This window comes from Myotis nattereri (genome assembly GCF_964212035.1).
Source record: "Myotis nattereri genome assembly, chromosome: 4".
Taxonomy (NCBI): Eukaryota; Metazoa; Chordata; class Mammalia; order Chiroptera; family Vespertilionidae; genus Myotis; species Myotis nattereri.
In genome coordinates this window covers 76441611-76585789 of record NC_138079.1, presented here as the reverse complement: position 1 = coordinate 76585789, position 144179 = coordinate 76441611, and the positions used below count along the sequence as shown (strand labels likewise).

The 144179-nt window shown below is 44.1% G+C and overlaps 2 protein-coding genes and 1 long non-coding RNA gene across 6 annotated transcripts in view; 1 reads left to right on the top strand and 2 right to left on the bottom strand.

The window, feature by feature from the left end:
- Positions 1-4722, bottom strand: part of LOC308517611 — a 775374-nt gene extending 770652 nt beyond the window's left edge. The window contains exon 1 of the long non-coding RNA XR_013995857.1: positions 4667-4722. This is a non-coding gene — a long non-coding RNA (uncharacterized lncRNA). The remainder of the gene's footprint in view (positions 1-4666) is intronic.
- ALDH7A1 (aldehyde dehydrogenase 7 family member A1) overlaps positions 1-13970 on the top strand; it is a 39649-nt gene extending 25679 nt beyond the window's left edge. For both annotated transcript variants that reach the window (XM_081088814.1, XM_081088815.1), the window contains exons 11-18: positions 593-687; positions 3464-3548; positions 5224-5330; positions 7967-8083; positions 9162-9259; positions 9450-9523; positions 12362-12437; positions 13801-13970. In XM_081088814.1, coding sequence (XP_080944940.1) covers positions 593-687; positions 3464-3548; positions 5224-5330; positions 7967-8083; positions 9162-9259; positions 9450-9523; positions 12362-12437; positions 13801-13855 — 707 coding nt within the window. In that variant the 3' untranslated portion in view covers positions 13856-13970. The remainder of the gene's footprint in view (positions 1-592; positions 688-3463; positions 3549-5223; positions 5331-7966; positions 8084-9161; positions 9260-9449; positions 9524-12361; positions 12438-13800) is intronic.
- A 30740-nt stretch (positions 13971-44710) lies between these two features.
- On the bottom strand, positions 44711-106024 carry GRAMD2B (GRAM domain containing 2B). Of its 3 annotated transcripts, none has more exons than XM_081088906.1 (14): positions 105853-106024; positions 72215-72334; positions 69068-69179; positions 67034-67100; positions 66000-66103; positions 62698-62793; positions 59868-59939; positions 59675-59770; positions 56332-56443; positions 55688-55810; positions 53198-53285; positions 51711-51815; positions 50356-50449; positions 44711-45924 (listed from the first exon to the last, which is right to left on the bottom strand). In XM_081088906.1, exons 1-14 carry the CDS (start codon positions 105933-105935, stop codon positions 45883-45885), a joined length of 1314 nt encoding a protein of 437 aa, XP_080945032.1. In that variant the 5' UTR covers positions 105936-106024; the 3' UTR covers positions 44711-45882. The 3 variants fall into 3 exon arrangements, with proteins under 3 accessions (XP_080945032.1, XP_080945033.1, XP_080945034.1); XM_081088907.1 differs by having other exon boundaries at positions 44727-45918; XM_081088908.1 differs by lacking the exon at positions 50356-50449 and having other exon boundaries at positions 44727-45924; positions 105853-105996.
- Positions 106025-144179: the final 38155 nt, after the last annotated feature.

Below are 144179 nucleotides of genomic sequence, written 5' to 3'. Positions count from 1 at the left end.
AGACTGGGCTAGTTTTTCTCCTGAGGGTGAGGAAGGAACGCACAGAAGCAGAGGAACTGGAATGACTGTGGCGGTCCTGCAGAGGAGCAGAGGAAGCTGGGAAGCCCTCTGCGTGTGGTCACTAAGTGGGGTGAGGTAACCCAGAGAAGGAGTGAAGAGTGCGAGGGGGTTCAGAAATTTGGACGCACTTCTGTAGGAGCAACACGAGTATTTCGGGGCCTGGACTGGTGCAGGGTGGGGTAGATGCTAGCGAGCCAGTCTGCAGGGTGATGGTCCAAAGCTTCCCCCGCTCTCCACGGGCCCGGGGAAGATGGCATCAAGGTGGGCCTCGGGGTTGAGACTGGAGAGAAGGAAAGCTGACAAAAAGGATGGTGGTCTTAGAGAGGAGACCTCAAGGAGGCTGCAGAGCAGGCTTAGTATCAGGAACTGGGAGGCACGAAAGGTGAAGAGGTCAGAGGAGCGAGAGCCTCCATGCACATGTGTCCTGGGATAAAGGCCATGGGGCCATCTCAATTCTCATGTAATCTTTTTAGCAGGTACCTTGTCTGCCTACTTCACAACACTAATGGGTGTGTGTTTGTGCTTCTCTAAGCTTTTGAGGATGCGGACCTCAGTTTAGTGGTTCCATCAGCTCTCTTTGCTGCTGTGGGGACAGCTGGCCAGAGGTGCACCACTGCGAGGCGCCTGGTGAGTGTGTGTGTATAGGCATGTGAGGTTGTCCTGCTCTTCAAATTGTCGTAGAAGTACTTCCTACCCATCATGCTGGGTGGCGAATAATGTGGCCCTGTTCTCTTCTCAGCCAGGGACTGTCTTACCCTCCAGCCTAGGATAAACGCGGTTTCTCTCTAACTGGTTGAACTTGGACTGGGAGATGAGACTGTTTTCAGCCCCACATCCAGCACAATATGTACAAAGTCCAATGCCACTTAGAGACTAAAGCAAGCTTAATATTTGACAAGTTCTAAAATTGTTAGCAAAAAGATAGACAGCCTTGGCTTTTACTTATAAAAGCATTTTAGAGATTTTAATTTTTGTCTTATAAGTCAAGTCTTAGATTTGACTTGATATGACATGGTTTATTGAAAAGCAAATGACTATGTATGTGCTTTTTCTCTTTATAAATAAATAAATACATACATAAATAAGACATTAATATTCTATATAATAAAAGGCTAATATGCAAATTGCCCCCTCAACTGGGAGTTTGACCAGGAGTTCGACCAGGGGGCAGGGCCAGCCGGCCAACCGCCTGCGGCCCCTCTGCCTGGCTGGCCCTGCCCCCAACCATCCCCCTACCCCCCCCCCCCCCCATCAGGGGCCAGGCAGGTTGGCCAACAATTGGGGCAGGCTGGCCGGACCCCAGCCATGCACAAATTCATGCACTGGGCCTCTAGTGTGCATATAAGGAGATGATGTTTAGCTTCAGCATGAATAGGGTTAATGTTAATTAACTCAGATTTGGGCTGGGTTTCAAGTTTTGTGTCAGATATATCCTTGATTTTCATGACTCTCTTGGTAATGAAAAAACTGTGTACAACTAGACAAGTTTGGTTAGGCTCAAAATTTGGCTGCATTTGTCATTTTTAAATCATTAGTGTTAAGTTTTCCTCCTGTAATTAAAAAAACAGTTTACAGTTGAATTACAGAGGAATTGATTTTGGGTTTTTACTCTCACCCACAGTGAGTCTGAACAAATTCTTCATAAGGTTGATATAGTCTAAATTAACAAAAATAAAAGATATATGAAAATTAAGTCTTTACTTTTCCCAAAACATATTCATTTTTCCTGTATTTTACAACAAAAGAACACCTTTTCTTGTTTTTATATTACTCAGTTGAAATTCTCAAAAAAGATCTAAGACACAATATTCATAAAGCATTTACAGTTTATTAAACTTAAACATTTATTCCATTAATGCTGAGAAGAAAATGAGTTCTTTAAAAATGGTTAGCCTATATAATAAAACCCTGATATGCAAATGGACTGAACAGTGGAATGGTCGCTATGATGCACACTGACCACCAGGGGGCAGATGCTCAATGCAGGCACTGCTCCCTGGTGGTCAGTGTGCCCCCACAGGGCTCATGGCTGGTGAGTGCAGTGGTGGCGGGAGCCTCTTTCACCTTTGCTGCAGATGGGCAGTAAGAGGGTCCCGGACTGCAAGGCAAGGGGGATGCCCACCTGCAAGAAGGATGTTGGCAGGCAGACATCCCCCGAGGGGTCCTGGACTGTGAGGGTGCAGGCCAGGCTGAGGGACCCTCCCTCTGTCCCCCGTGTACCCCCCCCCCCCCAGTGCATGAATTTTATGCACTGGGCCTCTAGTAATCTTAATAATATGACAAACTATGAAATGCCATAAATGGAGCATTTCTCTATGCAGCCAATTTTTTCTTTTCCTTTGTGTCTTAGAGCAAATATATATAGCCACGCCATATGTGTGTGTGTATGTATATATATACATATATATATACATAATATATATATATATATAAATATATACACATATATATACACACACACACACACACACACAAACACATTTTTATTGATTTCAGAGAGGAAGGGAGAGGGAGAGAGAATCACTGATTGGCTGCCTCCTGCACGCCCTCTACTGGGGATCGAGGCCACAACGCAGGCATGTGCCCTGACCAGAATTGACATGTGAACTCCTGGTTCATAGGTCAACGCTCAACCACTGAATCGCACCAGCCAGGACATGCTTTATATTTAGTGTTAAAAAGTTAGAAGCTATTATTAGTCATTGCCCAAATCGATTTCCATAGAACATTTAAGTGATATGTAGAAAAATCTATTGCAGTACTACAGACTAAAGTACTACTCATAATGTCAATATGTTTGACATATGGAGACCAACTCAGAGAATGGATGGCTAGACAAGTTCACCTCCACCACTGGGAACATAGCATGGAGCTCATGGTCCTACCCAGAGTGAGTCCAAGGCATGTCCTCACCTGAGTAAGGTCTCACTCTGGAGATCTTGGCCTGAGGCTGAGAGCACCTGGTTACACGGCAGCAGAGGTCAGGTGACAGATCACTGTGGCGTGTGTTTTCCATGACTCATGCAGGCATGGTTGGGGGATAGGTATACTTAGGTTTTCTGCTGCTTAAGTTATCCAGCCCTCTAGAATAGAAACAGGCATAATTGATTGTAAAGCTTAGTCAAATGGATCCCTAGAGACCTGATCAAGACTTGTTAAGACTCATGGTTTTGTTCTAACAGCCACCTAGAGGAAATTATTATCTTCATGTAGTAAACAATTAAAATTAGAAATTATACAATTACAAAAATAAACATACTTGTACTTGCATATGTTTTAGAGATCACAATTTTTCAAAATTTATTATGAACTATAAATTAGCACTATTGAGAAAAACTGTACATTGTTAACAAATTTGTACATTTATTTGACGATTCCCTTGCGTATTTCTTTTTTCACTTAGTTTTTGCATGAGAGCATCCATGATGAAGTTGTAAATAGACTTAAAAAGGCCTATGCACAGATCCGGGTCGGGAACCCATGGGACTGTGAGTATCTGGTTGACAAGTGTTTCTGAACTCCCTTTCCTGAGAGGACTGGGGGCATACAGAGCAGGTTATAGGGCATTGAGGGTGACACGTCTGCTCCTAGGTCCGGATCTAGAGTCTTGGTGTGGGCTCGGGGGTTCCCCTGGGCGGAGTGTGCAGCTGGGATGGGTGTGATGAGCTCTTCTCTCTTCACTCCTGTTCCCCTCTTCTAAGCCACCACCGTCCTCTCTCATGGAAGGCTGCAGGAGTCACCGGACACACTCCTGCTTTTATCTCTGCCTTCCACAGCGACCAGAGTGATTTTCTTAAATGTACTTAGATTAGATGATTCACTCTTATTTTAAATATTCCAGTGACTTTCCTTTGCTCTTTGACTAAAATCTAGATTTTTTCCTGCTCTTTCTTTAGCAGGCTCACCATCTGTGTGATCTGACCTATGCTGCCTCCCCCTTTACCTCATGACCTCTGTCCCGGGCTCCTACCTCTGACCTCTGTCCCCGGGCTCCTACCTCCTGACCTCTGTCCCCGGGCTCCTACCTCCTGACCTCTGTCCCCGGGCTCCTACCTCCTGACCTCTGCCCCCGGGCTCCTACCTCCTGACCTCTGTCCCCGGGCTCCTACCTCCTGACCTCTGCCCCCGGGCTCCTACCTCCTGACCTCTGTCCCCGGGCTCCTACCTCCTGACCTCTGTCCCCGGGCTCCTACCTACTGACCTCTGCCCCCGGGCTCCTACCTCCTGACCTCTGCCCTGGGCTCCTACCTCCTGACCTCTGCCCTGGGCTCCTACCTCCTGACCTCTGCCCCCAGGCTCCTACCTCCTGACCTCTGTCCCTGGGCTTCCTGAGCTCCAGTGTTCCAGACTCCTCTCAGTGCTGGGGTCCCAGGCTGTCCTGCTGTTCTCTCTGCTGGGAAAGCTCTTCAACCAGATCGTCCCGCAACTAGCTTACTGCTACAAGGCCACCTCCTCCTGAGCCTCCCTGCCTTCCTTCTTCCTCTTTCCTGGGCTCACTTGTAACGCTCTGCTTTCTGGCAGCCGTCCATGGGTGGCATGAGGCTCTCCCCTGTAAATTGCACACCAATTGCTGAGCCTGTGAAGTTCCTAGGCAGCGGTTCTCAACCTGTGGGTCGCGACCATCGGAAAACACATATAGCATATCAGATATTTACATTACGACTCATAACAGTAGCAAAATTACAGTTATGAAGTAGCAACGAAAATAATTTTATGGTTGGGGATCACCACAACATGAGGAACTGTATTAAAGGATCGTGGCATCAGGAAGGTTGAGAACCACTCTTTAGGACCTAGAGAGTGGTCACCCTGCAATGAATGAACAGGCGCACACTGGTTGATCTAAACCAGGGGTTGATACACACATTTTGGCCTGCCACTTGTTTCTGTAAAGAAAGTGTGTCAGGACATGGCCACCCTACTCGTTTACCTATCTTCTGTGGCTGCTTTCAACTGCAGTGGCCAATTGAGTGGTTGTGACGGAGACCACATATGTCATCTGAAGCATTACGTATTTACTGTCTAGCCCTTGACAGAAAGAGGTTGCAGATACTGTTCTAAACCGAGAGGACATAGGAAGGGATTGGTTCCTTGGGAAAGCTGTTATAAGAATAAAATACTGCCATTTAAAGGACAATGAAGGACATTCCTTTTTCTCTCCAGCTAACGTTCTCTATGGGCCGCTCCACACCAAACAGGCAGTGAACATGTTTCTTGGAGCAGTGGAGGCAGCCAAGAAAGAAGGAGGCACCGTGGTCTACGGTGGCAAGGTGAGGGCAGCCCCGAGCTCGGCAGTGAGATTTCCACCTCTCCCTGGGTGACAGGTCCCCGACTGCCCTCTTCCTTCTCTCCTCCTTTTTGTAAGGGGGGATGCATGCTTTAAACCATGACATTGTGAACTGCATGGGAATTTCTGGAAGGACACACAAGAATCTCAGGGCTGTGGTTGCCTTTGAATTGAGTCTCTAGGAACTTGTATGGAGGGAGACCTTCATGATACTGTAGAAGACTTTGTACTAGAGTAATTAGAACCGTATTTAATGGTTATTTTATTTTATTTATTTTATTTATTTTTAATATATTTTATTGATTTTTTTACAGAGAGGAAGGGAGAGAGATAGTTAGAAACATCGATGAGAGAGAAACATCGATCAGCTGCTTCCTGCACATCTACTGGGGATGTGCCTGCAACCCAGGTACATGCCCTTGACCGGAATCGAACCTGGGACCTTTCAGTCCGCAGGCCGACGCTCTATCCACTGAGCCAAACCGATTTCAGCTTAATGGTTATTTTAAAAGGTCAAGTGAGACTGGGAATCAAAAAAATACACACCAAAAACATTTTAATTTAACCCAGACAGCTACATTTGAGTCTTTAGATGTAGTCAAAGTAGTTTTCTCATGTGTGGTAGGCATTTGTCTTCATCCTTGCATAAGCTATACCAGTAATTTATTATCTACAGTTTAGTTTCATTTTCTTTTTAAACATTTAATCACCTTTATTTATTTATTTTTTGTTTGTATGTTTTTGTTAATCCTCACCCAAGGACATTTTTCTATTGATTTTTAGAGAGAATGGAAGAGAGAGAGGGAGAGACAGAGAAATATCGATGTGAGAGTAACACATCAATTGGTTGCCTCCTGTAGGAGCCCTGACCAGGGCCCCGGGCCGGGGAGGAGCCTGCAACCGAGGTACGTGCCCATGACTGGAATAGAACCTGGGACCCTTTGGTCCGCAGGCTGATGCTCTATCCACTGAGCCAAACCGATAGGGCTCATCTTCTTTTTAAAAAATATATTTTTATTGATTTCGTAAAGGAAGGGAGAAGGGGAGAGAGAGAGAGACATCAATGATGTGAGAGAATCATTGATTAGCTCCCTTCTGCACACTCCACACTGGGGTTTGAACCCACAACCCAGGCATATGCCCTGACCGGGAATCGAACTTCTACCTCCTAGTTCATAGGTCAACGCTCAACTACTGAACCATGCTGGCTGGACTTTAGTTTCACGTTCTTTAATATCCACTGAGATGAGTCTCCTGCAAAGCTATCTGAGAGAAGACTCCTCGCTAGTTGTCTTACCATTGACACACCCACAGCTCATTGGACAGCTTGTATATGAATATTATGCATTTTTTGTTACTTTTGTTGAGTTTTTTTCTGAAACATTTAACTTAAGTTTTATAGAAATAGCTCTCTTTTCCTTTGTGTAATATTTATTTAAGTTATGCAACACAATGTAGTATTAAAGTAACAGATAACAGCTGCCATGCCCAGGATTGGGAGTACATCTAGCTGACTCTTGGTAAACGTAAGCTCAGAGGCTGATGCAGGATTACACAGGCACACCGGAGAGCCGACCCCCTAACAGGGCAGCTTGCTGTGGGCATCAGTAGGGTGTGGAAGGAGAAGTGATCACTAAGTGGACAGCAATTAGTAATCTGATTACATGGAGGTTAGTTAGGAATGTCTACACTATATCCTTCTGGAGCTTTTGATTTTTGTACAATGTGTATTAGTTTGCTGTGGTTGCCATAACAAAATATAGATTGGATGGGTGAAACAACAGGCATTTATTTTTCTCGCAGTTCTGGGGGCTGGAAGTCTAAAGGTGCTGGCAGGATTGGTTTCTGGTGAGGCCTCTGTTCCGGCACGAGGTGTCCTCACACAGCCTTCCCTCTGCATGAAGGGAGGAGGGCTCTGGCTTCTTCCTCTTATAAGGACCTCAGGTCCATGAGGTTAGGTCCCCACCCACGTGACCTCATTTAACTTTACCTCCATGAAGGCCCTGTCTCCAAATTCAGTCACTCTGGGGGTTAAGGTTTCAACATATGAATTTGGGGGTGGGGATACAATGTAGCTATAACACAGTGGGTATAGATTACCTATTTTAAAGTTACATGATCTTTAAAAAAATATATTTTATTGATTTTTTTTTTACAGAGAGGAAGGGAGAGGGATAGAGAGTTAGAAACATCGATCAGCTGCCTCCTGCACACCCCCCACTGGGGATGTGCCCGCAACCAAGGTACATGCCCTTGACCGGAATCAAACCCGGGACCCTTCAGTCTGCAGGCCGATGCTCTATCCACTGAGCCAAACTGGTTAGGGCAAGTTACGTGATTTTTAAAATCATCAGTTGTAACTTTTTTCAATGCTGCTTGGCTGTGACACATGGCACAGCTCTCTATCCTTGATTTCTCTTTTTTCCTTTTTATCTTTGACCAAGTTAGAGCCAATAGGAGGCAGAGAAAATTTTCATTCATGATGGGAAGTTACTGTGCAGAAACAATTCACCTAAAATGGTGTTGGCTTTTTTCTCATAAGTATCAGCAAAGATACCTGACCACAAGTACTAGAAAACAAAATGCTTTCATTGTTTTTATTTCCTTTCTCTGCTGAAGGTTATGGATCGCCCTGGAAATTATGTGGAACCGACAATTGTGACGGGTCTTGCCCACAATGCATCCATTGCACACACAGAGACTTTTGCGCCGATTCTTTATGTCTTTAAATTCAAGGTAAAAAAATGGGTTCTGGCTCTCTTCTCTCTAGTCTAATGTTGAAACAAACATTAGAAGGCCAGGAGAAAATGAAGGTGTATTAAATTTCACTCGATTTGCCTTTAGAGAGGTTTTGGAAAGGCCTTCTGATTAGTATAAATTTGAAAGTTATGGGTAAAATATGATGGGTGAACACTTTAAACTATAGAGCATGTCAAGCAATCTACCAGGGAAACCAAGACTGTTGCAATTTATGGAGATTGTGGCCCTCATCTCCTGCATCACCTGATTCTGAGCCGAGTGGGCCAAAAATCTGGCTTCTGTGCAGAAGGACTAGATAGTGGGATAGACTGAGAGCCACATACCAGCTGACGAAATGAGAAGAGTGAGGGCAATGTAAAGATCTTCAGTTGCAGTCTGTATCCGAGGACAGGCTATGGCGGTTATAGCAGATGAAGAGAACTACAGGGTCTCCTTCCCCAGCGTGAGACAGGCTCCAGCCCTGCCAGATCCTATTTAGAGATTGAATCAAGGTCCGAATGTGCCATGATTGACTGTGGAGGAGTAAGGAGAATCGCACCTTATTGCAATCACATGATTGTATTTCCTAACATCTTGCTTAAAATTGTGTTATCATGTTTCACATATGGTGATTAGAGGGTAAAATTTCATGTTTTGTAGTGTGTGCTTGTGTGACTATGAGCTCTCGAGCAAATAATTTAACCTCTTGGGGCTCCTTTGCCTCATCTGTAAATTGGGGATAATAGAAAACCTGTGTCAGAGGGTGAGGAATAACTAAGTGCATGCTAAGTGGTGGTCAGTGTGTTGCACTTAGTAAGAGTTCAATAACTATTAGATATCATGTATAATAGCTGGAATGGAAGAATGTACTGGGAGCCTGGAGGAAAGATTTTGTTCCCTAAAGTACAGCTGGGGAGAAAACCCTACAAAGGCACTGTAAGAGAAATAGACGTGTGACTCTGTGGTTTCCTCTTTTGCACTAAAATTATACTGGTGCACCTCATGAAATGAGTCTCACAGTAACTTTGACCCGAACCCTGTGTCATCTAACAGCTTTGAACGTCTGTCCTTTCAGAACGAAGATGAAGTCTTTGCCTGGAATAATGAAGTAAAACAGGGACTTTCAAGTAGCATCTTTACCAAGGATTTGGGCAGAATCTTCCGCTGGCTTGGGTATAACCTTGTTTATTTTTAAAACCTCTGTAAGTCTGTGTGGTGATGGACTTTAAAAAAAACACATGAAACCATCATAGTTGAAAATCCATTCTTTGGCACTGAAAGTCTTGGAATTTGTTTGGATTGTTTGTTTTATTTTTTACTTTCCTATATGTTGCTCTCACCATGCCTCCCTTTATACACACAGACCGAAAGGATCAGACTGTGGCATCGTGAACGTCAATATTCCGACGAGCGGGGCTGAGATTGGAGGCGCCTTTGGTATGTGCAGCACGTGTCTCCTTTTCCGTGTTGGGCGGTGTCTTGGCCTGCTAGGGCTGCCATAGCAAAATACCACAGACCAGGTGGCTTCAACAGCAGAAATGAATTTGCTCACCGTCCTGGAGGCTGGAGTCCAAGATCCAGGTGTTGGCAGGTTTGGTTTTTCCTGAGGCCTCTCTTCCTGGCTTGAGGCCACCTTCCTCCTGTGTCCTCACATGGCCTTTTTTCTGTACACACACCTCTGGTGACTCTTCCTCTTATACGGACACCAGTCCTATTGACTTCGGGCCCTAACTTTATGACTTCATTTAACCTTAATTACCTACTTAAGTCTTTTATTCATTTGTTTACTGAGCTCAGCTACAGTCTGAGTGATTGAAGGCTGGGGCTTCAACATGTTCATGGGGGAGGGGATACAATTCAGTTCATAGCAGGCAATAAAAGAAAAGAGTAGTAGCTTTTAGAAAAGTTTGACCAAGAAACTGAAATACTCATCTTACCTGGTCTAACATGCCTGAGAAAGCTCACGTTCCATATTCCGAGTGACTGTCTAGGGCCCTGCCTTCTATTCTCAGCCGCGGTGTCACGCTAGGGCAGGGCCCTCAGCCTGAGATGTGTGGACCCCTGACATGGCATCTGTTTTCTGGGGAGATAGTTAAGACTCCCCCAAAATTAAGACCCCTGCTTTAAAGACAGAAAATTGCACACAAAAAATTCTGGTTTGTATTGGCAAAGTGGGCATAGTAAATGTTAAATGTTATTTTTCATCTTAGATGAAATACTAAGTTGTTTCTTTTCACGGAGTCCTGTTTCCGATTTCTTATTTATTTATTTCCACCTCCAGCCCACCACCACCACCACCCCCCACCTATTTTCTCTTTATATGCTTTGAGTTCTCAGTGCTTAAACTTAGTAATAGTAATAATTTAAAAAATCTTTCCAACAGTCATCTATTGTTTTACTTATTAAAAATGACCCAAAGAATAGTAAAAACAGATTGCCTTTAATTATATAGAAAAGCAAAACAAGCATTCATTAATCCTTGTAAAAGTTTAATTCGGGGCATTCTTTCCTATATTTTAGACAAAACTGTAATTACTTTTCAGTGTGAAGACTTTGACAAAAGTTTCCTGCTTTCATTTCGTCCCGTCACCCTTGCCCTCCACTATTTAGTGGCCTGAATGCATCTGTCTGTCCTTCTGTAATCCTTTAATCCCTCTGTCCAGCCCATGCCTCCTCTCTCCTATGGACTCTTCTTCATTTCAGCCCTCACATTAATGTTAAAAAAATTTAAAGTTTTAGAATGGAAAAAGAAGTTCTGCTCACACTTCCTCTCCCTCCTTCTTTCCCAGAGGCAACCATTTTGAGATCCTCACTAAAAGAAAACAATAAATTGACCTCTGAATGTACAATTTTTCTAAGTAGTGTGCTTCACGGCACTCTGTCGCAGCTTTAGACCCTCTGTTGTGCTCGATTAACCTTCTTAATTCCTCTCTTCCCCATAAGCGATGTGACACTGTTGTGTGGGGTGCGGTCCAGAGGAAAGGCGGTACTAGAGTCTTCTCCAGTGGAGTCACAAGAGATGAGCTTACTTCTCCCGGCAGGGGATTGTGACAACACAGGTAGTCTGCCAGGAAAGCTCATGACAGACTCCACACCCAAGCCTTCTGCTGGGGCCTGGTCACGGAGGCGCCTTCTGCCTGGCACATCCCCCAAATTCCAGGCTCTCAGAGGAAGGCAGGTGTTGCACATAAACCACATTGATTGTACAGAAACAGTGCGGGCCCAATGAGGCACCTCCGTCATTCAGGGAACTTTTATTGTCAGTGTAGGGGACTGTGTGCAGCAGCTATGGGCCCAGATGCAAGCAGACCTGCTATGCTTTTTCTGCGTAGTTCAGTTTTGAATTAATTTTTCCTCAGAGTTTTGGAGCTGTTTGTCTTCTGGTTGCTAGTATTGTAGTTGGAAAGCCCAATCCACTTTGATTTCTGATCTTTCTCCCCTGTTTTAAAAAATACGTTCTGAAATTTCATAGTAACATGCCTCAACAGAGATCGTTGTAAAAGTATCTGTGGGCCAGTTAGTGGGCCAGTGTGTCCTTGGATGGTGGGACTTACAGTTTTCCATTCTGATTTTGCGTTGGCAGTGTTTCTTTGAAAATTTCCCTTTGATTTTTCTCTATTTTAATTTCTGGAACTCCTATTATTTAAATGTTATCTCTTGATAAAATTGATGTCTGATTTTATCGTTTCCCTCCTTTAGTCTTTTTGTTTTTTATATGGGAAATTTCCTCAAAGTTTTCTCCTAACCCTTCTATTAAGTTTTTCCTCCTCTGCTGTTATTAAAGACAACACCAAGACATTTCTTGTGCTTTGATGACACACTTTTAAATAGTATTCTTATTTCCATGGATTCATTATCTTCTTATAACCTGAGGATATTAATTTAACATTTAAAATATTTTATTATAAAAGCAGTTTATGTATATTATAAAAAAATTACACATAGATCATCATAAATGAGAAAATAAAAACATTTCCACTGTCAGAGGTTCTATTCTTAACACCTTGGTCTAATGGTAAAGTTTTTTAAAAAGGTTTCCTTCTTCCTGACACATTTCTGTTTCCTCTTAATGCCTTTTATTTTTTTTCCTCCGATTTTCATGTTTATTTTGGTCTCTGTCTTTTATCCATTTGTGTGCAAAGGAAATTGGGCTAATGTCCAGGAACTGGTCAGGTGGCTCTGGTCTCCTTTTGGTGTCTTCTCCCCAGTGGGTAGGAGCCCACACAGAAAGAAACAGCCCGGAGGTGAGATTGAGCTGCCTTTGTGTTCCTCCAGGGGGAGAGAAGCACACCGGTGGTGGCAGGGAGTCCGGCAGCGACGCCTGGAAACAGTACATGAGAAGATCTACTTGGTAAGAAAGGCTGCGGGGGGACGGGTTTGGGCTTAAAGCTATTGCAACGTGCATTTACCCTCTTCTCCTTTCTGCTCTGGCTTTATGCATTTCCATTTAATTTCATTTTCCTAATGCTCCACGCTCTCCCCTCCATTTTGTACTATTATTTTTCTACTTTCTTGTCCAGCTTTAGCTAGTGCCCAACAGCCAACTATGACACCATCTCGTTGGTAGTTTCTATCCAGAGACAGCATAGGAACAGGACACTGGGGGAGGTGTCCACCAGCAGGAGGAAGTGGAAGAAGCTGTCCTTTTCTAGTTTTCTCTTTGGGCGCAGTTACCACCCTTGCTACCTATAGAATCAGAAGGAGAGGAGGTGTGCAGGGGCTTGGGGGCCTGGCTAGCAAGCAGGGGGATCCCAGTTCTTTGAGTAGCGAGCGTGACCCTTGAAAGTTGGACTAGCTCATCCCCCAGCACATGGGTAGCTGGTGAGGGAGCTGGCTTCTGGGAGATTTTGACGGGAGTTGTTTCTTTTAAATGTGCACTGTTCTTGCCTCCCCCAGCCCCCGCCCCCATGGTTAGAAATAGCTTTACCCAAGTGCAGTACAGCAGTATGTAGGGCCAGGCCCCTGTGGTGTTCTGTTGTAGAAAGAACATGGGGTGGGGAACCAAGGACACCCACCCTCATCCCATTGACTGCTTCCCACTCGTTCGGTAACCTCAGGTGGGTTTCTCAGCCTCGGCTCCTCATGGCCTTACTGCTTTGTGCCTGTCGGGAATTCCTGAAGTGCTTTTGGCTACGGCTTGCTAAGTCTTTGCCTGATTCCCGTTCTTTGAAGTCACTTACGTTCTTTTTCCTTTTCTTGTGCATTTGAGATCTAAAGCAGAAAACACTGAACTGTGGCCTTTTGGGAGCCCATTTAATGGGACTCTTTTCCTCTTAGGAGAAATGAGATGATTACCAGATAACTGACGAACAGGGACGCTTTTATTTTCTAAATTATTATAGTTCTCACTTTTTATCACAATGGGAATGAATATCTGTGTTTTTCCTGCTAATTCAATACATTATTGAATTCAGTACACGTTACTGAGAGAGAGGAAAAAGATTGTTACAGTCCCCATATTCTTGTGCTCTGAAAACTATGAATAACATGTATGCTGTGTGTTTTTCCAGACTTTTGTGTTCCTCCTTTTTTTTTCTTTTATAAAACTGGATTCATACTAGGATTGTTGTGATATTTTCTTCACCATCCTGCAATTTGGACATTTCACGTTGTTAACATATAGATCTGCTACATTTTTTAAAGGCATAAAAATATTCGATATTATGTACATGCTCTCCTTCATTTAATTTTGTTCATTTTTTCCCCCTCCTTAGTACCATCAACTACAGCAAGGACCTTCCGCTGGCCCAAGGAATCAAGTTTCAGTAAAGGTCCTTCAAGTTGACATTACTTCAAGTCTTCTAAGTTTTCTTGCAGCTCTGTCTTCTGAAGAAGACAAAGAAATTAAGATTTTCCCTGAATAAATGCATCCTTTTGAATATGACAGTGGCTAATCCTTTATGCCTCCGAGGTCCTGACTAAATCAAGAGACTCATTTAAAAAAAAAAAAAAAATGTCATGGCATAGCCATATTTAGTATAAGACAGGAAAATGGATTTTTATGTTACTAGTAGTTACTAATTTTTTAAAGTTTATGATTATAATTTAGAAAAAATAGTACATGCCAGTGTAGGAATTTGGAAAAACAGAACATATAAAATATAAATCTTCTCGGTAGCTGCAGGAACATCTGAGCAGGTAAAGAATATTCTGGTGAGTCTTGATTCGCATCGCCCTCTTCTGGCCTGCAATGGAAAGAGGGCGTGTCTTTATGTATGGGGACCATAGCACAGCGTCTGTGGAATGACTAAGGTGTTCATCATCATTGCGACTTCTCTTTTCGCGGTGGCTTGTGCCACCACAGGAGAGGTTTGTGGGGAGGACGTAGCTATCACTCCTGCCCTGGAGCTGGCACCTGCCGTGCAGAATGCTATAGAGAGCGTATATGGATTTCTTCTGCAGCCTCAGGCCATCCTCATTAGCTGGTAGGCTTCTGCGGGTGCCCTTCTGTGATTGCTCTCGGGGAATGACCGCGTGTGGCAGCATATGTTGAGTGAACTCAGCAGGGTGCACTTACTCTTTGCCGAGAGTCGCTTCCTTCTCGGGGGAAGCCGCCCAGGAGTTCTTGGAGTTCAGTCCAGGCCCCCGTGGAGCTCAAATGGCTCCTGCAGTTGTCTTCCTGGGGTCTGTGCTCCATTGCACTCCTGCCAGATTGGACTGGGCAGATGCCTTTGAGGACGACATTTGTAGATGACCTGATGCATTTTCACAGCTGGCACAGAGTTGGGGTTATGACAGAGAAGCAAGCAAATGGAAAAAAATAAGCAGTCGTAAATTTTTCCAGAAAGGAAAGTTACTGTGTGACCAGTGCTCACCTAGGTATGTTGCTGTCAGCTTTGAATATGAATCAAGCCAAATGCTGATGATAGGCCATTTGAGAACATGTTGGTGGGAAGAAGTTAGGGGTGAGGAGGTTAGAGAGGCAAACAGTTCTTCATGTTCAGTAGTGGAAAATCAGTAATACCTAAAATTAGAAAAGAAAGAGATAGCAACTTGGGCTTATAAAAATAGGTAAATTCCCAAAGAATCATTGCTTCAGGGAAGGCATGTGGGGCGTGGGGGCTGGCGACAGGATAGAGTGCTATTTTTCATAGCTAGTCCTGTAGAGATATTTCACTTCAAATCAGGACAACATATAACTGAATAAAAATTAAAATCACACAAAAAAGCAAATGAATCAGGTACTTGGAATCCTGTGTTTCCAGACCCACCCCCCCCCCCCGACCCCGCTCACAGCACACACCTGCACACTTGTCTACCCCCGTTATTGAACAAGGGTGTCTTTTTTAATATCTCATAAGGTGATCCTCCCAAAAGCCGAATTTCCTTCCATTTTTAAAGTTTAAAATAGATTATTCCGTATTGATACATTTATACTTTTTAATACACGTGGTTGCTTAAGAAAATTGTGCAATGTGGGCATTTACTTTAAAGATCTTTGCTGTGGTTTCTTGTGTCAGTGTTAAGTACTCTAGCTCTGTCGTATTTACTGACTGAGGCTGTCTGAAGAAAGTAAAGCACTATTAAAACATTTTTAGGAACCATATAATAGTAGATGATTTTTGTTTTGTGAAATTGAGATTTAATGAAAATATTTTCTATATTCTTTTCCTCCCCCCAGCATAATATTTCTAAACAAGCGTCCTAAACCCAAAGTAGTATCAGTGTTTGTTTTAATTAAAAATGTTTACATTATAATTTCTCTTTAATTAGGTATTTAAGGAGGCTTTTCATCCTCCTGTGTATCTACGAAGCCATGAAGTTGTGTCCACTGTGGAATAATGAATATCCAATGCATGGTTGGGAGGGTGGGGGGGGGGGGCAGGGGGGGGGCTGGCAGCTCTAATCTGAGATGTAGAAGTCAAGTTAAACTGATTCTGAACACTTTCTTTGAAACTAATCTATAATTTTCCTACATATTTCTACCAACAAGGACATTTGTCATAATGTTTATTAAAAAAAACTTTACTTTTAAATTGGTTCTCTTTGTTCTTTGACCTAACGAATGAAAATTGCTCATTAGTATCTTCAACCACAAAAGTTAAACTGTGTTTTTGTATGTGTTATTCCTGGCCATATATCTTGAGCGCTTGCTTTGCTAAGAATCCTGCCCTGCTGATTACTAGTTACTTGGAGCCCTGGCTGGCTCTCCTGCCCCTCCCGGCCCGCATCTGCTGCTTCTAACAAACACTGGCAGCTCCCGTTCCCTCCTGTGTCCGCCCACAGTTCCCATTTAAAGCCACCCTCACCTTCTCTGCTGTTGTTGACCTCCTTCTAAATAATAAGCTCATACCACTATTTTTCAGTTTGTCAATGTAGATATTGTCTGTTGGCTTGTGGCTTATTACCACATCCCCAAACATAAACCTTCTCTTACCTCAAATCTGTAAATATCACAGCTTTTGGTTAAATCTATAGTCATTTAATTATTGTGAATATGCAAAGACAAACCAAGCCCAGTCATGCCTTAAAATCACACCTACTTTCTTGTCTAATCTTTTATTTTCCCCGGAGTTAATAATTGCCCTTATTGCTTACTTTGTATCTTTTTAACGTTGTAAAATACAGCATAAGATTCACCGTTTTAAAGTGCGTAGTCTAGTGGGATTTAGTACATTCTCAAGTTTACAACCATCACCACTTCCTAGTTGTAGGATATTTTTATCACCCCAAAAGGAAACCCCACACCCAGTAAGCAGCCATTCTCCATTCTCCTTTACCCTTCGGTACGTAGCCACCACTAGTCTGCTTTCTGTTCTGGATTTACCTATTCTGGATATCTATGATAATGAAAGTGCAATATGCTAATTAGACTGGATGTCCTTCCGGACAACCTTCAGACAAAGCCTGGGCTGCAAGGGAAGCCTGGGTCCCAGGTGCTGGCGGCTGGAGGGAAGCTGGTGCCAGCGTCCGGGGGATGGAAGGCCTACTCTTGCACGGATTTTGTGCATCGGGCCTTTAGTTTCATATAAATAGAATCTCTGTTACTAATTATTTCCAAATGCCTGAAGTATCTCTGTAGCATGCCTACTAGTATTTTCCAATTGCTCATAATCAGTTTCAATTTTCATTTTACTTTTCCTGGACTCAAGTGCCCTTTGCCCTGTTTACTTCCATTGGACTGGCTGCTCACCAGGGCTACTACATAAAGTACCGTCGTGGACTTCTTTTGCTGCCCTTCCATGTTAGAGTCCTGTAATTCCTGGATCCTGTGTTTTCCTCCTTATTTCATTCTTTTGCTGTAGCATATGCTGCAGAAACTTCCTGAGAATGGTTGTTTTGGAGCTCGTTTTTGAAAAAACTTACAGGACTTTTCCTCCACATTGAAGGGAAGATTGGATATAGGATCTGGATTTAAAATATACCGTGTTTTGTTTTGATTGCATTGGAAGGGCGCACAGATGTTTTGTGGTAGGGATATTTTGGTCTTTAATCCATTGGAATTTGGATATATGCTATACTTTGATCTAAATTAATTTCCCCTTCAAATCTTTAATAGTTACCCCCACTCCAAATTTGACAAATGAGTTTTCCTTTCCCCACTAAAGCCTCTAATCACTGCATGTTTATGGATACCAGGATTGTTTTGGGGGTTGTGTATTCTGTGTGTGTGTGTGTGTGTGTGTGTGTACATACAGACACATATATTGGATTGGTTTAATTCTTGTGGGCTTTACAATATACATATACTTGTATTGATTTTAGAGAGGAAGGGAAAGAGAGAAACCAGTGATGAAAGATCATTGATTGGCTGCCTCCTGCACACCCCCTACTGGGGATTGGTTGATGCTCAACCACTGAGCCACACTGGCCGGGCTTGTTGTGGACTTTTGAATTTCCTTTATTATATTTGTTTTCAAGTACTACGTGTATTATCTATGTGACCTTCAGAAAGTAACCTGACCTCTTTGAACTACATTTTGTTAGCTGTAACAGTTTGCCTTGTTATAAGCTGCAAACACCAATCTGCCTTTAGCAAGAATTGGAAAGCATGCTGCTCAGACTGCTTTTGCTCCTCCACATCCATTCTCTAACATTCTCTCTCCTGCTGTATCCTCTGGGGCTGACCTCTGTACCGGTTCACCTTGTGTTCTGGCTTTTGATTGTGTGGCCAGTGGTCAGAAATCAGAGCAGACAGAGGTCGGGATAGTCATTTTCCCATCCTCTCCCTGCCAGCCCCCGGGGGTTATTGTCAGTGGTTTTATTCCTTTTTCTACCATCACAGACCTGTCAGGTGTCCCCTCTCCCACAGCGAGTCAGCAAGTGCAAATGGCATTCTGTTGGTACTTCCTGGTTCACCACCTTCCCTCCCTGATTCCTTACTTCCAGGAGTCCAGCGAGGTGGGGGAAGCACTCAGCTGTCTTGTCAGGACACAGACAAGCCCTGGAATGAGTGAACATCAACCATTTTTAGGCTTTTTGTTTCTTGACTCAAAATTAAAATTTTGCAACAGCAGGCAGTTGGCCTTACATGGGTCATTTTGTTGTCCTTCGGCTTGGGGAGAGCAGGACAGCTGGATGCACAGTCCTAATGCTGAAATCGAGGGAGGAGAGTTCCCTCGACTGGGAAATCTGAGCGATACGGGAAAGAAATACAGATGCTAGTCAGTAAAGCGGTGCATTGCCACGCAATGGAATGGTAAGATTTGTCCCATACAATTGTAAAGAGTACAGAGAAGAATTATGAAAGTAACAGTGTTTAGCATATGGTAGGGGCTCAGTCTGTATTGACCATTGTTATTAGGGTGTTTTTTCATATTTTCCTAAGTGAAATTTAAGAGCATTTTCCAGGTTTTTGAAAAGGAAAGTTCTTTGGGATTTTTATCATAATCACCTTAAATTTATAAATACATTAGGAAATAACTAATTTATAGTACTTAGATATTTTTATCTAGTTATATGATTTGTTCACACATGTATACTTCTTTGCAAAATTCTGTAGTTTATTTCCTGCAGTGTCTTAATAACCTTTAAGTTTATTTCTATATGTTTTATGATTTTAGTAAATAAATGGGATTTCCCTCTCTTTATGTGTAAGTTATTGAAGAGGCCATTTATTTTCCCAAGGTATATTAGGTTTGAAAATAGAAACACGGATCCTACAACGACTCAGCCATTTGCTGGTTGAAGGAAGGTCTGTAGAAATCTGGCCAGGAATCGGGATATAGTCTTTACGGTGTTGGCCTGTGGGTGGCACTGTTGGTCAGAACAAATGACTGGCAGGGATGTGTGGGTTGTGTTGACGCTGGTATCCAGGAGGTCACCATGGAAAAGGTTTTCTAGTCAGAGGTGCTAAACTCTACCCACACTTTTACGAGCTGCTTTCCATTCCAGCACTGTTGGTAACCTGCCTTCCCTCTTCTCCCTGTGACATCTGCACAGATCACCTGAGCTCCAGTTGACTACTCTTCTTGGGTAAACTATAAGCCCCAAAATGTTAAAGAGAAGAAACAGTGTTTGGCTGTAAGTGCAAATTAGTGTCTTTTAAATTAAGAAACATAGTTAGCTTTGTTTTCCATTTACTCCCCCACGGGACATACTACTTGTTTTGCTTATACTTACATGATACTACATTCCAGGGATTTTTCAAAGCATTTGACAAATATAAACCCACATAATACATGTAACAACTCTCCAAGGTAAGAAGTATTGTGATCCTCATTTTATCAATGAGGAAACAGGTACAGAGAAGTAACTTTCCCGAAGTCACACAGCAGGTAAGCAATGGAGCTGAAATTGGCTCCAGAGTAGTGCTCTGGTGATATGAATCGCCTGAAATTGTGGGGTTCTCATAATGTCCTTTTCTGTCTGCCCCTCTCTCTTAATTGCTGACCCTTTGTTTTTACTTTTGTAATGTTCTTTATTTTTCATTTTGACATAATCACAGCCTTAAAGAAAAAATGCAACTACAGTACAGATAATTTTCCCCTCTAACTATGTGAGAGAATATGCTGCTGATCTGATGCCCACCACCCTAAATACTTGAGTGTATAATTCCCATAAACAAGAGCATTTTCCTAGATGACTACAATACAGACATCAAAATCAGGAAATTATTGATGTTACCAACATATAATTCTCAGACCCTATTCAACTTTTGCCTCTTGTCCCAGGAATGTTCTTTCTAGCAAAAGGAGCTGTGTTGTCACACCTCCTTAGCTTCCTTTCGTCATCTTGCCTTTTATGACCTTCCCACTTTTTAAAAAATATATAGTTTTGTTGATTTCAGAGAGGAAGGAAGAGGGAGAAAGAGATAGAAACATCCATGATGAGAGAGAATCATGGATCAGCTGCCTCCTGCAAGTCCCCCACTGGGGATCGAGCCCACAACCTGGGCATGTGCCTTTGACCAGAATTGAACCTGGGATCTTCTAGTTCCCTGGCCGACGCTCTATCCACTGAGCCAGTGTCTGGTCTGACCTTGACACTTTTGAAATTATAGGCCACTATTTGGTAGAATGGCCTTCAACATGGTGCTTCCTCGTGATTAGATTCAGGCTGTGCATCTTCGGTAGTACAATCACAGAAGCGATGCTGTGGTCCCCTCAGTGCATCCCATCAGGGGGCACATGATTGTGATTTGCTCATTACTGAGGATGTTTGTTGGGGAGCACACGAGACTTTGTTGAAAGGTTTTTAAGGAGGACATTCCAAGTAAAGGGAAGTGTGTGGAAGGCCACCTGCCCTGTTTGTCGGAATTCCAACGTAGGGGAAACTTAGGGGAGTGTTGAAGGCGGCGCCCCTAATTATTCCTTGACCTTTCCAAATAGGACTGTGCATATGCAGACTCCCAGGTGTTAACTGGAATCCTTATGCTTAATCCCTGGATGCCCTGGCCTAGAGGACAATGTAAACACATGTGTCCTCCCAAGATTACTCACCTACTGATTGTATCTAAAGATAAAAACTCCAATAAAAGCCTAATGAGGCAGGCAATCGAGGCGGCCTGGCTCCTTCAGCGGCTGTTCCTTAGCTCTCTCCCCCACAGTAAAACTGTCGGAGTAACCTGTTCATCCGTCGTTCAGGGGCTGCCGGTCAGCCCCGGCAGATGTTAACATTGATCTCGATGAGGGTGGTGTCTGCCAGCATTCATCCTAAAATACTCCCCCTTGTAAATTCATGTCTTTTGTGAGGAGGTCCTTCAAAATTACCTCCATGTCTGTTCTCCATCAAACTTCCTATTCACCTATTTGTATGTCCTTACAGTTCCCTACTTGATCCAATCGGTATAATTCATTTATTACATTACTTATTTTGATGCTCAAAGTCTTGGTGTCTGATAGGCCAGTAGGATTCCCTTCAAGTTGGCCTCTGTGTCCTTTGGTTGTGTCCCCAGTCTCTGAGCACTTCCTCACTTTCTGGAACAAGCTGTTCTAGGTTCTTCATGTCCTTTCCCTGTCCCAGCCCTGGGTCAGCCATTTCTCCCAGGAGCCCTCCTTCCTTTTAGTCAGGAGACACATTTAGAAGCTCAGGTCTGGTGTAGACATGCCTGTGGACATAAGGACATCACTGCTCCCAGGTCCGTACCGTGGACGGGACTGGTAATACATGTGCACACACAAGTGCACCATCTGCTTATATTGACAACCACCAGTTCACATCAACATTTCATGTTCAGTCCAATGTCACAATGTTCATTTCAGTCCCCCCCCCTTTCAGTATTTTCTTTTTTTTTTTTTTAAATATATTTTATTGATTTTTTACAGAGAGGAAGAGAGAGAGATAGAGAGTTAGAAACATCGATGAGAGAGAAACATCGATCAGCTGCCTCCTGCACATCTCCCACTGGGGATGTGCCCGCAACCCAGGTACATGCCCTTGACCGGAATCGAACCTGGGACCTTTCAGTCCACAGGCTGACGCTCTATCCACTGAGCCAAACCGGTTTTGGCTAGTATTTTCAACTCGCCTCTGAGAGTAAGAAACCTACCTCCTATTATCCTTGATGCGTTTTCTCGTTGGTGTAACCAATCTCCCACCTCTGAGGGTGCTGGTCTGTCCCTCACATGGATGTCTTCCTCACCCGACTCCGGCTCTGACACCCATGCACAGCTGCCCCTGTGTGGGACATCCTCCCCCCCATAGAGTGGCTTTAAGACGGAGCTGTTAGAAAGAAAACAGGAACTGCTGGCCTTGCCCTAAATGCCGAATTTTGAGTCAGCATCAAAATGGCACTTGACTGCCCCCTACCTGCCAGTGAGCAGAGATGCCTGGGCTTCAGGGGGTGTGCGAGGTGGCCCAGTCGGGGAGCAAATGCCCATGTCCTAGGACAGCACTGCTCCAATGGGCTGGGGCTGGGGGAGAAGTCCTGCCTCTTGGTGCCTTAGCTCCCTCATGTAGAGAATGAATGGACTGGACCAAATCTGAAGTCCAAAGCTAGTGGAGCATGGGCCAAAATGGTCTAAGTACTTATTTGGGAGTATTTTAAAAAATCAGAATTTCTTTAGGTGGAAGCTATGCACTCCAGTTGACCACAGGTCAGCCAAAGCTCAGATGGTCACATTTCTTTCCCACACTTCCTTCCAGCCCAAGGATTCTATGGCTATATTCTTTAGGTTCTGAGGAATTGGTCTTGCCTCAAAGTATCCCTTTTTTGACTAAGGACAGTGTTTCTTTTTCTTTCTTTTTTTAAAATATATTTTATTGATTTTTTACAGAGAGGAAGAGAGAGAGATAGAGAGTTAGAAACATCGATGAGAGAGAAACATCGATCAGCCGCCTCCTACACATCTCCTACTGGGGATGTGCCCACAACCCAGGTACATGCCCTTGACCAGAATCGAATCTGGGCCCTTTCAGTCCACAGGCTGACACTCTATCCACTGAGCCAAACTGGTGCTGGCTTTTTTTTGTTTGTTTGTTTAAATATGTTTTTATTGATTTTTTAGGGAGAGAGGAAGGGAAGGGGTGGAGAGAGAGAGAAACATTGATGTGAGAGAGAAACATCAATTGGCAGGGCACTGAACCCATAACCTGGGCATGTGCCCTGACTGGGAATTGAACAGGTGACCTTTTGGTGCACCGGATGACGTTCAACCAACTGAGCCACACCAACCAGCCAGGGCAAGGACAGTGTTTCTAACAGGAAGAGTGAAACAGTTTACAGACTTCCAGTTAGGGCCCTGGTATTATTATTTTTAAAAATATATATATTTATTGATTTCAGAGAGGAAGGGAGAAGGAGAGATAGAAACATCAGTGATGAGAGATAATCATTGATCAGCTGCCTCCTGCTTGTCCCCCACTGGGGATCAAGCCCGCAACTGGGGCATGTGCCCTGACCACTGAGTCACACCAGCCAAACAGGGCCCTGGTATTATTTAGAATATTATTCCAGCTGCTCTAACAAAGACTGCAAAGAATAACAGTTAAACCAGATAGTTTCTCCCTCTGATTTAACAGTCCAGGTATAAAGAGTCCAGGGTGAACTAGTGACGCATGGTGTCAAGGCCTCAGGCCTCCATGCTCTGCATAGGGTAATGATGGCGATGGCCACCACACAGTTCAGCTTGCGGAGGGCATCTTCTATTCAAGGGTGTCACTCAGGAGGTATACACTCACATCACACTGGCAGGACTTAGTCACACAGCATAGACAGCCAAAGGAGAGGCTATTCTTGGGAGCCATGCATCTAGTCAAAACTTGGGTGTTCTGCCCTGGCCGGTTTGGCTCAGTGGATGCAGCATCGGCCTGTGGCCTGAAGAGTCCTGGGTTCGATTCCGGTCAAGGGCACATGCCTGGGTTGTGGGCTCGATCCCCAGTGGAGGGCATGCAGGAGGCAGCAGATCAATGATTCTCTCTCATCATTGATGTTCCTATCTCTCTCTCCCTCTCCCTTCCTCTCTGAAATCAATAAAGAATATATTTTTAAAAAAACACACTTGGGTGTTCTATTAGATTGAGAGAGGACAGAATGGATATTTGAAGGAAATTAGCAGCTTCCACCACAGCTTTTGTTAAAAATACTTGCCCTGCTCACTGTCTGGAATATCCTCTGTTGCATGTCACTTTCTTTTCAAGAGGAAATTGTATTAGTACATGTCAATCACCATAAACACCTTTGATGAAAGATAGTTATATTGCAGTAATTCTGAAAAATGGTTCCCCGGGGATGCTCTGCTGGCCAGACACACACAAAGATTTCTGCCCTTTGCTCTTGTACCCACAGTCTCTGATGGAGCTGATTGCAGACGTGCTCAGTTTGTTATGCCTGTTGGCCAATGTGTACGTTTGAGACACTGCCAGGGACTTGGCATGCCCTCTTTGCCAAGTATCAAAGGTTTTCCAAGCCTCTGATTTTGAGGGTATGCCCGTGCCTCTGCAGGAGCACCAGGGACTGTCCTGGTGGCAGAGGCCTCTCCACGTGGTCCCTCATCCTCCAGGAAGGCAGCCTCGGCTTGCTCGCATGATGGTGCAAAGGTTACCAGCAGCAAGAAAAGTGCTGCACGTCATTTTACTTCCTCGTGCTACCTGATAATCTGCCGATGAGGAATTCTCTGCTATCATTCCCCAGGGCTATCCTCATTCATCCCTTAGTAAAAAAAAAAAAAAAAATAGAAGTAATCTGCTTCCAAAAGCAGCCAATCAGGGAAATGTCAAGGTTGCTTAGGACAGAGTGGGAGGTGGAAGAGATGAGTTTGGACAAGTGGGACAGTGGGAGGAGGTAGAGTTGGCCAAGGTAGGCAGGAAACCCTGTGGGCAGGGAGTGGCTACCTGGAGAAGGTAGAGCTGGTGGCAGAGAGTGGGAAACAGGGCAGTGAGGCTAGCAACCAGGACAGGAGCTTCCTTCAGCATCGCCTCTTGGCTGTTTGCCACTCTGGCTCAGCGGGTTCTTCATCTATTGCATCGGGGCTGTCAGAAGAGCTAGACTCAATTCCTGACTCTGGGCCAGGTAGCACTGGCGAAGTCACATGTCTTCCAAGACCCAGTAACTGCTTCTGTACAAAGGGAGTAATCTTCCTACCATGCTTCCCTTCCCAACACTACTGTAAAATACAAATGCAACAGCGAGTGTGAAAACGTTCTGTGTGGAGTGTAACAGACGGGGGGTGGAGGGAGGGCGGGGGGCGGGGTATTATTGACAGACTGGGGGAGCTGGCTGCCGTCTGTGTGCAGCTGGCCTCGGCCTGGGCTGTCCTGGAGGCACTGATTGAGTTGAGAGAGGCTCACAGGTCTGGACCAATGGGAGTCACCCCTGATTCAAAGGTCATTCCTTCAGCAAATAGAGTCTAGTGGAGGCCACAGAGTCCAGGTGGGAGGAGTTAGGCTCCTGTTCAGCAGGTGCAGGGCCTGGGCTTGCAGAGTAGACACCTGCCTGGAGAGGCAGAGAAGGAGATGGACATGTGTCAGGTATATAATCAGAGAGTCGCCCTAGGCTGGGCCACTGGAGGTGTGGTGGGATCTCCAGGCTGCCTTTGAAGGAAGGAGCTCAGGAAGTCCCAGCTCAGGGCTTTTGACAGAGACTCAAGAACCGTTTTGTCTTGGATTGAGGAAGCCAAATAGCCATACCACTGAATCTCTGCTATAGACCTGGTTTGAGCTGGTGAACTCACATTCAAATTGCTTGGCTTTCTGCCCTGGCCAGTGTGGCTTTGTTGGGTGAGTGTCATCCCATGCACCAAGAGGCTGCCGGTTTGATTCCCAGTCAGGGCACATACCTGGGTTGCAGGCTCGATCCCCGATAGGGGGCATGCAGGAGGCAGCCGGTCAATGGTTTTCTCTCATCAATTTCTCTCTCTCTCTCTCTCTTTCTCTCTCTCTCTCTCTCTCTCTCTCTCTCTCTCTCTCTCTCTCTCTCTCTCTCTCTCTCTCTCTCTCTCTCTCTCTCTCTCTCTCTCTCTCTCTCTCTCTCTCTCTCTCTCTCTCTCTCTCTCTCTCTCTCTCTCTCTCTCTCTCTCCTTTCCTTCCTTTCTCTAAATTCAATAAAGGCATATTAAAAACCAAAACAAATGGCTTGGCCTTCAGCTGTGAATAATCCCCTGGGTGGAATGAGGAGACATTTTCTCCTATTTAGTGGGTCGTTCGAGTGTGCTATTGACATGAGGACTTTTGACTGTGGGGTAGGAAGGTCAGCTTCGCTCACAGTCTCAGAGCCTATGAGAGAAGCTTTGCCTGTGTCCTTTTTGGGGTCTAGACAATACATTGCCTTATCTTTTCTGAGGATAGTATGAGGGGACAGTGTCTCAGGGAGGCACCCTGCTCTAGTTTATACTGCAATTGAGAATCAGTTGTTAATTTTATACTACATCTCTCAATATTAACAGCTTTCATTTTAAAAAATATAGCAAACAGTTATAAGAACAATCAAGATGATTCATTGAAGGTTTTTCTTACTTGCTGCAAGGTAATGATCTGTTCTGGCTTAAAGCATTAGGCATGATCGTTGCCTTGTTTCCCTGGTGTTTTAAATCCAGACTCCGGATACCCAAAGCAGTGATCGGATGATTTTAAACCTCTTAAAATGGGGCGGGTTTGGGGGGCGGGGGGCTCTAAAGAACAAATGCCAAGGATTTTTCTGTAGCTTCTGGACCAGAAGCCCTGCTGTAATGACTCGAATTTTTATTCCCCTCGACAAAGATGCTTTCTCACCGCTGCCTCCTCAGCCTCAGCCTCCAAGTGAACAGCAAATCCTTCTAGCGTTTCCTGTGAACAAAGGTAAGCTCAGGGCCTCCAGCCGCATTCCCCATTTGTATTTTTTGACCTCTGCGGGATCACACTGCCTCCTTTCCTCCTTGAGGGGTTTTGTTTTATTCTTGCTCACAGAGAGCACAGGGCCGGGCTGGCTGCTGCTGCTGGTTCAGCCTCCCCAGGAACTCCAGGTGCCTCCCCGACCTTCCACACCATAGAGATTTCACAGCCTGCGTGTCTCCAGGGCCACTCCTCCACAGCCCTTTGGCTTCATAAATAACCTAGTCAGCCACCACCCCCCGCCCCCCCAACAGGATGCTGCTCCGTGAAACGCTTTCTCTGAAGTAGGCGAAGGCCTAATTGTGCCCTCGGAGTTACCTAAACCACTTGAAGGGCTTGCATTTTTAGTAGCTTTGAGAAACAAAAGGGGCTTTGTAGCTGGACAAACATGCCTCCAGCAGAGTTCCTCTGGCTGACCTTTGTCATTAGCAGCACAGTGCCAGTGGCCTGGGCTCCTCCTCAAACAATCACTACGGATATGCTGTGCACTTCGGGCTATAATTGGACTTCAGAGGCCTATTTCTGCTTTATTTCTTTTTCTTGTGTGTCTCCCTTAATAACAAAGAAGCTTTTTATGACCGTCCTCACCACAAAGCCAAATTCACTTTTCCCTCTTTTTGCCCCCCATGGTTAAATGTCTGTTTCCCTCCCTAAATGAAAGCCTATGAGGTCAGAACCTTGACTAGATTATTCAAGTTCTCTGTCTCTTCTGCATCTAGTGAGGTGCCTGGTATGGGATCAGTAAGTGTTTGTTGAATAAGCAAATAAATGGATGCTTTGTGGAGGTTTTGGCTTCTTTTTGTTTGTGTCGGGGAGGAAAAATATTTCTTCTACCTTCTTAGGTTCTTTGACTGGGACCTGTGGATTAAGCTGGAAAAAAAAAAGACATTAATAGAAAAAAGAATACAAATTGATTTGTTGTTACTAATTTCTATGCACACAGAGTCCTTCATAAAAATGAAGATCCAGCTGAACAGGTTTGGCTCAGTGGATAGAGCGTCAGCCTGCGGACTCAAGGGTCCCAGGTTCGATTCCGGTCAAGGGCATGTACCTTGGTTGCGGGCACATCCCCAGTAGGGGGTGTGCAGGAGGCAGCTGATCGACGTTTCTCTCTCATCGATGTTTCTAACTCTCTATCCCTCTCCCTTCCTGTCTGTAAAAAATCAATAAAATATATATATATATTTTTAAAAAAATGAAGACCCAAAGAAGTGGTTAAGCTTGGGGGCTTACACACCATTTAAACAAAGGGTTAAAAATTGTGGAGAAATCCTAGACAAAGGAAAGGGGTTTGGGCTAGGAGTGGTAAACTCTGGGAAGTAAATATATGGGGGGACTAATGGAAGCTAAGGGTCATCTGTGGGGAAGCACAGGACTTCGTTGGAAAGTCTGTAAGGAGGATTCTCCAAAAGGTCAGGGGCCTCTGAGAGGACCTGGCTGAAGGCAGCAGCCCCTACCTTGACTTTCCCAAACAAGTCCGGTCCCCTGGGTGTTTTGCTGGAATCTCTATGTTTAGTCTTTAAAGACCTGACCTTGTAGAAGCATATACTTTCTCAAGGATACTGACCCTGCTGATTGTATCTAGAAGTTAATTTGAGTTCAAGCTGTTGTTACAATAAAAAGCCAACGAGGCAGGGGAACAGGACTGCTTTTACTGCTGAAGTAAAAGAGCCCCTTAGCCCTCTCTTTCACAGAAACCTGTGTCGGAGTGATCTGTTCATCTGTCGCTCAGGGCCTGCTGGTCACCCCGGCAGTGATCTACTGAGGTTCAGCTTCTGGAGACTCATGGCCGCGCCCTCTCCACCTCTGGGGACGAAGGTTACTTACTCTCTTTCAGACACGACAGAGGGGCTCCTGTGCAGGGGAGGTTTAGGCCCTGCTTTGAGCACGTGGCGGGGGGAGAGGAAGTGGGGAGGGCAGAGAGCTTTTTCTGTGTCTGCTTTTTCTCTATTGTGTTTGACTCAAAATAATCCTTATGCCGAAGAGGCACGTTTTGGGGCAGCATACTGGGATCCCCTTCATGTGTTTGGTAGAATTTGGTTGTGGTAGAGACAGCTCACTTACTGCTCCAACATGCACCCTCTCCCTCTGACAGTGGGCATGTGGCTGCCTAGAGTAAAGACAGCCTGTGAGTGTCCGTGCAGTGAGGTGTGGCCAGGTGATAAAGTAGGCTGGCTTCCTGAGGACTTCCAGATAGATCTACCTGCCCTGGATGGCCTACCCCTAGGGTCTTCTGAGATAGAGACATAGCCTTCTATCTTGTTTATGCTGTTGTGATTTTGGTGTTTTGCTTATTACTTGCACCTAAACCTAATCATAATAGGTATGTTGGTTTACCATTTGCATATATGAGGACCAAGGAGAGATTGGGAGTAGAAATCTATATCTGGCTGGGATGACCATAAAAACATGTTAATTAGAGGTGTTCAGAATCCATGACAGCCTCGGCTGAGGTTATTTTCTTTGCTAATTTATTTCATATCCATCCACTCACAAATGTGGAATATGCCCTCTTATTCCACCTTACCCCTTGGCCTAGAAATATTAACAAGCAATTAGTGCATTAAAATGTTGATATATTTAATGTATCTATTAGGTCCAAAATATCTGTGCACCTGAAACTGGCAGCAATGCATAAATATTACCAGGAACAAAATATTGCATATATAAAATAATGGCAGAAAAATGGACATTTTTAAAATGAGTAAATTGTAGATAAAGAAAATAAGACTCAGAGAGTTGAGATTACTGCCCATGTGTACAGAGCTGGGAACTGTAGAGTCATCATGGGAACCTGGGGCTGGCAGAAGCTGAAACCCACGATCTTTCCATCAAGGCTCCCTGTCTCTCCCTCCTTGGTCATGTTTGGGAGAGAGAGAGAGTACACACTGCAGGTATGAGACTCTCGCTCGGGAGCCCTTGGGAAGCCTGGAGCTTCTGTATTGTTACGAGGCTCTTTGGAATTAACGAAGCACTTCAGCATGTTGTTAACACAAACACTCATCTGTTTTTTTGTGTTGTTGTTTTTTTAAATGTAAAAATAACCAACTTTCTTATTATGAACACAGGGCATTGAATAAAACACATCAAGAACTTGAAAATACAGGTAGACAAAAAAGAAGAAATTTGGCAGCCACAACTCACCAACCAGAGACAAGCACTGTTAGCACTTGGATGTATAGACTTACCTCTGTGTGCTCATTTACTTAAATGTTTACCAAGCAGGCACTGTACTGAGTGTTGGGAGACTGGAGGACAAGTGGACATGGTCCTTGTCCTGGGTCTAGAGAAGGACAAAGTCAATAAACAAGTAGATCAACAAATACATTGACTACAAATTGTGATATTTAAAGCCAAGTATCTTATTGAATGATTTTATTATTTAAAAAAATATTTTTATTGATTTCAGAGAGGAAGGGAGAGGGCGAGAGATAGAAACATCAGTGATGAGAGAGAATCATTGATCGGCTGCCTCCTGCATGCCCCACACTGGAGATGGAGCCTGCAACCTGGGCATATGCCCTGACTGGGAATCAAACCTTGACCTCCTGATTCATAGGTTGACGCTCAACCACTGAGCCACACTGGCCGGGCATGTAACTTGTCTTTCTTAACCATCAAGACATATATATTGAGTCCATAGTCCTTTTGATGCACAAGTGTCATTACCCAGGTAACCTTGCCTGTTTCTTGCTCTCTCACTGCCTTTATAAGCGAGAGAACTAGACTCTCTATTTCTACCAATACAATATAGCTAAGGGGAAAAACTCTACCACTTCTCTCTATATACATCTATGAAAGCAGTTGCCCTGAGAGTAGGTAAAAAATTTATAAATGGGCATTTTTCTAACAGGAAAGATTCTTTGGGTGAAAAAGGAAAGAGGTTTATTTAGGTGCTGTTCACCTGAGAAAGTGGGGGACTCTTGTCCAAAGCACATACACACATCTCAGTGCAGACAGACATTTTTATAAGGAGCAGAAGGGGAAGCAGAACAAAGAGATCAGGGGGAGGCGGTTTAAATTGTTCTCTACGTCCATCTCAATAAGGACCTCAAAACAGGCCACGTGATGTTCTGGTGTGCATCATCGTGGCCTTTGTCGTCCTGGTGCTGCACTCGGTCACACTGTTACTGCATCGCCTGCTGACTTGTGAGTCCTTGTCCCCATTGCAGGTAATGGGACTGAACTCGGCCAAAACCTCACTGTTGGTAAGTCACAGAACAACAAACTGAATCTAGAGAGCATGGTTCCCGAATCCATGCCCTCAGCACTTGCAAACTTTGCCTTTGAGCTCACAAATTTACCGTCTTCAATGGAGTGTCTCTTCTCCCAGAACTCCTGAGAATATATCACTGTCCCTTGCCTGGGCTGAGTCTGATCTGAAAATGCAGAGTTCTTGTTGTTGTTCTAATGGATGAGTGTAACGCATTTCCACAGACTTGTTATTGTAGGGGAGGAGTGCCGGAAGCCAATCCCAGCATGACAGCAAGGGCTGAATCATCTGGAGTGGCTGAAGGGCATTTCCCCAAACCTGAAAAGGGATGATTGCTTGCTGCCAGACAGCTCAGGGCATATTACTCTACATATTATTGCCTCCTACTGGCCAAACACCTGAACAGCCATAGGCAAATTCTTCCATTCTGACAATGGACTGTGTATACAAAACCCTACCCTTTTAAGAATATATCTCCACCTTGCCTTAGGTCAATTTGTGTTAATAAATAGCAAGGGGTCCTGAGAAGAGAGATCTTAGTTTCTTTAGCTAGGCTCCTCTGACCCCCAAATGCCTTTCAAAATTATGCTTCGTCTTTGGACTCTTTATTAAGTTACACACAGCCCTTCTCCTGATTCCTGAACCCTTCTAGTTGCTGGAGCAAGAGTCCCAGCAGAGGAGGAACTTCTCCTCTGCCTTCGTAGGTTCTTAGGGCTGTGAATTATATGGACAAAGGGCAGGTTAACAGGAGGAAGTGTATAGAGATTGTGTTGATGTTAATAATTTTACATATATGAGAGACTTCACAGTAAAGAGGTGAAACCCCTAAAGAAGCAGTTATATTTGGAGGATTATCTAGCTAACTTCATAGGAGAAAGGGAAGGGAGAAAGCACTTCTGGGAAAACAAATGACCTTCAGGGAAGATAAATGGCCCCTAGGGGACAGGTGGAGGTATGCTAGTCCTGACAATGTCTGTGTGGGTATGATTAGATTGGAGTTCTTCTCAGAGAGATTTATGACAATTGAGCTTTTCTGGGAGGCTCTGCTTCTATGTAGATAAGGAATTTCAGGGACTCAAATGCCTGCAACTCAAAGTAATTCTTGGACTAAAATGGCATATTTTGGGATGTCATAGTGTGGTCCTTTTAGTATGTCTGGCTGAGTACTAAGTTTTCCAGGGACCTAATAAATGTATATGAAGACAATCTTACTCCCTTTGAAGCTGGTAAGCAAGCTGGTAAGCAAATCCCTTGTAGGGAGGTTTCATCTTTGTGGAGGTAAAGTGTGGAGACATTCTCGTGGGGACAGAAGGTAGGTGTCCAGTCTGCGAAGGCTGGTTGGCGGGAGTGACTGCTGCTGATGGTGCAAGGTCAGGGGAGGTGCAAAGGGCAAGCTCTGAGAGGTCCGGGCAGGAGGAGGGAGGGCAGAGAGACAGCTCAAGGCTGGACAGTGCATGGCACATGCTCCCCTGGGGACACCTCACATTGCCAGGAAACTGACACATTCGGGTACTTGTACTGGGTCTTCTGAGGAAACTGACGGAGATAGTGGTGTCCAGGGACCAGCACCGACAGACACAGAAGTGGCAGCACAGGCGCCACTGGAAAAAAATGGGGACAGTAAACCTGTTAAACAGAAAAATACATTCTTTTTGAGCAAAAACTAAATACTAAAAATGCATGTGTTGGTTAATTTTGCATCCACTTGGCTGGGCTAAGGGATGCCAAGCTACCTGGTATGTATTTCTGGGTGTGTCTCTGAAGGTGTCTTGGGAAGAGATTCACATTTGGATCAGTAGACTGAGTGAAGATCACCCTCCCGGGTGTGGTGGGCATCCAGTCTACGGGGGCCAAACAGAACAAAAAGGGCAGAGGCAGAGTGAAACTGCTCCCTGAGCTGTGACAGCCTCTTCTCCTGCCCCTGGACCCTGGTTCTCAGGCCTTTGGGCCTGACTGTATGGCACCGCTGGCTTTCTGGTTCTCCAGCCGTGCAGATGGCACATCACGGGGTTTAACCTCCATAACCTGTAAGCCAGTTCCCATGAGAAGTCTCCTCATCTGATGGTCTGTTATTTTGGAAAACTCTAATACAATGCACTGGGCCATATAGGATGTCATAATAAATTCCAAAGGGAACAATATCAGCCAGAGTATGGTATCGGATCATAATTGTCAATAACATTAGAAATTCATAACAGAAGAAAAGCTTAAACAGTTTCTATGTGGAAGCCAAATAACATTACAGTACTAGAGAAACTTTAGATTTAGAAAGAACTCATCAACTTAAAAAGAGCCTCAAGGTAAGAAGGATTTGGAACCCAGTGACAGGAGAGGTGAGGCATCGCTGATGTGTGCCCTCAGGGACTGAGGCGAGGTTAACCTAAGCCTCAGAGATGCAAGGAGGCCAAAGCGGTCAGGAGGGTGTAGACACTAGAATCGGCCTGTTGCTAGAGAATTCTGAGGCCTGGGGTTCAGTATTTGACCACCAGTAATGCTGCAAAGTCTTTAATGAGCATGTCCACTGAGCCAAATCAGCTAGGGCTGTTTGTAAAATTATTATTACGGTTTTGCTTTGGTAGTTGTTTTGTTCTTAAGTAATTGCTCCATGATTACCATTTTGATGGATTTGTTCCTCTCCTTTGATTCTTTGTTATCCAGCTTCCCCTCCCCATGGGAGAGCTGGAATGGCGGGCAAGCGGTGAGGGACTTTGTCTCCCCAAATGGAGTAAGTTCAAACAAAGTTTGAGCCTATTTCTGTGAGGCCACCTCCCTGCTGTGAGGCCGACTTCCTGCTTCAGTGCATTGTCATTTCTGAGCCAGACGAGAACACAGCTCAAGATTCTCAACACGTAAGTTCCACCAAGAAACGACTTTTCTTTGATGTGGATGCAGTCTGTTCACATTTCACCCAGGTGCAGCACTGCGAGGATTACAGAGTGGAACGAACTGACCTGATCCACCATGTAGCGCGAGGGCCTCCCTGTTCTTGGAGCTGACGGTGCAGTGGTTTTGAGGGCCTCTGCCTCTGGTTTGGGACCACAGACACTCCGTATCTCCGGAGAGTCCTTGGTCCGTGGTCTGCCTCAGACAGGCACCACAGAGGTCACATCAGTGGAAATGTCAGCTGGAAATGTGCGCTGGCACCTCTCAACGATCATTCCCACTCCTGCCCTGCATTCATGAGGGTGCAGGCCATTACTCACTCTGCAATAGGCATGACCAGTGTATTGTGCGGACAGTGAGGCCCAGTCCTGGTCATGTCCTCGGGCGAAGGAGCAACCTGGGGCGGCCTGAAGGGCGCAGGCCTGACCCGGCTGCGTGCCCGCTCCTTCCTCTCTGTCTTACAGCGCACGGCCTCGGAATTTGCTTGCAGTGAGCGTTCCTTTAGCTTCCTAAAGCACCTCATGATTTACAGCCAGTTTGGATTTAACTATTTTACTCTGTTGTGAGTGACGCTTGGTTCCCACACCTACCACCAGGAACTGTAATTGGAGAGGTCTGAGGGGAGTTCAGAATCTGTTTCCACAAACATCTACCTTCCTAGGACTTAGCGGTAGGCATTCCTTGGCCACACTGTTTTGGAAGGAGGGCCAATGCCTTTAATCCCATTGCCAGTTAATCCCTGGGGAGCCGGCATTGTGGACTGGAGGGGCCAGTCAGGGAGTTCCTCCTCAGGCTGGGCCTGTGGTCTCAGGATGGTCAGGTTCAGGAAGAGGGGCAGACAGAGCCGTTCTGTAGGGCAGGCCCGCGTTTCTCCACGGCCAGGGTCACCAGGGGAGCAGTGTGCCTGACAACCTGGAAGTTCGGTGAAACTTACATACTTGGGAAGTGTTGTGCCCAGATTTCATGATTCCCAAGAACCCACAGGGAGCCAGTGAGTCCGATGCAAAAGCAGAGTCATTCATTTCAAACCTAGGTTTGGCTCCCCTGCCACACTCACCGATGCAACGGTAAGCTCCAGTGGCCAAGAGAGAGAGAACTCTGTGCGGAGAGAGGTTTTATAGGGGGTTGGGGTAAGGGGAGGAGAAAGGACTGTGGGCCCTGCCGATTGGCCAGGCACTAGTCGGTGTCTCATTACACAGGATGTGGTCATAGTGATGGCGTGCACTTCCCTTGACTATCTTCCGGGAAGAAGCTTGCTGAGCACATGGCCAAGTTAAGATGAAGGGCATAGCCCTTACCCTGGGGCAAGGTGGAGGGCGTAGCTCTTACCCTGGGGCAAGGTGGAGGGCGTAGTCCTCGCCCTTTCAGGAAGAAGAGCAGCTAACGCTTCAGGCGCTCCACCCTGGAGCAGCATCCTGTCCCAGCGATACACCCAGGTCTCATCCAGGGACTGCGTGTCTAGTTACACGGCTTGGTGCTGGATTCATTATTGGTGCCAAATACCAAGAACTAATATTATGAAACACGAAATAAAAGTGTTTATGGGATCCTGAATCCTTCATGGAAACCAAGGTCATGGGAGGAAAAACTATGTTCAATGCTTGTTCATTTGTCCACCCCAGCAGCGAGGTTTAGACATGTGTGTGGATGAAGAACAGCTCCCTGGGAGCGCCCACATTTGAAAGGAAGCAGAAGCGTCTAAAGCAAGTTCCTTTCCGTCAGTCCTGGCTGCTTGGCCTCCAGAAAATGACTTTACTTCACTGTTTCAGACACGGTTTGTGAAGCTGGAGGCAGAGGGTGGGAGTGACATATTTGGTCCTTTATAAATGTCATGGGTTGACTTATTAATATTTACCCAAATGTCAGGAAGTCTTTTATAGTCTTCCTGGCAGTACCTGAACAAAAGACTATAAAAATATTGATTTAGAAATACACACACCTCCCATTTTTCCAGGAAGATCATGTTCCCGGTTCTGTGCATCTACCTCCGTCGCAGGTGAGGTCATGTGGGAGCATTTACTTGGCGGCCTTTCACACAAATCTAGTCAAGCCATTACACCTATTCATTTCCGAGAAAACGCAGCTCTTGGTGCCACTATCACTTTATAGTTTTATGCCATTTTATAGCTTTTATGCCATTTTATACTCATCACCACTTCCCCAGACAGCATTTAGCAAACTTTTAACCTGCATTTAGGCTTCATGTGAAAATGGAAGAATCTAGTTCTGATCGGACCCTGTCATGTTCTTTTCTTCCCTGGCGAAATCAGGGGAGGGTGTGATTCCAGATCCTTCTTCTGGAGACTGTCACTTGATGTAAAGTGTGGATTCCCACCCAATTTAACACTCTGCCCTCAAAAGGAGAATGAATCGGTGACTCAGGAAGGTTTCCAGCAGCTCCGATGATCACCAAATTCATCTCACCTTCGAGACCTGTTTTTGTTTCATTTGGTCTTTGAAATTAATCATTATTCCTGACATTGAAAGTACAAGAAAAAAGATCAGGAGGCCTGGGTGGGCTGCAGCCCCTCAAAGAGCCCATCTACAGTGTTATTTTCTTATAAAACGTCATCCAAATATCCATTTGGGCAATAGGATCAATACCATCACGAGCCTGCAAGACGGACCTGCCTTAAGCTGGTGTTCATGGTGCAGCATTAGAGAAAATAGTGTCAGAGGAGACCCGTCAACATCGTATTGCATTCACCGATCATTCAGAAGGATGGGGATACAATGGAAAATCTTTCTTAAGGTTCCCAGGAGTTAAAAAGCAATGATAGCTAAAGGATGCGTATGCTGGCCCAAGGCTTATCCATTTCTTTACCAAGATGGCCAGTAGGATTCTGTGCAGGGGGAGGCATTCGAGCCCTGATGGAGACCAAGTGACAGGGCTCCAGCCTGAGAGGTGACTGTTGTATAGGGAGGCGCCGATAGAAATCACCTTGTGTTTAATTGCAAGTTAGTTCCTCTCTCTCCTTGTTATTTAATTTTCTTTCCTCCAGGATGACTTCAGGATTTAGGTAGCATTTTATTCAGTTCAGCAGCCACTTGGCTTTGCTTGTGCAATCAGTACTCGCCTTCGATTTCCCTCAGTCAGTAAACTCCCTTTCTGGAACAACTGCCTGGCAAACAAACGGAGTCACAATATGCTGGTCTGTGAAGCCCACAGCACAGCACATCCCCCACACGACCTCACCCAGATCACCCGTGTCAGGGCCCCAGCCTCATCGTGTGGCTGCTGCTCTGATTTCTTAGTTTAGCAAGAAATGGCTTCATTTCCCACGGGTGACTTTACCTCTTGAATGAAAATCTGCCAGGGCCTCAAAAAAGCGAGGGACAGTGCGTGGAGGAAATGCAGGTGGCTCCCGCACCCACCACCGTTCTCTCCTGAAACAGCAGCGCGATCTAACGCCAAGCCGTCTAGAGATTCACCCTCTCCCCCAGCTGACCGGCTCTGACTGATTCATCCCTGACCGTCCCCTAAATAAACAGCATTTGAACAGGTCCAATGCTGATGGGGAGGCAGACTGGAACTTGTGAATAGCTCTCTCTCTCTCTCTCATTCTCTCTCTCTCTCTCTCTCTCTCTCTCTCTCTCTCTCTCTCTCTCTCTCTCTGCAGTCGGAAGGGCTAGAGTCCTTGCTCTGCATTCAATCTGAAACAACCCATTGACATTTTAATCTTTAAATAGAGAATAAATGATGATCATGACGTTTTGTTCTGGGTGCACCGCACGGACTTCCCTTCACCGATCTGCCCGGCGGCGGGGTGGAGGTGGGCAAGCTGGGCCTCAGGCGGGTCCGCAGGCCTGCTGGGCAGGGCTGGAGGCGGGGCCCCTCCAACTCCTGGGGCCGCCAGGGCTCGTTGGGCAGGTGGTGGCAGAGTGTGCAAGTCCCCAGACACCTGGGAGGGCGGTCACCCCCCACCCTGAATGAGCCCCGGAGCTGGGGCCGCCGCTGAGCGCCGGGCTGCGCACAGAGAGGCAAAGCAAGTCCCCGGCCCCTTCGCCGCCCGGTGATCACTAAGACCAAGCACCTGCCAAACGCCTGGGCGCGAGGGATGCTGGGAACGCCTGGAGGGGCGGGAGGGCTTCGGGGGTTGCAGACGGGTCTCCACGCAGCTTGCGGAGGTCGCTGGACGCGGAGGGGGACACCACGAACGTGGGGCGTTGCATCTCATGGTTGTCAGGTCAGGATGAGACACGTTCCTCTGTATGAAGTCTGCTGCGGGTCTTGTCTGAGCGTTCACGTGTGTCCGGAGGGGTGTATGCAGCCGCGCAGCCGGTTGCTAAGCTTTGTCTCAGCCTCACGCCTCACCTGGCGCTCATGCTGAGATCCTTCAGCCGTGTTTCTGCCAGCGTCTCCCGGTCAGATTCGGCGAATACAGGGCATCAGCCAGAGCCGTGAGGCTGCAGGGAGGACGGGATGGCTGCTTCCTGTTTGCTCCCCGAGGACTTGAATTTCTCCTGTTCCACTGAGTGTCACCTTTTTCTCACCTCGGTAATGGCGGGTGATTTCTGTAGCAGCAGCTGAGCCCAATTTGCAGCTTTCCCATTTGCAGGCCCGGCCTCCTTGTGCCCCAGGGCCTCCTTGTGCCCATCAGCCCCCCTGGCACCCCTCCTGGCGTGTTGGCCCCTGGAGCCCCTCCTGAGCTCCCAAGCTTTAACCCTTTCAACCACTTCCCTCGCGCTCCCCAACCCGAGGTTCGAGGTTCGCGGCCTCCACACTGTCTTGGGGCTGTGCTTTCCTCTCCTGTCACCAAGGCAACGACCTTTCTACCTCGTGCACCGCCCTTTGCCTCGTTTTCTCTGGCCTGGGACTTCCAATTTCATCCCAGATGGACTAGCAGGGACTGGGTTTGATTTCTCACCTGTGTCAAAAGTTCAGCAATAGCTGAAGAAAAATAACCACCGAGTCACCGAAGTGGTAATTAGTAAGTGTACTGTGCACGCACCAGAAGGTCCCCGGACCGGGAACACTCAGATCAGATGTGGAGTGTGAGCCTCAGAGGGTTACTGTTGTAGAGCAGCCTGTACGGTGAGGAGGCAGCAACTGTTTACTCTTCACGGTGACTGGCTCTCATATTAGAATTTTTTTTTTTTTTTTATCATAGGGAGTTGGTCAGTTATTACCTCATATCAACCTTGGGAAACAGTGTAGGTTTGCTTGTAATTTCCAGAGTCATAAATAAGAAATGACCCAGGTCGAGTTGGACTTGCAAAATAAGCGAAATTAAGCTTTGTTTGTATGACTCATCTGGTTTTGTCTGCTTGGGGAATTTTCATGGCTGGTCTCCATTTGTGTTTTTTTTTAAAATTTCAATGCCTGAAACAACCAGAAAATCCAGACAATATATGTAAACAATGGTTTTCAAGACACTGGAAATCCCGTAATGAAAACCAGTTAACACCTGATGCCGCCTGCGTGTCTCGGAGGTTGAGCGTCGACCAGGACATGCACCTGGCTTGCGGGCTTGATTCCCAGTGTGGGGTGTGCAGGGTGATGCTCTCTCATCATTGATGTTTCTCTCTCTCTCTTCTTCTATGAAATCAATGAAAATATATTTTAAAAAACCAGTTAACACCCGAGAGAAGGGAAACAATGGAGGTGCTCCCTGTGATTGCCTCCCCCCCCCCCCCCCCCCCCCCCCACTGTCTGGAGTTTTCAGGGCGGGGAGCCAGGCGGACATCCTCGCAGAGATGGAGCTGGGAGTAAGCCTAGCTGAAGTTTGCAGAGAGAGCACAGGAGAGGAGAGAACCTCTCTTTGAAAGACATAAAGAGAATGAAGAGACAAGCCAGCCTGGGAGAAAATATTTATAAAATTGTGTATCTGATAAAGGACTTTTATCCAGAATACAGTATAATGAACTCTAAATCTCAATAATAAGAAAATAGTCCAATAGAAAATGGGCAAGAGATTTAAACAGACCCTTTGCCAAAGAAGATATACAGGTGATGTCAAATAGCATACGGAAAGATGTTCAACATTACTAGTCATTAGAGCACTGCAAATTAACTACAGCTAGATACCCCAGAATTTGAAAAGCTCCTTGAAAATTTGAAAGGCTGATATAGCAAGTGTTGGTGAGGATCTAGAAAAACTGTCACTCTCACACCCTGTTGGGAATGTTAAGTACTACCTTTTGGAAAACAGTTCGGCAGTCGGTAACTTAATCATATACATGCCGTCTATAGACCTAGCCATTGCACTCCTAGGTGTTCACCCAAGAGAAAGGACAGCGTGTGTCCGCACAGAGGGACGGACAGGGATGTTTACAAAGCAGCTTTGTTTGTGATAAATAAAAACTAGAAACACCCCACAGGTTGATGAATAAACAATTTGTGGCATGTATGTACAATGGAATACCACTTGGCAGTGAAAATGGAATAGAATATGGAAACATGCTAAAAGTACAAAAATCTTAAAACAATTATTCTGAATGAAGAATTCAGACCAAAAAAGAGTATATACAGCATGTTCCATTTATATAAAATTCTAGAAAACTAAAACCAATATATAGAAACAAAAAGCAGACCTGTGGTTGCTTGGGGCTGGGGGCGGAGGCACAGTGAGAGGCACAGGAGAGGGATTGCCTAGGGATTACCTTTGGGAGTGACGGATATTTTTATTATCTTGATTGTAGTGATGTTTTCACGAGTACTAGTATATGCTTATGCCAAACTTAAATTGCACACTTGCCACACGTAGTTTACTGTATATAAATTACACATTAAGAAGGGCGTTAAATATTAGGAATAAAACAAATTAGGATGCTGTTAGGATGATGCAGGTTAGGCAGCACACACATTCCTTCTGGCAGCTAACAACCCTATTTCTCTCTGAATCTCCTGCCTTGAGCTGTACTATCACTAGAGTAGCTTTCACCCTGGGGCAAGCAACCCACAATTGGATCCTGGGGAAGGTTTTTTTTGTTTTGTTTTTTAAATCCTCACCTGAGAACATTTTTCCATTGATTTTTAGGGAGAGTGAAAGAGAGAGGGAAAGACAGAGAGAAACATAGATGTGAAAGGTTGTCTCCTGCCTGAGCCCTGACCAGGGCCTCGGCCATAGAGAAGCTTGCAACCAGGTATGTGCCCTTGACTGGAATCGAACCTGGGACCCTTCGGTCCACAGGCCAACGCTCTATCCACTGAGCCAAACTGGCTAGGGCCTGGGGAAGGTTTTTTGATACTTCCGACTATGGTCCACATATGTGCAGAGAAGAGGGAATAGAATTTATAGTCATAATTTATTTCTTCTTCCTCTTATTATTATGCTCTCTCTGAGGCTTGAACACAGCTATAATCTTTAAATGGATAAAGAATGAATGGGGAATGGGATCACTGTCTGGTCAGGGCGCAAGAATGGCGGGGGGAGGGGGTGAGAGCCTACACTGCTTGGGTCCTGTGATTATTTGCTATGCTGTCACCCCATTATCATAGGGGGAGGGAAGAATGAATATGTGGCTGAAGTTATTTAGGCACATATAGCTTAGGGACCATCAAAAAGGGAAAAAGCTACACTGTGAAATGCATAATTGTAGCTTTCCAGAGACAGAAGGAGGCATGCTAACATGCCCCCAAATTGGTAAAGTTTTGGCAGGACAGACAGATGCCTGCTTCCCTGTGTGACTCCCTTACTCCTATGTTTCAGAGAAGGAGAGAGAAACATCAATAATGGGAGAGAATCATTTATCAGCTGCCTCCTGCACGCCCCCTACGGGGATCCAGCCTGTATCCTGATGGGGAATCAAACTGGTGACCTCTTTGTTCATGGGTCGACGCTCAACCATTGAGCTATCCTGGCTGGGCAAGTCTTTAATCTATTTTTGAGTTGATTTTTTTGTGTTTAGTATAAGGTAGTGGTACACTTTCATTCTTTTGCATGTGGCTTTTCATTTTCCCAATACCATTCATTGAAGAGATCGTCCTTTCTCCATTGTATATGCTTGGCTCTTTTGTCATAAATTAATTTACCATGTATACAATAGTTTATTTCTTGGCTCTCTCTTCCCATTGATCTGTGTTTGTTCTTATGCCAGTACCATACTGTTTTGATTATTATGGCTTTATAATATAGTTTGAAATCAGAGAGATGGTGCCTGCATCTTTGTCCCTTCTCAAGATTGCTTTGTTTGGCTGTTTGGGGTCTTTTGTCTTTCCACTGAGATTTCAGGATTGTTTGTTCTGTTTCTGTGGAAAATGGCATTGGAATTTTGATTGTGGTTGCATTGAATCTAAAAATTGCTTTGGGTAAGGCTTCACATTTGGAAATAACATAGAAGTGCTGGAAATTCAATGATCAAAGACACTTAATATCTGAATTTTTTATTTTAGTCAAGAACTGGTAATATTAGCAGCAGGGATAGGCTTAAAAGAAGCACATGAAAAGAATATTATATTACTGGGCTTCTTTGTGAGCAGATCTGGTTATGAATGATGGCATAACTCTTACTGATATGTAGGACTCTGACTTTTTAAAAAATGCTTGAGAGCAAAGTCACCTGGGCTATCTGTAGCATGTTAGTGTCCATGACCTTTTGATCACTAGAAATAAACAGATGAACAAGGAAAGCAACTCTTGAATTTCACTATTAGGAAACATAAATCAAAACAGCACGAGATACTTCATATTTAAGATGAAAATCTTTTGGTTTGAGTCCATGAATTTAGAATTAGAATAAGTTGTGGACAACAATGAAAAGTCATCTTTAAAAAAATGTGTCTGGAATGGTTTCAAAGAATTACATAAATCCATACCTGGGAAACGCCTTGGAGTGTTGTTGAGTAACATCTCAAGTAACAAAACTTGATCCTATATAATAAAATCCTATATAATAAAAGGGCAATATGCAAATGACCCCAACAGCAGAACGACCAGGAACGACTGGTCGCTATGACACACACTGACCACCAGGGGGCAGACGCTCAATGCAGGAGGTGCCACCTGGTGGTCAGTGTGCTCCCACAGGGGGACCTCCACTCAGCCACAAGCTGGGCTGACAGCAGCGAATGCAGCGGCAGTGGCGGGAGCCTCTCCCGCCTCCTTGGCAGCACTAAGGATGTCCGACTGCAGCTAAGCCATCAGTTGGACATCCCCTGAGGGCTCCCGGGCTGCCAGAGGGATATCTGACTGCCAGCTTAGGCCCGATCCCCCGGGGAGTGGGCCTAAGCTGCAGGTGGACATTTGAGGGGTCCTGGACTGTGAGAGGGTGCAGGTCAAGCTGAGGGACTCCTCCCCTACCCCAGTGCACAAATTTTCATGCACCGGGCCTCTAGTAGTATATAATCATAGATTAAAATGTCAGAATGTATTGGAATAGCATTACAACCAATAATCTCTTTTAAGGCTTATTCTTTTCTGATTCTGTAAGGATAAATATTCAAGCTTTAAGGGGCAAGGTATATGGTAGACATTTGCTATTATTTTAGCCCCTCAGTATCTGAAAACCCTTCCTATGCTAAGATTCTCTACCTTGGTAGCTAGGTGGTAGAGGCTGAAAATCCCAGATGCTTGCTTTCCCATACTTGTAGTTAATATGCAAACATATGACCTGGGTGTCACATTTAGATCCACTTCCACCAGATTTTTTTTTTTAACTGTAATCCTTACCCAAGGATATGTTTTTATTGCTTTTAGAGAGAGAGAGGAATGGGCAAGGAAAGAGAGAGAGATAGCAAGAGAGAGACATCAATGTGAGAGAGAAACATTGATTGGTTGTATCCCATTCACGCCCTAACCAGGTATCAAACCCACAACCTTAGTATGTGCCCTGACTGGGAATGGAACCTACAACCTTTTGGTGTATGGCATGCTGCTCCAACCAACTGAGCCACCTGGCCAGGGCCACTTGCACCAGATTTTGACTTAGGAGCTAGTTATAAAAAATAAAACATGCAGTAAGCACACAATGCAATATACAGATGATGTATTATATTATTGTATAACCTGAAACCTATATAATTTCATTAACCAATGTCACCCCAACACATCCAATAAAAGAGAAAATAAAACAAACAGCAACATACCCAAAGGGGAAAAAAAAAGTACATAAACTAAGTCCAGAAATGAAGCGCTTTCTTTCTCTTTGGAAGAGTCAACTATATGATTGTTGGGGGAGAGGGGAGAACACAAAAAAGTGGCTCCCTTCCAGAGAGTGTGGCTCAGTGGTTGAGCATCAACCTACGAACCAAGAGATCATGATTCAATTCCTGGTCCGGGCACATGCCGGGTTGCGGGCTCAATCCCCAGTGGGGAGTATGCAGGAGGCAGCTAATCAATGTTTCTCTCTCACATTGATGTTTCTCTCTTTCCCCTTCCCTCCTCCCCTTCACTCTCTAAAAAAATCAATAGGAAAATATCCTCTGGTGAGGATAAAAGAAATTAAAAAAGCATTGACATAGAACTTTTATAAAACTGGAATGCTGGACATGAAAACATTATACAAATAATGAATATGGTAACCTGTTATGAGATTATACTACTTGCATGACACAGCAATATACTTTAGAGACATTATTACATTTACTCCTCACAGTGACTTTTTGTTGGTCCTTTCAATAAAATAGCGGGAGGGTGGGGGTGGGGGGAGGAATGGCCAAATATCTTGCTGAAGGTCACACAACTCATAAAATGTGGACCCAGGAATCCAGCATTGGTTTTCTGATTTCAGAGTTTTTTTCTTTCCCTCATATTATTACAACCCAAATTTAAATAATTTTGAGTTCAGAAATGAATACTCAGGAGAAAAGAAGTATGGGTGAGTTGGAAGTAGTAGGGAGGAAGTAAGAAGCAGTTAAAAATATGCCTGTTAAAAGAATTAAGAAATTGACAAAGCACAGTGCTAGCAAGGTGTTTTCACCAATGAGTATTTATTAAAAGCCAGGGTGCACCAGGCACAATTCTTGTCCAGTAGGCTAACAGACACAAATGATGTAACCAATTCACTTATTAGCTTATCTGATTAAATAAAATACATTTCATAGAAATGATTATAAAATGCATTGCAGACAGAAACGGAATACCTTTCATATTACAGATCTTACAGTACCTAAATAATTATTAATAAAAACCAGGCAACCCTATGGTAAATAGAAGTTATCAAACCACCGGTTATTTCTTTAGTCAGCAAAAGCACAAAAGCATTCTGTCGTTATGCTGAAATGGGTTTCAACATTCAATACAGACATCCTTTTTCAAAAGTAACATAGTCCACCTATAATCTTAAAAATTCCATGTTTTTCATCGTGTATCAAATCACATTATACTTTTTGGTTTAAAGATTAGTTTTGGTTTTGAGTAAGCTTATTTAGTATTTCAGTCCCAGGTCTCACAGATTCTTGACTTGGGGCGGGTGAGAATCAGTTCAATTACGTATTAGTTAGAGGGACAAAACAAAATGTGAATGGATGGTTTATTTGCTTTGCCCAATATTTTTGCCAATATTCAATTGAGAAATTAGGATACACAGATGATTTAAACCAGAACATAACAGTAGAAGGAAAAAAAAAAAAAAAGACAAAATGCTGGGGTCATTTCTTTGAAGCAAGCCTGTCCATTAGAGCTCCTTATTGCCCTCGGAGAGTTATGGCTAAATCTTCAGAGGGCCAGCTCCGGGCTGTTGGCACATGATCTATCCCTTAGCTTGAAGGCTGCGGTGTAGGGGAGGGGGGGAGGGACTGACAAGGCACATTGTGGAGTGTTTGCTGACAGTCACGATGGCCACCGAACCACAGTAGTTCACGAGTGTCCACCAGGTCCTCCCGAGATGGGGCTGGTTCCTTCAGGCAGCGACGCGGAACACTTCCTCAGAGAGTCAAGGTCAACTTTTATTGCACAGGAACCAGAATCATTCCCCTCCCCCCTTTCCTGAGCTGGAGACCTCCAAGTGCCTCTCTGCTCCGCTCGCTCCGCTCGCTCCTCCGGCCAGCAGGGAGCACTCGCCGGGTGCCTCCGGGAGCACCTTCTTCAAAGGGAAGCGCGAGGTATCACGTTGGCCCAAGCAGTCTGGTCAGTCAGTCGCCATTCTCAAGCAATTTCTGTAAGTTGTTCTGTATCTTGAAACAATAACAGAGAAGCTCCTGTTATTAAATAGAATGGGGTCTATTAAGGGCATATTTGCTATGGCCTATGTAGTGCTTGAGATTATTAAAAAAACACACACACAACTACCCAGCGGCTAACTTTGGATCGGCCAAGCAAATGCTTTTTAAAGGAATAGAACTGTTAGACAATCCACTTTAAAATGAAAAAAGAGAGGGCTGGGAAAGAAAGCGGCACAAAGATAAAATGTCGGAAGAGACCAAGAGAAAACAGGAGGAAGAACTACACAGCTCAGGAGACACCAGGTGTGATGCAAAGCATTCGGACACAGCAGGGAGCTGGTCCTCACAGAGCCCATTGGATAGTCTGAGACAAACACCACATAATAACGTTTAAAGTTCCGACCCAGCAGCATGGCTCAGCGGTTGAGCGTCAACCTGTGAACCAGAAGGTCAGGGTTTGATTCCCAGTCAGAGCATATGCCTGGGTTGTGGGCTCAATCCCTGGTGTGGGGCGTGCAGGAGGCAGCCGATCAATGATTTTCTCTCATCGTTGATATTTCTATCTCCCTCTCCCTTCCTCTGAAATAAAAAAAATGTATTAAAACAATAGCATTTAACTTTCTTATTAGATATCATACAACATTTCCCAGAAGACTGTGAATTTCACAGGGACAGGGACCATGCCCTATCATTGGGTCTCAAGACTACAGTACAGGGTTGGGCATTAAAAATGTCCTTAGAAAATGTTTGTTGGGTAAACATTTTCTTAAAATAATTCAGAGCAAGACATTCTCACCAGAGAATGGTAGTAAGGAGCACTGAGAAACAGAAGAGAATGTATTCTTTGGGAAAAGAGTCTGTGACGTCCTACAGGCACACGCAGGCTATGTGAAGAGGGAGGGGTTTAACACATCTGTGCCAGGAGCTCCACGCGTGCTCCCCTTCTCCACACACCACCACCCCACAGGCGGGTTTACACAGGAAACCGAGGGCCAGATGCTCTGGAGAGAGACCAGCTGCACAGACAGTAAAGCGAAGAGTAGGGATAAGGACAGAGGTTTGATTCCAGGATATCTGCTCTTCCTCCTGTACTGTTCCACCATGAAGGCCATTTCCAATACTAAGAAAATACGTATTTCCTTTTTTACCCACAAAAGGCATTGCCTTCGTCCTCCACATTCCTACTTCGTGTCTTCCCTACCCATCCCACAGGACAAAGATAAAAGCAGGAGTGGGAAGACAGAACAAGAAATGATTAGATTCCACATACGAGTGCGATCATGTGATACTTGTCTTTCTCTGACTGGCTTATTTCACTTAGCATGATACTCTGGAATCCTAAGAACAAAATAAACTGGTGAACAAAACAGATCCAGAGACACCAAAACAAGCAAGAGACCGCCATGTTTCGGAGGGGAGGTGGGGGGAGGGGAGGAAGAGACTGACCAGGGAATGTATATGCATACGAGCAGAGCCCATGGACAAACACAGGGAGGGGTGGGAGTGGGGAAAAAAGGGGGACATCTGCAATATGTTCAAAAATAAAGATTAAAAAGAAAAAAGAAAAGAAACCAAGAACTGATGTCCAAAATATATAGAACATTCCTACAAAGACAAAAAAAACCCAAAAGTAAAACAAAGGGGATAATTTACAGAACAAAATTCAAAGGGCCAATAAATAAATAAAAAGATGTTCACCTGTGGTGGTAATCAGGAAAATGCAAATAAAAACCATGACGAGACCGGAGTGCCCACTGTTGGGCTGGGTGCAAGGGGCCAGAATGGACAGAGATGCTGCCCCTGGGAAGCATCTGAAGATAGACGGCAGAGGACTGCTCCACCCATTAGGCAGGTGGAAAAGAGGAGGGGTTAAAAATTATTCTTAGATTTCCAACAAGGATGACGGAAGGGCCTTGAGGCCATGAATAGAAATCGGGAAGTTATGCCGGGAGCCGGTCCATCCTTGCTGTTTCAAGGGACCTGGCATATATGGCATACTGTTCTTAATATGTTTGCTCACCTTCTTGGCACTATGTGTTTTAACCAAGGTTGCCTCTCTGAGAAAGGTTGTTTCCCCAAGTAGGGATTTTCCCCTGAAGTTAGGGAGGGAATAAAATCCCTTAACTAAGTGCCAGGCGGGTAATTAATCACGTAAACTACGAACAATCATGCTTAAGCTACATAATCTTTACTCCCTGGAATGGAGATAAGAAACGCCCTAACCTTTGGAATAGAGATTTTTAGGATTGGAATCAACTGGTATAAATACAGTTGTAACAAGACAACAGGACACAGAACTTAGAAGACAGAACCTACACAGAACCTAGAGACAGAAGAACTTCGCTGGAGAGAACATGGCAAAAGATCCTGGACAGAAACTGGCCTCAGAACCTAGAGACAGAACCTAGAGACAGAACCTAGTGAGAGAACATGGCAAAAGATCCTGGACTGAACCTGACTACAGAAATTGGCAAGAGAACCTGACTAGAACCTGATGACTGAACCTGGCTGGAGAACCTGGCTGGAGAGCCTAGCAAGAGAACATGGACACAGAACCTGGCTAGAGATCCTGGCTAGGCTGCTGATCAACTGAACGCTGTCTCTGTGTCATTCCTTCTTCGCCAACTCCGTCCACATCTTTGGGGACCCCTGGACCTGCTGGGGTTGGACCCCAGCAAAGTTACAAGCAGAGCAGGTCAGGAGGCTTGGACAAGAACAGTCCCTGACGGAGGATAGAAGGGAATTGCGGGTCCCGAGTGAAGAAGCTGAGACGGGGCTCCGGTTCCTGCCGCACACGGCTGCCTGTGGTTTCACCAGCAGGCGGCGCTGCACCATCGCCCGACTGCCTCTGGCCGGAGGGGCAGACCGACCCCAAGGAACATGGGTGTGGCCTCGTAACTTCTGCTTCCATTCCTTAGAGTCAGGTGTGCACTTTATAACTTTTTAGAACGTCAACATATGCATTTGACTCTAAACCCACTTTTGTCTGTTTCTGCTTCAGGACAAAGGTTTCTCCAGGAACCCAGCGTGGCCTCGTAGCTGAGTGGCGGGCCTCTGACCGGGCTCCTGTTTTCCTGACTCTTTATAGAATGTGGTGTCCCAGCCAGGCCGGCAGGAGAATGGGAAGTAACACAGGCGAAGGCGGCAGGATTCTGTGTGCTTCTGGTCCAAAGAATTCCGGCATATGCCAGAGGGAGCAAGATACACAATCAAAACCAGCCCACTCACTTGGTCCGCATAGAAGCCCAAACACTGGTCAACATTTCATGACAAAGAAAACTAAAAGTTATCTCAAGTCTCAACAACTACCGTTGTAGAAAGGAAAATAATTCTGCTTGCTACCCCATACCTTCTCTAGGTTGATTTCGATTTAAAAGAGAAAAAGGTTTCAAGTCAGCCGGGAGATACAATGAGGTGATAGGAAGGATCTGGCATGCCCTGGTTTAAGGACAGGAGTTTGGGAACACCTTTGCTCTCCATACTTGAGTGGGTCAATGTTAGGTAACATCTGGTAAAGCAAAACAAACAGTTTGACTCCTTTGTAGTTCATGTTTCTCCCCAAATAAGTGTAACTGCACTGTCATGGGAAGCTACTGGGCACTTGTGGGTTTGAACTGAACACTTAACTCCCCGAACCCTTTCCTTAAGGGTTAGGGTGAGGACAAATTTTTAGAGGGAAAGGGATAAACACATTGACAGGATAAGAAATGTTAATCAGGCTTAACTAGGATATTTCTGGCATGCCTGGCTTTTTCTCCTGTTCGCTCTCCTACTGAGCTCTGAGAATACCAAGAGCATGAGGACAGGCCTGCCCCACAGCTGCCCTCATAGGAAGGTACCTTCAGTGGTACAGGCACATCAGTGCGCGGTCAGCAAGGACTAAGGCTGGATTGTGAGGGGCAGGAGAGCAGGGGGGTTCCAAGCACAACGGACGTCACACAGACCTGCGTCCGATTCCAGGTCTGCCGACTTCCCAGCCTTGTCTCCTTGTGCAAGTTAATAGGAACTTGGATTCTTCTCGGTCACATAGGAACAGGGTCATCCATCTCTCGGGGTTACGACAGGGAATGAATGCAGTAATTTGTGTGTGGCCACCGTGGGCCTGGGTGGAGGTGGGGCTGGGCTCTCGGTTGGGACACTCCCTCCTGGGTCCCTCCCCCAGCCCTGTGTCAGAGGTCACCTGCCCCTGGGCGCTGTGGCACAGAGAACTATTTCTAACCAAGGAGGAAAGCCAGGAGACAGACCAACAAGGAAAATGAGATCGGAACCTATTTCTTGGTGGAAATAAAAAATGGTCTTTCACATTTACCATGTAATCCCCGGGCTGGGTTTGGCCATGTAGGCTGCTTGCTGCACACACCAGCAGGGTTTTAATGTGTAACCACTGATCTATGGCAAGCGGCAGGCCCCGCCACGGCTGCCCCAGCACGGGAAAGAAATCACCTTTTCTAGTTTCATGATGTTCGCGGTGAGCTCCCGGCAGAGGGCCTCTGCGTTTAACTGCACCTGCGACCCCAGGCTGGACGGCGCTGCCTGTCTGCGAGGACAGAGAGAAACATTACCGCGGGCCGGAGCGGCCAAGACGGAAGTGGAAGAAACATCTCTGGCATGTACATGAACAGAAAACCAGGTTATAGCAGAAGAGAGTGAGCATTTAACTTGTTCACATCAGAAAGGCCCTGCAGTAATCCACTCCAGACTGGATGTTTGGGGGCTAATTCTTAACAGTTCAGCTGGAAATCTCTGAAGCTATTTTTGTTTAAGTGGCTGCAATGTGCCTCGGCTTCCAAACAAAAATCAGACAATTATTCTCAAGCCCGTGGTTTCTTCAACCCTTTTTATTAGCTTCCAGTAACCTCTCTATCCCCACCTACAGCATCAATTTGCAAGAACTGTTGCTCTTCTCAGTTGTAGATGTAGCCACTGGTTGGCTGGCAGTGTATGGTCTTTGGAGTCATACAGACTGCATTTGAATCCTGATTCTATTTCAAACTGTAAGACATGAAGCTAATTATTTCTCTGGGTCTCAGTGACCTCATCTGTAAAATGGGAATAGCCGTGATAGGGTACAGTGAGAGAAAATTGTGTTTGTGCATGTGTGCATCCATTCTAATAGAGTCAACAGCACATCGTGTGTACTCTGTGTAGAGGAATCTCCCTACTTTTAGGACATTTGCTAAAAGTATGTTTCCTAATGTGGAATAACACTTTATTTTACTTTTTAGGCAGTACGTCAAAATCCTCATGGGAATGGGTTTAAAGGAAAGCGCTCTCTGTCTGAATAGGTTTAATTAGGTCAGGCATGTAAAATGACTGTGAAGGAAAAATTTCACAGGCACCATCAAGCAATTACTAGTCACGTGGATCTTTATAGTGAGGAAGAGTTTTGTAAATAAATGGGCCAATACAGAGTTATCGGTGATCAGATGTGCTGAGTTACTTGAACTGCTTCTCTCCTATGAATGTCTTGACTCCCTGCCCTTTCAGCTAAACTTTCATGTTTTAATAAATGGGCCAAGGGCACAACTGAGTCTCAGGATAAAAGAACAAGATAATGTACAATTAGGCTTGTTTCTTGCCTCATCACTGGCAACACTATGGCAACTCAAGAACATGCACAGTCAGGTCATTCATTTCTGGGACCTTCCCACCTCTGTATTCCCCATGTATACACTTAAAATATCTCATACAAAATGTATGCTTAATTAATATTTGCTAAGAAGGTTGCTAAACTCAGGTCAGACATCCTACTAATCTGAATAGCAAGCAGATGCTAGCGCAGGAGGGACATGTCTTACTCAGCGTGATGGGTGTCCAGAATGGAGGTCAGTGACCCCAGCTGCTCCTCCAGGGTGTTAATTCTGTATCGCATGTAGAAGGTCGAGAGGATTAGCGCACAGACACTGGAAAGGAAAACAAGAGAAATCTCAGTGGTCAACGGCCAGGCCCTGATGTTCACAAAATAAACTCAGAGACAGCCCTGGTCGGTGTGGCTAAGTGGTCAGATCGTAGGCCTACACACACACAAGGGTCTTGGGTTTGATTCCCAGTCGAGGGCACATATCTGGGTTGCAGGTTTGATCCCGCTCATTCGGGAGGCAACCAATCGATATCTCTCTCTTAACATGAATGTTTCTCTCTCTCTACCTCCCTCCCTCCCTCCCTCCCTTCCACTCTCCTTCTCTTCCTCTAGAAATTAATGGGAAAAATATTTCAGGTGAGGATTAACAAGAAAAAACAAAATAAAACAATAACTCAGAGCCAACTGTCCATTCTTTGAGGCAAAGTATTTTCTAAAACAACTTGGCCAAAGAGATTTTAAAAAAGATCTTTCTTCAAAGGTAGATGCTTGCCACAAAACTTTAGAGCTATCAGGGATTTAAAATTCTTTAGCCCAAGTTCCTCAACTTACAAGAGATTCTAATAGGCTTTCCCAGGCCACCCCCGAGGCTCCTCCTTCCCCTGGCGCTGCCTCCCTCACTAGAAGGGCCCGGCCCAGCCTGTGAGTGCCCAGTCTTGTTCTCTGGTGACTCACAGATTCCCTGCTTTATCTGGCAACCAAACTGGGCCTGTCCTCCTTGGTGTGAGGAAGAGCCCAGAACTGGGTCCGGCTATTTTCAGAACCACTGATTACAGACTGGAAGTGAGGGGGAAGTTAAGTCAATGCCTATGTTTTCAATCAAGGGGATGACATTTTCAAGTCGTTTTGGCCTCTAGCCAGAGAACATGGGTTGGATGGAAAATAAACAATCAGGACAAAGATGCTTCATTGTAATTTCCCAGCCAATAGCATTCACTCAGCCCTTAGTCCTCCGCTGGATTTGGCACAATCAGTTTGCTTTTCCTTCCTCCCTCTTTTCACTTTTTAAATGAGAAAGGGATGAACATGAAAATGTGACCGAAGCTGCAATAGGCGACAGAAACCATGGAAGAAAAGATTTGGGTCCCATTAGAGACACCTGAGATTTACAGGGGCTCTTGGCAACGTGAGAAGATGATTCCTTTCAGAACTGAATCATTTAAAAAATATTTATTTTTATTGATTTCAGAGAGGAAGGGAGAGGAGAGAGAGATAGGAACATCAATGATGACAGAGAATCATTGATCAGCTGCCTCCTGCATGCCCCACACGGGGGATGGAGCCCACAACCTGGGCATGTGCCTTGACCATGAATCAAAACCTGACCTTCTGGTTCACAGGTCGACGCTCAACCACTAAGCCATGCCATCCGGGCGAGAACTGAATCATTTCCTGAAGTCACTTCTAATAAATTCATTTACTTACACAACTGCATAGAATATAAGAATATGGCGGAGAGTCGGACGATTCTGAGACTTCACTTTGTGTAAGATTCCAATGGATTCTGACTGACCTGTTGAGTAGAAAACAAAAAGTGACAGTTTTAAAACACGTTCTTCCAGCAATATTGCTATGGGGAAGAGGTACTTGAAACAGATAATTATTCCCAAGTATAGAAATCAAGGCAAATACTAACAGAAGCTTCCCGGTGTCATTTTAACCAGTAGCTACAATTCCTTCCAAACGTTCCCTTCAGTCCATATTTACTGAGGGCCCCCTCTGCATTAAGCATTGTTGGAGGGAATGGTGAATCATCTAGATACCATCCTTGTCCTCATACCAGTACAACTGGTAACTGGTTATTAGAATAACTTGTGGCCCAGTGCACCGATTCGTGCACATTGAAAGGAAATTAATTAGAAGAAATATTTTAATATTGCTATTCTCCCTTTCTCTATAATAGAAGTGTCAGAGATGAAAGAATATTAGTAAAATGTTTATGAAAATAACAACTGATAAATTGATTAAACTTATTCTAATATCTCCCTGTATACCACATTAAGAGTAAAAACACTTTCAGAGTGCTTGCCTAATTTCCCTTGTGATGAAGTATTTAGAACTTTAACTTTAACGTCATATGCTCTTCAAACTCGAGAGAAAGCAACATATAACTGACCATGTGCGAAAACGGGTTTAGGTAGGAATATTCCTACTCTGTCTAGAGTTTGTCCTTGTGATTTAATAATAGTTATCGCAATTGCTGGCATCATGGGAAACTGTCTTTGAATTAATTTAAATGGGAGGCCAGTGTCAGATGGGGACAAATCATTTCTTGGAATCAGAACAACCTCTCCTTAACTCGCAGATCCAGTTAATATTTCAGCTTCGATTATGTTAGGTCGCAATCTTTTGATAATAAACCATTACAAAGACCCCATTTACTATTAAGATTTCTCAGTAGCATGATGATTGCACGTACTTTCAATTTTAATTTATGACACGGCATTCCCGAAGGAGTAATACTAGTAAGCAATTCGATGAGAAAATTTTCTTTTTGGCATCATCTGTTGAATCGATGGAATCATCACTCAAATATGTGTGAACATCTCCATTGAGTACATCCAAAATTTCTTCATTTAATTTATGAATGTGCTCATTTTGAGGACAAAGAATCTGACATGTAACAGTCATTCTACCACAACTATGTTAAAAAACAACCAAATTCACGATCAACAATGACAGATCAAAACACACATGTGCGATTGGTGCCAGTGAGAGCTTTATATGTATTGCGCATGTGCGAGTCAATGTTTATTTTTAAATTGCCAGTGTGTGTCATATGTACCAGTCGTTCGGTTGGTCGGACGGCCATAAAGGCCGATCACTTAGCCTTTTATATATATAGACTAGAGGCCTGGTGCACAAAATTTTGTGCACTCAGAGGGGTCCCTCAGCCTGGCCTGTGCCCTCTCGCAGTTTGGGACCCCTCGGGGGATGTCCACCTGCTGGCTTAGTTAGCTGCAGTTAGCTGGCTGCAGTTAGACTCTTTAGTGCTGCTGAGGAGGCGGGAGAGGCTCCCATCACCACCGCTGTGCTGGCAGCCGTCAGCCTGGCTTGTGGCTGAGCAGAGCTCCCCCTGTGGGAACGCACTGACCACCAGGGGGCAGCTCCTGCATTGAGTGTCTGCCCCCTGGTGGTCAGTGTGTGTCATAGTGACCAGTCATTCCCAGTCATTCTGCTGTTAGGGTCAATTTGCATATCACCCTTTTATTATATAGGATAGAGGCCTGGTGCATGGGTGGGGGCCAGCTGGTTTGCCCTGAAGGGTATCCTGGTTCAGGGTGGGGGTCCTGCTGGGGTGCCTGGCCAGCCTGGGTGAGGGGCTGAGGGCTGTTTTCAGGCTGGCCATGGCTGCGGGCTGGAAGCAGGTATCTAGGATTTATTTATCTTCTATAATTGAAACTTTGTAGCCTTGAGCGGAGCTCAGGGCCGGCAGGGCAGGTGGGAAGCTTGGCTTCCTCCATTGCTGGGGGTAACCCAAGCCTCCTGCTTGCTCAATCTCCGTGGTTGCTGCCATCTTAGTTGGATTAATTTGCATATTTGCTCCTGATTGGCTTGTGGGCATGGCGGAGGTATGGTCAATTTTCATGTTTCTCTTTTATTAGATTAGATTAGTACATAAGAAATAATTCATTAATTTGAGTTTTAACAGCATTTTTTTGAATCACAATCTCAAAGTATTCTGAGTAACAGAGGGGCTTCCATGAAGGCTGTTCACCTTTATATCCCCCACAGTAAAGCAGAGGACTTAGCAATGTTAGTTGAATGAATAAATAAATTAATATGCAAAAACCTACAACAGGAAAGGAGGGGGGGGGGGATATGAAAGGCAGCCATGAAGTGAAATGTGAGGGCCCTTTAAAAGTTACAAGCAGATCTTCCACCCCCTGCCCCTGCCCCCAATCTGCTCCTCACCGTGTGCAGGGAGACTCTTGGCTTTGCCTTCAGGTGCTCTGTTCATCTGGACATCTGTCCTCGTTGGCTTTGCTTCTCCTTTGGAGACACTGAGGACTGTCTGGGATTCTGTCACATGGAAATCTGTCAGGCCAAACAGGGCTGGATAAGTACTCTCCTCAAAACATTGAAAATGTAGTATCAACCACAAAAGCAAACCAAGCTCTCAACGTGCACAATGACCAAGTACATAAATGGATCTTCTCCTAAGCTGGTTGAATGGCTGGAGATTCAATGATGGAGCAATTAAGTAATAAAATAATATAAGGACGGTCTGTCTTTACCCCACGGACTCATGGAGATGATTCAGCTGTAACAATTCATAATATTCTCAAAAGAGGGAAGGAAACAGTATGCTTCTCTCTTTCAATCAACCTAGTATTATGTTGATTTATGAGAAATTTATTAAATATGCATAAATGGAAATGGAATTTTACCACATAGGCACATCCGTGTGCTGGAACTTTCCCCAGATTCCCTTCCCAGTTGTTAACTAGGAAGACAACGGGTGCTTTGTGGTTGGTTTTGTTTTGTGTTTTTAAGGGGTGGGATGAAGATGTTTTGTGGAGAATGAAAAGTTAGTCAAGATACAGAACTTTCCAGACCTCTGGAGTTCTCGGACTCGGGCGTCTGCGAGCCGGAGCTGCTGTAGCCTCCCAGGTCTTGCCTCCTTTGTTGAACCACTCCATCCAGATCTGAGAACTCGTCGTTGAAATCCTGCAGGGAAGTAATGACATGGAGAGAGGCCATTTCCTCTATGAAGAAGGCAGGCCTTTGCAGGCCCCAGCCTTTTTCCTTAGGCCTGACCTATAAAATAAGGAAAGGAAGGAAGGATTTCCCCAAACTACTGGGATTTTCCCTACAGATCACTGGGTATCTGCTTCCTGAAACCGAGATTCTTCCGGGCAGTGAGAATTCTATCAACAACAGTGGCCAACTTGCTTGAAACAACAAATGTCTAGAAAAACACTGGAATGCTGATGACTGAAAAGCTGCAGAAGCCTCACTTAGCACTTTATGATGAGAAAGTGACTGAAATAGACATATATAAAAGAAAAATGTAGACAGGAAGATCTAAATGCATGTTTGAATATGCAGATACAGAGAAAGGTATTCTTCAATTATAGTTTTTAAAAAAAGGTGTTGGATAATGATCAACATAATTTGATGAACAAGAATAGATTGATCTAGAGACAAATGGTAGGGGAGGGGGGGTTAGAGAGCAACCAAAGGACTGTATGCATGCATATTATCATACCCAATGGACACAGACACCGAGGGCTTGCCCGGGGTGGGAATGCCTGGGGGGTGAGGGGTGAGGGCGGGGTCAATTGGGGAAAAAGGAGACATATATAAAACTTTAGACAATAAAAGGAAAAAAAAAAGGTATTGGAAACAGACAAGGGCAAATGGCTTTAACAAATTAGACCCTGAAAGGAAAACTTTAGTTTTTTTTTTCCCTTCACTAAATCAAAACAGGGTCAGCAATATTACATGTAAATTACAGAAGCGTGATAAGGGAGTGGGAAGTAGGGGAAACGTGGAGTCCCAGCCATTCCCCCCATGTGCTTCGGAACCAAAGACCAGGCTGTCACTGAAACACGCTGGGAAGGCACCGTGTGCTGAGCACTCTACAGTCTAGTCAGCTGTCAAATGAAGAAGAGACTCGTCTTGTAAGCAAGTTGCCAACCTTCCACCTTCAACTAGCTGTCTTTGGGTCATTTCAGTGTCATGCAAGATTTTTATAGGGAACGAAAATGGAAAAAATTCAAGTCTCTTCAACGTAATGACTATGTATTGAATGCCTGTCATGTATGAGGCAGCAGGCAAAGCCCCTTACACAGAAGATTGCACTTAACCTTCACAGCCACTTTGTGGGGTTGGCATTGTGCTAGATGAGGAAACGGAGGAGAGCAGTTACAGAGCCCGTCCGATGGCATAGCTCAGCGGGGTGGAGCCAGATTTCAAACCAGACTTGTTGGATTCTAAGTCATAGGCGCTTAATTCTATTTTGTACTACTTTTTAAAAGTTTTAGAAAAGGTTTATAGAAGTTTTTTTTAAAAAAATTGAGATAAAAATTCACAACATAAAATTCACCATTTTAAGTGTACTATTTAGTCATTTTTAGAAAATTCACAATGTTGTGCAACCATCACCACTATCGTGTTTCAGAACATTATTATCAGCCTGCCAAAAAGAAACCTTTACCCATTCCCAGTCACTCCCAATTTTCCCTCTCCCTCATTCTTTGGCAGACGCTGATCTAGTTTCCATCCATATGGATTTGCCTATTTGGAACATTTTGTAAAAATGGAATTATACAATATTGTGGCCTTTTGTGTCTGACTTTTTTCACCTGGCATGTTTTCAAGGATCACCCACGTTGTAGTGTGTAACAGTAATTCATCATTACTTTTTAGGAAAAGAATATTCCATTGTGTGAATAGATGACTTTTTGTTTATTCATTCATCAATCAGTGGGCATTAAGTTTGTTTCCACTTTTTTGCTATTATGAATAACTAGAGGTCTGGTGATAGATTTGTGCACTGGTGGGGTCCCTCGATCTGGCCTGGGGGGATTGGGCCGAAAACAGCTCTCTGACATCCCCTGAAGGGTCCCGGATTGCAAGACGGTGGTTCTCAGGTGACACACCCGGAATCGGGCTCCCTGCTCTCTGGGTCTGTGATGCGGGTGAAGCCGATTTGGGGCCAACAGTGCCCCAGCAGTGACCTAACCCATGGCAGATTCCATGAGGAATCAGGCTCCCTCCTCTACTGGTTGAAGTGTCTGCCCTCTGGTGGTCATTGAGCATCATAGCTACCAGGCAAACAGGCGAATGGCTGGATGGGCGCTTAGGCTTTTATATATATAGATAGCTATGATCATTCTTGCTCAAGTTTTTGTGTGAATATATTTTCAATCTTACTACTTTCTGAATAGCTCTCAAAAAACAAGATTTGTAGATCTTGAAACCATGGGCTCATAGCACTTCACCAAAGGTATTTCAACATTTAACAATAATCAATTTAGGAATAATCAATTGAATCATATGGCTAGGACTCTCCTGGGCCAGCTTACACCATCACAGGTCTACATCGTGTACAAATGGGGGGACTTACTCCCCACAGGAGGTTTAGTTGGTAGTCACCAAAGTCTAAAGGAACCAAATAATCTCTACCTTTCACTTGGGCATTATAGCTTTCTATATATATATATAAAATTTATATTTATATATTGATTGATTGATTTCAGAGAGGAAGGAGAGAAAGAGAGAGATAGAAACATCAATGATGAGAGGGTATCATTGATTGGCTGCCTCCTGCATACCCCCAACTGGGGATCAAGCCCGCAACCCCAGCATGTGCCCTTGACCAGAATCGCACCCGGGACCCTTCAGTCCACAGGCCTATGCTCTATCCACTGAGCCAAACTGGCTAGGGCTATAGCTTTATTTTTTAAGTTATTTCTAGGTATTGCTCATCTTCTCCATTAAGCTGGCTGTCAAGTCTTTGAAGGCAAGAACTAGGCTAGATTTTTCCTGATGTCCTTAAAGCATGTCCTAGCACGGAACCTTCAACACAGAAGACATCCAACTGTTTGTGGGATGAATCATGCCCCACCCCAAGTAGATTGGTGAATCCTTCTAAAATAACACTGACAAGCAAACGAGCAAGACTTTATGAATATCTCTGGTGACCAGTCATCCCAAGGCAGCCCACTACCGGGTTTCTTTTCCTTTACAGGACAACCCTTCAATTCCTTGAAAAAAGTTTATGACCCCCTATGGCCATCCTCTTCTTCAGGACACAGATGCCCTGTTTCTTCGTCTTGTCTTAACTATTACGGCCCTAAGTTCCTCCTGCACCCTGGTCATGGCGGAAGGAGACACGTAGTTGCATCACATATTCCCTTTCTTTTGCATTTAGACATTATGTAGGCAACTCACCAGAGGCAGAGATGAAGGGCGGTCTGTCCGGAAGCGGTCTGCCCGGAAACTGTTTTCAAGAGATGACGGGTTGGGACTGTTACCAACACTTGTATTCTGCAATGATTGAAACAAAATGAAACACCAGGTTAACTACGGGACTGTAAGAAGCACGGAAGACAGATGAGTCACTGGGGCTCGGCAATGTACTCACATCTAAGTGTCCACACACGGATTTGAGTAGTTTATAAGTGGAATCTCTGGAGAGGAGGGAGACAAATATGTACTGAAAACGAAACAGAGTAATTAATAACAGACACTGCCTGATGAGAAGGGAGTATTCAGACTTCAAACATTTCTTTGTATATCTTTTTTTTTCACTTTAAATGATACAGACCATTCTCTGGTCCATATCCTCATCCTGCTCACCCACACATTCAGTTCTTATTCTACTCCCGCACTAAAGGAAATATACTCCCCAACAATAGCAACAAAACCCTCAAACTCAATTGAAGTAATGGACAAACATAGAGAAAAATGAAGGCTCCAATACCCTGAGAAAGGCGCCCCACATCAGCACCAGCAGGAAAAGACCTGGGCATTAAGAAAGGGCTGGTGATATGTACTAGACCCTCTCCACCTCCTCTTTTGTTTGCTGGTTTAGGCATCTAGCAGTTCCTGAGGGTCTGCTTTTTCTGTGCTGACCTCGCTTTCCACTGAAAATTTCCCAGGGGCTCTAATAGGCTTGTTCTTTTTCAAGCCACTTCCAGATCCTTCTTGTACAAATATGGAGATTTCTGCAGAGGGTACTTGTAAGTGAGTTATGGGAAAGAAGTAAAATCAGAGCCAGACAAGTAATTTGGAGACCAATGACATAAGGAAAAATGATTTTACCCTAAACAGTATGCTGAGAAAAATATTAAAACTCACTCCTTCTCCATGTATTTGAGCCATATAATCTTTCCAGGCTCACTTTCCAAATTTTGTGATTACCCCTCTTATTCAACTCACCCATTAAAGAAACTGATACAATTTCCAATACGATCTATATATATAAAAGCCTAAGCAACTGGCCGACTGGCCAGTAGGTATGACGCGCACTGACCATCAGGGGGCAGATGCTCAATGCAGGAGCTGCTGAGCGACAGCAACTTTGCAGAGTGCCCTCTCGCACTCTGGGACCCCTGGGGGATGTCGGACTGCTGGTTTCGGCCCGATCCCCACAGGCCAGGCTGAGGGACCCCACCTGCTGGAGGGACCCCACTCACTCCGCAGATGCCCTTTGAGCCCCAGTGCTGCTCCAGGTGCGGCCAGCCGGGGAGGTTAATGGGAGGTTGGCTCCAGGGCATGTCTGGCCCGTCTCGCCCAGTCCCGCCCCACCAGCCACCTTCTAATTAATTTCCTTTCATGTGCACGAATCCATGCACCGGGTCTCTAGTATAATATAATTCAGTATGATATCCCAAAGTAGTTAACATTATAGGGTCTGGCATTAGCCAGACCCAGTTGTAAATTTTGGCTCTGACACGGAGTAGGCGACATTGGGCAAATTGCTTACTTAGGCCCTCTTAGGTTCAGTTTTCTTAACAATATCTACCCCCAAAAGGGTGGTAGGGTAGAATAAATGGGAAAACATAAGGAAAGTATTTAGCATATGCTTGGCAAGAAGTACTTGATGCTTAATAGCCATTAGTTTATCTAAATATTTTTTCAAAAATAGGTATTAACATATTTTCTAGCTCATCTTTCCCTCTTCAACTATCCAGTATGGTTACAAATGGAATGTGGCTTTTGTGCTTTCATAGAAATAGTAGGCAAAGTATTAAAAAATAATTTCAAGTGAAATATGGGTAACCAAAATATTCCACTCCCTCTCTCTACCCAAGCTGAAATAAACACCTCTCAGTGAAAATATTTCTGGTTGCACATGACTGTAGCATCACAACAGTCAACAACAGCTTGAGAATTCCTGTACAGAAGTGGGATAGAGCCCAGCCTGTGTGGTTCAGTGGTTGAGCATTGACCTATGAAACGAGAGGCACCTGGAGGACTCGAGACCCAGTAGGGGATGTGCAGGGGGCAGCTGATCAATGATTCTGTCTCATTGGTGTTTCTATCTCTCTCTCCCTCTCACTTCATCTCTGAAATCAATAAAAGTATCCTATATAATAAAAGGCTAATATGCAAATAGAGTGAATGGCAGAATGACAGGTCGCTATGACGTGCACTGACCACCAGGGGGCAGACGCTCAATACAGGAGCTGCCTCCTGGTGGTCAGTGTGCTCCCACAAGGGGAGGGCCGCTCAGCTAGAAGCCGGGCTCACAGCTGGGGAGTGCAGCAGTGCTGGCGGGAGCCTCTCGGGGGCCGCTTGGGGGATGTCCACCTGCCAGCTTAGGCCTGCTCCCTAAGGGGTCGGGAGGGTGCAGGCCGGGATGAGGGACACCCGAACTCTCAAGTGCACAAATGTCGTGCACCGGGCCTCTAGTATTTAATAAAAAAAGTGGTACAGGTAAGGCAACCTGGAAGCCAAGAGGGGCCAGGAACTGGTCTGAATTTGGGCGCGCATAACAAGCACACGTTTTAGGTATTTGGGATGCCTTTGGAGAGGTCCCATCTGAGGTTATGGGGCGGCTGGCCACCCCCACTGCAGGGATTCCTCAGTGTCCCCCGCCCCACCCTGTCAACAAGGTGGGGATGGTTGTTGTTTTAAATCATGTTAAAGACACTGAACATCAACTTAGCCTGACCTAACAGATGTTAGGGAAAGGGAAGTTCGGAACAAATTTTATTTTTTTGACCTCGGTCAAGCAAATATAAATAAGTCAGCGGGAAATTAAAAATTGGCAACAATGATATTAGAAGAAATCATCTTGTGAGGGGAAACAACACTACAGGCTAGGATTTTACAAATCAGTCTTACATATACTTGGCGATTCCCTGTGGGAGATAATGATATTTATGGTCCAGCGTCTTGGTCTCAGCAGGAGGGAAGGGAGAGCAGAGCAGGATGGAGCAAGGTGCCCTGCCCTGGGGCATACTCACCTTGTCTGTGACCGTCGCTATAATTAGGGCATTTGGCACCAGAAGCGCAGTTTTGGTTTTCTTTATCAGGGTTACGGAGAAAGCCGGAATAGAGATCTGAAACAGAAGCCCTGCATTAACACACTGGTTAAGACTTCACAGAACAACACTTCAAGTTTTCCTGTTAAAGGAAAAAACAGACGGATAACAAATCAGCAGCAGGCTCTCTGGGACCCACGGAAAGTCCATCTTAAAGAGTGGCCTGGGTGTGTCCCTGAGCTCCTTAAGCTGTTGTTAATGCAAAGCCAGGGAATAAATCGGGATCATCAGTCCCACTGAACAGCTTCCTGGGAAACCTTTATCTTTAGACTTGGGACTAGAACGCAAAATTTACATGCATGCTAAAGATAAGCCCCAGGCTCTAAAGAAGGTTGCTTTTGCAGGCTAATCTCCCATACCCCCCTGTCCTCTGTCTCAGGCACATGTGGGTAGGTAAAATGTTGAAAAGCACTGGTGTAATACCATTACTGGACAGAAAGTCTGGAACTTGAATTCTCAGCTCGGTTCTGCTACTGCCTATATGACCTCCTCTACCTGATGAGTTATCCTTTCCAGGCCTCAGTTTCCTGATCTGTAAAATGGGGTTAGTTTTATCTACTTCCCAGGATGTTCTGTGGATTAAATGAGATAATGCATGGAAAATGCCTAGCACTCAATGACACTGTCCTTCATTTCCTCATGTGCCTCATGTAAAGAGGATGGGTGAAGTAGAAGAACTCTAATTTCCTTTCTGGTTCAAACAATAAAGAATAACAATGACGACTGTAGCAGCTGCTATTAATACCTATTTACAGGTGATAATGCCACTTAATTATGACCTTCCTGTAAAGTAGATATTCTGAGAGATAAGGACATCTGTGTAGCGAGGCGTATGACTTGCTTAAGGTCATAAATATAGTAAGTTACAAAGACAGAATCCGAACAAATCTTATCCCAAGTGTAGTTCTTTTTCCGTACAATATGCTACAAGAACGTGTCAGATGCCACAAAGAATAGTCGATGCTCCTGACACTTTTATGTTATAGCTGCATCCCTTCAACCCGGTTTGGTTTTCAGGGATCACATCACTTTGATCTCTGAAAACAGTTACACACACACCCATGGCAGAAAGAATGTGACCCGAACCTCTCTCTGTGCACCCACTCACTTGAACATGGATTTTGCAAAAATGCTTTATATATTCTGAAAGAGATCGAGGTCAATGGGGAAAAGGAGGTGCTTCAGTTAATACTGGCAATTTAAAGGAAGGAAAACCCACGCTTTTTATGGTGACTATTTGCATTCACACTTAGGTGGAATTGTTCTACTGTCCCTCCAGCTGTAGGTTGAGATGACTTTGGAAAAAAGATGTCAAGATCTACTCAGACAGATGGCGGTGTAAAAATGCGTCTAATTTTGTTTCTGAGCAGTGTTGAGGGGCTATAACTTAGGATTTCTTTTCATAATCTAAGGCACGGAACCCCCTTAAGAAAGAGTTTTCAGTCAGTGGCTTCATGAGTATAAAATGACAACTAGATCACATGTGAGAGATAAAGTGGAAATAATAACCTTTAGTGTGAGCCTAGGTGGACTGTGATGCACACATTTAATTTTACAAGCATCTGAAAATACCAGTGGGCTCAAAGGCCCTGATTAAATTAACACTACACTTTATTAATCTTTTTTTTCCAGGGTAGGGTGTTTAGAAAAGTCCTCTTCCTAGAGAAAATCGTGGTTGCCTTGAGCTCACATTGGATGGTGCTGGACCCAGGCCTGCTGGCAGGGAGGAAATCCCGCCACGGAGCTGAGGCCCCATCCCCTTGAGCCATCCTTCCAGGGGAAGAAATGTACACGTCACTGTCCCGGTCCTATGTCCCCACTCTGCTCGTTTCCAATCTCCTGTCTCTTAGATATAGCACATGCAAAAGCAACCCCAGTGTGGCAAGCCTTTAAACACAGGGCCACTCCTGGTACCTTTGTTTGGTCAGTTTTCTCGTAGATGGCCGTAGGATTTTGAAACCATTGGCAGAATCGTGTGCGTGTGAAACGGCACATGCTGGCTTTGTGAATTCCCCTATCCTTAACAAAGGAAGACTAGGACTTCCTCCCTAATGTCTTCACACCCTGCTGCTTCCGTGAGTTGCTGGCTCTCCCTGAACTCCTGACAGCATCTTTACCACCTCCAACTGGATGGCGCTCAACCCCCAACCCCCGTCCCCACTCCATGAACAAGGTCTTAGAATCCAGAAATCTTGGAAATGGGGTGGAATACTGCTTAATATCACTTTGCATTATAGTGATTCAGATAATTACTGTGCATCTAAAACAACTCTATATAGTAAAGGAACAATATAAAAATAACATTCGACCTAAAAATAGCATGCTAGTTTGCTGACTCAACACCAACAAAATAAAGAATTTCCATTTCATTTGTTATGTGGTCTTTAGCTAGAAGACTGCCCGTGGCTGTAGGGAGAATACTTAAATTAAACATACCTACCACTTAAAGAGAATTTTTAATCAGCTACTTCATGAATAGAAAAGCTGCTTACTCAATCACAAATCAGAACGCTTGAAACCTCGCTGCGGTCACGCACACCCAACACGGCGTGCCTCTGACTCCTTATTGGGGTGGCCTGGATGTGACAGCACAGCTCAAAGGGCAAGAATGTCAGAGGCATGGAATTCTCTTCCCTTCTGATGCCACAGTCCCAAGGGCCTTGTTTTAGAAGGCGGTGGCTTGGGAAGCCGCCAACTCCTTCAGGCTGTTCTCCTTAGCGGCTCAGTGTGTCACAGGCGTCTGTTTCCCCAGCTCTGTACTTAATGGGGATGCCAAGGTGTCAGTCAGCACCCACTGGGGATTGTGGGTACAGACTCTCAGACTCCGTCATAATGCTGCAGCTCCTGCTCCTTCTGGGCTGGCAACAGTACACAGTGAACTCTGTAAGCAGCTTTTTCTAGATGGTTGACTGGTATGAATACAGAACAAAATCAGGATTTCTTTTAACAAATTGTTTTAGTTTAATGTACATCCTTAAAACTGATGGTGGAACACTTTTCATAGGAATAACGCGTTCTCTGGTGACACCGGCCGGGTAAGAAGGATTGAGGGCAGGATTGTGGGAGAGAGGGAGGTGTTGGCATTGAGAACCTGTCACTCAGAACCTGTCCCCTTTGGAACCACCATTAAGGGTATAATAATGACACAGTACTTACAAATATTGCTACACTGAAAGCAATTACTATCCACAGGGTTAGCTTCCTTTCTGAAAAATGATACAAACCTTAGTGTCTTTTCCAAAGACCTTGGAATAAAAGCAAATCCAGTTTTCTGACACAAAGAGCTTCCCTTGGTATAAAATTTCTTTTTGCAGAGCACAGGTAAAGCCTGAGAAAAGACACACGTATTACATCACTTGGAATTTACATTCAGAACAAGAATCCTGTACAGATGCTGGTGACTCCGGGATGGGCAGAGACAACCCACTCCCATGCTCACAACATCTGTCATCCCCTTCAGTCGTCTTCGCTGGAGTAAAAGTATAGAGATGAGGGTCTGTTTTTTTCATTCAAAGTTGTACACATTTTAGCATGAAAGTCAAACCAGAAAGGCAGGTCTATCGCTGCCAGTGAGTTCAGGAATGGTGTGTCAGGAATCTCCTCTATGTACGAAGGTGTGTCCCTTTGTGCTAACCTTAGCGCTCCTGCCCTCCTTCCCTGGGACTGTCACTAGTGACGCCCTTTGAAATAGATGGTCCAACTGCCGGTACAGCATGCGACCCACGCCTTCCTGCTTGGGGATCATGGCTGGAACCAGCATCTCGCCCTAGCACTGTACACGGAGGGGCTGGAATGGAGCCCTGGGCCCTGGTGAACCCCTACGGCGAGCAGGTGCTTAGCTGGCACGCTGGGCAGGGTGTTTAGGTGTGACCATTGCGCCCTGCACGATGCAGGTGTCAGCACATGTCTGTCCACCCAGATCTGTGTGTCTTTTTAGCCTTCTTTTAGTGGCCTGTCTTGCTCCAGGCTTGTGATCCTAAATCTCAGAACAATCCAAACCCAATGCATTTCAGCAGTAGGTATGGAAGGCGAGGACCTCATTCTGGAATCATCTTGGATCGGCTCCATATCAAGTAGGGAGACTCAGGTTCCCATTCTACTCGTCTTTTAAGGGCCTCAGTGAGAGCGGAATGAAGCTGGCGCTGCGGCTGCCTCGTGACTTTCAGAAACCACCCCTCGGTGATTCAGTCCCCAGTCCTCCTCCTCCCCTAAACCAATGAGCATCTTTTCAACTATGGAGCTTTAAAAGCCAACTTACTTTGCCTCAGTGGTTCTTCCGTCGGGACATCAAGAAACAGCTTGTGGAAGTGCAAATTTGCCTTGTACTACAGTGGGAACAAAACAGACATGGCCGCTCTCAGTTTTTTGTGGAACATCACACATTTTAACTCCAGTTTAAATGACACAATACACGTTCCCTCCCTATTTCAGCATCCTCATGAATTCCATCTCTCTGATCTTACAGTCTCCAACACAACCCTTCAGTGGAAGGCAGGGCACGAAGGGTTCCTCTGCCAACAAGATCAGTGCCCAGCTGGTTGCGTGTACAGTATAACCATGATGCAGCGGGTGCTGGGTAAGGATGTCCCATGTAAGAAATGAGAGGGATGCTAAGGAATCTCACCAGGGCACTAGGGCTACAGGTGAGTAGTCTATTAAAACCTCTGTAGTCACATCAACCTGAGTTCAAGTTTTGGCTACACTTCTTCTTTGGTCTGTGACTGTGGGCTAGTCACTTAGCCTCTCTGGGCCTCAGCTTCCCCTTCCGTGCCAGACATCAGAAACGACTTGCCTCCATGGGATGCCCGAAGGCTCAAATGGGACAGAACAGCTAAGGACCTACAACCTGGGATTGTCACAACACTGTTGTGAAGGTGGTTCCTTAGTCAGTGTCCCAGGGAGATGACCGTCAAGGCCGGTAGGGTTTCTGTCCAGGAAGGTAGAAGGCCCAAGAGTCTGAAATGTTGAAAATCTCTTTATTTTCAAGGAATCTATTTCTACCACTCTGACAACAATGTACAGACCAAATTTCACACTTGGCAAAATGCTTTCACAAACCACCCCAGCATCGCCACTGCCTGGGTCAGGACACTGCCTCAGAGATACCGGTTACCTGGAACCACAGCTCTCAGACGTAGAGCTGGGTCCTCCTTCCAAGCACCCCTCTGCCTGACAGATGCTTTCGATGGAAAACTCTCAGGAGCAAAACAGATCCTTGATGCCCTATTATCCAAACCAGGTGTGATCCCAATGGCAAAAGTGGCCCTAGTACTGCTGTCAAGAAGAGCTTCAGACAGGCCATGCAGATGACGGCCGGCCCCCACAAGTTACTATTTTATAGATAAACACCTCATATAGTAGGTTACCTCACGCCGCCTCCTAGGAGTACACCTGCATCCAGGAAGTTATCTGATTAAAGCCAGGTGTGCAAGGGGGCTTTACTGAGATTTTGTTTTTAGTGGCTACAGTGAGCACCACTTGATTTAAAAATATCCCGGGCCATGGACTCTTCAAACATATCATTGTTATAAGAGGTTTTAAAAAAAGGGTAGTGGGACTGATAGAAATGAAAAGCAATACCTGGCTCTTGAGCGGATGTTTGAGAGTGGAAACAGAAAAGCCTTTATAAAAGGTGTTCACTACTGGGATGATTGTGGACATTTGAAAAAAATGGATTTCACATTAATAATATATTTTCTGCACTTACTATTTAGTTAAATTTCTTGGGTGTGCCAACAGTGTTTTGTAATAGTTCTTAGGAGACACATATTCAAGTATTTAGGGATGAATTATCAAAAAATCCCACTGTTGGCCGAGTAAGTCCGTCACACGCTACGGTGCAGAACTGGGCCTCGATACACTAGCATTTTAGAGCAGAAGCAAGTAACGCCGCTGTCCGCAGGTCTTCCTCTGTGTGCAGCTGGGCGGCCTCTGTCCCCATACCCCTTCATTTCAGTGCGAGGATGTCACACCTCTCCCGGTCTTGGCCAGTTATGAGACAAGCACGCGACTCGGTGCCAATCCCTGCTGGGGGTGTCTGTGGGCACCTGTCAGAGTTAGGGGCACAGTCTGGGGCTCAGTCCTACTCAGTATGTGTTGAAAGGTCAGCTGTAAATTATGATAGTGATGAAAAATCAATGGAAGGATCTGTGGTCCGTCCTTTCTCCTAGATCCTCTACAACCAATGCCCATGTAGTCCTGCCCAGCGGGAAGCTGCCTGCGTGGGCTCCTTCTTCCCATTGGCGACACGCTCTGTCGCCCTGGAGATAACGCATGTCCCACGCCCGCGTACCTGGCTGGAAGACGAAGACTTTTTCCTCTCGATCTTAGAGTCATTTTTGCTTTCTGTTTTGCAATCGTTCTTATCACTCACTAAAGAGACACCATCGAAACTGGATTTTGACCTGAGGAAAGAAAACCCAGGGAGACTGTAGGATGAATTTTTCATGCGGCTCATTCATTTCATTGTAATACATCTTGATTATTATCCCATCTCACAAGAAGACCTGCCGCTCGCCCTGCCCTTCTGGATGTCAGCAACCACGTGTCACCCTCTCAGGGGTTTACAGAGCCGATACTGTCGGGCTGGGATGGCTTCAGCAGACTGGAATCTCAGACTGAAGCCATGGCCATTTGTAGAAGAGAAATATAACCATCCAGTTGCGAAAATAATTCTATCACCTCAAAAGTATTTTAATCAGTATAAAGAGTATAGGAGGCAGATCATTAAACAAAATTGCAGCTATAGTTCAATCAAAAACATTTTTATGTCAGAAATCTATTAATATTTAACAGGTGTTCATTAAGTGGGGCATTGTGTGAAATGCCTGGGACACACAAGACAGTCTTTATCCTTAAGGAGCCTGTGCACAATCAAACATCTCTCTAAGTCCTCATCACAAGAAAAAAATGTGTAGCTATGCATGATGAGGACAGATATCAACTAGACTTACTGCAGCAAGCATTTCACAATGTTTACAAATGTTGAATCATGTGGTACACCCGAAACTAATATAATGTTATATGTCAATGATACCTCAGTAGAAAATGAAAACAGATTAAAAACAAAACTTCTTAGAAGGGCAGTACACGATTTAGCACCAAAACAATAATATCACAGGCATTAGGAAGAGGTAGAGAGACAATTAGTCTGTCTAGCAGGAGGAACGAGAAGAGGAGACCAATAGAACAATGTGGGTTTAATGCATGGGGCCTAATAGGATGAGCAGGATTTGGGTGTGAGGAAAAGAGACAAAACATCCCAGAGTGGGAAAACAGTCAGAGTGAAATCGGGATACAAAAGAACATGTTTGGAAGTCACGTCCAGGGTTCCTTCCTAAGGCAGTTCTAGCCAAGGCTCTCCATTCAGTAGACGTGTGACTGCACATGGCTTCAGCCCACAGCTCAAAACAGTCATCTCAGAGTGGGTGCATGTGTGATTTTTAGAGGTTTGTGTATATATGAATAAGTTTTATGATATGATTTTGCAGATTTTTTTTTGTTTATTGGGGGAAAATGGCCCATGACACCCATGATTTCACAATATGATTCCTTGGAATGAGGCACAGCTAAAATTTTTGGTTCAAAGCCGATTTAAGGAGAATTTTAAGCAATGTGAGTGGCATATGGGTGTGGCCGAGGGACAGAAACGCCTGAAGTCAGAGGGACATCAGGCTCTGGCTTTCTCAGTTGTGAAAAGGCGGACTATGTGATGTCCCAGGCCCCTGCCAGACTCTGTTTGAATCTGTGATGCTCAAACCGCAGGTGAGATACCCTCTCAGCTATTCAAGGGACATTGATTGGGATTCAGGTACTGGCCACGGAGCCTATTCACAGATCGAAATGTCTTTAGAATTCTAGGGATTACTTAATAAAAATTATGAGTAAACATTTGTACTGTACTGGAAAATAAAATGATTTTTTTTTCAAATATCAAATTACCTATTACTTATACTATCCACTAATTTGAATCTATCAGTTCTGCTGATCCAAATGAGCAAATAGTAATGGAGTGGTCAAGGCAGGGGTCAGACCTTCTGAAGAACCATGGATGGGAAGCACAGGTGACAAGCTGCGCCCTTGACAGCTTCAAGAGGAAGAGCAGAAAGGGCCTGTCTGCACACGGAGCGCCCATCTCTGGCGGTGGGGGAGGGGTGCATATTTACACAGCATGGCTTTAGTCTCCTCAACCCTGTTATTCTCACTTCCCGCAAGTGACTCTGAGCAGGAGCAGTGCAAAGTGAAACTGCGGGGCCCCTGATGCAAAAACCAAGAATTTCCAGACAGCGAGAGCCGAGCCTGAAACCAAGCGCTGGGATGGCGGCACCTCCGGGGAGCACACGCCCTGTGCCGCTGAGCAAGCAGGCCCTGGCCGGGACAATGGATCTCATCTACAGCCTGGGGAGGCTGGAGTTAAACCAGCGGTGCTGTAAAGGAGCATGCCGCAGCCAGTCCACATGGTGCGAGACACAAGAAACAACATGCTCATCTGGCAAGTGACACAGGATGCGCCGACAGGAAACGGCTACAGCAAACAGGGGTAAAGTGAGAGGTGAGGTCAGGCTGGCGGCACAGCTGGCGAGAGGGCCGGCCGTGACAGGCAAATCTGGGGGACAGCGAAGACTTACACGTGGTCCTGCATGAAGTAGAGAGGCGGAGAGAAGGGGTGGGCTGGGCAGCCAGGAGGAAAGGGAAAGCAGGAGTTACTCACTCGTCCTCTAGCAGGGGCCCAAGGACGCAGAAGGTAGCCGTTCTGACGGGCCTAACAGCAGGAGGAGGGCGGTCACTCCGCAACTCCTACAGATCCAGGGCCACCTCGCTCGGACTTGACCACTGGTTTAACCTTCTCTTTTCAGGGCTAAAAAGCCACTCTTTCGTTCCTACTTCTTCCTCTCGTGGGAAGGACAGCACATACTGGTGCCTCGAGGAGGGATGGGGACCGCAGCTCCATATCTCAAAACTGCTGGGCCCCCCACAGCCCCACCACCAAACCGTGGACCCAGCCTGTACAGCCGGCCTGGGGACCCCCGGTGGGGTCCCCTCCACTCTTTTTCGTGGCTGCCAGGAGAGTGAGACAGCAGGTGTGCACACCCAGAGGCGAAGCAGACACTCCAGCCTGGGCGGGCCTTCCCAGGTGCTTTATAAACCTAATCCGGAAAGAGGGCCACCGGCTTCATCAGTTAGCAAAGCCAGTGCTCTAAGGAAATGCCAGACACGCCACGGCAGGCTGGGCGGGAAGGAGAAAAGTCCTCTTTCAGAAGGACATGAGCAAGGAAGGCAAGCGCCAGGTGCCGGGATCTCAAGGAAAAACACCCGCTTCTTTCTCGGGGTGTTGTTGGCCTACAGACAACCCTCACGCACTCTTCTAACCACCACCATAGAGCTGGAATCGCCAGCTCCTCCCAGCAGCAAGAAGAACCAAGTGGGCGTGAGGACTCACCGCAGGCAGATGACTCTCTTCGGGTCTGGGGACTCGGCCTCGCTGGACGGGGTGGGAGACTGGGCTGTGGGCGACCTGCAGACCTTCTTTTTCTCCTCCACACCATTCTCAGCCTCTGAGCTGCAGAAGAGAGAAAATCGCTTCACCTTAGACATCCAGCGCGGGGGCGGACGGGAAAAAATGGTGAAGTCACCTCGCCTTCTGGAGCATGGAATGCTCCTCCGTCCCCACCAACAGGCTGAGGTCAACTGGGGCGGCTGTGCCCTTTCCAAACCTCCATTGCAACCCCGCTCGGCGGGCGTCAGCAGGTAAACAGCGGACTCTGTGAGGACTTGCTGCCTCCCAGGTCTGCGCCGGGCCCTGCTCTGCCCTGCCTCCCGCGCAGAGTGCAGATCCCCTGGAGGCTGGGAGGGCCCCTGCGCACACACACTCCCAGCCCTCAGCCAGGTGTGCGCCTTCCTGCCGGGAAACCCCGAGGCCCTTTGCCCGGCTTGTGTCACTTAGTCACCTTCTGTTGTAGTTATCCGGGCCCCACTTAGGGTTGTTGTTATTTAAGCAAGCACCTCTTAGGCAAGCGGCAGTCTCTCACCTGTCGGCACAACCACCCACCCAGGCTAGGTGGGATGATTTCCCCATGTGACAGATGTGGAATCTGAGGCTCTCAGACAGTAACTATCTTACCCAAGTTTGCAGAACTAGCATTTGTCTGCGTTGGGACTCAAACTCAAGTCTGTCCATCTGATAGGTCTTGGTGTACATGTGTGTTCTCTCTCTGTCTCTGTCTGTCTCCCTCCCATGCAACCAACTATCTATCCATCTAGCCCCCTTATTAGCTCTTCAGTGCAAGAAATTCAGGTGGGCTGGGAATCTGATTTTTATCCTGACCCAGAGTCTGGGACACTGGTGGTATATAGTCCCGATCAATAGGCTTTTGGAAGACTAGTTTTGACCTTGGTGAAGAGGGAATAGAGAGGAAAGTCAGACAAGAGGGTCTGCACACCGAATCACTGAGGATGGAGGTGATCAGTGGCCCCTCAACCTCAGGAACAGAAGACACCACTTCCAGCGTGGGAAGAGGAGAGGCAGGGACCAGGGGAGGGAGAATACAGGTGTTGTTCATGGGTCAGACCATCCTGGGTGTCAGCCTGCGCAGCAAAGAACTCACAGAACACACTTCTGAGAATGTGAGAACCCCATGGTGGCTGAGCATGTGAATATGGGAAGGCATATTAACATCGCATTGCTATGACAGTTTAGCTCATTTTAATCCGAACTTAGCACCCTTCAGTATCTTCACCTGCCAATGAACACGCAGGCAGGAAGTGTTACTGGTTAGGTTAAGCTTTGTGGTTGCTGATTTACCACATTTTACCGCTCGTGAAAATTCCATTGTGGTGTCAAAATCAAGGCCAAGTATCTCTGCCAAGGGATCCATGAATAATCCCCACAGATGGCTGGTGCTCCCATTTGGTAGTAAGCATTTCTCTTTTCCTAAATAGATACCTATTTGGGGACAAAGGCCCAGGCCTCTACTTCTTCAGTCCTTTTCAAAGCACTTAGAACTCTTATAAAGGGCCTCAGTCCATAACCGAACTGCACCATGTGACAGAAGGGATGTGGAGAGCCTTGAAATAGCAACAGGAAAACACTGCTTTGGTTTCAAAGAGAGGACTTCACTTAAATTTAGCATCAAGTTTAAAAGCATTTTAGAACTTCAAGCCTATCTCTGCCTTTCCCCTCTCCCCCCAAGGCACACACAGCATCCTTCCTTCAGTACAGCGGTTCTCAACCTGTGGGTCACGACCCCTTTGGGGGTCGAATGACCCTTTCACAGGCGTTGCCTAAGATCATATATAATTACATATTGTTTTTGTGATTAATCACTATGCTTTAATTATGTTCAATTTGTAACAATGAAAATACATCCTGCATATCAGATATTTACATTATGATTCATAACAGTAGCAAAATTATGAAGTAGCAACAAAAATAATTTTATGGTTGGGGGTCACCACAACATGAGGAAGTATATTAAAGGGTCGCGGCATTAGGAAGGTTGAGAACCCCTGTTTCAGCGGCATCAGGCAGAAACCCACACGGAAGTCCCTCCTGAAGTAGGGCGACGAGTGTGCATGGAACTTCAACAATCCATCTCAGCTGTTATTCAAATATTTACTGCATTTCAGGCCGGGCCAGATTAAGACTCAGGCAGAGCTGCCGTTGTCCCGGGCAGTACCTATGTGCCCTTAGCAAGAGCCACCTCACCCCCACAATAAAGAGGGGCCTCTCTGTTTGGATGGAGCCCCCGTGGTACACAGCCTGGCAGAGATAAGGTGCCCCTTGCTTAGCCCAGCACCAAGGTGCTAGGAAGCAAAGCTGGCTGTGTTCCCGCCTCTCCCGGCCCCAGCTGGGCAGGCACCTGTGTGCAGGGCAGGGCGCTGAGTGCTTCGCCCTGTGGTGGTCCTGGTTCAGGGCCCGGCTCAGCCCTGAGAAGGTGCGGTGCACACCTGTCAACCCACCAAGCCGTGCCTCTTAAGGACAGAACACACAGGTCTGCCCAAGTTAACTGGCTTCTTTCTAGTTAGTGTCCACCCCACTTTTCCTCACCCTTGCACTTGGCCTCCAGTGCTGGGTCTGTCCTTGAAGGCCCTGGGGTGGTGTGCACTGGCTCCACAGAGCTGTCCAACCCAGTGGTCTCGGCTCTGCTGCTGCCGGCTTGATCACTCACCAGGCCCCGAATTAACGAGTGCCTTGTTCTGTTAACTTCTTCCTCTCAAACGGCTTAGCCAACTACTAGGCTAAATAAACTCCTTAAACGCAGGGAACTTATGTCTTCCTCTTCCCCCTCCGTCCCCCTCCACTGCACTTAGCTCAGCATTTTGTTCATGGTGGTCATTTATGTGTGCTGACCGACGTGGGAGTCATTATGTAGCATCTCCAAGAGTCAGTGAAGTTCATCTAGGGACCAACCCAATTTTAGTTTTTGTTTGTTTGTTTGTTTGTTTTACTTAAAGATGCTACGGAAACTGAAGCAAGCTAATTCCTACCAACAGGAGAGATTATTCCCCAAACCGCCGACCCTCAGAGGCCTGTCAGCAGCAGATGAAACTATGCAGAAGTCAAACGGTGGAGACTCCTGTCTGAGGAGCAGAGTGTGGGAGGGGGCGGAATGCTTCCCGGCCTCTCAGTAACTAAGTTACTGTCAGGGAAGCGGGCGGTGGAGATGAAATAACACGTCTCATTTAAATCATGAAAATAAAGGCATCAGTTTTGCTTTAAAAAAAAAATAAAACAAAGCAAGGCCCTTTCAGGGACACTAACTAAAGAGTTAACACAGCTAAGCTTAAAAAAAATAAAAAAAGAAGACAGTCCTCCTCTTTCAACAATGTTTTTGGACAAGTCCCTGCTGACAGGGCAGGATGCTCGGAGCGGGGCAAGCGGGAGAGAGGAGTGAGTGACAGCTACAAGGAGCCGCGGAGCAGCCCACGATGCTGGAGCACAGGGCCCACCTTCCCCTGGGCCACGGCGGTTCTTTCCTCTCCCACCTCCAACCCATTCAAGCATCCATATGGGCCCTGAAAGCTTTTCAGTAGGAATTTCAGAGCCGTGAGACAGTCATGCTCACACCAACCAAGCCTGACGCCCCTATCAGGGGACCGCGTTTGTGTTCCCCGCTGGGAAGTGCTTGCTCCACTGAGACGCTGCCCCCCACTGTCACACAACCTGTAAATACACAACAGGTCAGACCGCGCCTATCAGCCCAACGTCTGTCCGTTCCAGGCCTCACAGATTGGATGAGAACGTGATTTGGATTTCACGAAGATTCAGAATTAGAATTCTTATATGGGTCCACTCTCATTCCTCCCAGAGAGAGACTCTGTTCTCCGGACACACCAACCCCCCGCCGCCCCTCCTGCCGAGAGCGTGTTGTATCCAGGCATCATCACACGCAAGTCACACAAGCAGCTACTGGGCACAGCGATGACTAAGCTGTATCGCAGGAACCTGAAAACAAGAGCCTGCCTGAGGCTCAGCCGGGAAGCTGTGCTCCTTTCCAGTTACAGCGGCAAACACCCGTGTGTGAGTCTACCTTCACGTTACGTTAGTCTAGGCTGGGGCATAAAACATGTCACTAAACTCCCTTAGGAGAGGACAGGTGATGGTAGCTTTACATCCATTATCATTTTTAAAATCCCTGATCACCATTTCCTAAGACCACAGTCTTGACCAACAAAGGTTTAGAAGTGACTTGAAGGTGGGATATGTTCCCGCAGAGGACCTCGCTGGGGTAAGCTCGTCGCCCGGGGGCCGCCGTGAGTCAGGCCAGGTCTGCGACAGGCCACCGTGGCCGAAACCCTGCACTGAAAACAGGGCTGCACGTGGACGTGGACGGACCAAGGCCTGGGGCCGGGCAGACCCTGGGTTTCGGGTGCTGCCTGCTTAGTGGCTCCACGGCAGGCAGGCCAGGGCGGCAACACTTGGGAAGCAAGGAGATGGGCTCCAGGGGCAGACGAAGATGCCGGAGACCACGGGGCAGCAGCCCCAGTGCAGAGACATCAGTCACACGGACCGAAAAAGGGAAGCAGAACGGGGTGCGTCAGGTTCGGGGGTGTGATGGAGACCAGGGCCTCCCCAACCCCTCAGCCTCCCCACCTGCAAAGTAAACTCAGAATCTCCCAACTCGATTTTTAAGGCAGGAAGAAGGGCCTTTCACTCACTATTCTCATACAATATACATTTTCCTTCGTTATCTACCTACACATTTATTTCTGAATAGGTGCTAAAGGCATAAGTGCACCACTCAAAAGTTACAAATGGAAACAAATCTCCCTTCTACCTGTGTCTCATGGGGCCCCCATTTCTCTCCAGAGGTACCTCCTGCCATCCCAGCCCCTGTGTGTCCTTCTGGGAGTCTGTGTGCATGAACGTGTGTATTTTTAAGCTCAAATGAGAGCCTGCTATTCTCTACCTGTTTGTGTTTAACTTACTGCGTCTCGGTGCTTTTCCTAACACCACACACGTTTCCTCATTCTTCTTAACGACTGCGCAGAGTTCACTGTAATGCGTGGATCATAATCTAACCAGTTCCTTATTGACGGGCATTTAGGTGGATTTCAGTCTTGCTACAAATACAAACACCACCACAACAAACATCCTTGTATGTTTATCATGTGCGTGAAATTTTCCATAGGACAATTTCCTGGAAATGGGACTGTGTCAAAATGTACGTAATTGTATGAGCCAGTCAGACAAAGACAAACACCGTATCACCTTACCTCCTGTGGAATCTAGTGAACAAAACAAACTGACTAACAAAATAGAAACAGAGGCACGGATACACGGAACTCACTGACAGCTGTCAGAGGGGAGGGGGATGGGGGGGCTGGATGAAAGAAGATGACGGGATTAGCCAAAGAACAAATATGCAGAGCCCATGGCCACAGACAACAGTGTTCTGACGGCCGGAGGGAAGGGGCGTCAGCGGCTGGGTGGGAGTGGGCAAAGGGGGGGAAAATGAGGGACATCTGTAACAGTGTCAACAACAAAAATAAAGTTAAATACATCAAGAAGTACACACTTTTAAAATTTTATAGTCATCACTAAGTTGCCCCCAGTCGAGGGTTTGTGACCCATCTAAATGTTCTCCCAGAGAGAGACTCTGTATAACAGTGATTATACATTCTTACTAACAAGGTGCTAAACTTAAAAAAAAATCCCGTTATAGTTTTGACATTTGCATGTCTCTCCTTATGAATAAGACTGAGTGTACTATTTTTATATGTTCAAGATCTTAAAATTTTTTTTCAGTTTTGTAAATTAGCCTCTATATACATTTTGCCAATTTTTCTAGTAGGCTGTTGATGAAAACATTTGGGGAAAACAATTCTTATCATAACTGCAATATTCTTGGCAATATTCTAGAATTGACCTTTTAAAAGAATAATTTTAGCATTTAGAAGAAGTTAAGCCGATATTAGGGGTCAGTATAATGTTAAAATAAAATGTTAATGACAAATTAACTTTTGTTTTCCTTGAGAGGCGTATGGCAGATAGAAAAAAAAAGGAATACCAAAACACTGTATTCTTCGGCTTTAGCAAAACCTATAGTGAAGCAGGACAGGCTTCCAGTTTGAGAAGGAGATCAGGAACACAATGTCTACCCCTCCTGTCTGAGTATGTATAAAAGAATAACCCTCCTGCTACAACATTGGCGGGGAACTGTAAACAGAAGAGTGAAACTTCTGGGAAATGGAAAGTAGAAAGTAAAGTCCAATTTAACTCTTGCAGCAAAGTAGAGGAAGCTGTAGTTGAGAAGAGGGGCACCCAGGACAGAGAAAAGTGATGTGTCTGTCAGATTCCAGGAGGGGCTACAGGAGGAGGATGCTATAAATTGATGAAACAGCTGATTACCTGGAAGGTGTTTGGTGAGACATCTCTGACTCCCTCACCCACTCTTGCCAGGTCAGGTACTTAGCCCCTGGGGGGAAAATATCAGAAGGGCTGTCCATTAAAGACGGAACTTCGGTGCAGAAAACCAGGGTACCTGGTATAGAGGGTGGAGCCCCAGAGTAAATCCTTCTCATCCTTGTTTTGAATGAGGGCGTCTCCCGGCGAAGTGCCAGCTCCCTACCCATGTTTCTCCAAGCCGCTCTAGTCCCTCATTTATTCTAACTATGAAATGACAACAAAGCATTGCCAGATATTCGAAGAAATCTGAAGTCTTAAAGAAAAGATCAAGATAAATCAACAAGAAGGTAAAATTCTTCGGAAACTGACTTGAGAGAACAGGAGAAAACTCAATACAAGAAAAACACCACCAAGCCTTTGAATTAATATCTTCAGAGAAAGAGGGCAGGGCCCATACATCAGATTACAATGTTGTGGAAAAGGAAACCTTCCTTAACCCCTCAATTCTCTGAGTCCAAAGCCTAATAGTCTATAGGCACTTTGTGACGTCCCTGTCCGCCCATCCTGATCTCTCTGATCCCCCTCCTTCCCGCCACTCCCCACGAGAAAACCCGGACACTGGCTGTTCCCTCTGCTTGGTATGCTCTACCACCCTCCCCCCCCCCCCCCCCGCTCCCCACCTCCTACCACCCCCCCCTACAGTCACGTGACCCTCTCCCTCCTCTCTTCTCAATCAGACCTATATATTTAACCAAAGGTTTGGAAGATAGCATGAAGATACAGAAATACAAAAAAGAGAAAAAGTGAAGGCGAACAAGAAGACATGTTTAAGCCAGCCATTTCTATATCAAATGAACAGAAATTTTCAATAGAAAAAAAAGGAGATGGTATTATTAAAGAAAAAATATGAGCCAGAAAAGAGTGAAAGAAAGGCAGAGGTTACTAAAATCCTAGAAAGTCTAGAGTCAAATTGATTTAACAAGAGATTTAGGTTGATGTATTTTTTTAAGACATAAACGAATGAAAATAGGAAAGAGTGGTATGCCTATTTAAAACTGGGAGTGGGAAGAGGGAGGCGGGGAGCTAGCGTGAGTTGAATCTTATGTTCCATCAAAACAGGAAGTTGGGAGATAAGGTTTAAAATTAGTAAGAAAGAGCAGGATGCATATATTTTTATAGATAATAAAATAACCACTACACCTAAAATCAGGTAGTTAAAGCTACTGGGAGCCAGATGGAGAATGGGAAAGGGGACTGAGTTCATTATAAACTTTAACGTACTATATTGTTTTGATAAATATTTATAAAACATATTTATTAATATACTCATAGAGAAGATGTAAAATTCAGAGTAGATCCAAAACAGGTGGAATTACTATCTTTGAATGTTTGAGTTCCTACCATGTGTAGATAAATGCCAGATGCTGTGCTCTCAAAGGACTTAGCCTCTGTTATTGGTTTATCGCATAAATAAAGCACAATATAGGTTGTAAGGGGCATCTCCCATAAAGAGTCTTGGGAATTCAGAAATCTCTTCTATTTGTAAAGAGCAGAAAAAGGGAAGTTTTGTGGAGGAAACAAGCATGAGCTTGTGTGGAGGTGGGTCAAGATGTCTTTAAAAAAGATTGTAACTGTATTTCTACTGAGATACAGACATGTACATTACATTTCTATTTGTCCTATTCAATAACAATAAAAAAATCAACAACAAAAAACAGTTCCTGTGGATGGAAAAATCAAAATCTTCCATTATAAAGAAAAAACTATGAGCCGGAAAATTGTTTTCATTAGTCATCCGTGCCACCTCTCTGCCCAAAGAAACATTGTATTTGAGCAAAGCTTCTTGTGAAGGATTGACATTTGAGCTGGTGGCATACAATGTGCACGTGTGGAGATACCAAAAGGGCAAGAAAAATACAAGGGAACGCAGAAGTAAAGCACGCAGACAAGGAAGAGCCACACGCACAAAGAAATCTAGCACTTCGGTTTCATCGGGAGTCCAGGGAGCAGAAAGCAGCAGAAATTAGGTTCTTGTGAAGTTTGATTCCTAAAGAGAGAGGGCTATTTTCATACTTCACTTGGTTCACAGTAGGGATTAATAGAAGACTTTTAAACAGAAGGAATGGAATAATGGGATATTAAGTGCCCACCTTTTCCCACACATACATCACGGGGGCAGGGGCGGGGCGGGGGGAGGGCCTGGATGAGATGTGTGCTTCTTCGAATCTGTGTACAAAAACAGCAGAGGTTAGGGGAAAGAGGCTGGAGGCAGATAAGGGGGACAGATTTGATGGCAAGAAGCAGAGACTGTACTGGAGAGATGACCCAGAGATACCACCAGCCGGAGTACAGAGAGCAAGCAATGGAGAGGAACATCCAAGATAACCCCAAGGTTATCTGGGGGATGGAGAAGGCAGCCTTGCCATGAACAGTTACGGGGAATACAAGAGGAGACGTGGGAGGGAGTTTGCTAATCTAGTTTTAGTATAATAGACTTACATTGTTAGCACGTGGTAAACTATATCAAAAACCAAAAGAGCCCAAAAGAACAACAAAAATATCTGATTTTGCAGGGGCAGGGGTCTGCCGGTTGGATACTATTTCTGTTGAGGCCCAAGCATATGGCCATGGCAAAGAGCAATACCTAAAGCTCAGCTGAACACCAGGGCTGGGCAAATGGCTTAGAGCAGGCCACCAACCGACTCCCCCAGCTCTTTAACCTGGTCGCACAGATCCCCCACTGTGCTCATGCGAGCGGACAAGTCACTGCTCCGTGAACAAGCACGTGATTCATTCCCACCTTACATCTATTCCCGATTCTATTTTCCTAAATCATTGCTTTTCTTTCAAAGACTAAGGCAACTCAACCCCCGAAAGTGTTTAAATGTCAGGATTCTGATTCTGAGAGGATAGAAACCCAACTCAAACAAGAAACAAGTGTATATTAAAACACACACACACACACACACACCCACCCCACAAGGGCTTTGTTGCTGGTATAAGATGAAGTCAGCAGAGAGGACAGCTGCGGATGTTCCCCTGTGACCCCTGGAACACACAGCAGTGACCTCCAGGGTCTCCCTCTGCAAGTCTCTGGGACATCAATGCCCGATTCATCCCCCTGAGACACTGCCTCCATTATGTCAGGCCACTGGTCCAGAACCAACAATGGCTGTCCATTGAGCATCACGTTAAGGCATCTGGAGATGAGCCAAGGCCCTCCAGAGTTTTCCGTCTCCCTCTACTTTTCAGAAGGAATTCTCCATGCCCGCTATGTTGGTCTTCTCACCACGGCCTCACCTACACCATGCGTCACCTTGCACACTGGCTCTTGTTCTGGCCTGGAATATCCTCTCTGATCCTTCCTAACTTCCCACCACTATCCACTGTTCCACGCCAGGTTATATACCCTTCTGATATTGGCCCCAGTGTCTGGACGTAAGAGATTGTGCAATTACTACTTGTGACTCAGACAAATCTGAGTGTATCTGCAGTACAGGACAGTGCTCAGCATTGAATATTGGGCTTGGGCATGTATTTTGTCTATGTGGTGAACGCCTTCCCAAGATTTACCGGTTCTTTCAGAAGAGGGCCATGTTGAAGGTGGGACAGGGGAGAGTAAGGCCATCTTTTCACTGAATCACCACGTGTGCAAATTTAGTTCTCAAACTGATGATTAGTTAGATGAGCAATAATTTGAAACCATATGGAAACTTGATCATACTGTCTCCACTGTTGGAAGAAACAACTGTAAGCAAAATCATAATCAAACCAAAACACCTCTCAGCAGTGGTATTTTGAGACCAAGCATCATTAGGAAACAATAAAAGAAAATGCATCAAGGAGGCGGTCACTGACTTTTCCAATTCCCAGAGAAGGTAGATTGATGCTCGGATGTGAGTGCCTTTTTGTTATTAGAGCCTCATCACACACACATTATTGGGCATGTTGTAGTGCTCACTGCTAACAACATTTCTAAAATATATATATTTAATATGTCCTTCAAACCAGAATATAATTTTCTCAGGGGCAGGGACTTTAAGTATTATTTTTTTGTATTTCTGTCTTCACTCCTTTTCTCCTTCTTTTATTTTCACTCCTTTTTCAAAGTGGTTCTTCAAGCCCTAACCGGTGTGGCTCAGTGGATAGAGCGTCGGTCTGCGGACTGAAGGGTCCCAGGTTCGACTCCGGTCAAGGGCATGTACCTGGGTTGCGTGCACATTCCCAGTAGGAGGTGTGCAGGAGGCAGCTGATCGATGTTTCTAACTCTCTATCCCTCTCCCTTCCTCTCTGTAAAAAAATCAATAAAATATATTTTTTTAAAAAGTGGTTCAAAACAGCTTCCAAATCAGCAGTTGCTGAATGTCAAAATAAGTCACTTTTCTATTCCTAAGATATATTAGAGGACATCTATTTAATTGAGGCATTTGGCCTGAAGGATGTGTTTGGCGAAAAACTAGATTTAAAAAGTAGAATGAAAAAGTTACCAAAACAGAAAGACAGGAGAGAAAAAGGACAGGGCATGGAATCCAGAATAAGCCCAGAATAAGCCCAGCCTGCAAGGCTCAATGACTGAGCATCAACCAATCATCCAGGAGGTCACGGTTCGATTCCCAGTCAAGGCACATGCTTGGGTTGCGGGCTTGATCCCCACTGTGGGGTGGCAGCCAATCAATGGCTCTCATCATTGATGTTTCCCTCTCTCTCTCCTTTCCTCTCTGAAATCAATAAAAATATATTTTAAAAAAACCCAGAATAAAAAAAAGTTAATGCCTACATTTGGATTTTTCAGAACTAAGTGGGGGCTCACTTTGGAGCCCCACTTTAAAGGAACAGAGGACCAAGGATCATACAGCATTGGGAGGACAAGGACTTCAGGCAAAAGTAATAAAAAGGCTCAGTGTATAAGGAAGGAGAAAGGAAAGAACAAGTAACTCGTCTATCGGGAATGCCCAAGAGAAGAGGTGTAAGAGGTACAAAAACCTGAGAGGCGAGCAGTATATGAGGATGGAGGGATAAGGGCGCAGCGGAGCAGAGCGGTTCCAAATAATCAGGGAGAACCAGGGCCCTGCCATGGTCTCCTGGGAGGAGGCACAGATGAATGAGGATGACACACCTGAGACAATTACTGTGTATCTTCTGGTAGCGGGGTGCTGGAAGAGAGCAATGTCAGAGAGACCCGAGTTAGAGGTACGTGTCCAGGAAGGAGCAGGAATGAGGACCAGATGGCAAGTGAGAAAGGGAGGAGGCTGAGACGCCCCAGAGAAGGCATCACTAGTAAATGTCATGGGTAGTAAACGTCATGGGCAGCAAACGTCATGGGCAGAATGTTCTTTTATGTTAACACATCTCCTCTTGCATTAACTTTCACTTCTCGTTACCATACCTATGACAGCTTTTATTTGGAGAGGGAGGGAGGGACGGGGAGAGTAAGGGAGGGAGGGAGAGAGAGAGAGAGAAAGAATGTGTCATGCCAGAAATACATGTATTTAGCCAGAAGAGAATATTTTACCTATGAATAGCACAGTAACAGTTAAGGCTTAAAAAACAATACACACACACACACACACACACACACACACACATATACACAAAATAAAAAAAACACCCAGGGCCATTAGAAGCTTACTTGAGAAGAGAGAAGTGTTTGCTTTTGTTTTGAGAACCTCCCCCCCTCCCATCTCCATGGAGACGAGCTATGCTACTTTGGCCCTCTGCTGTTGGAAAAGGCATTTGGATTTAAAGCATCCGGAGGTAGGCGCTGCCTCCTGCCACCCTGGCTGCCATCTGCGATGACTAAAGTGCGTTCTTTCCTCTTATAGCTCCATTTCCTGGACGCTGTCTTTCTGTTCCATGTACAGGGGGAAATCAAAAGCCAGACAGCTACAAGTCCAAGGTTGTGGGCAACACTGCAGAGTTAAAATAGCACCAGAGAGCATTCCAGAAACCTCTTTCTCTTGTCTCCCCCACCCCGCCTCAAACTGAGCAGCACCACTTCCTCCGTCTCCTGTGTTCTGTTGTCATGGTTCAGAATTGCATGTGCGTGAGGACAGCTCAGCGTGTTCACTGGGCTGCCACACAGGTCAGCGTCCCCCTCACGCCACATCACCCGCAGTGGTCATGATGGGCAGGGGCGTATGTGTGCCACTAACACACGTGAACATTCTCTTTGCTTAAATGCCATGTATTATTAAAACCCAGATTCCTTTCTAATGAAAAATTAATGGGACTCAACTTCTAGAGAAGAGAGGTACTGTCACTTTAAAAAAATAGGTTATCTACATGTTAGAGAAAATAGTTATCTGTAAAAGGCTTTGGTTTCACCAAAACATGTCCAAACTAGATACACTTACTTAAGGAAAGAACAGTTCATGTTATCCTCTGGCAAAAAAATAAATAAATAAATAAAAAGAGTGCATTTTTAGTTATTTCAAAGTTGTAAGATGTAAAGTGTTAAGGTTATGAAAGTAAACCTATTAAGTGTCTCTTACTTGGATCTGTTTTTCCCTGGACTTTATCCCTGTATTTTGTATATATTATTGTCACCGATATGGAATTACTCAATATTTATACCACAATTACATAATGAATGATATAAATATCGTATACCACCATCATATTATGTATGTTATGTGTTACATATTATAATTGTTATTATAGGTATCAAAATATGGAATAATTGTAGAACTAACAACTCCACACATGAAGAGAAATGTTTATCCTGCTATTTTTAAAGACAACTAACTCTTAATAAAAAGATTCAGTGTGTAAGGAAGGAGAAAGGAAAGAACTGGACAGAAGAATTAGAATGAATGTAAAGTATACATGACAATTAGTACCTCTTTTCAAGAATATAAGCAGTAAACCTAAATAGATTTTTAAAAATATTACACCTAACACCTAACATCCTTATTCCCTGTTCTTCATTTCTCCCCTGGCAGCGTGCCTTTTCGCTACCTGTGCCGAAAGTATATTCCTTTGGAAAACACCCGCTCGCTGCCTCTTCCTGGCCACTCCTCCCTACTGGATTTTCCAGATGACTTTGCCTGCGCATTGCAGTTCTCAAAGAACATGCACACCCACACCACGATACCGTACCAGCCCTCACTCACGCCAGCTTTATGAGGCAAGTATGCAAGACAGGCGCCATCCCGATTTCACAAATAAGCAAACCAAGACGAGAACAGTGAGGGACCACTCGGAGTGCCAGGAACCTCCATTACTCTCACACTTAGACCGCCTCCCACCAAATCCAGTCAGACACCAAGACCTGCGGATTTTACCTCCTTAGTATTTCCCACTGATGCCCCTACCGTGCCTTCCCAGGGCTGTTGGCTTGGTGAGGGTCCTCAATGTAGGGTCCTCTTGCCTGGACCACAGCACCTCCTACCTCGCCTCGTTTGACATTTCCTCTTCCCTTCTTACCTCCTCCCATCTATACGGGAACTCACTTTGCCCTGTGATCTTTGAAAAACCCAAATCTGATGTGATATTCACATCCTCTTCCAACCCCACCCCATAAAGCCCTCTGGTTCTCTGTTGTCTGTAGGTGAGTGCAGGGGGCCAACCCTGGGCTCGGCTGCCCACGCCCTCTCCCCTGGCCCTGGCAGGCACTGCTCACCTTCCAAGGTTTAGCTCTGGCTGGGGCCTCCCCCAGGAAGCCTCTCCCAGCCTTTTCTGTGCCCTGAGGACTGACCCCCCCCCCCTTTTTTTAAATGCCCCATCTCACTATTCTAAGGTCTGACTGCTTTGGCTTGGCAACTGTACACTTTAATGTGGGGTTTGGTTTAAGTATGAATGGGCTACTGTTTACTTGTGTCTCCCCCCGACCCCCACCCCTTAGACCACAAGCGCCTGGAGGGCAAGGTCTAGGTTTAATAACACCTCTGTATCTCTAGGGGGGAAGGTGCTCCCCTCATTTCCCTTAAGTATTCATGTTCCTTAAACCAGTCCCCGAGGCCATGCATCCTGATTTCCAGCCCAGAGCCCTTTTTGGCGACACCAGACAGTAACAGATCCTCCAAAAGGAACTCAACTATCAACTTTCCTGGGCTGTGTGTCCCAGGTACAGTAAGAACAGTAAGAATAAGTAGCAACAGGAAGGCATGTACTTCACCTGAAATTCCTGGACTTGGGAAGACTGGCATGGGAAAGGCCAGAGAAGTTTTCTACTGAGGGTAGGGCCGTGTTCTGGCAAATTCAGACTACACTAGTCAGGGGCAGTTTTAGCAAGGCAGTGGCCCACCCTTCCATTCTTCCAGACAAAGATCGGACAAATCCATCCACAGAAGGTGTGGGTAAAGAAGAAACATCTTCACCGAGGAAGCATCATCGCTTCTTCCCATGAAACTGGGTGGAAGGTAGAGCGGTCTGTCTTACGAAGGCCAAAGGAGCTCCTGGTTAATGCTGGCAGGGGCCCGGGGCCTTAGCTGGCTGGACTGTGTAAGGGCAATGCTTAGATAGTGTAGATTCCAAGAAACGGAAAGAGAGCAGGATTGCCTTTCTTCATTTTATACCTCGGGAAGGACCTAGGGAAGGCTCAAGGGGAAGAAGCTATTCCATAACCTGTCTTCCTAAGCGCAGCCCAATGCTGGTTTCTGGGAGTGGCATCTTCACAAGGGATCTTATCATATTTCAGTGTCTTAATAAGAACCCGGCTTTCTCGCCTCCTCACCAGGCCCTCCCTCCCACAGCATGTGTTAGGGAGCTGCTATGTATAGAGCTGCTCTCTGTCACTTTAAACTTGAGTTCAGAAAACACATCCTTTTTTTAAAAATTAATGTTGGGTGAAGGAGCTTTAGGGGATGTGTGCATTTTCTTTATGACCCATGCAACTAGGTGACGTTGACCAAAGGAACAGTGGCAATGTTTGAAGATCAGTCCTAGTTTTCATCAGAGAAACTCAGACTGGTCTACTGTTTTGGGATTAACATTTAATTTACATCATAGCTGACTGAGTAATTAAAGGTACCCGCTTTTTTTCATAAGTGATTAGAAAACTTTCCAACCACTTACTATGATAATTTTATGAGCTGTACAAAGAAGAATGATTATCTACTCACGGCCAATCTTGTTTCATCTGGATCCCTGCCCACTCCTCCCACCTCCTATTTATTTGGAGGCAAATCCCCCCATCATCTCTGCATCTTTAACTATTGCAGTATGTAGCTCTCAAAGGTAATAACGATTATTTATTTTAGAAAAAGAGATAAACATAATACCAATATCAAATCCCAAAAGGATTAACAATTGTAAGTGATTGAAAAAAATAAGTGAAATCTATTGCTCTGCAGGGAAGGGATTAGCATACGTATTACTGTTGAGGAGTAGCAGGGCATGCCTCCCCAGAAGAGGCCACTTTGGTATATTGGTTATTTTGAGCTATAGTCACGTGAAGAACAGAAAATGCAGGGAAAATGCAGGTTTCCCCTGAACTTCCCTTCTCTGCCCAAGGTCAGATCCTCCAAAAGGAACTCAACTGTCAAAAATCCCTCCCTGGGAGTTTCATCAACCAGAGAGGATTGAGTCATCACAGGACACTAGACTAGAAGTCAACACCACACCCAGACCAACTTCAACACAAACGATCAGACCTCCCATCTCTTCTGTGGGACCTTCATCTTTCCAAAACATTATTTACTCTCCCCTGAGAGACCTACATCCTCCCTCCCATTTCCTTGTGAAGATGGTATTTAATCCTAATGCCTGGGAATTACTCACTTTTCCCTGGGTATCTCCCATGTCTACATGAGGAACACAGGTTCATAAACTTCTGTTTGTTTTTCTCCTGTTAATCTGTCTTTTATGATAGGAGTCTCAGCTAAGAACTCAAAAGGGTGGAGGAAAAATGATTTCCCTCTTCTCTAGTATTTAGGATTACAGCGGACTAAATCATCTCTAGGCACATGGTTGGATATTTGAGTGCCCAGTGTGGGGTTTGGGAGATGTCACGTTCCCCGCAGTAGTTTACCTGACTGTGGCCAGCTTGACAACAGGAGGTACCTACCTTGATATCTCCACTTCCTTCTATTTGGGAGCCCAGCTGCTTTGACTACTCTGAGCAGAGGAAGAAACAGACATGACATTCCCTAATCTCAATTCCTGGGCCAGATTAAGTTTTCTTGGGGATGAAGGAAAAGAGAGTCACTATTACATGGGTCAACATGAAGCTAGTTGTAATTGTGACCAGAATGTATCCAACTGGATGAGCTACCTTGAGTCTAGATGGGATGATGGAGCCACGCCTGGATCCTGCCTGTGCCTCTTCCCAGCTCACACCCAAGGGACCGTCTTGACAGAAACCTGAACAGACACAGGTGACAGCTCAGCTGCCCATTTCCTCTGGCCCATCAATACTCTGTGTCATCAAAGTCTCAGGCTGTGCTGGTGGTACTCGAGGTTGTCTGGGCTTTCCCACAGACACGCTCATTTGCCTTTGAGAATTGGCAGCTTTAGGTCAGACCTTGTGAGCACAGAAAAGTGACAGTTCTGCACCTATCTAAAAAAGAAAGCGGTATGTGGGTTTGAAACAAAATATGGAGTTCTAGTGGCAAAGATCAGTTCTCTCAAGAGATGAGATTCTCAGAATCTGTCCATTACACACCTTTGCCCCTTATCTATGCAAGAGGTTCTTGCCAATTCGTGGAACAAAAACCTACAGAATTTTGTTCATGAGAAACAGCTCTTATGTAACAATAATTCCTACCCTCTCCTTGAATGGCTTCAGATATCAAACAAGCAGTTAGCTTAGAATAGGCATTGAAGAAAGGTCTTTTCTAAGCTGGAAGGCCAGCTGTTATTTTTAAGGCAGTTATCTGCAGAGTATGGTTTGCTCAATAGTGGGAGATAATGGCGAGGGCCCCTCTTTTGTAGTATATACCTGAATTCCCATATCACAACCCCTGCGTGCCTCCTAGCCCCACCCACTATGTTCCATCTCTATTTCTTTGAAATAATATTTGAAAAGGATAAGCCAGGATTGGGGGTAAAGGTGTTGGAAGGCATCTCTATCTTTCACTGATGTGAGTGCAACAACACAAATGCATGAAGTCACTGGTGGCATCTTTCCATCACAGCTGAGAGAAAGCCGGTTTTAGGGAGGAGGACAGCAAAGGGACTGTTTAGGAACGTCACCGACTGTCAACATCGCCACCAGGACAGCAGTAAGTGACCCGGTAAAGGGTGTCTCTGGAGACAGAAGAGAAGACATGAGAAAGAGGATGTGGGAGGGCTCTGCACACTCAAGGTTTTGCCTGAAGAGGCTCTGTTTTCTTTGAACTAATTAAGGGGCCCCTTGGCTCAGGACACAAATACCCAGACTGAAATAACTCTTACCAAACCAGGACTGGTAACACAGACAAGGCTGAAGAACTTTTCTCTCCTTCATGATGGAGAGAAAAGCTCATTTTAGGTGTGTTTGAGCAGTATGGTTTCTGGTAAGATCAATGTGTATACCCCATAAATTTGTGGTTCTCAAAGTGAGGTCTAAGGACCTTCTATGTCAGACAATCACCTGGGGTTTGGGAAAGAGGGGCTTATAAAAATGCACATTCTTAGCCCTATTTCAGACCCTTTGAGACCTAAGTCTTATACCCACTAAAGTCTCAGAACTACTGAGATGAGTGTGAACCAAGTCAAGATTATTGGGCCAAGTGGGAAGCCAATCAATCACTTTGGTTTCACCCAGCGATTTTATAATGAGCGTGGTCAATTTATCAGCAGAAACTAGCACTTCTGGAAAAATAATTCCTCCTAATGATATATATAATGCATGACATGTCTATATTAGTTAAATGCACTATCCAAAATCAAATATGAACCATATATGAGTTTTCTTTGGGAGCTACAACTACTGGTGGTTTTTGTTTTATTTGTTGCAATGATCGGTAGTTGTCAAGGTTACTACAACGGGCTTCTTATAATCATAGATGTTAATTTATTTAAAAGTTTGTTTAAAAGAGGAAGGAAAAGGGACATTGGCTTTTGAGACATCAGTTAAGCACAATATTTAAAACTAGAGCAGATTTCAAGTGAATGTTGAGGACGGGATTTCAAGCAGGAGGTTCACAAAAAAAACCTGAAAGTTTTATAATGCATATATTTGAATGCACCTTGGATAATGCATTTTAAATAGGGTTTTGAGTGAGTTTGTTTCAAAATTATGATGGATGTAAAGAAGGTGGTTGAAGATGAGATTAGGGGTTAATGCTAAATTAAAATCCTATAGTTTGAGAATATATCATGAGTCTATCTTCTATCATTTAGATTTAGAATATTCTTATGTGTTATTCTTTCAGAAGAATTTTAGACTCATTCTGTAATATTTTCTTATTGTCACTGAGGTCTGTTTGGCTTCACTGAACTTATGAATTGAAGGAGCACAGCTATCTTTATAATGTCAAGTTTTGCTTTTAAAGAAGGTAAATCTCTCCATCTAGGTTATCTCCTTTAAGAGGTGTATTGTTTTACTTTAAGTCCTATCAAATTTAATTTCTGTGTATTTTATATTTTTCCTCCAATTACTTTTTAAAAATTTGTTATTGCTGGTAAGAAAGGTAATGGATTTAAAATTTATTATGGGAATCAGTCATCTTAATGAATTACTCTTGTTTCTAATTGTTTTTGTATTAATTCACTTGAGTTAAAAAAATAAAATGAATTTTCACCTATACTCAGCATACGGAAAGTCCAACCTTCTTGGGTGACTGCTGTCCTAGCAGCATTTAATATTCCTTATAGACGTCATCCTCTAACACACTGGTCACTTTCCTTTTCTTGGGAACTTTGATACCTGGATCCTTCAACGCCTACATAGATGACATCCAACAACTTGCATTCACTCCAGTGACCTTTACTTTTACTTTACATGTGTCATAGTCAATGCCTGGCTTTCTTCATTGCTCAGATGGCTCGATGCAGAAATGCTCCCTCAATATGACATCTCTAACCTCCCACTGTCTGCCTAATCTTCTATCCTTCTTGTTCCCACCCCTCGCCTCTCCCACCATGTGTGCTTTTGGCCTCAGAGACAGACAACAGTCCTTGATGTTTCCATGTTCTAGTCTTTCAATCCCTTCAGTATGTTTTCCTGAAGCAGCTCAGATATTATATATGATTGATCACTTTCAGTTTCCAATAATGCCAGTCTTTCTGCACTCAGCATAAACACAATAAGATCAGCTCAAAATTAACCTGTTTAACTTCTAATCCCTGGATTCTCAGCACTGTTGAGGGGGACAAATTAGCCCTTACTGTGATAGTGTCTGTGCTGTCAGCTGAGGCCTCAGCATTGCTTGGACATCATCCTTTCCTACTCCCTCAACTTGTATTCCAAACACTCTGCATGCTCTTGATGGGGACTGGGGCAGACCACCCCCAAATATTCCATGAGGGCATGTTGATTATTTTGAATTAAAGTTACATGAGAAAGAGCCAGTGCAAGAACACTCTGAACCTCTTTCCTCTCCTTGATTTTCTCCTGTTAATCTGTCTTATGCCAGTTTAATGCCGAGACAAGGCATATGAACCTAGGAAGATAGAGGAAAAGTTTTTCCTCTCCAACAGTTCTCAAGCTTCTAACCAAACACAACTCATCCCTCTGAATGAAAGGAGCCGTGTAATGACTTCGCTAAAAAAACTGAAAGTTGCCGAAACCGGTTTGGCTCAGTGGATAGAGCGTCGGCCTGCGGACTGAAAGGTCCCAGGTTCGATTCCGGTCAAGGGCATGTACCTGGGTTGCGGGCACATCCCCAGTAGGAGATGTGCAGGAGGCGGCTGATCGATGTTTTTCTCCCATCGATGTTTCTAACTCTCTATCTCTCTCCCTTCCTTTCTGTAAAAAATCAATAAAATATATTAAAAAACAAACAAACAAACAAAACAAAACAAAACTGAAAGTTGAAGTATTCAGACAAGGGCAAACACATATCTTCCCCTGACCGACAAGTGCCTGTGCCTGCATCTACTGCATCTATACATTTCTCTAGTTTCAGAAGACAAGGTCTCTTTCTTTTGATGTTCAAGCCCGTTTTATGGTACCTCTGGGCTTGTTCAGTTATTCCATCTTTGTGCTATATCTTCCTCTTTTCCCTTTCACCTGGCTTTTTCTCTTAGTTTACATATAGCCTAACATGGCTCTCTCATCCAAAACCAAAACTTCCTTCGACTTCATTTCCTCTAGTTACCTTCCTCTCTTTCCTTCACTTCTAAGCCAAGTCTCTTGCAGCCAGTCTACCCATGCTGTACCTGCTCTCTCATTTCCCATTAACCCCGTCCAGCAGAGCCTGGCCTCTATTTCCATTGCTCCACTACAATTTTTCTGACAAAGTTCACTGATAATCTTTGTATTGGTAAATGTTTAGGGTCATTTCAGTTCTTTTAATGCTGCTATTGGTAGAACCAGCCACCGTTGAGTATCTCTTGAGATTCTCCTTCCCTTGTTTGTGTTTTAATTTTGTTTTGTTTTCTGCTGTGCTGTTTATTCTCCACCTTTGTGGCCTCTTTTTGACCTTCATCCCAACATAAAATCATTCCTAAGTTCTCTCTTTGGTCCTCTACTCTTCTTTCCATAGGAAAATTCCATCCACTCTCATGATTTTAACTATATGATTAACCTATATGCTGAAAATTCCCAAATCTATCTTTCAGCTCAGACCTTTTCTGGTATCAGCAACCAATTCTCCAATTCTTCAGACTCCAACTGGGTATCCAACAATTCAGTTCAGTTCAGTTCAGTTCAGTTCAATTCAATTCAATTCAATTCAATTCAATTCAATTCACTACCTGGAGTTAGCACAGACCCCACAGGTTCAGGGCTCAGTCCCACAAGACTGCCTCCACTTCAGACACCAGCTGCAAGTCCCAGGCCAACAGACTATAAACCAGGGGCTCCCATGACCTTCCCCACACTCATCAGGTTCGATAATTTTCTAGAATGACTCACAGATTTTATGGAAATGCTTAATTTACATTTTCCAGTTTATCATAAAGACTACAACTCAAGAGCAGTCAGATGGGAGAGACTGCTATAGGGAAAGGTATGTGGGTTTGTGGAGCATTCATGCCTTCTTTGGATGCATTATCCTCCGGGCACTTTCATTTGTTCACCTATTTGGAAGCTCATCAAATCTTGTTCAAGCATTTTTATAGCATTTAATCTCCAGGCCACCTCCCATCCCAGGAAGGTAGGGGTGGGGCTGAAAGCTCCCAACCTGTAAACACTTGGCCTTTCAGGTGACCAGCCCCATCTTGAGGCTATTTAGGGGCTTAACCCTAAATCACTTCTTTAGCATACACTCAGGTGTAATTAAAAGAGGTTATTTATGAAAAACAAAAGACAGTCCAATCACTCATGAAATTCCAATTTTAAGAGCTCCCTGCCAGAAACTGGGGGTAAAGACCAAATATATTTCTTCTTATAGCACAGACTTCCATGTCAATTTTGACTTTTATAAAAGGGGCTCATCATTTTAATACCAAAATCTCCTTTTCCTCCTATGTTCTATGGCTTAACCAATGGCATCACAATCCACACAGCCTTCCTGCAGAGAAAAACAGCCACTTAGCTTCCTCCCTCTATCAATCCAATTCGTCACCTGGTTCTCCAGTTTTATTGTGTTGACATTTCTCAAACCTATTCTCTCCCCAGCTTTCCTACTAAAACAATCTCACCTGCGTTGTCTCATAGCCAGCTAATCTCTGCTTCCCATTTTGTTCTAAAATAATCTTGAACCTTGTTACTGGAGTCATTTCTAAAAAAACCTCAAACCTATCATATTCCTAGGTAAACCCTTCAGTGGATCCTTGTCTTATAGGTAAGTCCAAGCTCCTTCTCAAGGCGTAAAAGGTCATCCTCTGTGACCTTCCTCCAATCTACTGCTCCTGCCTCATTCACTGTCAGTCAGTATTACACATTTTATGTTCTAGTAATGTTAGTTCTCCATAGTCACCAGACTGTTTCACATAAACTTCCTTCTGGCTATTATTTCTGGATAGAATATTCTCTCATATTCTCTCTCTCTCTCTCTCTCTCTCTCTCTCTCTCTCTCTCTTTCTTTCTTTCTTTCTTTCTTTCTTTCTCTCAGTGAAGGGAGGTGGATGCTAACTCTATTCCTCCTTTAAGACTTAGGTATTATCATTTCCTTTAAGAAGTCTTTACTCAGTCCCACAATGGGCTAGTTTCTCCTCCACTATTCTCTTTAAAATGCCTGTACATATTCTTATTTACCACAATGGACTGAAACTCACATTTAATATTAAGATATTGCTCAAATTACAGTGAAATATGCTCTTATGTTCTTGAGGGCAGGGTCCACGTCTAATACATCCTAATATCCTTATAGCATAGTACAGTGCCTAACAATAGTAGGCCTTCAAAAAATATGTGTTAAATTCAACTACTGAGGTAAGTAAAAGTATTTTAAGGAATATAAAATGTGCTTTAAAAATGCTATAATGATTATTAAGCTGAAGTGGTAAGCTAGTATCCCTGACTTCATTGAGAAGGAAAAAGGTTTGGTAACCTTCAATCGTATTCTGTATTCAAGTGCAATATATGACTATTTTCAGACCTCAACTATACCAGAGAAACTTGCAATCCCCATTTGTGTGACAGGTTTTACATTAAGTTATTTGATTAGACATTTCTACTATGACTGGTCCAGAAGGCATACTGGCACTGTCCCCTGCAGCCAAATGGCAAGGTGGGGTTGTCTGAATGCGACAATAATGCTGATATGTATCTATAAATGCGTAAGAGGATAGGTGAGGTATGTTCCAGCCGAAGTTCCTACCTCAAACAGGTATAGGTTTACCCAGGGAAAGAAATAAAAGAAAAAAAAAATAAAAGAGGCCAAAGCAAGTAAGAAAGCAAGGATTCTATTCATATTCAAAACGCTTCCCTCAGTTTGTTCAGTCTGATAGAATTCTTTATACAAAGGCTACAGAGGAGTGCAGAGAAGTAGGGCAGTTTCTTCAAAGACTTGCACTCTTCATGTTGGAAGGGATCTAACAAATCAGGTCATTCAGCCCTCTCTCTTTACAGGGGAGGAAACTGAAGACCAGACAGAATGATTTCCCTGAAGTTTCAAAGAATCAGTAGTAGAGCCAAAGCCGGAAGTGAAGCAAAGAGAACAAAGCAAGGAGGAGAATTCTGAATGGGGGCTCCAGATCCTTCCCACTCTGCTCTTGCTGCTAGTCCTCCTCCCCCAACCACACTACCCACAGGAGACCCCTCAGCAGTTATCAAAAAATACGAATTTGAACTTTCAAGCATCCTATCCTTGTTCTTTCCTCCCCGAAATGATTTTCTCCATCCAGCAGGGGCCAAACATCAACATCACTTCAAGCATCACTTCTTATCTCAGCTCACCTTAAGAAAAAGAATTGCTACATCTTTGTTCCCATTAGCAGCTGTTAACTACTGTGGAATTCTTATCACACGGCATTAGTTGTGTGTGTGTGTGTGTGTGTGTGTGTGTGTGTGTGTCCTGCTCTCCTCTCCCCACACTGGCAGCTCATAAAGGGCATCACACCCATCTCTTAAGCCTTGTCTTCCCACATAGAGTAAGCGGTAGGGAAATGCTTGTTGAATTACAGTGGGTTAGAGAAGAGTGTAGACATAGCACATAAAATTTATGGAGAAATACAGTACTAAAATAAGATCTCAGATAAAAATGCTATGCTAATAAATCCATTCTGACCCAAAGTCAAGAATAGGGAACAGCAAGATATGCTAGAACAAGCTGGTATGCTCAGGACCTACCAGTAAGTAGACCAATCAGTTCACCAATATTAACTAGCAGGTGATTCTCAGACAAAAACCAAAAACTTCATGCTGGTAATTGATAGCTACCATGTGGGAAAGTCAGGAGTAGGGTCTTGCATACAATGACAAAACCATGACATGGAGCGGGGGGTGGGGGGTGAGGGGGCGGGGGATCTGAAAAAATGTAATTTGTAAACACATTCCCACATCGTGTAATGAAGAAGACAGTACAAGTAGACAGTGATAGCTGAACCTTCGGTCTAAATTCATGTATAATTTTTCCAAAAAATTGTGCTTTCCATATACATAGGGTACACTCCTCAAGAAAAAGACATCATGTGTGACATTTGCATCCTCAAATAATTTTTTTTAATGCTTATAATATGCTCAACCATACCTGGGTATAGTATAAACATTAAAAAATAATTTTAGGGCAGAATAACAACTTTTACATTTTACTCTTTCCATAATGAAGTTAAAGGTATTTAAACTATTCTTATATACCTTATTCCACCAAATTAGGCTTCAGGCTGTTTCCAAAATTGAATTTATTCTCAAAGGAAGGGGGTTTGCCCAGCTATGACTGCTCAGAGAATGGGCTCCAGGCTTCGAAAGTAACTCTGCAAGAAGAGTTTCAAAAAGATTTTGTACAACTGCAGCATTTTTGGAAAGGCTCTTGGGTTCCTTCAGTGACTAGTTAAGAGACAACACTCACATGTTTTTGAAACAAATCAGTCACATTACTTCATCGAAACACTCTGTACTTGTGCAAAGCACTCTGCACTTGTGGTTTATTTTCGTTGTTGTTAATCCTCACCCGAGGACATATTCTTTTCCATTGATTTTTAGAGAGAGTGGAAGGGCCGGGGCGAGACATCAATGTGAGAGAGACACATCGATTGGTTGGCTCCCGCATGCACCCGAACCAGGCCCGGGGATCAAGCCTGCAACTGAGGTATGTACCCTTAACTGGAATTGAACCTGGGACCCTTTAGTCTGAGGGCTGATGCTCCAACCACTGAGCCAAACAGGCTAGGGCTGTACTTGTGTTTTTAAAAACTGGAATTTATGAATGACTGCTATGGAAAGCTGCAACTGAAATAATTAAGTTCCCTTAATTGTCAGGCCTGCACCCTCTCCAATCTGGGACCCCCTGTGGGATCGGCCCTAAACCAGCAGTCAGACATCCCTCTCATAATCCGGGACTGCTGGCTCCCAACTGCTCACCTGCCTGCCTGTCTGCCTGCTTGCCTGATTGCTCCTAACCCAGGGGTGGGCAAACTTTTTGACTCGAGGGCCACAGTGGGCTCTTAAACTGGACCGGAGGGCCGGAACAAAAGCATGGATGGAGTGTTTGTGTGAACTAATATAAATTCAAAGTAAACATCGTTACATAAAAGGGTACGGTCTTTTTTTTTTTTTTTTTAGTTTTATTCATTTCAAATGGGCCGTAGTTTGCCCACGGCTGTAACCACTTCTGCCTGCCAGCCTCATCACCCCCTAACCACTCCTCTGCCAGCCTGCTTGCCCCCAATTGCCCCCCTCCGCTGGCCTGATCACCCCAACTGCCCTCCCCTCCTGGCCTGATCGCCCCTAACCGCCTCTGCCTTGGCCCCACCAACATGGCTTTGTCCGGAAGGTTTCCCGATCTAATTAGCATATTACCCTTTTATTAGTGTAGATATTATTAAAAGAGAAAGGGAGAGAGGGAGGAAAAGAAATATATTCTTGACAGTTCACATAGGCTCTTGGAGCACCATGTGATATATAAAGCATCTAGCATAATTCGTTGTTAGAATCAAATTCCAAATGAATTAATAGAAACAGTACAGTGATAAAAAAGTTGTTATGATGAACTAGTTTTTCACTCAGTTTACAATATACTTTTTTATAGCAATATACACTGGGGGTTTCAAAATGATTTGTAGGATCACAAGACAACTGTTTTCAGACAATAATCCTTAATAGTAGAGACATAAAAATTAGCATAATTCTTTGCAGTTTTTAAGTCACTGCACATGGAAGGCATAAACTGAAAAACCTATAAGATAACAAATACGGAAATAACCAGACATCTGATACAGATGGACCTTAAGAAAACACCAACATTGTACGCAGGTCACTATCTCCACTGGGGAAGAAGAGGCAGGTCAGCCGCCCACCTCAGTGCCCGAAACGTCACTGACAGGACACAGAACAGCAAAGAGAAGGAAGAGGAGGAGCATCTGCCAGGACAGAAGCAGATCATACAGGTTAATGGTAAATATGCATTTTTAAAATTTCTCTTTTCAACATAACTCAACATTTCTCCCCTCTTTTCCAACTCATTTCTTCTCTCTCCCTATCTCCTTACTTACAGTCTTTCCCTTCACATTTCCATTTCTCCACTTTGGTCTCTTTTTAAACAGGTCTTCTTTACTGTGACCTCTATCTAGTTATTCATAGGTGCCCAGATATTACTATATATTGATTAGGGGCCTGCTAGGATCATCTGCTTAGAAGAGTGAGGCAGATGAGATAAGCAGATGAACTGATAACTGGAGAGTGGCTCAATCAGAAATAATCCCTCCATCAACACTATGAGTTTGCAAAGGTCACCCTAACAAAGCTGTGTTCTGATGGATTTGTTTCTCTCTCCATGTTAAAACTGTGTGGGTTGTTTTATTGATAGGCAACTATTCTGCAAAGAAGTTTGGGGAAAAAGTGATTTATGAGAACAATGTCCACCATTTATTGAGCTCTCCTATGGTATGCGGTCAGGTACTGTCTGATCCTATTCAATCCTCATGACAAGCTCATTCGCCAAGTCCAACACACTTACTAATATATGTGCAATGGAAGGTGGATGTATTAAGGAAAAAAATAACAAATCAACAAAAATGTTGTAATATGTAAAATATGTCTCAATAGTGTAATCTGCATCTTGAGACATCACGTCCCATTATGAATGCAGGAACTTGTGACACATGTAGAATGACCAATGAGAGGGCGAGCATAAACTAGCTCATCTTAGGAATGCAGTTTACATTGGTTCTGCTTCGCTTTTAAGGGTAATAAATTGAAGTTTGGGCCCTAACTGGTTTGGCTCAGCGGATAGAGCATCGGCCTGCGGACTGAAGGGTCCCAGGTTCGATTCCGGTCAAGGGCATTTACCTGGGTTGCAGGCACATCCCCAGTAGGGGACATGCAAGAGGCAGCTGAATCGATGTTTCTCTCTCATTGATGTTTCTAATTCTGTATCCCTCTCTCTTCCTCTCTGTGAAAAATCAATAAAATATATTTTTTAAAAATAAAAAAATAAAAAAAATTGAAGTTTGGATAAAAATACTTCCTTTAGGGAGAAAGAGTAGTTATTAAGGTGACTGGGGAGGAGTCTTTATGCCATTTGAAAATGTGTTTAGTGCCTAAAGCTGAGCATCTAAAGAATTAAAAAGATGTTGTTTTTGTTTTTTTTTTTTAAAGTTTCTATTGGGCTTTAGCAAATGGAAAAAACTCAGCCATTTGAAAATGAGGAGCCATGAGATAAAAGCTCAGTGCCAGGAAGCAGAATATGAAATCAGTGGATCACAGATGTAATCATATGAAATTAGTAGGAAAGATATAAACAAGCCAGCAGGTTAGTTAAGTAGCTTTGGCATGAGATCCTTTTAGCGTAAACTAAACACCAAGATGTCATGTTGGGTTCATGGCGATAGTCAGATGCCATCACAAGTCCCTCAGGCTGAACTGATGGAACGAAGGCGCACTTAATGGAACACTGGTGCTACTGTAGTTTAGGCCTTTTGAATGTCGACTATTTATTTTAATTACCTTAAAAATATATCTATTTATATCTATATCTATCTATTGATACACACACACACACACACACACACACACATATATATTGACTTCAGAGAGGAAGGGAGAAGGAGAGATAGAAACATCAATGATGAGAGAGAATCACTGATCAACTGCCTCCTGCATGCCCCCTACTGGGGACTGAGCCTGCAGCCTGGGCAGTGCCCTGACTGGGATGGAACCGTGACCTCCTGATTCATAGGTCAACGGTCAACCACTGAGATACACTGGCCGGACAAGTTTTTTGTTTTTGTTTTTGTTTTTTTTTAAAAATATATTTTATTGTTTTTTACAGAGAGGAAGGGAGAGGGATAGAGAGTTAGAAACATCAATGGGAGAGAAACATCGATCAGCCGCCTCCTGCACATCTCCCACTGGGGATGTGCCCGCAACCCAGGTACATGCCCTTGACCGGAATTGAACCTGGGACCCCTCAGTCCGCAGGCCGACGCTCTATCCACTGAGCCAAACCGGTTTCGGCGGCCGGACAAGTTTAATTACCTTTTATGCCAGGCTCCCACCTCTACCCACAGCATGTCGCAGATCCTCCACAGTGAGGACTAACATAGCTGCGGTTTATGGTGAGTTGATGTGTCAGGCACTAGGCAAAGTGCACTTCTTACGTTTCCCATTTAATCTTCAAAGCAAGCCTATATGAAACAGCTGACATCAGCATTATCCTTCCCAGATGATGTACCTGAGAGTTAGAGGGACTCAGTAACTTGCCAGGATCACACTTCTAGGAGACAGGAAATCCTACTTTCCTAGAACCTACATTCTTAACTTTACGTACTACCTTAATACGTAATTTCCTCTGACATTAATCTCTAGACCGGACTTGGTTCATTGAATTTCTTTTCAAAACATGTAAGCCAGCCCTGGCCGGTTTGGCTCAGTGGATAGAGTGTTGGCCTGAGGACTGAGGGGTCCCAGGTTCGATTTCGGTCAAGGGCACATGCCTGGTTGCGGGATTGATACTCAGTAGGGGGCGTGCAGGAGGCAACTGATTAATGATTTTCATCATTGATGTTTCTCTCTCTCTCTCCCTCTCCCTTCCTCTCTGAAATCAATAAATACATATTTTTAAAAAAACAAAACAAAACATTTAAGCCAGAACATACCAGATACTTTATTTTTCTCCATCGTTTCAAACTCCTCCATTGATTGTTTTAGTTTAATATAATTTTTATACTTTAAATATATTATAATTTTTTCTTGCTATCCCAAATTTCATATTTAAAAGTGTATGAGTAATCTGTAAGAGTTAGTGACCTGACAACTAAAAATTTTAAAATTATGTTACAAATACACATAAACAGAAAGATAAATAATACATACATAATATATATTATAGCGATCCTCTTGCTAAATGGGCATTTCCAAAGTTTGCAATTATGTAAGCACTAAAAAATCAAGCTATATTCAATAATTATTTGTTTTTGCTCCTCTTGTTTCCAATTCAAGATCCCAACTTCAACCCTTACTCTGTTTGTCAAGTATCCCAATATGCCATGTACAAAGACAGGATATGTTGGATAAAAAATGCTGTCACAGCACAGAATTTATTTTTACTTGAATTCACGATTTAACGTTAAAGGATGCCCCTAAAATTGTTATTACGTCTTGATAATACTAAAAAAATTCATTTCAAGGTAAATGTTTAGGTTGCACACATCTACCTTCTCTTTCTCCATATGTATAACAATTGGGGTTGAACACATTTCTAGAATTCTTATGTTCCAAGTTATTAAAATTTAAATGTTAAAAATTCAATTTGCGCCGAAACCGGTTTGGCTCAGTGGATAGAGCGTCGGCCTGCGGACTGAAAGGTCCCAGGTTCGATTCCGGTCAAGGGTATGTACCTGGGTTGCGGGCATATCCCCAATAGGAGATGTGCAGGAGGCAGCTGATCGATGTTTCTCTCTCATCGATGTTTCTAACTCTCTCTATCTCTCTCTCTTCCTCTCTGTAAAAAATCAATAAAATATATTTAAAAAAAAATTCAATTTGCATTACAAATACATGCTATGTGTAATGTAATTCATTATTTGAATTAAAATAATTTTGCCCAGAAATATATCAGCATTAGTTTTAGATATTTTTGGAAACTGATTAAAAGTAACTTGTCTATTACTAAATCAGATCCACAGAGACTCTAAGAAGTAAAAGTGCATCTCATAAAATGTGTGTCAAAAAAGTGAGGCTGTGTTAGAACTGGGAACATAAAACTCAGAATGAAAAAGGTAATGAAAGTGGGGAGAAACCAGGATCTCAAAAGGAAATAAGTTGTTAAATGACCAATCCTTGGTAAGAAAAGGGGCATCAAAATGCACTCTGGAGATAAGTAAATCTGCAGCCTCACTTCTAGCACAAAAGTAAGTAACTAAGGCACAGCTCTCAGGCAAGTAAATGTACCTAAAAATTCTAACTGCTACTGGTAGAAAATGTGGTGAGGACATTTTAAAAGAGTGGCACTTCCCTGAGAGAGTTCAGCTGAATGTCAGCTACAAGCATATTCTATACCTTAATTAGCGGGAATGGGGCCTCAGCGCTCCCAACTCACCAACAGATGGTAATTGAAAGTAATTATTTGATAGGTCCTCTGAAAAATTCAAGAAGGAAAAATATGATTGGAGTTTGCAACCTATTTAGAGGAAAGCTGACTAATATACAGTAAACTAGTATGTGAGCTAGCAACTTCAATGTTCTTATTTGTAAAATGGAGATAATGGTGTCTACTTCATTCTGTAGGAAAATGAATATAAAGTGTCGATCACACTACCAATCATACAGCAAGCGTTCTCAATAAATGACAGCTGTCAATACCCAGGAGGCTAGGCTCTAGGTGAGGAGTCCTATTGGGTGTTGTTAGAGATGCAGGGGAACGGGGAGAAGTAAGCCATTCGAACACTCTCGATAGAAAATGTCCTTTGGGACACCTGAACTTCAACAACTTTGAGCTGAGTGACTATTAATCTAAGTTATGAAGTTCAAAACGGAAGTTAGACTGCGTTTCTAAGTGTAACAATTTGGCTTCACAAAATGATTTCAAGTGGGGAATTATCATACCAGTATATCACTGTGATAATGTATCTACCTCCCTCTTAAACTTAGTCTTCTGTTACCAAAGCAAGAGTCTAAGAGCTCAGACGAAGAGCATATCTACAATCTTCAGTAGGCCTGGAAATGACCACTTTGTAGGGGAAAACAAACAAAAAACCTAATAAACAAAAATAAATTTAACAAGGACTGCCTAAGGGATAAACATCCTAACTGTGGAGATTGTAATAGGCCAAACTTTTTAACAGCATCGCGTTTGTGTGTTTTATGTGACAAGGACCACCGAAGTCCCTAGGAGTGTGGTACTATACCCATGTGCCTCCTCTCAGAGCTGCTCTGGAAGTCCCAGGAGGGCAGATACCATGGCACAGACATTCCAGTATTCCCCACCATTATTGAACACATAGTAGGTATCCCTTTATTTGTTGAACTGAAATGAATTTGAAACTGACTGTTCCAAAGGAAGCGCTATGTTGGGACCTTGAGCTTCAATGCTTATCATCAACGAAAGTATATTCCCAACATCTAAAGCATTTTGACTTCAGAGAATTAGTCCCAATGCTGTGGTATGTTTTTTCAAACATTCAAAACCATCTCTTTAACTAGATCTCTAGATGATGAGGAGTATGAAGATTTGGAACCTCAGTAGCTGTTGCGTAGACTTGAGTCATTCTACTTTGTGTAACTACAGAGTTTAAAGTCCTGGGTTCCAGTCTTGCTTGTGCCACTTAGCACTCCTGTCACCTATAAACGTCTATGAAATGGTGATATGACTATCCACAATACCTCTTCAGAGAAGTAATGTATATAAAAGAATGATTAAGTGCAAAGGAAACTGATAACATTTGAGAGTTCATTTTGTTGTTGTTGTTGAACTTGACTTTCTAAAAATAGGTTTTTTATTGATTTCAGAGAGAGGAAGGAAGAGGGAGAGAGAGGTAGAAACATCAATGGTGAGAATCATCAATTGGCTGCCTCCTGCACGCCCCCCACCGGGGAAGGAGCCCGCAACCCATGCATGTGCCTGCACTGGGAATTGAACTGTGATCACCTGGTTCACGGGTTGACGCTCAACCATCGAGCCACACCAGCCAGGCAAACTTGAATTGTTAGCAGAGTTAGGTTTTTATTTTGGGGTGAGAAAACAAAAGCATTTTGTGAAGGTTATACCGATAGCAAGTTTTCTCCATCATTGATTTGTACATAAAGAGTAAAGATCATCAGCTTAAGTTGACAATGTTGGGAAGGCAAAGGAGGGAACAGTCAAAGAAAGCGACACTGGACAAATATATGACCAAAGTCTTTAAAATAATTTATCATCTTTGCTCAGGCCGAGTGGCTCAGTTGGTTGGAGCATCCTCCCAGGCATCAAAAGGTTTTGGGTTCAACTCCCGGTTGCGGGTTTGATTCCCTGGCCAGGGAGTGTACAGGAGGCAACTGATTGCTTCTCGCGCATTGATGTTTCTCTCACTTCCAAATCAATAAATCTATCCTTGGGTGAGAATTTAAAAAAAAGAAAAAAATTATTTATCATCTTTTTATGCTAGTATCAATAAGGCATTTTTGATACCTCCAACAGCTTGGTACCATGAAAAAATTGGGCTATTTAGATATATCTTACTATATATCACATTCAGATATTTATGTTAACATCATTTAATGTTATGGTGGTAGCAAATGCCGAAAGATTCTTTTCCTTCTTAGAAGAATGTCTGGGAATAACAATCATGCTTCTGGGATAAAGAAAAAGAAAAACAAAGTCGTGCAGGCTAAGACAAGTTTCATTACAGAAAGCTAATCCCTGTGACCAAAATATCTGAGTTTTCAGTTTCTTAAACCAGAAGAGCGTGTAAGTCAAACAATGTGCAAATCCTATTATGCACATTAATCTTTTAGGAGGAGTCACAGCCCAGTATTTGAGGTGTTTCATTAGGTGTTCAGTGTACTCCTCCATGCAGCTCCTACACCCTCTCTCTCAAAAATAGTGTATAATAAGTTTGTGTTAAGTACCCAACCCAAGGCAGGCAGCCTTGGAGGGGGAAAGATTAAGCTTATTTCATATTTTCCACTCCCTTGAGGGGAAAAGAGTGAAGGACTGGGGGAAAGACACCCTCAAAGTCTAAATCCAATGACGAGTACACATCCCTGTGACATTAACGACCAGTAACATCCACAAGGCAGCGGCATCTTCCCCCGCGCCATGAAGAAGTAGGACAAGTGAAGCAAACGTCAGCACTCTTTCTCGACAGGGCTCAGAGATCGGAATGGGTTCCCCAGCTCTCCCTGGGGAATCACAAAACACCAATCTGACTTTCGGGTCCAAGAATTCACATCCCCACCGGACTGCAAGCTACAGTACCTTCCCGAAATGCGGCCGTGCCTCTTCTCTACGACAGAACCGGAGAAAAAAGAGAGATCGGGCGCCGCAGAGAGCGTTCAAGCCTCAGGACCGCCCGCGTAAAAGTTCCCCAAACTCTTTCCACCCCAAAGTCGCCCCTGGCACGGAGGCTGGGGCAGCGCGCGTCGCCCCGCCAGGGCCGGGGCCGGGCCGGCTGAGAATACTCACTGGGCTGAGCCCACTTTGCTCTCCCTCTTCCCGATCACTTTGGCAGGCTTGGCGTCGTCCACATCTTGCTGTAGTTCGGTCATCGGGGCCGCGGCCGGAGGGCACCTTCAGCCCTCCGCGCGCCTCCGTCCCGCCTCCGGGTCCTCCTCCCGCGGCTGCCGCCCTCGGGGGCGCAGGCCCAGCGCGCCGCCCCCCGCCTCCCCCGCGCCCGCCGCCCCGCGCGCATCCAGGCCGGGCCCGGGCTGCCGGCCGCCAACCTGGACACGTCCGAGCGGCCGCGATTGGTCCGAGCGAGCGGGGAAGAGCCGCGAGGGAGGGAAGGGGCGGGCCGAGGCGAAGGACAGCCTCCTTCCCCACCCCAGGGGCGGAGGGAGAGAAAAAGGAAACCTGTTGAACTAGTCTTTCTTGGGGCGGAAGCTAATTGGCCAAGCAGGTGAGATATTTGCCTAGAAAGGCAGCATCCACTGTATTTCAGTGCTTGATGAGAGGGGCTTTTTAAGACCCGCACTGTCACTAGGGGGTTGAAAAGTGACCAGCCAGCTGTAGACAGAGGAAATGGATACGACTGCGTGAGGCTCTCACACAGATGCGCTGTGTGGGCTGGCTATGTCCTGCCCTAAATTATTCACATAGGATATTGCCTCGTTGAGGAGCGCTTCCCAGGGCCTTAATTAGTTCAACAGCAAAGGTAATGAGAGGTGGTTGTCTTCAGTGGTTGTCTGGTTGACTATTCCTAGTTCTGTGGGGGAGAAGCTTTCATCAAAAGCTCCTAACAACTTATTTTTTATGCACCCAACCAATACAATGAATGCCTCTCCTTCCCGCCTCTTGGTGAGGTTTTGACTTGCTGGTTTTGTCTGAAGCATCCATTTATTCATTGAAGAAATTTTTGAGAGCTGCAACGTTCCAGGCATTCTTCTAAACATTCCCTTATATAGCAAATAACTTATGTGTTGTTGGTTTTCAAATCTGTTACAGAGTAGTTGAGGATAAGAATAACTTGTTGGAAGCCCAACTTTACTTTAAAACAATTATAAGTGGCAATAGTAGAGTATGACATGTCTGGGGGAGAATATTATTAACTCTTTACTCTGGGGCTGCAGTCCTTTCTTTTCTTTTAAAATTAATTTTAGACTTAAGAGTAATTACAAAGACTATGCAACCATATTGTTATATAAATGTACTAGCGGCCTGGTGCACAAAATTTGTGCATGGGAGGGGGGGATGGTCCCCTCAGCCCAGCCTGTACCCTCTCCAATCCAGGACCCCTTGGGAGATGTCCGACTGCCAGTTTAGGACTGATCCTGGGGGCCTAGTCGCCCCACGCAGCCTGTTCAGTCATCCACTCACTTGCGATGGTCGCTTAGGCTTTTATATATATAGATTCTACAAATATTCTCTCTATGTTTTCCTGTTTTTTGTTTGTTTGGTTTGGTTTTTTTGCTTCCTGAGCACTGAGCCCCTCCTGCAGGAGCCCATCTGGGGAAGGCTCTGGAAGCTTGGAGTCCATGCTCTTCAGTGCCCATTGCAGGCTCTTCCTGGGAACATTATGCCTTTAGCCTCCACATCCTTTCTCTAGCTCCACCCCCTACTCAGGATGAGGATGGGCTTGGAATTTAGAAGAGGTTGTCACCCTCCCAAACTCTGGGTAGTGACTCTCTCCATAACTTTCAGGTGCCCTCCATGCTGCCCCCACTACAGATCTCAAGCCAGAACTGACTTTTTCTGCCCTCAAGTAGTTTTTTCATTGCAGTAAAATATATGTAATATTTATCACTTTAACCATTGGTTAAGTGACATTAAATACGTTCGCAGTGTGTGTAACCATCACGACTATCTATACCCAAAACGTAAAAAAAAAGTCATCCCCAGCATAAACTCTGTACCGTTCAACAATAACCTCTATTCTCCTTCCTGTCTCTATGAATATGTCTGTTCTGGGTACCTCATATAAGTGGAATCAGACAATAGTATTTCTTCTGTGTCTGGCTTATTTCACTAAACTTAATGTTTTCAAGGTTCATCCAAGTTGTAGCATGTATCAGTACTTCATTTCTTTTTATGGCTAAATAACATTACATTATATGTACATTTGTTTATCCATTCATCTGTTGATGAACATTGGGGTTGTTTCTGCTTTTTGGCTACTGTGGCTACCTTTTGGGTAAAAATACCTATGAATGGAATTGCTGGTCATGATGGTAGTCCTATGTTTAACCTTTGACAAAGCATGGTCAGGCCTCTTTTACTGCATGAGTAGGGGCAAGTGTTCCCCAGCTGGGCTTACAGCTCAATTAACGAGCACTGAAATTGCCCTGAAACCTGTTCTTCAGTGTATGGGATGAGGACTTCAATAGTAGATCTTAAGTGAGAAAGGAGGGGAAAGGTGGGGTAGGAAGGAGCCTGTGGGGAAATAGCAGATAGTCCTTTCCTAGAGTGGGGAGGAGTTAGAAAGGAGCAAGTATTTTACATAGTGACATTTGCCTAAAGTTAAAAGACATTGTGAACCAGCTTCCCAATTTGTTTATTCTTGGGGTTATTATACAATAAAATAGAGTGCAGTATTTAAAAGGCAGCAGCAGGCAAATGATAGGAGAAACTTCATTGTAGTGTGAGAAAATAGAGAGTGAACATTATGTCTAAAATATATTTTAAGAGGCTCTTTGATTTTGCTCCAATAAAAAAACCTTTGCCTTTCTTCCTCCAAGCCTATGGGAACATAATTTCTTATTTTTAATACCAAAAGTAGGTCCAGCTGATATTTTCTTGCAGTTATTGAAGCAGACCAGTAGAAAATGCATGCCTAAACCATCGCTTTTCAGGAGGTAGGGGATTTCTTTTAATAGCTTAAAATATTGATCAAATATTGGTCTCTTTTTAAGATTGGCCAGATACGCTGTGCATCTGTCCATAGTCCTAGTGGCAGAATTCAAATATGAGTTTGGGGATTTGAGTGCCGCTAAGGTTGTAATGTATAGTTAAGTAGTTATCTAATTTATGACACGTGGCAGATTATGTATTTAATAGAAAACATAAGTGCACGTAAAGTGTTGTCACATGCCTATAATTTAATGCATATTGTCTGAGGACATGTTTTAGAACAGCGGTTCTCAACCTGTGGGTCGCGACCCCTTTGGGGGTCGAACAACCCTTTCACAGGGATCGCCTAAATACATCCTGCATATCAGATATTTACATTACGATTCATAACAGTAGCAAAATTACAGTTATGAAATAGCAACAAAAATAATTTTATGGTTGGGGGTCACCACAACATGAGGAACTGTATTAAAGGGTCATGGCATCAGGAAGGTTGAGAACCACTGTTTTAGAAGATGATGCTTTTATCAAGATGGAACCTGGAAAGTTGAGTAATAGTTTAACTATGCATGATATTTTATACATCAATGTCATAAGTCAAAGAATTCCAGGAACACTCATCACATCATCCCTGTTTACAAATTAAGGTCAATATCCAAAAGAGGAAGTGGGAAAAATTGAGAGTTCAGAAGATAGCAATATATGGTAACACTGAAGAACTTGTTATAAAATTATAAAACTTTAAAAAACATTGTAAGATGAAAGTTGAGAAACATTACATGTAGGGGACCTTTACTGAATGATTTCTGTCAAATGTGAAAGAAAGTTTCCTGATGAATTAACATTGGGATGGGATTCTATAGAAGACTGTGGAATCTTCTACTATATAGGACTTTGAAAACAACACTTAAAAAAAGGCAAATAGGCCCTTGCCAGTTTGGCTCAGTGGATAGAGCGTCAGCCTGAAAACTGAAGGGCCCCGGGTTCAATTCTAGTCAAGGGCACATGCTTGGGTTGCGGTCTCAATCCCCAGTAGGGGGCGTGCAGGAGGCAGCCGATCAATGATTCTCTCTCATCGTTGATGTTTCTGTCTCTCTCCCTGTCCCTTCCTCTCTGAAATCAATAAAAAATATATTTTTAAAAAGCAAATAGAATAGTTCTGCACCACTTTTTCCCAAGCCAAGTTATACTGTAGATGGGGAAATCTGAAACATGTACTCTATCTCCCTCCAGGGATGAGGCAAGAACTACACTTAGCACCTGTGTTGGGAAGACTAGGCAAGATGGCAAGGGCTTATTGGTCTAGGGGCAGGTGGTAGTTGGGAAACAGTAGAATAAATCTGATTCTGTGAGAAAGCAGAAGCAATACAAACTCTTCTAGTTCAATACGTATTTTTAAAAAATTAAAATAAATGATGGCATTTAAACAATAAGTTAAAATCTACCCCGAAGTTTTAAACTACATGTCTATTTTCTGTATGGTGAATGTCATAGATCATAATATGCGAAGTGGGGAGGCCTCTGATACCTCAGTAGCGTGATTTTTCCCCATCAGATTCTGAGGAAATCCAGGGCTCTTTGAGCGAGTGGGGGAAAGAGCTGCGTTTGAAATAAGGTCTTCAGACTCCACTGCCTACCGCTAACCACTGCTCCGGTACACTAACTGCTTCCGCTAGACGTCTCCCGCTAGGACCTCTCATATGTTTCCGTTCTGTATTAGTTTCTACATGAGGACAGGGGAAAGGGTTGCCTGTCACACACTAAACAAAATTTAAAAATCCAATTCTCGCTGTCATTCTTCAGAAAGAGCCTGAGCTTCAGAGAGCTTAGTGACTTGACTGAAATTACAGCATCCCATGAGGATGAAGACCCAGCTTTCCTGACTTCTAGCGAGGTGCTTGTAGGGGAGTGAGAGAGTGAACAGAACAAAGCAAGGCTTGTTGATGGCAGAGACATATGACTTATGGGGGGGGGGGGGAGAGAGAGAGAGAGAGAGAGAGAGAGAGAGAGAGAGAGAGAGAGAGTGTGTGGTTGGGCGGGGGGCGGGGAGAAGCCCAGGACTCTCAGATACATACATCACATTATTAGGGAAGGAAGTGGTTGAATGTAGAGCTGTCTTTGGAGCTGCATTTTGGCAGTTATCTATTGCTGCATAACTAACCACTTCAAAGCTTGGTGGCCTCACAATAATTTTTTTCTTTCTCTTGGTGTGATGGATTGATGGGGCTCGGCTGGGTGGTTCTTACTTGGGAGTCGCCCATGCAGTAGCAGCCAGATGGCACCTTGGGTTGGAGTCATTTGAAGACTCAACTGAGCTGGGTGTGTACTCCTCTCTCTGGTGCTTCAGCTGGGAGGGCTGGGACAGCTGGGCACTGGCTGAGCATTGTAGTCTCTCCGCAGGGCTAGCTTAGGCTTCCTTACAGCCTGGCGGGCTCCGTGTCATTAGACCTGTTACTTGGTGTCTAGCTTCCTACAGAGCATGTGTTCCATTCAAGGTCAAATCTGCAAGGCTGTCTATGGAGTAGACTGGACATCAGGCAGCTTCACCTCTGTTGCATTGTGTTGGTCAAAGGTGAGCCACTGGGCCAGCCCAGGCTCGAGGCAAGGTGTGAATAAGGAGTGTAGGTCACTGGGGACCGTCGCTGGAGACCAGCTATCACAGCGCAAATAATAGATCTGGCAATCTGACTACAGATATTTGTCATTGGGCATGTGAGTCAATGGGCATTTTCTAGCAGCAATGTTCTACACGCATGAGATACAGAAGTGAACAAAACAGACAAAACCCATTCTGCAGTGACTCTTATGTTCGAGTAGGAGAGAGCAAAAATGTAAAAAGCAAGCACAGAACACAGTTTCAACAGATGAGAGACCTAAGGAAAACAGAAAGCCGTGGAGGGGGAGGAAGGCCGGCTTTACACAGGAAGGCGAGGGAGGCCTTTTCGAGAGGTGACACCTTGCCTGAGACTTCAATGAGGGGAAGGAAGAAGCCCCGTGAGGTGTGATCACAGGGCTTGCCAACCAGAGAGAAGAGGGCAGAGAACTCCAGGCAGGACTGAGCTTGGCATACTCAGTGCCTGGAGTGTGAGGAGGGAAGAGAAGGTTGGTGAGAGAGGTCTCGCAGAGCTGTTATCTTTGTCCATGTGGTTATTATCTGTCCTCTCTTACAAGAATGGAATTGTTGCAGAAACAGGGGGCAGGTCTGTCATGTTCACTGCAGTGCTGGTTCATGTTAGATGCTTAGTAAGTATTTGTTGAAAGAATGAATGAATGTGTCTTTGGGTGGTTTTTTCCAACCACTGTTTCTCAACTACACTCCCCTGGAACTCTAGTTGACCCGAGATATTCTAGTGTTGAATGCGATTGGTCTTTTTTTGTGACTTACAGGGGAAAGGACAAGAGTGAATGAAAAAGAAATGTAACTTATATGCCTTTACCCCACCCCACCAACTAAAAAGAGAAAATCTGTGGCTCATGCTGCTTGTCACTTGTCTGCTAGCTGACTGCAAGTGCTTGAGACAGGTCGGCGAGGTCCCATGACTCCCAGATGGCCTAGCTTCGGAGCACATCCAAGAATCCCTGTTTATAATCCACAGGCAACACTTGAAAGTTATGGACTCTCTCGTGGTTTCTTAGAGAAGCAGGCATACAGTTACTTCCTTTCCTTGTTTTGGGAATTAATGATGACATCACCCAACGAGGACTGGTCTTTCTCCCTCCTCACACCTGGGTGGGCATGTTCTGCGTTCCTCCCTGTGGGACGTTTTGACAGTGCAGTCGGTGCAGTGCAGTCAGCACCTTGTTTTGAAGCAGTTACAGTCGTAGTCAGTAATTGTTAGTTTCTGCATGTTACATTTTTCTTTATGTCACGCATTGCATACTTTTTATGGCTTTTTTTCTGATTTTTTCATTCGTTTTTACATATTTTCATTTTATTACCCCTTCTCGACAGTTCCTATTAGCATTTTGTTACTTTTTCTTCCAATCTGTCCTCTATGTAGCACTATTCATTGGTGAAAATCATCCAACAAATCAGCTGGCAAAGAAAGAGCACGGGAGAAGGGAATGCAGAAAACACCTCAGGCAAAGAAAGTTTTTCTATTTCTCGAAAGTAGCTTCACCATCTTTTGGTTGAACCATAAATAGAACCTTCATTTGAGACAAACTGAACAGCTTGTCCATGCTTCCTTTCTTCCCTCCCTCTCTCTTTCCCTCCCTCCATCCCTCTACTCATCCCTCCCTCCCTCCCTCCTTCCCTCCCTCCCTCCCTCCCTCCCTCCCTCCCTCCCTCCCTCCCTCTCTCCCTCCCTCCCTTCCTTCCTTCCTTCTTTCCTCCCTTCCTTCCAATTAACATTTTTTGTTTGTTCTTTGATGCCTATTGTGTGCCAGGCTATATTCTGAGTGATGGAGCTATAAAAATAAATAAGCACCTGCTTGTTATAAGTGAGTTTTCTATCCAATGAGAGAGCGTTCAATAGACAGATAGTCATAAAACATACATACACAGAACTTTCACATTCATATGTCACAACCAAATACTCGGACCAAGTGACATCATGATGTCAAGTGATGGGAAGGGGCAGGAGATGGCCCTGTGATGCTTCATGTTCTTCCGTTTTGGATCAAACACAAGCCATCCCCCCTCCCCCCTGCACCCCCTCTTCACCAATCTGCACAACTTGTTGAAAGGCCCTAGACGGAAAGTCAGGAGAACTGGGCTCTAGTCCAAGCACTGTGCTTTGTGCTGGAATGTGAGTCTATTAATGGAATACAGCAGCAGAATGCCGGCCTCAAGGAAAAGACCCTAGAGCTCATGGGCACAGCATTATCATTTTCTGCCTTACATAGACTAGCTAGGAGAATGGAGAAAAGCACCCCAACTTCGCACAGGAATGTTACATCTGCCAAATTGCAAAATGGAGATTTTAAATGAATTTTATGTGGAGAAAGTAATTATTAAAATAGATTCACTTGCGAAGCTAAGTGCATTTACCCCTTTCCGAGCTTTGTGCTTCTTTGGGTTAGTTCCTACTTTTAAAAGCAAACCAGTTGCACACAGAATGTTTCCCTGTGTGTTAAGATCATGAACGAATTGAAATCAGAATTTAATTTTTATTAGTAGTCAGTCAAAGAAATGAAGTTAAAAGTTCATCTTTCCTTCATACCAAAAAATATATAAGTTCTTTAATAGGACACATGATATAGTAGAGGGAGATTCAGAGGTTAAAAATGCTTGGTCCCTGCCCTGCCCCCCACCTCCCCCCGATCCCCCCCCCCAAAAAAAAAAGAAAAAGAAAAAAAGATAAAGAAATGCCTGGTCCTGTGGAATCTCAGGTCTCCAGATTCTGAGAAGATATTTGTATACATTTGTAATAGTGCGAAGGAGATGCGAGCTGGTGGGAATGGACTTGGTTCCTAGCTTCTTAGATGAAACACCTACGTAGTCCTACGTTTTTGCTTTTCTGCCCTTGCCCCAGGCACTGCCTATGACATCCTCTCAGTAAACAGCTCTTGCTCAGCTTGCCGAGTGACGTGTCTTGGCAATAGAAGAGCCCTGACCTGGGAGGGACGGGGTGTGGGGAGGAGGATAAGGGAATCCTAATATGCATCCTTCTACCCCTCTAAGCCTTAATTTCCTCATGTCAGAAAAAGAAAGGAACAGCAGTGGTGTCTATTGTATAGGGGGATTTAAAGGGCTAATGTACATAATGGCATTAGTACAGCGTGCCAGGTATATAGTGAGCACTCAGTTCATATAAACTGTTGACTATCATCATCACATTAATATCGACCAGAATATATTTTAACAAATGAAGGGCATTGCCCTCCCTTAGCTCATCAGCCCTCATTATTTAATGGCAACACACAGTGTGTAGAGTGATCTGTGTCCCCTGCTAGAGGGAGTTACTAAAGCTGAAGAAGGCGGAACCTCTGTGGTGGGCCCACTGCGTCCACTTCAGGCTGACGTCACAAGCTAAGGCTGCACATTCAGAACAGTGGCCAGGGTGGTATGTTTAACCGCTAGATCTTGGCTGCAATCTCGCCTTCGTCCATGGCTTTTCTCCTCTCAGATGTCTTTGCCATTGCAAAAGCTGTAGCTTAGCTAACAAAGGAATTGCTGAACCTCTTTAGCCAATGCTGGTTAAAAAGTGTATTCTGAGTTAATAAACTAAGAGAAAAAAGAAACAGAACACCTACTTACATACAGGTTTTAATCTCTTTTTTTCTCTTGGCTATCAATACGATCACTGTCCCTTTACTTGCTCTTTTCTATGGATATGCGTCTTACTAGCTCCGTCGTAATCTTTGATAATAAATTAAATGATGACAACAGTTTTTGGAGAGGACTTTTTCTACCCACTTTCATTCACATATTAACTTCAGTGTGTAACATTACAAAGTTTATACCTCTTAACTATGTATTTTTGCATAACCTATTAGCTATCTATTGAAAGCTCCCTAAGCAATATCAGTCATGGCTTATGAATAAGTAGTATGTGTCTTCCTCTCTGGGTCTCCAGTTTATCATGTGACTGTTCAATGAGGTCGTTGACTTGTATAATTAAAAGGATCACGAGGGCCCTAGCCAGTTTGGCTCAGTGGATAGAGCATCGGCCAGTGGACTGAGGGGTCCCAGGTTTGATTCTGGTCAAGGGCATGTACCTTGGTTGCGGGCACATCCCCAGTAGGAGGTGTGCAGGAGGCAGCTGATCCATGTTTCTCTCTCATCAATGTTTCTAACTCTCTATCTCTCTCCCTTCCTCTCTGTAAAAAATCAATAAAATATATTTTAAAAAAATAAATAAAAGGATCATGAGAAACACCCAGGATCTATACTAATAAAAGGGTAATATGCTAATTAGGCCGGGTTGACCAGCCATCTTCTGGACGTTTGACTTCCTTCCGGACAAAGCCATGGTGGTGGGGGCCAAGGCAGAGGCAGTTGGGGTGATCAAAATGGCAGGGGAGGGCAGTTGGGGGTGAGATCAGGTCTGCAGGGGAGGGCAGTTGGGGGCAATCACACAGGAAGGTAGGCAGAGGAGTTAGGGGCAATCAGGCAGGCAGGCAGAGGCAGTTAGGGGCGATTAGGCAGGCAGGCAGGTGAGTGGTTAGGAGCCAGTGGTCCCAGATTGCGAGAGGGATGTCCGACTGCTGGTTTAGGACATCCCCCAAGGGGTCCCCAATTGAAGAGGGTGCAGGCTGGGCTGAGGGGAATCCCCTCTCCCCCCCGTGCACAAATTTTGTGTACCAGGCCACTAGTTTTAACATAAAATAGATGTATTGCAAATTAGAATCTTTCAGATATTTTAGAAGATATTTCATACTCTCACATATTCTTTTATTTTTCAATCTACCTCCAAAGTGTGCTCTACTAACATGTAGCCAGCCACACAGTGATCGAAGGTTTAGGTGTGTTCAGGAAAGAAAGAAAAGGGAGGGAGATACTAAAATTAATTGAGTGCCTTCTATGTGCTGGCACTGCATCTAGCAAAGAAGATTTACTCTTTATAACAACACTCTGAGGATTGGCTCATTGCATCAGTGAAGAAATGAAGGTTCAGGACAGGTAAACAACTCTCCCACGCTCACACAGCTATTAATTACTCCTGTTGTGTTGTTTTCTGAAGCTTGTTCTTTTTTGTGCTCTCTCCTGATGTCACAAGAGTGAATTCCTAAGTGATTAAAAAATTTAAAGGGATTTTTCAGAGATAATCTCATCAATTCCACTTGTTGGGAGGTAAGGAAACTTGGTCTAGGGAGGTTATATTGTGCCCATCTGGGCAATGTACATCTCAGTTGCCTTTCCTCCTAGAAGCTTTTTTTTTTTTACCTCTCTGCCTATTTCCCCACCTCATCCTGCCCCCCACTCAACCCACCCACCATAGTCAGAATTAAAATCCTTTACATGCTGTATTGTGTGGTGGGCAAGGATGAGTAACATTTGGACATTGGATTTAAACTTATGATCTACCACCTATGAGCTGTGTGACCCTGGGTAAATTTCTCAACCTCTCTGAGCTGTAGTTCCCTCACTGTGAAAAGGGAGAGAGCAATAGTACCTATCTCGTAGAATGGCTGTGATAATTAAGTGAATTAAAACATGGAAAGACTTTAGAATAGGGAGCAACTAATCTCATGACTGTTAGTGATTGGTTTCTGTTAGGCTGCTGCGTACTACTTTTCTCCTGGTTTACATGTGTGCAAGCTTGTCTCCCCACTGAGATGGAGATGATGTCTCGCACATCTTCGTAATCTCTCAGTGCCAAGACCAGTGGCTTACCCATCCTCGACACCGAACAAGGCCAATTGGATTGATTTCATTTTCTCAGTCAATGACTTTCCACATTTTCCAGTTTCCAAATTTCCCCAGTTAATAACGCCATAAAATACAGAACCAAGCCTTCCAGACCTTTTCCTGCTACTTGAGGATCCTGATTATTGAATTCCAGGCTGGCATTTACCCCTGGATTCCTCATTGCTTTTAGGAATAAAAGTTGCATATGCCCATGATTGAATTTGGTAATTAATTATTTCTTTTGTTGTTCCTTGCAGGGATTAACATCAAGCGTGGACTGATTTTCTATCCTTGGTATTATGTGGTTGATGCCAACAAGTAATTCTAATATGTGCTTTCTACCCAGTTTCCTATCTCCATTGACACTGGTGCCTTCAGCATCTCCTAAGAGCCTTCAGGAGGAAAAGTAAGGCTTTTAACTCTTTTTATTTCCCTTTTACCACCCCCCCCCCCCCCCCCCCCGCCATCAAATGTTGCTATCACAGAAAGGACGAATGTTAAGACTTCATTCCTTTGGGTTGTGCTGACCCTGTGGAATCTTGAGATTTCCTGATTTCAAGGAAAGTCGCTGTTGTGTTTTAATTTCCACTCAGACAATTTCACCTGGGGATTTCAAAAGCACCAGGCCATTGTTTTCAAAGGTGTGGTATGAAGAATGTTGTGACAAACTTTCTAAAAATTTGGACTGCAGCTATCGGTCATTAACATTCCATCCTCTTTTGGCAAAGTTGTAGATTTTTTTTAAATGACAGATTTCACCTCTATTGTTTTAAAATTCAAATATTATTGAACGTCTGATTTTGAGGGAAATGATGCTGGCATTCCACTGTGAACTTTGTAAACTGTTCTTTCGCAGAGAGCCTCTTCCTCATGAGCAGAACTTGGGGGATAAGTGTATGTATTTAGACAGTCTCTCTGATCTTTGCGAAGATTTGGAGACTTTCATGTTACTCAAAGGTGAATCTTTCAGTGCATCAAACTGTTATATAAAACTGCTTTAAAAGAAGATGAAACTGATCATAGGAAAGTTTTGATGCATAAAATTACAACAATAAAAATGTAACTTTAATTTACATTAAGATGAGTTTACTTTAACTGTGTTACTCCCCCCCACCCCGTGCCTCTCCCCCAGTGTCTAAGCTGTGGGGGCTGGTTCATTGTCTCTTGTTGAGCCTCTCTTTCTAGTACCTATTATTTCTTGAACAACAAATGATGACAGAAAAATGCTACACATTGTAGGCAACATCCAACTTAGAAATGCATGTGTTATAAATGGCCTTTTGTATTTCATTATTTATAAGATGCAGAATGTATTTTCTCATGTAAAGAGTAACATGAAAAGAACTTAAATTCCTAGGTTTACTCATAAAGATTACTTTATCCGATATTTAGAATTCTATTGTTTTAGCTACTGTATTTTTTCATGTATAAGATGCCCCCAGGTATGAGAAGCTCCCCACTTTTCCAACCCAAAATTAAGAAATCAATATTTTAAACATTTTTCTGGTTTTCCTCTTAAGGCCTTCTTCTTTTTTGGCATCTTAAGGAGTTGTTCTTCCTGTTTTCTCCACTGTCTGATCATACACTCAGTGGGAGGAGGTTCAAATTGTCTCTCTGCAGCTCTGTTTCCAAGCTCTTTTGCACAGCTGATTACATTCAGTTTGAATTTTGCAGAGTAAGACAATCACTTACTGGTATTTATCTTTTTGTTTTTTGACATCTTTATGGGCTCAGAATGCACTGGGCCCTGTTGCAGCTGTGCACTCTCCACCACCACCTCCAATTACGGCATCAGCTGACATCAGTAACAATAAGGCTCCTGATTGAAGGAGGCTTGTTTGACAAGGTACGGGCAGCTATGCAACCTTGGGGTTCCCTGCTCAGCTCCCTCCTAAGCTGACTTCCCTGTATAAGATGCCCCTTAATTTCAGAAAAAAAATAGTGTCTTATACATGGAAAAATATGGTATTCCAGAAGCAAACTTCTGGGTAAACTTGGGAATCAAATCATCATTTTATTTATTTTACTTTTATGAAATCATCATTTTAAAACTGGTTTATTGTATGGTGAATTTTCCACTGAATTCAAAGATAGGTTTCCCTCTATGTAGCCTCTTTTCTGGGTACATATTAATCAAATGGATCGAGGGAGAGGAGGAACTGGCCCCTAAGGGGTAGATATTTCTTCTGCAGGACTTTGGGGGAGACGCTACCCTAATTCCTGGCTCTATGAAAGTCCTCTCCTCCCAGTAAATGTCGACTCAATTATGAGAACTTCTAATTTCTATATATGACTTTCTCCCTTTAGCTGCACATCCTGTATAATTACCTCAGGCCCTTGAGGAAACTAGTGAAGGAAAACCCTGGAACTCATTTTGAAGCTACCACAGATCCACAGGCCTTTATCCAAAACCCAGGAGCCTGACGTGTTTGGGAATTCAGGGATATTTTTGGATTTTCAAAAGATAATATGACACATGTGTTGCACGTTATAGACTATCCCCAGCTTGTAATTCAATGGAGTAACACAGCTTCACCAAGTGTGTGAATATTCCCACTAAGGGAGATGAACAGATATTGCTTACAGCCTCACCTCTCTTCAGTCCAGGTGTTGTAGTAAAGTTATAAAGGCTGGTTAGTTTTCAGAGCTCTTTCTGTCTCAGAGTTGCTGGTCAGGACGATGTCTCAAGAAAGAAATGGTGAACCCTGGACTGGGCTCTGGGGGCCCAGGGGCCCCTATGCAGAGAGACAGAGGAAAGCCACCTCCTTTGAGGAGAAGGCTGAGAATGGCCTTCCAGGTGGCATTTTGCCAAACCTGGGGCTCAATAGCAGTATGTTTGTTATTAGTGGGCTTGTGCCAGGCTTTCTGAGTTGGCTGAAAGAACTGTCACACTTGGAGGGAAGACCTCTTTCCACTTGGGGTGGGGTGACAGCAGGCACAGTGTTGGCCTGAGCTCCTGTGGGGATGTTGGCTGAAGCCCCACAGAGACATGGAAAGGGGGCAGGGATGAGGGGAGGGTCAATACTGGAACAGATTGGGGTCTAAAACCTGACTCAGACCGCCCCCCCCCGGCTTTTGATTTTTCCCTAAGGTCAGGTCAGCTGTCACAAAATAGTGACCCTCAGCTACAGATGACCAACCAGTGTGTTTGGTTAAAATTTAAAAGCCTAACAATGAACTGGGAGTGTTCCAATTTATTGTTGGTCCTTATGATCTTCTGTGATTTACACACTTTGTAACCTGCTGGGATTACAGTGTCTGTCCCTGGTGTACGACCTGGAGTCATAAGGATTGATTCTCTCAGGAGCTCTGAGCCTAGCCAGCCACGGAGACATGGACTACTCGGGTCATCTGGTTAGAAAACTGTATAATAATGTAAAGGGTCATTGTTCTATTTGATAGTAAAGTTTCCTGTTTCAGTACTAGGGAAAGCCGACCCGTTTCCAGAAGTTGCCATAAGACATTTCCTCTTATTCAGGAAACTGAGTACCTGTTCTCTCCTGCTGCTTTTGACCTTTCAGTCCTGGAATTGTTCTTTTTCTTCTAGCATTGATTCATATGTAGGTTGCTAATAGATTTTTTTTTTGGATTAGTCTTAGTAATAAAAAAAAGATTTAAAAAATGAAATGAAATGAAATGAGCTTTTTCTAATGCTGGTTTATTTTCCATGAAGGATGTTTGTGAATTCTGTACTGCCTGGAGCCAGGCTAGGGGCTCAGCGAGGCTGACCGGAATTTCCCCAGAGAGCTCTCCTCTGTCCAGCCAGGCCTTTAAGCTACGACAGGTCATTTCCCCAAATGACGTGACTCAAGTCTAAGATCATAGTTGTTACATTGAGATTAAGGCAAAGTGATTATATCTTGAAGTGTGCTGATTAGGAAAGTGATTAGAAAATGAATTTCACTAATTATAATTCATAAGCAAGAAGAGATTGTACTCAATCAACTTTGTGCATTACGGAATTTAATTATGAGACTAAATGTTAACTATTTAAAAATATTCTTCTAAGTTTCTTTCTTAAATATATACCAGTCTTGTGTTTCCTTCCTAATTACAAAACACTGTTCTTCCATGTTTCCAAAGGAAAAGCATCTTCTAACCATAAAATAGATGTCGGACTCTGAGTTATAAGAACTGCAAAAGCAAAAGGCTGATTCTGCATAGTTCACTTTAGGAAAATGGGTTTGAGGCTTTTTGTGTGTGTTATTGTTGCACTTTGCAGACCCACAGTTATAACTTTAATGCCATGATCCCAGTAGTATTCTACATATTCTTTAAGCGAGCCTTAAGCTGTTAATTTGGCTGTCTCATTCTTAGTAAGGAAAAAAACCCATATTTGGGGCTCTCCAAATGGAGAAAGACCCTGACCTTTATTTCATAGAATTGGATGTGTGTTTGAGTCTCCTTTATATGTCTGACCAAATCACCCTACCAGACTCTACCTTGGATGAGAGCAGGAACCATGACTATTTTATCCACCTGTGTGTAGCCACGGTGAAGCCTCCTGAGTTAGCTATTCAATAAAAGAATGCAGAATGTTGAATGAATCAATCAAAGACTTGAATAGCTCTTGCTACAGGGAAATCATGACTGTTCAAGGAAGCCCAGCCGATCTTCTGGTAAGTCCGATGGTTCGGAGTTCTCTTTTATAGTGATTGGGCTGTCTGTCATCTCTTCACACTCATTTTCCCACTTTAGCTCTTTAGGCCTGTAGAGCCGCTCTGCCACATGACAAACCTTTAAATATTTGAGTTGACCCTCATATCTGCATCCCTCCACCTGGCCTCTGAGCTTTGCTTCTGAGACTAGAATCCCTAGTTTCACAACGGACTTAGGTCTGAGCTCCCCTCATGCTCTCACACGCTCATTTCTGAGCGTGCTCCTCATGAGCACCTTTGCATAGCACCCAGGGTGGGTCAGGGAAAGCCTGACCTTCAGGGGACATTAACTATGCATTCTAGAGTCTATTTATGCCACTTGTGAGGAAAGTACGTTTTTATGTTTTTGAGGATTTTTTTAAGTGTTTCAGTGAGAACTTCTATTTTAGTTTTAACAAAACCCTGCCTTAATAGGAGGCAAATTAAATGGGAGATAGTTATTATCTAGGCGATACCTTTAGCCAACAATGGTTCATTCATTGTGTCTTGTTTCTAAGTTGACTTATTTGGATAAGTAAATTATTAAGATAATTTGACACTTTGTGAAGCTTAAACCTGGAGATTTAGAAGGAAGGTCCATTCCTTGGATGATCTTTTTTTTTTTTTTTTTTATAAATATTTTATTGATTTTTTTACAGAGAGGAAGGGAGAGGGATAGAGAGTTAGAAATTTTGATCAGCTGCCACCTGCACCTCTCCCCCGCAAACTGGGGATGTGCCCACAACCAAGGTACGTGCCCTTGACCCGAATCGAACCTGGTACCTTTCAGTCCGACGCTCTATTCACTGAGCCAAATTGGTTAGGGCATCCCTGGATGATCTTTGTTGGGACTGTTTCTTCCATGGCAGCCAAGCCAATGATTGGGACCCAGTTTGATTCTAGGAACTAAGGTTTCCCTTTATGGCTGTTGATAGTTAAGGCAGAACTTTGAAGATTTTGTAAGGCTGCTTCTAAATAAGCATTTACTATCTATTTTCTCGTAGGGCTAAAGGTACAATTATTAAAAATAATTTGATTTTCATGAACTTTGGATATTTACTGAAGGCAATAAAAAATCAAACTATTAATGTGGGAAATGCAAGCACATGTATATACAAACATGTTGCAATTTTTATTAGAAATAATCTGTTAGGGAGGCAGTATCTTACATTTGGGCAATTGAGAAATAAAATTGTAAAAGAAAACAAGTTTTCAATTATTTTTAAAAAACTTTTCAGTTATTTGAATCCTTTGAGATTACAGTCAGTTTCTAATTGTTGGTGGAGGTGGGAGTGATGGAAAGAGGGGAAAGGCAGAGGAGGAAGCTGGTGGCTGAAAGTAGGGAAGGGAAAAAGAGAAGGGGATAGGAAGGGGAGGGGCCAGGCAGGTGGAATGTCTCAGAAATTCTAAGTAGCCACAGGGTCCTTAAACTGTTTGCTTACATGACCTTTTAGGATATATTTTGTAACTCACTGGTTGAAGTTAAACAATGCTATGTAACAGGCATTTATTGTTCTGGGAAAAAGGACGTCCCTTCCGCTTTATTTTTCAAATATATTCTAGTTGGTTTGTGATGGCTACTGGCTCCAAAAAGAGCGGAGACAGCAACAGATCCTTCTACCTTCCATGAGATAGATGGCAACTCTTACTCAGCATTGGCAGGGAGAAGAGGACTAAATTGGGGCCCTCCTACTCAGGGTTTCTTTCTCAAGGTTACCTCTTTGGTCTGGCCTAATAAGGACAGTTGGGCTAGTAAGTACTGTTCAGGGGTGTGTCATGAACTCTGTTCTTGGTGATAACCATTTCATCATCTGTACATCTGTGAGATTCTTCTTTGAATGCCAGGGCAAAGGTAAAAGTCAAAGAAGTTTTGTATTTCATCTGTCCTTCCTTTTACCTTTCCTTTAAAGGACATGCTGATTCCAGGAAAGCCCCAAGATGGTGGGAGAGTAGGTAGAAGTTACATTCATTTCCTCCCAGGACCATATCAAAATTACAACTAAATTATAGAACAACCAACTTGGATAACCATTTTAAGATTAGCTAAGCAGAAATCTTATGACTAAGGATATTCAGAAGAAACCACATGGAGACTGGTAGGAAGGAGGAGACGCAAAAAGGGCTGAGCCCACACCCACATGTGATGGTTGAAAATCCATAGGGATACCTAAGCTGCAGGGGTCCCCCCTGAGGAGAGAGGGGTCTCAACCCCATGCTGGGCTTCCTGGCTTGGAGCATGAGAGCCAGGAAGAGCAGCTTACATAACATCTGGCTGTGAAAATCACTAGGGATTCTGTCTTCCCCAGGTGACACAAGAGACTGTTGGAAAATCAGATGCTCTCTTAAAGGGCCAGCACACAAAATCTCATTTGTGGGCACTTGTTCTGAGCTCTTGTGGAGGGACAGCAGCTTCATATAATCTGCTGTTGATTCCTTCTGGTGTAATTTTCATTTCAGATAGTGTATTCTTCATTTCTGAATGGTTCTTTCTTAAGGTTTCTACATCCTTTTTTAATGTTTATTATTTCTTTGTTGAAGTTCTCACTGAGTTCATCCATTCTTTCCATAAGTTCATTGAGCATCCTTATAACCTTTATTTGAACTCTGTATCTGGTATATTGCTTGCCTCCATTTTATTTAGTTGTGTGTGTGTGTGTGTGTGTGTGTGTGTGTGTGTTTAAGATTTCTCATGTTTATTCATTTAGGACATGTTTCTTTGTCTCCCCATTTTGGCTGCCTCTCTGTATTTGTTTCTGTGTATTAGGTAGATCTGCTATGCCTCCCAGCCATGGTAGGTGGCCTTATGTAGTAGGTGTCCTGTGGGGCTCAGTGGTGCAGTCTCCCTGATCTCTAAGAATGTCTCTGTGTGGGTTTTGTGAGCCTTCCTGTTGTAGATGAGTCTTGGTTGCATTTGGTCCATTTGTGGGTGGGGTTTACCCTCAGGCTGGTTGACAGTGAGGAATGACCCTGATCACAGTGTACAAGCTGCTGGGGGGGGGGAGGGGCGGGGGAAGGGAGAGGAGCTGACTCCTCAAAGTGGAATTAGCCCCAGTGGGGTCTGGTACCTGCCGAGACCTCCATTTGGTCATGCTGCTTGTGGAGCTATTCAGATTGTATTCTGATATAGTCTGAATCTGTCCACTGGGTTCAGCAAAATGGGAATAGAGGGAACATACCTCAGCATAATAAAGTTATATACAACAAACCCACAGCTAACATCCTACTCAATGGGGAAAAACTAAAAGCATTTTCCCTAAGTTCAGGAGCAAGTTCAGGAGTGTCCATTTTTACCACTCTTATTAAACATAGTACTGGAAGTCCTAGCCACAGCAATTAGATCAGAAGAAGAAATAAAAGGCATCCAAATTGGAAAGGAAGAAGTAAAACTGTCATTATTATTTGCAGATGATATGATAAATGTATAGAAAATCCTAAAGATTCCCCCCCAAGAAACTACTAGAACTGATAAATGAATTCAGTGAAGTAGCAGGATACAAAATAAATATTCAGAAATTGGTTGCATTTTTATACACTAATAACTACCAGGAAGAGAAATGAAGAAAACAATCCCATTTACAATTGCATTAAAAAATACCTAGGAATAAATATAACCACAGCGGTAAAAGACCTGTTCTCAAAAAGTTATAAGACACTGAAGAAAGAAACTGAAGAAAATACAAATAAATCAAAGCATGCTCACGGATAGGAGGAATTAACATCGTTAAAATGTCCATAGTACCCAAAGCAATCTATAGATTCAATGCAATTCCTAACAGAATACCAAACGCGTTTTTCACAGAACTAGAACAAATAATCCAAAAATTTATATGGAACCACAAAAGTACCCAAATAGCTACAGAAATCTTGAGAAAGAAGAACAAAGTTGGAAGTAGCACAATACCTGATATTAAACTATACTACAAGGCCATAGTAATCTAAGCAGCTTGGTATTGGCATAAAAATGAACATATAGATTAATGAAACAGACTAGAGAGCTCATAAATAAATTGATGACCATATGGTCTTTTAATATGACAAAGGAGGCAAGAACATACAATAAGGTAAAAACAGTCTATTCAATAAGTGGTGATGAGAAAATTGTACAGATACATGCAAAAAAATGAAACTAGACCCACCTTCTTACACCAAATACAAGAATAAACTCAAAAATGGATTAAACACTTAAATATAAGACTTAAAACCATAAAACTCCTAGAAGAAAACATAGGCAGTAAAATCTCTGATATTTCTCTTAGAAATACGTTTCTGATACATCTTCTTGGGCAAGGGAAACAAGAGAAAAAATAAACAAATGAGTCTACATCAAACTAAAAAGTTTTTGCCTAGTAAAGGAAACCAACAAAACAAAAAGACAACCTACTGAATGGGAAAAGTTATTTGCCAATGATATATCCAATAAGGGGCTAATATCTAAAATTTATAAAGAACTCATACAGCTCAACACCAGAACACAAACAATGCAATTAAAAAGTGGGCCTGGCTGGCATGGCTCAGTGGTTGAGCGTCAACCTATGAATCAGGAGGTCACAGTTGGATTCCTGGTCAGGGCACATGCCCAGGTTGTGGGCTTGATCTCCAGTGTGGGGCATGCAGGAGACAGCCGATCAATGATTCTCTCTCATCACTGATGTTTCTGTCTGTCTGTCTCTCTCCCTTCCTCTCTGAAATCAATAAACAATATATTAAAAAAAACAGTGGGAACAGGACCTAAAAAGACATTTCTCCAAAGAGAACATACAGATGGCCAATAGACTTGAAAAGAAGCTCAACATCACTAATCATCAGAGAGATGCAAATTAAAATCACAACGAGATATCACCATACACCTGCCCAAATGACCATCATCAGTAAATCAACAAACAAGTATTGGTGAGGAGATGAACATACAATAAGGTAGAAATAGTCTATTCAATAAATGGATTACAAATTGGTATAGCCATTGTGGAAAAATAATATGGAGGTTCCTCAGAAAACTAAAAATAGAACTACCTTTCGACCCAGCAAATTCCACTTCTGGATATTTATTTAAAGCAATCTAAAAAACCAATTCCAAAAAATATATGCACCTTATGTTCACTTTAGCATTATTTACAATAGCCAAGATATGAAAGCAATACAAGTGTTCATCAATAGAGGAGCGGATTAAAAATCCGCTCCTCTATTGCAATGAAATATTACTCAGCCTTAAAAAAGAATGAAATCTTGCCATTTGCAACAGCATGGATGGACCTAGTGCTAAGTAGAATAAGTAAGACAGAAAAAGACAAATATCATATGATTTCACTTATATGTGGAATGTAAAGAACAAAGTAAACAAACAAACAGAACAGAAACAGACTCTTAGATACAGAAAACATTTTGATGGCTGCTGAGGGGAGGAGAATTGGGGGCTGGGTGAAGGGATTAAGAAGTACAAATTGGTAGTTACAAAATAGTCATGGGGATGTCAAGTACAACATAGGGAATATAGTCAATAATTTAATAACTGTGTATGCTATATACCTGGAACTAATACAAAATAATATTGATTGTAAACTGTAATTAAGAAAACACAAGTTTGCTGTAATCAGTGTGTTATGCCAGCACATCTTGTGTTTACTCATCTCTTCATTGCGTCATTTTCTCTAGTGCTTGATTGAATCTTGTGTTGTTTTATATAGTAACACGCGGTACAGGCTTGTAGAAGCAATAGGCTGTATACCATACAGCCTAGGTGTGTAGTAGGTTACACCATCGAGGTTTGTGTAAGTGCACTCTGCGATGTTTGTACAGTGAAACTGCGTAATGACACATCTCCCAGAATGTGTTCTTATTGTTAAGCAGGACATGATTATGTATGGATTTCTCCAGACTCTGCCTACATCTTTTCCCCTGTAACCCAGCATACTATATCACTGTAATAAGCCTTAGCCATGTGTTCAATTATATGCTGAGTTCCATGAATCCTTTTAGCGACTCTCTGAGTGTGGGTAGTCTTGGTGACGTCTGACACAATTCCCTTCCTTTTGGTACTCATCTTCCTACATCCCTATTTTAACCCTACACAATTTCAGTGCAAGCTTATTTGAAAGGGAAGTGTTTTTGGGAAGTTAACTGGCAACTAAAGAGACTATTGATCTAATAAAAATGTGTCAATCCTTTTAGAAATCAGGAAGCCAGCTTATCAATTACCAAAAATTATTTATATACTTTGCACTTAGGCAATATGAACTTTTGAAAAAAGGAATGAGTTCTTAGACTCACTAGCTTTAAAAAAAAAATAGCTCTATTTAGATATAATTCATGTACCATGAAATTCACTCTATTAAAGTCTACAATTCAGCGGTTTTAGTAAACAACATCATCACTAATCCAGAACATTTTCACCACCAGAGAAAGAAACGCTGTAACCATTAGTCAATTTTTGTTGTTTCTTCTCCCCAGTCCCTGAGAACCACTATGGTCTACTTTCTATTGCTATAAATTTGCCTGTTTTGGACATCCTATCTAATAAAAGAGAAACATGGTAATTAGCATACGTCTGCTACCCTTCCCATTGGCTAATCAGCGAGATATGCAAATTAACTGCCAGCCAAGATGGCGGCCGGCAGCCAGGCAGCTTGAAGTTAACATGAGGCTTGCTTGTTTCAGTGACTGAGGACTCCAACGTTCTCCGCCTGCTTTGCTGGCCTCTGAGCTTGCAGTTTGAAACATTGTTACAAATATAGAAGCTAAACAAAACCCCAGAAACCTGCTTTCAGCCCGCCGGGATCTCAGAGCTGGAGTTGATACAGTGTTTCGATTATAGAACCCAAACAAACCAGATACCTGCTTTCAGCAGCAGAGGCCTCAGAGCTGGAGCCAGAGCTAAAGCTGGCCCAGAATAAAAAAGAAAAAAGAAAAAAAGGAGCAGTTGGGAGCTTCAGTCACTCGCCAGCCTAAAAACAGCCCTCAGCCCCTCACCCAGACTGGCCAGGCACCCCAGTGGGGACCCCCACCCTGAAGGGTGTGTGACCAGCTGCAAACAGCCATCATCCCCTCACCCAGGCTGGCCAGGCACCCCAGTGGGGTCCCCACCCTGATCCAGGACACCCTTCAGGGCAAACCAGCCGGCCCCCACCCGTGAACCAGGCCTCTATCCTATATAGTAAAAGGGTAATATGCCTCCCAGCAACAGGGTCAGCGGAGCTGAGAGGCCTCCTGGCACCAGGATCAGTGTGACAGGGGGCAGCTCCCAAACCCCCTGATCGCCCTGCGGCTCTGTGTGTGACAGGGGGTGGGGCCACAACCTCCCTATCCGCCCTGCTCTGTTCGTGACAGGGGAGGGCGCCCCAACCCCCTGATCAGCCCTGCTCTATGCCTGATGGGGGGAGCTCCCCAACCCCCTGATCACCCTGCGGCTCTGTGTGTGAGAGGGTGTGGCACCCCAACCCCCTGATCAGCCCTGCTCTGTGTGTGACAGGGTGCGCCGCCCCAACCCCCCCCCCCCCCCCACACACACACTGGCCCTGCTCTGTGTGTGATGGGGTAGACCCATAACCTCCCCATCGGCCCTGCCCTGAGTGTGACAGTGGCAGCGCCCCAACCCCCTGATGGGCCCTGCTCTATATGTGACAGGGTATGGAGCCCCAACCCCCCTGATGAGCCCTGCTCTGTGTGTGACAGGGGGCAGCGCCCCAACCCCCTGATTGGCCCTGCTCTCTGCGTGACAGGGGGTGGCGCCGCAACCTCCCCATCAACCCTGCCTTGAGTGTGACGGGGGCAGTGCCCCAACCCCCCAATCGGCCCTACCCTGAGCGTGACTGAGGGTGGCATCGCAACCTCCCAATCTGCCCTGCTCTGTGCATGACAGGGGGTGGCGCCCCAACTCCCCAATCGGCTCTGCTCTGAGCCCGACCAGGGGCTGCACCTAGGGATTGGGCCTGCCCTCTGCCACCCGGGAGCAGGCCTAAGCCAGCAGGTCGTTATCTCCCGAGGGGTCCTAGACTGTGAGAGGGCACAGGCCGGGCTGAGGGACCCCCCTTACCCCCCGAGTGCACAAATTTTTGTGCACCGGGACTCTAGTCCTATCTAATAAAAGGCTAATATGCAAATCGACCTAATGGCAGAAAGACTGAGCTATGACACTATGACATGCACTGACCACCAGGGGGCAGACGCTCAACTCAGGAGTTGCCCCCTGGTGGTCAGTGTGCTCCCACAGGGGGAGCAACTCATCCAGAAGCCAGGCTCACTGCTGGCGAGGGCTCACAGCTGGCAAGCGCAGCGGCAGTGGCAGCAGCGCTAATGATGTCAGACTGCCCACTGGGAGCCCCAGACTGTGAGAGGGTGCAGACTGGGCTGAGGGACCCCCCCACCCCCCTGCCCCAGTGCACGAATCTTGTGCACCAGGCCTCTAGTTTTATATAAGTGGAATCATGTGGCCTTTTGTGACTAGCTTCTTTCATCCATGTTATGGCATATAACAGTACTTTATTTCTTTTTATGGCCAGACAACATTCCATTCTGCAGATATAACACATTTTATTCATGAGTGGATGGACATTTGGGTTGCTTCCCTTTTTAGCTATTATGAATAATGTAAGTTTTTTCATGGACATGTGATTTCAATTCTTTTGGGTATATAATTAGGAGGGGAATTGCTGGATCATATGGTAACTCTGCATTAAACTTTTTGAGGAACCGCCCAACTGTTTTCCAAAGGGGTGGCACCATTTGGCATTCCTACCAACAATGCATGAGGCTCCAGCTCCTCTACATGCTTATCAACACTTGGTGTTTTCTGTCTTTTCAAGTATATTCATCCTAGTAGGTTGAAGTGGTCTCTCATTGTGGTTTTAATTTGCATTTTTGTAATGACTTACCATATTGAGCACCATATCACATCTTGGTCATTTATATGTATTCTTTGAAGAAAAAGTTATTTAAATCCTTTCCCATTTTAAAATGTGTTGTCTTTTTATTATTGAGTTGTAAGAATTATTTATATATTCTGGATACTAGATCTTGATCAGATAAATAATCGGCAAATATTTTCTTTCATTCTGTGGCTTCTTTCTTGATGGTGTCCTTTGTATTTAATTTTGATGAGGTCTAATTTATTTATTATTTATTTTGTAGTTCATGCTTTTTAGTTGGGACACTTAATAGAAAGTGTCATATCCTACTCTCATGTCAGATTTTAATCATCCAGCTTCCTTTAGAAAGTCCACTTTCCATAGCACAATGCATTACTCCATGGTGGAAGGGCCTTGGGGTGGGCGGAGTTGGGGTAGAGCGAGGTAGAAATAACATGGGTGCTGGAGTCTTAAGATCGAATCCAGCTCTTCGATCATGGGAATTAAGTATTTAATCTTCCAAGGTTCAGTTTTCTATCTGGAAAATGGGGTAATAAGAGTGCCTATTTCATAAGTTATTGTGACGTTTGAATTAGCAAATTTGTGAAAAGAGCTTAACATATACCTGACACACAGTAGACGTCTAATAAATGTACATTTGTCATTGTCATGAAGAAGTTGTGAATCAAATCTGGACTTAACCAAGATTATCTAACAGAACTAAAGTATCACTCTATTCCTAACCATGCATTTCTGGAAGGCTGTTGAAATTATATTAAACTATAGCTGTGCTTATGGTTATGTAGTCTTCAGGACCATGGGAAAACCTGATAGACACACAGTAGAATAATTTTACTTCTTTTGAATTCAGGAACAAACAGTGCTGTTGCTCTTTGGGATCAAAAAAATGTTCTTGAGTCCAAAAAACTGTGGTGTTGGCATAATTGAATGTTTCCTCACAGCGTGTGTTTGTTATTATTTATACTTAATTAAGGCCATTTATGTAACTACTTGGACATTAACGAAACTCCTTCCCTGTCACTTAGATGTAAGCCTTTAAGAAAGGCCACCTGATATTGCAGTTAAATATTTACCATGCTTTACAGCACTACCTTGGAACTTTCATACTAATGACCCAATCATTTGATGTTCACAGGTACAGAGTGGTTTAGGGCCACAGTGAAACAGACTCTGTTTTATCATTAAAACCTAGATATTGGTGAAAGTTCAAAGTCACATCATCGGCGGAACCTGCTACTGCGTGGCAGGTGGACTGATAAACAAGGTACCTTCCAATAGAGATGTGCTTAGTAATACTTAATAGAAAGAGGCCTTAAAAAACTTTTATTTAAACAACTCTGTAAAATTTTACCACTTACTTCATCATCCAAAGTTAAACTCTTGGTCAGTAATTGACATAACTATATTTCTTAATGTGGATAATTTAGCAAATATTAAAAAACCACTTTGAAAAATAGCACATAATAATCGGATGCTGTGATACATTTACTTCAGGTTAAGCTATGTGGTTTCCTATTTTTGTTTTCCTATCTTAAGTTGTAATAAAAAAAAACCAGTTAGGGATTACAACACTTAGGGGGATACAAAATAAATATTTTCCACCATAAATGTGGCAATTCAGTAGCTGATGTAGAAGAAAGATATTGCCACTCATGGGAGAATGATAGTGGGAAAAAAGTTAATCATTACCCAGGTTGATCGCATAATTCGTGAGATGACAGCCCAAGTTAGAAGTTAGCCAAAGGCGTTTTAAGTAACACTTGTGTAGTGCTTACATATGCTGGGTGGTTGTCTAAGCCCCTCACCACTACGGTAACTCATTCAGTCCTTACAGCAGTCCAGTGAGGTAGGAGCTGTCACTCACCTTTCACAGGAGAGGAAACTGAGGTACAGGCATGCCAAGCCACTTAGAGGAGATGGGGACCCATGCAGTCTGGCTAAGGAGTTGGTGTTCTTAACTACTCTTCTTAGCTATTTACTTCTCAACTCAAATAGGGATTATTAGTAGAGCAGCTTTTGGGTTTCTGGAATCTCATTTTTATAGAACCTCCAAAATGTGGGATATAATGTAAAAAATAAAATTCAATAATTTTTTTCTCTCTTTTAAGAACGAAAATAAAGATCTATGTTTCAATTCTACATTAAGCATATATTATATACTCTAGGATATATGGTCTATATGGTCATCTTGGATAATGACCATATGGATGTCCCCCCCAAAATTAAGTCTGTGTCGGGAATAAATTTCATTTCCATATTTTCCAGGAATCTGGCATTTTGGAAATACCCTTTCCTACCATACTAATAGTTTCTTGTTTAGATTTGTTAACTGTTAGTAAATAATGCCCCATTTCCTGATAAGAAAGACTGATGATAATGTTTAGGAAACCGGTCTTGGTTGAAAAATGCATCTTGAAGTTAACAGCAGCACCTGGAACTGATTCAGTTTTGTAGGGCTTGAGGCTTATACGTATAATATGGGCGACTTCTTTAAGAAAAACAATGCAAAATTAGGTGACTATTGGCTAAGAAGAGGTTTATTCAAGTGATAGGCCCTGAAGTTTCAGCTTTATTAGCTTCATGGCAAAGTCAACACTTCAGAGAGCAAATAAAATAATTTTTAAAAAATACTGTAAGAATAAGAATAAGAGTAAAATAATACCTGAAAAGAATCCTTAATTTTTTCCCTCCCGAGGAGCTTGTAATTGAAAACTTTATGTATATTCCCTCATTTTGTCCCCCTCCCTCTTTTTTATTTCCCCAATAGAAATAAAAATCCTGTTCCCCATAGAAAAACCCTGCTCCCCAGAGAAAGCCTGTTTTGTGAGATGAGGGAAGGTGAGGGTCAGTAATTTTCTCCAGCTCACAGATGCCTGTCAGGCCAGCCCTGGGCACTTCCCACTATCCTTTCAGTATAGGAAGTTGGAGAAATAACCTTTGAGTCAGATACGAAGAGCCTCTTCTCTCAGTGTCTTTATTTTTATTTTATCAGAGAAGAAACAAAGGTTGGAGAAATTGACAACAAAGACAAAGCACAAACTCTCCAATTCCTGAATAGAGAACATTGTTCAAGCTTGCTCACCAGTAGCATCGCTGAAGAATGTTTAATCTAAACGTGAGACAGACCTTGACCATTGGAACCTATCTTTTTTTTAGAAATAATCACTTTTTTTTTTTTTTTTTTTTTTAGAGGAGCTGTCATTTTGAGAAAACGACTTCACTCAGTATTGGTGTGTTTTCCCGCTACCTTATTTTCATGTTTCTTTAAGCTCATATAATATGGACTCAGCCATGGGGAGAGATGAAAGAGCTTGGACCCATTCGGCTCTTCAGGTTTGGATCTTAAAGTCCTCGTGTCTCTCCATGTGTTCAAATATAAAAAGGGAATTTTGAAAGTTCCCTATTCTTTCTTCCCCCTGTGTTTAGCTCTCACTACGTCATTTAGAAGTTATAAAAGAATGTGTGGGGATAATCAAGCAGATAGGAAAAAACCCCTTAGAGTTGGACACAGGGTTGTGTGGATTGTGACTTCCACCTGTGTTTCTATAGCAACGCTTCACCTACCTTGTAACTATACTAAAGGGTAACAATTCTTGAGTGCTCCCACTTGCCAGCCACCATGTATGACTCTTACCCAATCCTCAAAACAGTCCTAAAAGGTAGGTGTTCTCTGTCCCACCTGACACGTGAGAAAACCAAGGGTCAGAAAGATTCGATAACTGGACTAAGGTGACACAGTAAGGGCTGGAGTTATGATTCAAATACAGAGAACTCCAAACCACTGCCCTTTCACCGTATACCACCTTTCAGGTTAGGAGTAGGTGGTAGTTTGGGTGTCGGCCACGGCTATTGCGGTGGCCAGCTTCTGAGGCGGCCCCGTGTGATTGCCCTCTCTCGGTATTCGCACGCTGGTGTTGAGAATCCACGCTGAACACACAGGGCGGGCCTCTGAAACCAACAGGATATTGCAAAAATGCACCAGGCTGTGGTTAAGCATCACTTGAGGGGAAATATTATTCCAGGCAGAGAGAAAACAAGTGTGGAGGCACAAAGATATGAAAGTGTATGGCATGTGTGAGGGATTATTTATGAAGTTAAAAATCAATGCTTTATTAGATTAAATTCTTATTTGTCTCATATCTAGTTTAATTCAATTTTACAGTAATTCCGTTTATTTTGAAACTTAATTCAATGTGAAATTAAGTTGAAATGAAGTTGACGCTTACATTTATGGAAACAGAAATTTCAGCCTATATTGCGCCTTGTAGCCTTGTAATCGTGTAATTGCTCCCCCCGCCCGCCTCCCATTTCTTTTCCTAATGGCGAGGAAAAAACACATGGGACCGATATCAGTTCAGATTTCCTAGTAAGTCACTGTGGAGCAGTGGAAAGGACCTGGCCTGTGAGTCAGGAGGTCTGAGACGTTATCTGAGTTTGCCCCTAGCTGTTCTTCTGCATCCAGCAGATTCTTGACTTGTGTGCCCTGACTGATCGGCTGAGCTTCCGCCTTCCTGGGGTGCGGTCACAGCACCCCAGCAGGGTCAGCCTCGCTTGTCAACGCAGGGGAGCTCTTTATCTATCCATCACCCGCCACCATTTATTCATCCCTCTAACATTTATGGATGTGGACTTGCTGCCAGGAACTGCGCTGAGTGGTGGGTTGGAAACAACAGGCAGCAGAGGGAGGCCGAAAGACCAACCTAAGGATGTGGATGTGTGTGCTTTAGCGTGTGCTAACTCCTGTAAGGGACGGTGGTGAGCCAGAGAGAGGGAGATGGGTGTCAGGGAGGCTTTCTCAAAGCCATGGTACCTGGTTGGGTTTGGAAGGACAGCTCAGGATTTACTCTCCTGAGTGCTGTAGGCAGGGGGAGGTATGGAGCCCGGAACTACGTGCGTGGCTGGCATGTGGGCTTCCTGGGGCACAAAGGGCGAGAGATGGGGCCCTGTGAGCTAAATGAACGCGCATCTGCGACTTCAAGGTTCCCCCTTCCAGGTTTCCTTCCCCTTTGGCAGGAGTGTGTTGGGAGTCAGGCTTGTTCAGGGCACGTTGTTCTGCCCTCTGGGTTTACTGGAGAAGGAAAATAGGTTTCTTTTCCTCTAAGGTCATCCTGGCAGCTATCAGTTTTTCGCGTTAGGCAACGTTTATTTTGTTCCACTAAGTATTTGAAATGTGCAGTTTATTTCTAGACCGAAATATTGCAGCATGGGGATTAAAGGCAACATGCTGCAGAAAATTATAGTTTGGAAAGTTAGACTGATAATTTAACTGTTAAAGTGCATGCACATTGCCTGCCTTCTGTGGTAGCCTGGGTGTGTAGCGGGAGCCACTGGGAGTAGAAGCCGGGACTTCAGCCATTTATTTACTCCACAAGAGCTTTAGGGGATATGTGTACCACCCTGTATTTCTCTGTGGATCTCTCCCCACTGCCTTAGAATAACCACAGCAAGCATCAGAAATGTGCTGTGTGCCAAGCACTTTATATATTATCTCATTTAAGACTTACCACAATTCAGTGATTATTCCCGTTTTGCAGTTGAGGAAAGTGAAGCCCAGAGAGATTGCACAGCCAATAAGTGCAGAAACCAGATGTGCAGAGTGTCCTTATACAGAGATTCCAGAAAGTATTAAGAAACTATTTGTTAAATCACCCATCATACTTTTCAATTCACCATTTCTCAAAAGTACATAGGACAAATACCCTTGCCTTTTTTATTTTTGTTGTTAATCCTCACCCGAAGATTTTTCTTCATTGATTTTTAGAGAGAGTGGAAAGTAGGGGGAGACAGAGAAAGAGAGAGAAACATCCATGTGAGAGAGAGACAGACACATCAATTGGTTGCCTCCTGCATGTGTCCTGACCAGGGCCAGGGATTGAGCCTGCAACTGATGTACATGCCCTTACAGCAGTGGTTCTCAACCTTCTGGCCCTTTAAATCCAGTTCCTCATGTGGTGACCCAACCATAAAATTACTTCCGTTGCTACTTCATAGCTGTAATGTTGCTACTGTTATGAATCATAATGTAAATATCTGATATGCAGGGTGGTCTTAGGCGACCCCTGTGAAAGGGTCGCTCCACCGCCAAAGGGGTCGCGACCCACAGGTTGAGAATCGCTGCCTTACAGGAATCAAACCAGGGACCTATCCACTGAGCCAAACTGGCTAGGGCTACCCTTGCCTTTTTACAGATACATTTAAATGAAACCCACAGAATCACATAATGAGCCTGGATAAAATTGAGAGTCCCAAGTAGGTCCCTTAACTTTGCTTTTTCAAACAGAGCAGCGTGTCTACTTTTCAAACCAGTGTCCGCTCTGTGGTTATAAAAGTCACCCTGGGTGAGATGAAGAAACTGAATCAAATGACCCTTGAAGATGGGTTTGAACTTTGGAAATAGGCCAAATAATTAGAAGCCAAACCAGGTGGATACAGTGGTCAATGGGGTTGCATAAGGCTATTCTGGTCATGCTTCTGGCTGTGTATTCACTCCTTGAACTAATCTTGTTGCCCTACAGCAACAGCAGGAAACTTTCCTTTCTGTTACTTGCTTTCCTCATCTCAGCAGTGCAGAGGATCATCTCAATAATCCATCGGCCACAGTGAAAGGCCACCGGGTGGTCTGTGAAGAGTTCCCATGAGTCAGCCCATATGCAAATAGAAGAGTATTCTTCTTATTACTGCTGGGTGAGACAGAAACACTCATTCATCACACAGGCACTTCTCGGGAGGGGTTCCCAATTTGGCCTCACAGAACTCCTCATAATCACATGTGGGGGCAACCCCTAAAGCTTTCAGTTCAATTGCACTTGTCTGGTTGTGTTAAACACAGAAGAGAGGGAGAGGAAAAGAGAGAGAAAGAGAGAAAGAGAGAAAGAGATAGGAAGGTATGTAAATGAAGCTGATTGATTTTTAAAAATCTGTTACCTTAAGTAGCTCTCGAACTCATCCAAAATAGATTTCCAAGAGGTTTTAAAATGTCATTTAAAAAGTGAGTCAAAGATTAAAGCATAGGTTATTCAGTTATGCTTAAAAAAATTTTTTTTTATTGTTTTCAGAGAGGAAGGGAGAGGAAAGAGAGAGAGAGAAACATCAATGATGAGAGAAACTTAATGACAGGCTGACTCCTGCACACCCCCTACTGGGGATTGAGCCCACAACTTGGGCATGTGCCTTGACAGGGAATTGAACTGTGACCTTCTGGTTCATAGGTTGACGCTCAACCACTGAGCCACATTGGCCGGGCGGGAACTTTTTAACCTGAGAAAGGCTGATAAAATCTAAAATGTTAAAAGCATTCCTTTAAAAATCAAGAACAAAACAAGAATGCCTGGAATTACTACTAATCCTCAACATTATAATGGAGTTCATTGCTTGTATAATGAAATGAAAAGGATTTAGAAGGAGTAAAGATCAGAAAAGTAAAAACAAAATTTTATTATTTCAAATAATATTGTCTACAAAGAAAATTTCATAGTCTACAGATTATGAAAATTAATAAGGAGACTTAGCCAGGATGTTGAATGTAAGATCAATTTAGAAATTTATTACATTTTGTACAATATCAACAAAATAAAATGCAATTTGAAATATATTTTCAATAGCAACAAAAGTGTGAAGTACTTAGGAATAAATATAATAAATGATGTGTAAGATCTTTGTGTACAATATTCTAAAGCTTTATTGAAGGACATTAAAGACCACCTAAATAAATGGAAGTTATAACATGTGCATGAATAGGTATATTTAATACCATAAAATTAAACTTCTTCAAGTAGAGCAATAGATTCACTGCAATTTCAATGAAAGAAAAGTCTTATTCCATAAACTGATTCTAAAATTTAAATTGAGTGGTTGAGCATTGACCTATGAACCAGGAGGTCATGGTTAAAATTTAAATGGAAGAGCAAAGGGTCAAGAGTAGCCAATCACTTCTGAGGTAGGTAAGAAGTCTTATCAGTTAACAAAACTTCCTATATAATAAAAGCCTAATATGCTAAGTGTCCGGTCCTCTGGTTGGCCATTCAACCAATCAAAGCGCAATATGCTAATGATATGCTAAGGCCACTCAACTGCTTGCTATGACGTGCACTGACCACCAAGGGGCAGACAGTTGACCAGTCAACCAGTCACTATGGCATGCACTGACCACCAGGGGACAGATGCTCCGACCAGTAGGTTAGCTTGCTGCTGGGGTCCGGCTGATCAAGACTGAGCGAGATGGGCTAGACACACCCTGGAGCCTCCTGCAATCCCTCCCCTCTCGCGGTCCCTCCCCAGCTGGCCAACCTCCCCAGCCCCATGCAGGAGCTGCCCCTGGTAGTCAGTGCGCTCCCACATGGGGAGTGCCGCTTAGCCAAAAGCTGGGCTCATGGCTGGTGAGTGCAGCGAGTGTAGTGGCAGTGGCAAAAGCCTCTCCTGCCTCAGCTGCAGGTGGGTGGTAAGGAGCAAGGGATCCCAGACTTTGAAAGCCCCGGATTGTGAGAGGGATGTCTGAATGGTGGCTTAGGCCTGATACCCGGGGGCATTGGGCCTAAGCCAGCAGGTGGACATCCCCTGAAGGGTGCCAGACTGCAAGAGGGTGCAGGCTGGGCTGAGGGACCCCCCTCCAGTGCACAATTTTCGTGCACTGGGCCTCTAGTATATTGTAAAGTGATGGTCATGAAGACAGTGATCAGATAACAAAACTTTCATTATAAAGTGATAGTCATGAAGACAGGGATATATGACAGAGCTGGCATTGCAGATTAATGGGGAAAGGAAAGACGATTCACTAAGTAATGTGGGACAATTTATTATGTATATAAAAATGAAAATGATGCCTTAATTCACACCAGAAACAAAAATAAAGCCCCAAACCTTTATAGGATCCTTGTGTAAAAGAAAAATATAGTTTTAGAAAAAATACACAAGAATATGCTTATGATTTCAGGGTAGGGAAGGATTTCTTAAACAAGTCACAGAAAGTGCAAGTCATAACATCTACACTAATAAAAGACAAACATGCAAATTGACCATACCTTTGCCACGCCCTAAGCCACACCCACCAGCCAATCAGAGCAACTATATATGCAAATTAACCCAACCAAGATGGCGACCAGCAGCCATGGAGCTGGAGCAAGCAGGAGGCTTGGTTGCCCCAATGATGGAGAAAGCCAAGCTTCCCGGCCGTGGCCAGCTCTGAGCTCCACTCAACGCAACAAAGTTTCAATTATAGAAGATAAATAAAACCCAGATACCTGCTTTCAGCCGGCCGTGGCCACGGAGCTGGAGTGAGCAGGAGGCTTGGTTGCTCCTGGCGATGGAGAAAGCCAAGCTTCCCTCCCACCTGCTCTGGCCAGCTCTGAGCTCCTCTCAAGGCTACAAAGTTTCAATTATAGAAGGTAAATAAATCCCAGAATAAAAAAAAAGAAAAAAAGGAGAGGCTGGGAGCTTCCATCACCAGGGGACTTGGCCAGCCTGAAAACAGCCCTCAGCCCCTCACCCAGACTGGCCAGGCACCCCAGTGGGGACCCCCCACCCTAAAGGGGGTGTGGCCAGCCTGAAAACAGCCATCAGCCCCTCGTCCAGGCTGGCCAAACCTCCATGGGGTGAGGGTCTCCACTGGGGGAGAAGGGGCTTGACTAGCCTGCAAACAGCCATCAGCCCTTCACCCAGGCTGGCCAGGCACCCCAGTGGGGACCCCCACCCTGAAGGGGGTGTGACCAGCCTGCAAACAGCCATTAGTCCCTCACCCAGGCTGGTCAGGCACCCCAGTGGGGACCCCCACTCTGAAGGGGGTGTGACCAGCTACAAACAGCCATCAGCCCTTCACCCAGGCTGGACAGGCACCCTAGTGGGGACCCCCACCCTGAAGAGGGTGTTACCAGCCTGCAAACACCCATCAGCCCCTCACCGAGGCTGGCCAGGCACCCAAGCGGGACCCCCACCCTGATCCGGGACACCCTTCAGGGAAAACCAGCCGGCCCCCACCCATGCACCAGGCCTCTATTCTATATAATAAAAGGGTAATATGCAAACTGACCCTAACAGCAGAAATACTGGGAATGACTGGTCACTATGACACACATTGACCACCAGGGGGCAGACCCTTAATGCATGAGCTGACCCCTGGTGGTCAGTGCGCTCCCACAGGGGGAGCTCTGCCCAGCCACAAGCCAGGCTGATGGCTGCCAGTACAGCGGTGGTGGTGGGAGCCTCTCCCGACTCCTTAGCAGCCCTAAGGATGTCAGACTGCAGCTTAGGCCTGCTCCCCGCTGGCAAGTGGACATCCCCCTCGGGCTCCTGGGCTGCCAGAGTGATGTCTGACTGCCAGCTTAGGCCCAATTCCCCAGGGAGCGGGCCTAAACCAGCAGGTGGTCATCCCCCGAGGGGTCCCAGACTGTGAGAGGGCACAGGCCGGGCTGAGGGACCCCCCCCACAAGTGCACAAATTTTTGTACACCGGGCCTCTAGTAAATAATAAATGGATAAGTTAGAAATAAGAACTTGGACATGACAGAGAACATGAACAGGCAAATCACATGCTGGAATAAATATTTGCAGCACACATAACTAACAAAAGATCAATATCTGGAGTATTTAAAAAACTATCCAAAAATAGAGAGTCCAAAAGGTCATAAGTCCATAAGCAGGTGTTTTACAAAGGAGGAAATGAAAATGAGCAATAAACACATTGAAAAGACGCTCCTCCTCTGTTAGTAAGGGAAATGCACATTAAAACCACATCGAGATGCCATTTCACACCTTTCAGAGTGGAAAAATTAGAAAGTGGGACAATTGTGTTGAGGCAGGGGAGTCACTGCTGGGAGTAGCATAAATGGCCCAGAACTTTGGAACACGATTTGACATAATAAGTAAAGTTAAGCATGTCCATATGTATGACTCAGCAATTCCTCTCCTAGGCACATACAGGTCTGGGCAAGGTGTAGTATTACTTGAATGAGTAAAACACTGGGAATAACCCAGAGGGCAGCCAGAATGCCCTTCTAAAGAGACACCACACCATGACACTCTCTTATTGTGAACTCTCCAGTGGCTTCCGTGGCAATGAGAATAAAACTCTCAACACCTTCAACCTCTGCTTATCTCTCTAATTTCATTGCATGCCACTCTCCCAGGTTCCTCAAGACATAAGATCTTCCCTCCTCAGGGCACCATACTCCTTCCTGATCATTCCATGGTTGGCTCTTTTTTCATTCTGAAAGTTGACCTAAATATCATTTCCCTAAGGACCCGTTACTTGACACCCCATCTAAATTAGTTTTCCCATCTCATTCTCCATCTCAGCCCTGTACTTGTTTCCTATAATAATAGACATGAATATGTGAATCTCATATATGTTGCATGTATTCCTAATTTTTTTTGCCTATCTTCAACATTAAACTAATAACCTTCATGAGGGCAGAGTCTAGGTCTAGTTGTTCATGATTTGATCCTCTGTGCCTTCCGCATAGCCTAGTGCATAGCACTCACAGATCTTTGTTGAATTGAATGGCTGAATAAAAATACTGCATAAATTATCTCTGCAGTTTGTTCATCTGAGAGGACATTTTATTAGCTCTTGTTCATGGAAAGGATAATGGGATACCACAACTGCCACATAAATTCTTAATACTTATTTAGAAGATCAAGGGAAGTGTTTACCTGGTCTGATGTTTGACCTGAAATAATTAACCAACATGTGCCTGAATGTTTCTACAAATTATTTCCAAAGATTTGATGTATCATATATTAAATAGATCTTTTAACTAGACTAAAAGTCCTCCATTGCTTAAATTGGAAATATGTTTAGGTTGGTTTCTAATACATATTAAAAAACACTTATAGATATTAGCATAGAGGTTTTATGTTGAATATTTATGCTGGTGAAATTGGCCTGGGCTCTTTTTGAAAGAGACTTGAATTTAGTTGATATAGGTTTTTATTTTATTTTTATTCTATTTATTTATTTATTCTATTTATTTATTTATTTATTTATTCATACTTATTTAAATCATGTGTTATATTTATTTATGCTTAGTGAAATGTCAGACAAAGACAAATACCATATAATTTCACTTATATATGGAATCTAAAAAACAAAATAAATGAACAAACAAAACAGAGAGAAACTCATAGACACAGAGAACATTTTGATGGTTGCCAGATGGGAGGGGAATTAGGGGGATGAGTGAAAGAGGCGAAGGGTTTAAGAAGTACAAACTGGTAGTTACAAAATAGTCATAGGGTGCTGGTGCTCCGTCCACACCTTTGGGAACCCCCTGGACCGGGGCTGGCCCCCAGCAATAGGGATGTAAAGTACAGCATAGGGAATATAGTCAATAATTTTGTGATAACTGTGTATGGCGACATGTCTACTAGATTTATTGGGGGATCACTTTGTACTCTATATAAATATCTAATCACTGGGTTGTACACTTGAATATAATATTGTATTTCAACTGTAATTTAAAAAGAAAATTATTATGAATGGCAAAATTTATACTTTGTGCAATTAATTAAGTAGTTAATTAATTTATGCATTTTTTTAAATTATATTTTTCTGGTTAGAGATTGAGCTCCAAAAAGAATTTACATTACAATCTACAAAATATATGGCTTAAGCAGACAAAGTGATTTGGGAAATACTCAAATTTCAGCAAAATATGAAAATAATGCAAGAGTTTTTACATTTTCAATTACAGCAATTATGCTCTTGCTCAAACAACCATAATGCAAGTTACGTAGGCTCATTTTAGTGGTGGATGGAAAAACCAAGCTAACTTTAAAATAGACATTAAGCAACATTTTGCATAAATTCAGACTCTTGGTCTCTAAAAATTATTTAACTTGTACTCATAACCTGTATTCAGATACATGGATGCCATGACATGAGATGGGATGTCTTTGCTTCCTTTTTAATTTTTGAACATTATAATTTTGAGCACCTTGTTGTGTAAATGACTTAAAATGACTGGAAAGTAAGACCAATGACCCCTTTCTGGATATGGTGCTATGTGAAGGGCAACTCCAGGTGTGGAGGCGCTCTCTGCCTTCAGCGGACAAGTTTGCACGGCAGGTACATTACAGTTCAGATCAAAGTTGGAGGAGAAACTTCCTTGTGATTGGTTTCCTCTTGCACCTGATGTCTACCTTCTATAAGTTGCTAGAGAATTATTATGAGACAAACTGAATAAAGAGCTAATAAATGAATTTTCATGAAAAGTATGTCATTATCAGAGTGGTGTTGATGTAGACATTAATACTTACAGCTAAAAGGGATATGTCCTGAATCTGGTCAAAGCTGTTGAAAGTCACCGCACAGTAAATAGCGGAGCCAGAGCATAGGCAGTACTATTTCAAAATTTAATTTAGAAAACCAAAAAGAGTGTAATTATTTTAATGTTCTAATGATTGCTATTTGAATAATAATGCCGGCAATTCTGACACCTAAGTAGGGTATTTGGTTCAGTTATGGCTTCACTTCCTATGAATCTGAGAGCGAGTCAGGACCCGAGGAACTGCGTGGCTGGCGGGTTACCTGGTGCTGAGAAGTCCTAAAGCAGACGCCAGTTATTTCCCGTAACAGTGGGAAGGTCTGCTTGTTCAGGCGCTCACATCCTTTGCCAGGTCCCCCTTCAGTCCCCTGGCCCCGAGGCCAAGGCTGCCTTCCCTTCCCCCTTGGCACACTGCCACCCAGAGAATGAGGCAAGAGCTCTTTCAGAAGCCAGCCGCCGGA

Excerpts from the sequence above, each read along its gene's own strand:
- GRAMD2B (XM_081088906.1), bottom strand. The coding sequence starts at position 105,935 with ATGACCGAACTACAGCAAGATGTGGACGACGCCAAGCCTGCCAAAGTG. Across the intron at positions 55,811-56,331 it reads CGAGTCCGAGAACTCCAGAG|ATTTCCATGTGACAGAATCC; the intron begins GTCTGGAAAGTT and ends TTGGCCTGACAG. Across the intron at positions 53,286-55,687 it reads CAAGAGTCTCCCTGCACACG|GTCAGTCAGAATCCATTGGA; the intron begins GTGAGGAGCAGA and ends TCTACTCAACAG.